This window comes from Pelecanus crispus, chromosome 1, assembly GCF_030463565.1.
Source record: "Pelecanus crispus isolate bPelCri1 chromosome 1, bPelCri1.pri, whole genome shotgun sequence".
In the NCBI taxonomy this organism is placed as follows: domain Eukaryota; kingdom Metazoa; phylum Chordata; class Aves; order Pelecaniformes; family Pelecanidae; genus Pelecanus; species Pelecanus crispus.
This window is the reverse complement of record NC_134643.1, coordinates 209093176-209237354: the sequence shown is the minus strand read 5'-3', so window position 1 is coordinate 209237354 and position 144179 is coordinate 209093176. Positions and strand designations below refer to the sequence as shown.

At 40.2% G+C, this 144179-nt stretch overlaps 2 protein-coding genes across 3 annotated transcripts; one reads left to right on the top strand and one right to left on the bottom strand.

Moving 5' to 3' along the window:
* The first annotated feature begins 15879 nt into the window (after window positions 1–15879).
* On the top strand, window positions 15880–17595 carry VMO1 (vitelline membrane outer layer 1 homolog). Its single transcript, XM_009489219.1, has 3 exons — window positions 15880–16050; window positions 16652–16755; window positions 17301–17595. The coding sequence occupies exons 1-3, from the start codon at window positions 15880–15882 to the stop codon at window positions 17593–17595; spliced, it is 570 nt and encodes a 189-aa protein (XP_009487494.1).
* Window positions 17596–46688: 29093 nt separating this feature from the next.
* On the bottom strand, window positions 46689–132778 carry CWF19L2 (CWF19 like cell cycle control factor 2). Of its 2 annotated transcripts, none has more exons than XM_075711427.1 (18): window positions 132723–132778; window positions 118213–118323; window positions 117379–117498; window positions 115827–115934; window positions 113350–113469; window positions 111777–111870; window positions 110520–110635; window positions 108261–108976; window positions 102962–103058; window positions 99901–99990; window positions 75460–75585; window positions 74060–74197; window positions 57632–57844; window positions 56380–56496; window positions 52075–52230; window positions 50599–50679; window positions 48194–48295; window positions 46689–47266 (listed from the first exon to the last, which is right to left on the bottom strand). In XM_075711427.1, exons 2-18 carry the CDS (start codon window positions 118252–118254, stop codon window positions 47126–47128), a joined length of 2577 nt encoding a protein of 858 aa, XP_075567542.1. In that variant the 5' UTR covers window positions 118255–118323; window positions 132723–132778; the 3' UTR covers window positions 46689–47125. The 2 variants fall into 2 exon arrangements, with proteins under 2 accessions (XP_075567542.1, XP_075567538.1); XM_075711423.1 differs by lacking the exon at window positions 132723–132778 and adding an exon at window positions 127324–127357.
* Window positions 132779–144179: the final 11401 nt, after the last annotated feature.

The following is a 144179-nucleotide window of genomic DNA, read 5'->3' as shown; positions in this document are numbered from 1 at the left end:
GTCCGAAGGTCCTCAGGGCTGGAAGTCCCTCAGAATCTTCCTTGGTGGAAGAGTTTAAAAGAGATAAACCACTATGGTCTAGATAACCAGTGTCTGGAGAGGGGATGGAATAAGTGTCTGCAAAGATCTGAACTTGTTAATAGTGGTGAATAATTAGAAGGAATATTAGAAAGGAAAATTTGAAACTAAGAAAAGATTTGCCTAGAAAATCTTTAACTTTAACCGTTGCATGTCCTCTACTGAAGCTAGGAGATGTACTTCTGTGCTGGCAAAAGGTAGATACAATTTTAGCAGGAAAAAAGTGCTATCACAAAGACTGCTTATTTCCTTAAAGTGAGAAAAGTTCAGCTATACACCCCTTGCTGTGAAACTGTGCTTGCCTTGCTGCCAGGACCTGCCTGTGTGCACTGCTCCAGCGTTCACAACCACAGAGGCATTACTTGGTGGAAAGTTTCGTTCACCAAGTACTTAATTCTCCATTCATTTGAGGTCACCCTGGCTTTCACCCGTCTCTTCAAAACTGCAGGAAGCCCACCCCCAGGGCTCTCCATGGGGGCTGTGGGGCAGTGGGGTGAATGGAGGAGGCTGCTAATGGAAAACTCCAATGTATGAACTGCCCACCTTTCCACAGCCTTGCCTCAGTGACAGTGAGGACACATCACTGAAGACCTGCTCAGGCTGTGTGTCAAGGAGCAATGACTGTGCTATCACCAGGCCAGACCTCAAACCCAGATGCTCACCAGGTCCTTCACCAGCCTTTTCTCCTGCTGCTTCCAGGGAGCAAATGCACAAAACCACATTTTTGTTCTCCCTGTCCCTAATGAGGAGGATCTTGGGGCAAGTGGGAGAATACCCACTATCACTTCAGTGGATACATCATTGACTTTGCCCTGAAGGTAAAAGTCTTCTCAACTCCCAGTAGTGTGCTATGCCAGCTACCCACATGCCATTAACTCCCTCTGAAAATCCTCCTTGATCCCAGGACATGATTTTCCACAGGTACCACCATCTGTGGTGACAGCAGCAGTTCACAATTTCCCAGGTTGCATGCCAAAAATTATCTCATATCTGGATTTCCCCCTGCATGTCCAGTTTTTCAATAATTTTATGCAGCTGGAATATGGATTATCTCCATTTCTTGGAAATTTATAGACTTTTCCCCAGAAAATCTTTCACAAAAATAGGGCAGCCTTATCTATGAAGGCATGAACCCTCTTAACTTGCCATACAAATGCCCTAGCTGTCGGCTTCTCAAATGCTCTGGTTCCCCCATCTTTACCTACTCCTCAAAGTAGGATTGCACCTGGTCTTTGAAGTGCTTTGAACACTACAAATGGTATCTACACACTTCACTTGAGTAACACTTGCTTTGGGGAATTTTCTCACTGCTTTGATCCTTTTGTCCCTTCCTCACCCATGATCAGGTATAGAAGGGCAAAGCCCCCAAGTTTCTTGGAATAAAGGTCCAAGCAACTTGGCCATAACAGCTTCACCAGCAAGGCTGAGGTCTTCTTCATTTTAACCATATGCCTACACAAGATACAGTTATACAAGCCAAAAAAAAAAAAAAGGAGACAGTTTATTTTTCTCTCCAAACTGGGACAAGCCACAGTGGAAAAATACTCTATCAACAGTATGTGTCTCTTCTATGGCCACATCTGCACAATTTTATCATGTAATTAGACCTTGGCTCCTGCGAATGAGGGATCTATTAGCAAAAAGCTCCTCAGACAAAGGGAAGCCTTCGTGCACAAATTAATGCAAATCAAGCCTGGGCTCTCCCCTCCTATGTTGCTTGGAGCGGTTATGATCTCTGTGCTGCTGCAAGAAATGAGTGCACTGCTGGAGCCTGGGGACAGCAAGCTGATGAGAGGGGAGAGAAGGGCAAGGCATCCCCCTCATTTTTTCCCAGGCGAGGTCCAGGACCTCAGCTTTACAGCCTGCATGAGAAGGAAATATGCAGGAAACAGTCGGCTTTGTGGATTGGTATTGAAACCATGTGGTGTGTCAACTTCAGTTTTAATGGAATTTTTTTAAAAGGCTTATTTAAATCAAAAGATGAACAGAATTTATTGAACCCCTGAATAAAACTGAAGTGATTTTTTCTTGTCTTTCAGTCTTTTCTCCTGTCACTAGATCTTTGCTTCCTCCCAGGTGGAGTCCTCCAAAAGTAAAGGAGATGACACAGCTCTGAAAAGCAGCTGCCTTTACTGCACAGATATCAGAGTCATTGAGTCACTGCTATGAGTTGCAATTTGTTTTCTTCTCTCCTGCCATGCAGCAGCTCAAACACAGTCACGGGCACTTACATGTGCATGGTGCCCCTTCTCTGCGAAGGCAGACAACCCTCGCCTCTCCAGGGGAACAACAGAGGTTGAGTTCATCAGGGAAGCAGTGGGAGGAAAAGCAAGAGGAGAGTTTGCACCAGCAAAGTAGCAGGCTGGGTTACCAGGAGAACAAGGAAAGTACTTGGGGAGGGTGCTATAGGAGTACAAGAGAGAGGAAAATGGGAAACTGTACCTAGTGTAGTTCTGTGCCCCTGGGGTAAGAGGTGTTTGTAAGACTCTGCTGCCTCTCCTTTCTTGTTTTCACCTCCAGCCTGAGAAATTTTGCCCACACCACCAGGATTTATCCACGGAGGATGTTATTGTCTCAACACAGCAGAACATAGCTGCTAATGCAGAGCTGTCAATGCATCTGGTATTGGACAGACCTTGGGGAAGACAATGGCTGAAGAGGCTCCGCAGAGCACCTCTTCCAGGAGGTAAGTAACAGCTGGCTGAGACCATCTCAGGACAGCCACGGTGCAGGTCCCTGTGGGACAACTGAGGAGGAAGGGATGGGGACAGGCAAGTGCAGGAGGAACATCTCACCCTTCAAGGTCATCCAGAGTACACCCTGTGCAGGGTAGATGGAAACTACACGTGTTTCACATCATTCAGTTTCTCTTGGAAATAACACAGAATTCAAATGTCTGCCCCTGAAATTGCCTTCTTCAGATATGTCAGGAAAAATAAAAAATGGGAGAAGGGGGAAAGAAAGAAAGGATAATCATGGCCACAGACAGACTTCAAATGCTGTGATGCTTGGTCTGAAACATTACAGTACTTGTCTTTGGAAATCTTACCCAGGTGTTGGAGGCATCTTGCCCAGGCAGGTTGTGAAAATAAACCTGGAATTTAATAATCATCATCATGATCCTCAGTTTTTGTCCTTTTTCAAGAAATGAACATGCATTGATAAAACAAATCAGAGCTGCCTCAAATCTCCTTAGCAGCATAGCAAAGTTCAACTCTGAGACCCCAAAGAGGAGGATATAGTGTGTGTTCATGTTTACCATGGGAAAAGAAGACTAGGAGAAAGAGACAGAGCTGGGAAAGAGAAATGGATGAAGGTTTGTTATTCTTGCAGGGCAGATCGTCATTTAGAAGCATTGACTGGGGCCACACTCTCTTCCCTGAAGTAATTGTCACTTCCCTACACTCTGCTGCTGGGGAAGGGGTGGCAGGATGGGACAGGCATGGGGCAGAACAGTTCTCCAGTTGCTACTGGAGGAGATGGGAAACAAGGAGGTAGCGATTGCAGAAAGATTTTCCCCCAGCAGTAGCAAACATCCAGCCATCCCGCTCTTCCCTCTGCAACAACCACAGCACTCCCAGCCTGGCTTTCCAGGTCCAGGCTGGCGTGCTGGGGCCACATTTTGCCCATTGTGGCTCTTGACAATGGTTTATTTTACTTTTGCCTGACATGTCCTGCAACCAATTCCTGTGCAGGTAGATGTGGGTGGCCAACTATCCTACAGTGTTCAGAGTAGTAGCAGACCCCTTGTTCTTCCCTACAAGGCCCGAAGAAGCTTTTACCCATTATCTTTCTGGCTTTAGAGCAGCTTCACAAAATGTACAAGTAAGCCTCTGCAGTCAGTGGCAGCAGAAGGATTTTCCATGAGGCTCATTATTACTTGGTACTTATCTCATACTGTCCTAACCAGAAAGTAAGCCACCTCTGCAGAGCAGAGCAGCGATGATGAGTCAGCCAGCCACTGCCGTGACACTGGCTGCTGATGATGTATTGGAGATTTGTTGTCCCTGCTCCTACATCAGGTTTTCACTGCTGCTGCACCATTGGGGACCTGGAGTGGGGAGGCTTTCCAGTCGCACAGAAGTGTTGCACAGAATTAATATTTTCCAGGACACAAAAGCAGTGCGAGTCCTTCTTGTTCACTTAAATAATTACTCCAGGTCTGGCAATGGCAGAGAAACTCAGCCCAAGTAAGGCACTATTTCTATTCTCTTTCCTTTCTCCTGTTTGACCCCAAGTTGTCCTTTCACCTCCCATCCCTACCTTAGAAAAGAGCTGATGCCAGTCTGAGAGAGTGTTTCCTAATCCCAACCCAGGCCAGACCTGTGCCAGAGCTCAGGCAGGCGTGCTTGGGCTCACCCAGCTCCATGAACAATGCTGTAGCTAGAGGGAAGTCCTGAGTATCCCTAGAAATTTGGCTCTGTGGTATTTCTTGCATGTCAGTGCTAGGCAGGATTTATTTCCTTGTTTGTTTTCTTCACTGCTGCTTGGGGGATATTTACCCTTTGCTAGGCTCACATTACTGGTCAGGAAAAGGACGCCCCAGGCAGCAGGAATTTGATGTCCAACAGTTTCTTATTTGCAACTCTACTCCAGCTTGTACTAATAAAGGTTCAAGATTATTTAGTACTTCCATTCTGCTGGCCAGTTGTAGTGGAGCTGGGAAATTCAGTACAGGCTTATGATCACAGTAAAACATAATCCATGTAATAATACGTGATCTAATAAATATTTTAATACACTTAACCTAATAAATGCAGCACATGCTGTAATGTATATATGACCCTGGTTACTTACATTCTCCATCAGCAGTTTGTGTAAACAGTTAGATCCCAGCTGTCCAACTGCCTTTGCTCATATTCTCGGGTTTTATTCCTGATTTTGCCCTGCAAATATAAAGAAAATAAACACATTGTAATGAAGCTTTTGGCAGCAGCCTTCACCGATTTTCTGGTGTGAAGCTCCCATAAATGCCTGTCACTTGCCATTTCACACTCCCCTCTTTGTGGCACCGATGAAGGCTTTGCTCCCTTGGAGCACAGCAGTGCCAGGGCCAAGGCAAGCAGTCAGGCAAGGCCCCAGGGAAAGCTGTCCCCAACAAGCGTACAGACAAATATGACATGATCATGCGTGGCTGAGGGGGAGAAGTGGCATCTCCTTCCCACATCAGTCCATTTGCTCACACCTCCAGCAACTGATGCTCCAGCAAATACCCTCTTGTTGCCGAGTCCTTGTGGCAAGTGCTGACAGCAGATAGGGTCTGCGAGCAGAGCTGTGTCCACGATAGCTGCACCGCCCCCCACAAGGTTCTTCTCTCGTGCTGTTCCCACCAGGTTCACCATCAGCTCCAGGTGCAGCTACATGCCCAGCGAGTCTCCAGAGGAGAAAGCAGCTCCTGGGGGCTCTGCCCCTGCTCACCGGCTGAAGGTCAGGGTGAGGTCCTTGTTTTGAACCACTTGACTTGCACAAAGAATCATTTAGTTAGAGAAAACAGGGCTGGAAGGATGTTCAGGAGGTCTTCTAGTGCATTCCTTCTCCAAAACAATCATTGCATGCTAATGACCCCTGATGCACATCTGCTCTAACTTTGCCAAAAATCCTCCAGTGATGGAGATCTCACAACCTCCCTAGGCACAACTATTGCTATCAAGTGCACCCCAGTGTCCAATCTCAGCCTGCTGCAATGCTCACCCGTTACTCTGCCTCAGCCAGACAGAGACCAGGTCATTCCCTTTGTCTTTGCAGCAGTATTTTGCACTGTCACAGGCTCTTATCCTGCCCCCCTGCAGTGGCCATGAGCTGTTCATAATGCAGGGTGTGGGGACTTGCCCATCCTCTCATTCTCTACAGACCCCAGGTGACAGCACTCCTACTGTAACATGTGTTCTCAGGCCCTGAAGCAATGCCTACCTCCCCAAAATACTCTTTACATCTCTTCCCTGAACATGGGTTCCCGTGCAGCCACCAGACACCCCCCACTGACTCTCCTCACAGCCCGCCTTGGCCCCTTACAGCTCCACCCAGCCTGGCTCTATGTGGCACATAGGCAGCCTGATGAGGAAGGAGAAAGGAAAACCTTTTTTTTCTCCCCTGTCCTCCCCACATCCTCCCACAGCAGCACTAACTGCAGAGCCCTAATTGAACTGCTCTTCCCATGACTCCCTTTCCCCAGTCCTCCCGCCTCTCAATTATATGGTCCCAGCTCTCACGCTCGTTCCTTACAGGTCATGTTTTCCAGACCACTGACCATTTTCATTGCTTTCCATTGGACTCTGTCCAACTGGGCTACATCCTTCTGGAAGTTCAGTGCCCTTAGCTGAGCAGAGCATCCCTGCCGGAGGCTCATACATGCTGAGAAGAAAAATCACTCCATTTGTCTTGCAGCCTGTAATTTGGTTCGTATATCTCGGCATGGAGACGACCTGACGCCACTGACTCATGCTTTGCCTTTGATCCGTTATGACCCCCAGAACCTTCTCTGCAGAGTGATGTTAATGCAAGCATTTTTCCTCATGGAGCTGCTTATTTCTGTGTAAGGTGGGAGCTCACACTTGTCCCTGCAGAACTGCATCCTATTTTTCTCAAACTATTTCTCCAGTTTGATAAGACCATTTATCAAGCTCAAGCTGTGTCCTCCAAAGTACTTGCAGCCTATTCCAGCTTGCTGTGGTCTGCAAAGTTAATAAGCTTATTATTTATTTTATAGGCAATCATTAATAATGACCTGGCCTGGCATTTCCCTGCTACTGACTCTCTCTCCAGAAGCCACCTTGATCATTCGTCATGAAGTTTTCTGTGGAAATTTGATTTGGTCAGGGCAAGAGGATTCATGATGAGAACAGAATATAAAAGGTCTGATAAGAAACAAGGAAAAGGAAGAGATACGAGGAAACAAAGGTAAACGCAGGTTATTACCTGTTTCCCCTCTGAGGACAGAAAAACCCCACACATAATGCATGTCATCTGCTTCCTCTTAGCAGTCCTAGCCAGCAGCAATATGTCCTTATGCAGCAGGCATGTCACATAGCCACCAAATCAAGATCACCTCCCATATGCCAGCATGTCACAGAGAGAGAGGACTTGGAAGGTGGAAGAGGTCGGTGCATGCAGTGGCTGGAGCACAGGTTATCAGGGAACCTGGGGGAGCCCACAGGACCCCTCCTGTGATACTGCTGATGTTGGGGGTCAATAGGAAATCGCCAGCAGTCCTGCAAATGGGACTGTGAAAATAGAAAATCTCCCTGGCTGCACCTTTGCGTGGCCAACTGAGGACTTATTGTACACTCAGTCTAATGTCCACTTCTGTCAGTGAAATTCAAGGAGTTGCCCAACTGCCCCAGCTCATTCTGGCCAGTGTTCTTGTCTTGCTGTTGTACTGAGCAGTGGCTCTCCTCACCCTGACAGCTGCTCTCAGAGGACACAGGAGGAGATAGCAGAGGTGGTTATAAGGGTTGGATCACGCTATGTTGCTGGAGTATAAATTCCCCCATTTCCAAAGCCGGGAGTCACCCAGCAACTGCTTTTTCAGTAGGCTCAAGATGAATGGTCATCATGCAACCCTGCTGCAGGTGCCCTCTCCCTGCCTGCTCTTTTCCTGCCATGCTCAGGACAAAGGAGGTCAACAGCACAGCTCTGTCCTTGCTGTGCCTATGGTGGCTCCTGGGGTAATGAAAGGATTATACATTTTTCCTCCTGTGGCTATACCAAGGGATTTGCATTGACAACAGAAAACCTTTCCTTTTCCATGATCCCCCTTCTGCCCTTATACTTTCAATATCCAGTGTCACAAGGACAATTCCTTGGTGCCCAAGGTATTTCCATTGTTCAGGGTTTTTTTTTTCTTACCCTTGGTTTGCAATCAGCAAACAGGCCCCTGGCGTATATTAGCTTAAAGAATACCTGAAACTCAGATTTGAGACTGGAGGGATGTTATTAAAGAATAATTTAGAGACTTTGCAGACAACACTTCAAATGTCCAAAGTTCCCAGACAACACAGAAAATACCAGAAGGAAGTGCAAAGGAAGAGCTCAAAAGGATAAATCTGTGTGGCTTAGGAAAGAGAAGGGATGAGATAGTGTCTCAAAATTGATGAAAGTAGAGAAGTGACTGTATAAACTGGAAGGAAGAGCATAAATCAGGAAGGAAATGTGTTCAGAATTAACTCGGAGGAGAAGTCTAGAGAAGAGTTTTGCCATCACAGTTATGTCAGTAACACTGTATTCTATCTAGTTTTATACCAGTTCTGTCCCAGAAAACATCTCAGCAGACGCAGCTTTTTCACAGAACCTGAGCACCCTGCTCAAAGGAGGGCCAACTTCAAAGAAAGATCAAGTTTCTCAGGGTCATATCCAGTCAGATTTTGAAGCTTTTTTTTCCCAGGAAAATTCTTTTGTCAAATTTGTTTATTTTCACCCTTCAAAGTGAACAAGAGCTGGCAGCAATACATCATGGCAGGATAGCTATGGCTTTGCTTGGTATGAAACACCAGCAAAACTCTGCTGGTGATAAAGGCCCCAAGCTCACCACCTGCAAGGAATTTCTTAGCAGATTGCATACACGAAGTACTTAATTGTCAGTTAATTTCAGTTCACTTTGGTGCTCTCCCGTCTCTTCAGATCTTTAGAAGACTCTCCCCACAAGCTCTCTACAGGGGCTATGGGACAGCATCAGCCCCTCACTCCCCACCCCAGCTGCAGCCAGGATTTCTGCTCTTTGGGAACAAGTTGGGCAACAGGCAGGCAAGTCCCTGGGAAAGGCTGCTGACCTGCCTTCCAGCTTCCTCGGGCAACAGCTGTAATTGGTGTTTTGAAGTTCTGCAGCAGCATTTTATTTCTTTAAACAATTCTGAGTAATCTAATAAAAAGTAGTAGAGACTGTTGTTGGCATGGGGCATGTTCACAGCTGCAGGATGCCCATCTCTCTCTGTTTGCCATCTCAGGGCTGAGGTGATGTTGCAGGTCTCTGTCACCAAGTCCTCAGGAGTTCTCATTCTCGGAGTAGCTCCTGGCTCTCTTTTCACATTGCTCACAGACAAACCATGGACATGGACCCTGCAGGGGGTCCTTCTCCATTCTTTCTGCCAAAAGGCAATCTGCAAAGGAAACCCTAGAGCTTGCACACTGACTGACAGCAGGAATGGTCTAAAGGTTATGGCACTGGAAATACAGGACCAGAGCACACAACTTATTAACAAGGACTTGAGGAAGGGTAGAAGGAAATAGGCATTGTTAAACTGTAAGGTAAGGGAGGCTGCGGGAAACAGTGAAAGCTAAAGTTGTAGCCAAATGGAAAAAATAGAAGTAACATATCTGGTGGTAGACTGCATGTAAAAACACAGCAGACAAAAAGCACTTTGAGGAACAAATGGCAAAGGGAATTAACACTAATAATGTTTCTTCGTATCAAAGATTCAGGAGTCTGGCAGAAAATCTGTAGGACCAGTTGATGGTATAAAAGAAGATCACAGCAGATATGGCCATTTTTAAATTATTTATTTGCATCAGTGTTCATAGTGGAAGAAACTTTGTGTTCAGATGGTTCCAACCACTCTTGGGGGTTAGGGATTTTAGGAAAGATTAGGTAGAAATTAAAATTACTTTAGGAGAGAGATGAAAAAATTTCACAGAGTGAATAGCAACAAATAACTAGAACTGATGATAAGTACTCAAGAGGTCTAAGATGTCTCTAAACTGGAAGAGCTAAGGTTGCAGCACTGATGGATAACACATCATTTAAAATTACTGGAAGGCTAAACAGGGGCAACCATGAGGTCAATTTTAAAAAATTGTTCCATGGGTGATCTGAGTAACTACAGACCTCATATTCCAGCTTATATACTACAGGAGGGGTCTGCCAATGACTACCAGGTTTACACAGCAAGGTCTTCATAGTGGGAGGACTGCAGGGGTGGCTGCTGTGAGAAGGCACCAGGAACTGCCCCCATGTCAGACAGAGTTAGTGCCAGTCAGCTCCAAGATGGATCTGCTGCTGCCCAAAAGGAGCCCATCAGTGATGCTGGTGGCACCTCCGTGGTAACATATTTAAGAAAGGGTAAAAATGCTGCACAGCAGCTGGGAGAGAGGAGTGAGACAATGTGAGAGGAACAGCCCTGCAGACACCAAGGTCAGTGAAGAAGGAGTGGGAGGAGATGCTCCAGGAGCTGGAGCAGAGATTCCCCTGCGGCCTGTGATGAAGACCATGGTGAGGCAGGCTGTGCCCCTGCAGCCCATGGAGGTCCGCGGTGGAGCAGATATCCACCTGCAGCCCAGGGAAGACCCTACACCAGAGCAGGTGGTTGTGCCTGAAGGAGGCTGCAGTCTGTGGAGACCCTGCACTGGAGCAGGCTCCTTGCAGGAACTGTGGCCCTTGGAGAGGAGCTCATGTTGCAGCAGGTTTTCTGTCAGGACCTATGATCCCATGGGGGACCTATACTGGAGCAGTCAGTTCCTGAAGAACTGCACCCCATGGAAGAGACCCATGCTGGAACAGTTCATGAAGAACTGCAACCTGTGGGAGGGACCCACATTGGAGAAGTTTGTGGAGTACTGTCTCCCATGGGTGGGACTCTACACTGGAGCAGAGGAAGAGCATGAGGTTGCAGCAGCAGAGACAAAGTGTTATGAACTGACCACAACCCCCATTCCCTGTCCTCCCGTGCCACTCGGGGGGGAGGAGGTTAAGAGTCAGGAGTTAGGTTGAGCCTGAGAAGAAGAGAGGGGTGGGGGGAAGGTGGTTTTAGTTTTGTCCTCATTTCTCACTATCCTACTCCGTTATTAATTGGCAATAAATTAAATTAACCTTTCCCAAGTCAAATCTGGTTTGCCCCTGACAGTAAGTGGTGAGTGATCTCCTTTGTCCTTATCTTGACCCATGAGCTTTTCATCTTGGCTTCTCCTCCTGTCCTGCTGAGGAGGAGGAGAGAGAGAGCAGCTGGGTAGGCACCTGGCAGCCAGCTAAGACTAACCTACCACACAATGTGATACGGTTGCTATCTATTTCACATGCAACTTTTCATGACTGTAACCTCTGCCAACATTTCGCTATTACAGATTCTCTCCAGAAACAACCTGCTCTGTCTTCATGAAGATTCTCCATAGAAATTGGATTCAGCTGAGACAAAAAGATCCATGACAAATTATTATCACAAAATATGAAAGACAGAGCCATAGAAAAAAAAAAGTGGAGGGAAACACAAGGCAGACCCCTGTTTCTTATTAGCAGGCCAAAAAAAACCCCGTGCATCTTCTGGCTTCGTAAGCAGAAGCAAGATGGGATGCCCATGGAGTCTCCAGTGGCACTAGACATGTACCCTCGGGCAGCTGATTCAGCTGTATAAAGGCTGTTCAGTGGATTAGATTTCTAGACGTCACTGGGTGTGTGCATCCCCGCTGACTGTAGCAGCAGCTCAGATACAAAGGTCACAGGTGGACCCTTATATAGACAAATAAAAGGGGCTGTCATAACTTAGATGAACCTGAACCACAGCTCTGGTGGCCTCACCAGACAATAAAAAAGAGCAAGAAGCAGCAGAAATGAGGAAGAAAGAAACTGTGAAGGGGAAAGATGTCTTTGCCTCTACCTTTGCCTCGGAGAGCTAATTCTCAGTACTAGCTGCTCTGCACTGAGAGTAGTGAGAAGTCATAGACTCTGCCTCGGTCTAATGATTTTGTGTTATTACAGATGTTTCTAAGAAGGGGAAACATCACTTTTCTCACATAGAGAGTCACAGGAATCACACCTCACCACTGTCATGTTGTAGGCAAGTAGTGCTGTCCCTCACCCAGCTGACAATGTGCCTGTGTATCTGCTCTAATGGTGTCAGCTGGTGCCTTCCCCCTGGCCCTCAAAGAACACCATTAGTAGCATAGAAAGTTTTGAGCTTCTGCATCTGTTTTTAAACTGACATGACAGCGGCAGGAGTGCTACAGGCTTCAAAGGCTGACTGGCCCCTTGGCAGCACCAAAGAATGCTTGAAACTAGGTCTTTTATCCAAAAACTATCTTTAGTTTCCAGATGTGGGAACAATTTAACTCTCGTTATCTCCAATGACATTACAAAGGCCATTGCAATAATGTTTTCAATCCACATGCAACTTAAAGTAACTTTTTCTCACCGTCATCTAAGAAGGTTTATGTTGCTAGAGAAGGCAGCCAACTGAGAACGCAGCTCCTGTGCCTTCCCTGCAGAGCCCCACCATCTTGTAAATGGTCAGTAAATAACAAAATACCTTCTGGCCCACGGAAAGTTGTATTCACCTAACCTACACTTAGGTATCTACAATGTAAATGTATATATGGAATGTCAACAAGACTACTGCAAGCACTTCACTCTTTTATCTTGATATTTTGGCTCTGTGAGTACCTTTTTCTATTCTGCTGGTTTCTGATTATTTTGAGCACCTGTGCTGTTTTCAAAGATTTTGATTTCATTGTAACTCTTGGTTCTTTTTTATCATAGGGAGGAGGACTTCTGTTGTCCAAAAAATAAGAGATATTCCTTTTTGGTTTATGTTTGCAAAAATAGAGAACTGGTCTTTGTTCTACACTGGCCATCATGTTTTCACTTCTATTGCTGAGTCTAATGTTGTCCTGCTTTCCAATAATTCAATTAAAATAAAGAAAAGATATGGCACATAACATGACCCTACAAATAGCTGCCAAAGCTAACCAGCAAAGAAGTTGCTAGACTCATGAGAAGTTCAGACTCCATCTTTCCAATCTAACATAATGAAAAATCCACCCATCCTGGCCTTGCAAGCTGGTACTTTCCCTGCCTGACTGGAGGACTGCAGGTTAACAGAATTAAAAAAGAAGCAGAGGGTGAAGAGAAAGACTTCTCCAAGATGAAAAAATGTTCATTAGCAGGATGTTGGAGACATCACTGGATACTCAGGGAAGTTCAGTGTATGAGCAGATTTATCCCAAAGTACTCATTAGCCCTGCACCCCAGCAGCACAAATTCAACTGCTGACACTGATCCCAGCATCTTCATTCCAGTTCATGCCTTACTCCTAGAGCTGGGAAGGTTTCCTGGGGCAGGGGAAGTCTTTAACTCAAGAAGGAGGTTCATCAGTCTGCAAGGGTTAAAAATTAATGAGACAGGAGAAGGAAACATAAAGCTGAGATTATTTCCTTGTTTGTTTTCTAACTCCCCACTCCGAAATTATAGAAACGCATACAGTGTCTCCTTTCTCCCACAGGCAGAGTTAATTACTCATGTGAATTGTTGTCACTGCTTCCTGCTGGAATATCACAGAACCACTGACCCGGTGCCACTGCCTCTGGCTGCCTCCTCCACAGGCAGCCAAAAGGAAACAACAGAAAAATCAGCGAAGATGCTAGGCAGGGTCTTTTCCCAGCCAGGATCCCCCTTCTCCTACCTGCAGTGGCAGGACCATTGGGGCTGGAGGTCAGACTGATCAACAGAGAGGAAACAGCAAAAGTTGTGTGAAAGTGGAAGACAAAGAAAACAGGCCCTGTCAATAAGAGGGACTCAAACGGAGCAAGATTCAGCTCTGAGGATATGACCACAAACTGTAAAACATCTCTACCTTTTTGGTGTCAGCCACTTCAGGGCCTCTTGCCCCACCGAGCTCCTCTTCAGTGTTTCTCTTTAAGATTCTTTTTTGGTTTTAGGTGTCTCTGCCACTGCTCCACCCTAAAACCATAACTTTCCACATATCCTGAAAGCCTCACCATGCAGCCAGCATCATTAACGAAGAGGGTTGATGTTATCATTTATTCACAGCTCTTTACTGGGTATGGTACCTGGCAATGGCCCATTGCTCTTGCTGTGGTTGCTGCCACTCTTATGAGGAAATCCAGTTGATACCTCAGGCTTAGAAAGTCCTAGCTCACCAGCAGTGGCAAAGTATCCATGAACTATCCATTCTCAAGACCAGGACCCTGACCACACAGCCCTTGACCCCTGTTGTCTTCTTTCTGCTGAGTTCCTGCTGCTTATGAGATACAAAGACACAAAAAGACATCTTCACCCTTATTGTCTTCCATGGGGTGCTGTGAGTAACTGAGGATCTTTACAATTTTCCCCAAGAAGGAGCATCAGAGGATTTCAACTGAAAGCAGCACTTCCTCTTTCACCTGCACAAGGTGGCTATTATAAAAGCAGTGTATTCCATCCTTCAGTAATTGAAGACTGGAATTGGCTGTGTTTATAGTGTAAGATATACTGCTGCTACAGACCTCACAGGACAGCTCTCCCAGGTGGCATCATCACTGACTCTTCAATGAGATTGTGAGCAGCTTATCCTCCTACTCTGCAACTACTCGCAAGCTAGCCATGAATATTGCTGTCTGCAGAGGTAAGACACCTCTGGCTACTCCCTCTGGAGGAACAAGGTATGCAACAGAAACTCACATCTGAGAGTAGAACAGCAGAGCTAGAGGTCTGCTTCTGCCAGAAGCTCTCACCTTCTCTGCGTGCTCACACCTCCTAAAGATTCACCTGAGCAGCTGGGGCTGTGTCTGCACAAGTAGCATGGAATCTGTGAGATGATGGGACTGCATAGTTTTGCTCCTGTTCTCCTGTCCCCAGTACAAGAAAGACACATGTCCTGGTTTCAGCTGGGATAGAGTTAATTTTCTTCCTAGTAGCTGGCATAGTGCTGTGGTTTAGATTTAGTAGGAGAAGAATGTTGATAACACACTGATGTTTTAGTTGTTGCTAAGTACTGCTTATGCTACTCGAGGACTTTTCAGCTTCCCATGCTCTGCCAGGTGCACAAGAAACTGGGAGGGGGCACAGCCAGAATAGTTGTTCCAAACTGGCCAAAGGACTAGCATACCATACGACATCATGCTCAATATATAAACTGGGGGGGTTAGCTGGGGGGCAGCAATCGCTGCTCAGGAACTGTCTGGGTATCAGTCAGTGGGTGGTGAGCAATTGCATTGTGCATCACTTGCTTTGTATGTTATTATTACTGTTATTATTATATTGTTATTATTACTACCACTATTTTACTTTATCTTATTTCAATTATTAAACTGTTCTTATCTCAACCCAGGAGTTTTTCTCACTCCTACTCTTCCAATTCTCTCCCCCATCCCACTGGGGCAGGGGGATTGAGCGAGCGGCTGCGTGGTGCTTAGTTGCTGGCTGGAATTAAGCCACGACAACGTGAATAAACTGGAGTGAGTTCAGCGAAGGCCACATGAGATGGTCAGCAGCTGGAGCACTTGAACCATAAGGAGGGTTTCCACACTTTACATAGTCACCTATATTTAATGCATGTTCAAGAGCAAAATGGAATGGCTTCCAACACAGACACTTTCCTCAACCTCAGTGAGACAATGAGGAGAGAAGAAAAGCGAGGGAGAGGAAGAAGTGAGGACTTCCACAGGGCAAAGGACCCTGAGATGCCTCCACCTCCATTTTGCCTCAGCCCCTTCAGAGGTTTCTTCCCCTCCCAGTCCACCACTCCTCCTCCCACCTAGCTCTCTCCAAAACCCTCCTTGCAGCATTGCCAGGACCCTCCTCAAAACCACAGCACCCCTTTAGGAAGTGGTCCCAGCTCTGACCCCTTCCTTTCTCTCACATCCACAAGTTTTCACAGCCTTGCAAGCCCCCCAGCCAGCGTGCACTGGTGACACCCCTTCCGTCTGGCAAGGGTGGCCCCACCACCAAGGGACAGGCAGTCAATAGGAGCAGTACATAGCAACAACCAGCACTCCCTGTGGGGTTTGTTGACACTCCCCAAGGACTCCCACCCATTCTCCTGGTTCATAAATCTCCCCATGCCGTCACCTCCACACAGTGAGGTGCGGTGCAGGTCCCCCGCAATGCAGCTGCTCATCCTGGCCATCTTCTGCCTCCTGGGCTCCTGCTGCCTCCACAGCATGGAGGCACGGGAATATGAGTCCGTCCTCACGGTGCCCAACGGAGGCCCCTGGGGCTCCTGGGGTCACCAACAATTTTGCCCCAGTGGCTACGCTAAGGGATTTGAAGTGAAGGTAAGGTTTCATTCCTTCTTTGGGGTGGGAAAAAAACCCTGCTGTGAAATGTTGTTATTTTGTTCTGGTCTCATCAGGGCTCACCACAACACTTTGTCCCATCGCAGCAGTTTGCATTGTATCTGTGTTGCTCGTGCAGGCTTATCAGCAAGAAATCTCTAGCGTAGAGTAGCTCTCTAGGGTCTCTGCCAGTGAGCAATTTCTTAGCAGAGGAGTTGATGGGGCAAGAAAAGACCTGGGGTCAGTACTGCAAGGCCCGTTCCCAAGGGGCTGGGAAAAACTCCCACCTGCCAGCACTCCAGCTCTGGGTGTCACAGCACGTGGCAAGAAGGTGGGCATGACCCAGGACAGCAGCCACCAAGCATTCCTGTATCCAGAGCCTCTGCTCCACAGTTTGGAGAAAAAGCAGAGGTGGGAAAGAGCAAAAAGGACTCCCTGAGAAATGCCATGGAGCTGCCTCACAGCCCTGCTCAGCAGCACTACCTGTGTCTGGCTCTGTCCCCGGAGCCTCCTACCACCCCTCCTCACGAGGGGTCACCTCATCTCTTCTTTTAAATGCGGAAGGGTGCTGACCACTCCCATTTTCATCACCTCTTCTAAGGTGGAGCCCTACCAGGGATTTTGGCTGTTTGGCGATGACACGGCTCTCAATGGCATCCGTTTGCTCTGCACAGACGGCACAGTCATTGAGTCCTCTGTGGGGTGGTGAGTAGTCTTTGCTTTCTCTTCCTCCTTCAGGGCAGCAGCTTCTGGGGAACATGAAGGAAAACCAGTGCAATGGTTTCTCCATAGGCACCCACACCCCCTGTGAAGATGTCTCCCCATCCTACTTGAGAAGGTGGCTGAGGTTCCCCTGACCACAAAGTGTGAAGGTTTTAGGGTAGACATCTGGTCCCAGGGAAGGGGACAGTACTTTGAAAGATGAAGGAGAGTTCAAAAAATGCAGATCTTAAACCTGTACTTTCTCCTTTTCCTCAAATGCTTACTTTGAAGAGGACATAGATATTAAGTAACAGGGACAAAGAAAGCAGCTGAAATTCCCAAGGGGTCCTGCAGCAACAGGGCAGCCCAGAGTTGATGGTGGCCAGGCGTCTAGAGGGTGATGGGGAAGCAGAGTGAAACAGGTGCTCGTAGAAACCCACCATCCCTGGGTAAATCCCCTGTCCCAGGCCTATCAAGATCCCAGGCAAGGTGCAGTGTTGACTGCACACAGCAGAAGCTGAACACGTCTTGCCTGTCTTCTCTGGCAGGTGGGGAAACTGGACCAAGGCCCAGCTCTGCCCCAGCAACAAGCTGGTTTCCTTCTCACTGCGTGTGGAAAAGAGGCAGCACCTGCGCGACGACACGGCAGCCAACAACGTGAGGTTCGCCTGCTCAGACGGGACAAAGCTGGAGGGCTGGGGACTTTCAGGGGGTCACTTCGGCCCATGGAGCAGCAGCTGCATCTCCGGGGCCATCTGTGGGCTCCAGACAAAAGTAGAGGAACCCCAGGGAAAGGGAGACGACACAGCTCTCAATGACATGAGAGTCTTCTGTTGTGAATGAGCCTGACCTGCCACCCCATGCCAGCATCTACAAAGTGGTTCACCATTAAACCTTGAATCTGTCCTTGCACAAGGAGTACTGTGTATTTTTCTGTGTCATGTTCTGTCATGGGTAGCCAGATCCTGTGGTTACAGCACCCAGGGAGTTTCCTCCTACCCCTGTCCAGTGGATGCAAGGGTGCTGCAGCTCCTTGCTCCCAGGTCCAGCCTGCAGTGAGGCTGAGGACGGGTTACCGGGAGGTGCACATGTGCACACGCACACACACACACACACATGGCTAGCCACAGATGAACACAGAGAGAGCAGTGCCTTTACTGGCACCGTGTAGACTCAGACACACACAGCGCTCACACACATGTGAACAGCACAGGCAGCAGGTACTGTTCCTCTCCAGCTGATCAAGACTGATGAAGTCCACTAGTGAAATACGTACCCACACCTGCAAAATGGGTCTCTCTGGTAGCTGGCATTAGCTACTCAGTCTGCCCCAGAGCTGGCCTCAGGCCCCGGTTTCCCCGGGTGCTGGCACCGGCACCCTCCAGCCTCTGAGGTTCGTGTCCCGCCCCAGTTGCCAGCACCCTGCTCTCATGCTGCTGCCCACCAGTCTGGCTTGAAGGTTGCTGGTGGTCTCTCACACAGGGTCAGAACAGAGGGTGTGCCCACACAGAAGGTGGATAGAAAAAAATGTAAGAGTAATATAGTAGAAGTAGTAAATAATTATTTACATCATTACATAAGAATATTAAGTAAAACTGTAGGATAGACTCTGGTGATCAGGTGCAAGGCTTGGTCAGACAAGCATACTGACCAGCCAGCTGTTACCCAGGACCAGCCACTTTTATCCCCTTTTCCCTCACACTGGTTCCCCTTGCGGAACCACCTTTGATCCTTCCCCTAAATATCCTATAATAAGGCTTGCACATTCCCACAACCCCCTTAAAACACCCCATAAGAAGTCATACAATGTACCCTAATGTTTTTCCCCTGCAGCCCCCCCTGAGCCCCACGCCCCTGTAGGTGCTCACCCTTGCTAATCTGCAGGGTCTTCTGGGGAGGGATTGCCCCACTGACTTCTCAGTGGGGTTCACCATGGGGCTGGGGCTGATTACTCTCCTCCAACAATCACAGGGAGCAGGTCTGGGGCCCTGTTGGCACTGCTGAGGTTACTGGTTGTTCCACCTGGTATTGCCACTCTGACCTTCACCAGGTCTTTGTGTTCATTGCAGTTAGGCTTTGTAACAAATTTATAACCTAACAAATTCCTGGGAGTGAGCACAGAGGATCCCCACACCTGTAGGTATGGCAGGAGGCAGGACTGTAAGGGCTGGACAGTGAAGGAGGACAAGAGGGATCACCTACCCTGGCAGAAACTGTGGTTTCAAAGGAGAGGAAGGGGAACTCTTCATCCTCTCTCCATTATAATGTTTAGGATGTGGAGGGATGACTATCACACATTCATTCACCATGCAGCTCCTGGCCCCAGCTCCGTGCCTCTCCTTCCAGCCTGCTCAGCACAGCATCTCAACATCTCCAGGTGCCAGGTGAAAATGAGGCACCTTGAGGATTTTTCCAGGATTGCAGTAATTCACATCATATAGGTATATATGATAGGTATACCATCATATAGGTACCTTTCCTGAACCCACCACCACTTCCTTCAGCATCAAGACTTCCTGCTCAGCTCTTCTCTGGAGTTTGTATTTTGTCCTGCTTTCTGGGGCAATACCTCATATGTGAGGACTCTGACCATGGTAACAAGTATGGACAGGGAGTAGCCACAAACCCACAACTCACAGGGTATTATGCAGGAACAAGCTGGTTGGAGAGTCGTATGATCCACATGTGCAGGAAGAACTTGAGGAGGAAAGGAACAAACATCAAGAACAAGGAGAGTTCCATAGTGAACTGCAAAAGATTTCGACAACAAACTCTTTCCTAAGTACCAAGAGTACAAAGAGGAGGCAGAACTCAGAGAAAGACATAGGAGGGAAGGACAATATCCTTAATGCTGTAAAGTTCATAGCCATTTTCCACACTGAAATGTTTGAAATTTGCTTGCTATGGTATTCTCTCTGATAAGTAATTCTTGCTTAGGAAGATTGTGAATGGTCCTCAGTAACACCTATGAGCCGAGAGTTTCTGTGCACACATTGAATATCTGAACACACAGACAGAGCTAATTCAGTGTTACCTTTGTTTAATCCCTGATGGGAGTCCAGAGGTTTCTGTAGGACTAACCATGCCATCATTTGCCCTTATGCATCCAAACAGACTGCCTGCCACTGGGCATGCAGCCAGGAGAAGCTTCACAACGGGTATATTTACAAGCCTATTTAACCCTTTCCACCAAGTCTTTGAAAACAGGGTTTTGAAACTCCAAGTGGTTATATTTTTATTGCCCATTTGGTTAATTACCACATACTTATTTTATTCCATACCTATACCGGTAAGCCCCACAGAGCCATCTATTATCTCAGAAAAGCACCAGATCTAAAATCAAAAAAGAATCACTGAGTACATGAGCTGGCAGCAAGGTCACACATCTTCATGGGTGGGTATCCAATTTTAAGAGATAAAGGCACTCCTGAGGCAGCGCAATTTTCTGTTATAGGAAACGCTGTTTACAATTAGATATAGTAGGAAAACTTATGTCAGCTTTTCTTCTGGAAAAAAGGTTCCCCTAGGGCACTCTGAAAGGATTCTTGTCATGAATGTCTCAAGAGGTTTTTATATTACCTTTGTATTATTATCTCACTTCCATATTACTCACTCAGTTAAGCGAGTTACTGAACACAGCACTTTACATGGCATTAAATGTGAAAGAGACTTTCTGTCTACACAGATGGTTCCTGCAAAAGCACTAGTCTTAGAAGTCATTTTGAGGTCTTCCTGCTCAGCTCTTAGCCCTCCCCATTATAACAAAAAATGCTTGACTGGGCTGAATCCAGATGCAATGGCAAGTCCTCTTGAATAACAAATATCCCAGTTTCTGGGCTGAGAAGATCTAACAGTGAAATGCTGGAAGAGAAATCCGTGTCCGTTACTCCTTCGTGTTCATTATTTGATTAATGTCAGATTTTGTACTGTGTATGCCACTACTCTACAACAGTAAACCCCAGGGCTTGTCACAGTCCACCACAAAGTGTCAAGGCTTGCATCAAGTGCTCACTTGCTGTCTGTTCACAGCAGCGTGTGGCCCCTCTCATCTCAGGAAAACCTGAATGAAATACCAGATGGAAACCCAAGGCTTTTCAATAACAGTCCTGCTTCTTGTGCAGTTATTTACCTTGATGCACAGCGAGGGCTGGTTGAGGTGTTTCATCTTATGCCCCTCACTTCACGCCTATTTTGCCATTAGGTACCTTTGATGTAAAATAGCCGGCAGCATCTACTCTTCCCCCATTTACTGGGCAGAGCATGCATGGTGCTCAAAATTTTATGTGAAGATATTCACAGCAACACTTCCTCAAAATACGCAGGTTATGTACAATGACAGTTAATGAAGTAATGTCAGTCAGTCACATATATATGGTTTTGAGCATCTGGAGGATGGGGACTAAGTCCAAAATAACACCTAGGGTTCACCTTGTAAACAGTTTGTTGTAGCTGTGGAGGGATGGTGGCCTCCTTCTACCCAAGCAACCAGCTTTCCTCCTCAAAAAGTCCTAGTTACTTGCCCAATACAGACTGATTCAGTCAGAAAAGAGCCAATGGAGTTACACTACAGTAAAGAAGTGCAACAGGGGATATCCTCAAGCTAAAATTTTGCTTAAGGCAACAGGTAGTAAACGCAATTCAATGATGTCATTTACACTCCAGTGAGTGAAGTACAAACCATGAAGCTCTCTGCGTAGCTTAGACATGCACCCAGTAAGAACATTTCCTTGGGTGTACTGGCAAGTTGTTCATAGACAGCCACGACCTACCCCTGCTGTTGTGGCTAACAGGGCATTGAGCCTGCAGCCATAGCCATCACCTCCCAGCAGCGTTACCGCCATGTCCAGCACCATGCTCGTCATGGCTGTCCAGTATCCAGTCCAGAGCAGAGGCGGCACTATGTTCATATCTCTTCAGAGCAAGTCTGCAAAGAGGTAGACCTAGTTTTGTCCTCTGCCCTCTCTCGCCAGGGCTCAGCACTGCTTTTCCACTGCTCCATGCTTTCTTCTACACCAGATTTTTGTGCAGAACTTTCTACTTGATCCTCTTTCTGTGCTAGGTGCAGGATAACACCTCCTTTCTCTCAAACCTCTCTCCTCATTCACAAAATGCAGAACAGGAGCATTTCTGTGACAACTGCTTAGAGCAGCATTCACATTTTATTATTTTCATCTGATAGCCAGTGTACTATCAGAGGAGCTCTGCCTCATTTTAACTGTCTATTCTGGTGATAGACCTAATACATAAAAACCCCAGTAATGGGTAACCCAGCACCCCTGTGGCACTTGACACTGTGCAACCACGAAGCAGAAGAATGGTCCATCCTCTAATCTTTGTTGCAATCTGAGCATGCACATTTGCACGCATCTTCTTCATGTGCTAAGTGAGGTGACAGTGCACTTCTAAGTAGTCATAGGCTTGTCGCCCAGCTGTCACAACACCTGGGACACCCTTCCTGGAGTGAGAGAATAAATATGAGTAATAAAATAAAGCAGGATGGAAAACCCCTTGGAAATTTTCCTGATGTTTCTCCTAGGAGTACTGAAGGAAGACACACAACATTTTGTTCTTCTCCATTTTCTTTCCAAGGTTTGGCTCCCCCAGTGCATTAGCAGCCTTTGGACATTGCTGACACATGATACAAGTGGTATAAGCCACTTCACAGACTTTGAAACAAGTGGATTTAAAACTGCCTATAGCTCATATGAGCTGAAATAATTAATACTAAAGCTGGAAAATAGCTGTCTTCAAAGTCTTGCAAAATGCTTGTGTCAGACAGCATGAACTCATCTCTAGGCACTGGGCATTTCAAACAAACTAACTTCATGACAGCAGTCAGTCTCAAAACTGCCCCAGAAATTTTCTTGTTTCCTCCCTAAAAACAGCAAGTGTTGGATTCCAGTCTAAACTAGAAAATAAACTGCACTGGGAGACATTGCAGCCTGCTCCTCTCTTGTGCTTATCGGCATTCTCATCCTGAGCCCACCACATTCCCTTCAGAAAAAATATAATACATCTCCAGAGCTGCAAAGTTTGAACTTGGCTCCACATTGAGCAAATGTCCCCAAAGTTCAGAGCTCTTCCAAGCTGGTTTATTTCCTCTGAGAACATCTTTAATGAAGTACTTATTTATATTTTCCTTGAAGTACAAATACTGTATCTGATGTTATCTGTTATTTTTTATTTTAATAGGAGATTTGCTTTTGCTTCCACAAGTGTGCCTTTGACCTGTAATAAAATCCTTACTGAAGTAATGGCTAATTCTGACCAAGCAAGTAATTATTCCAGTAAATCCAAGAAAGGGTACAACAGCTACATCCCTCTGACCTTTCTGTGTCCCTTTTCAGAAACGAACATGTACTTTGAGCAATAGAACAAAATTTCTTGTGTTGTGGCTCTGCAGGGTCATAGCAGAGTGCTGCCTACATCCACATAATTAGAAGGGAGGTTAATGAATTGCTAAAGCACATGTTTCCAGTGGATAAAGCAGATAGAAAGCATATTTAAGTGGGCTGAACAGTTTATTAAATGAGATTATAAAGGATACTTTGCCCTTTGTCAAGTGTCATTTCAAGACAAATTCATGTAATTTCTTACCTCAGGAAAGTCTGTTAGTTAAAAAAGGACTGTACTCTCTACTGATGCAACCCAGTACCACCCCTCAGTTTTCTTTTGCCCTGAATATTTTCTCCTTTTTTTTTTTTTTTTAGCATTTTACCTTTCACATCTTCTCTTTGATCTTTCTAACAAAAATAAAGATCAGCCTCAGCCGTGACTTCAGATACATACTTTCTAGCACTCATTGCTGTGTTTGAGATTTCCTTGCTTTGCCCAGCTTCCCCACAGTGTCTGCAGGGACATTTCCATGGAGTGCAGCTGCTTTGCCTATGCAGGTTTCAGAAGCTGATTTAGGAATAATCAGTCTCTTACCTTTCAAATGCTGCTGTCCCCTAGGAAAGAAGAGTGGAGGGACATCACAACACCCATGCCAATTTGCCAATACCTGGAGCAGGTTTCTTTGTACATCCATGAAGGAGCTGATCCCTTGCCAAAGTTTGGAGGTGGCCTGGCTGAAAAGGAGGAAAGGACACATTCCTAGGGAGGCTACCTGCTCCCTGGCCTGCAGAGGGACCAGTGCTGCTCTTTACAGCCACTGGAACTTTCAAAACCATTTTAGTAACACGCTTGAACCAGCACATTTTAGCAAAGGTGGTTAGAGTTTTTCGGTCTAAGCTATGACGTCTATGCACCTGGTTGTGTTGCAGGAGGACAGGGTTTCTTCTTTCTGTTTCAAGGGATAAGGATATCTTTTGAAAGCTTCCTAGTACCAAGTTGCAATGGTGATACTGTTGGGGGAGAGTCTGAACAGAAGGAAAAAACATGATCTCTCATTCTTCTTCTCTCTGGCATGATTTTGAAGTATATTAAAGAATTGATTGTATCAAGAAAACAGCCAGCACCATTTGCTGTTCTCATGGTGCTTCCAAGCCTCAAATTTGTGCAAGTAACATCTGGTTTTACAAGACCAAGACACCAAGAAAGTGCTATGATTTCAATGTCTTGCTAGAATCTGTGTCTTGCTTGCAGTTGTAGTACATGTTCCAAGTCTCATTATGCAGCTACTTTTTTACTGGTTCATAGCAAAGGCCTGTCAAAAAACAGCTACTGTCTAAGCACCCGATTCCCCTTCTTCTCTAAATATTGCTTGTCTGCTCATACAGATTTGTCTACATGCACCTCTGTCATCTGTAATAAGGTAATAGGCCTAAAAATTACACAGTGTCATCTTGCATCTTCCACTTAGGTACGGAAGATGTTTTAAACCTAAATTGATGCCTTTATTACACCTCTTTCTTTCTGCTCCTTGTAGCGTTTTCAAATATCATCTCCCAATAACTGCAACAGGGAGAAAGAATATAAAACCGTTCTGATATTAGTGGTATTTTCTTGGGCTGAAAAATTCCCATGCAAAGTTCAGGTTCAATATCTCCACCTAATATGTCATTTGTATTTGCTGTATTAATTAAACAACCCATAGAAATTCCACACAATGCAGTCTGGTAGGAGCTGTTGTTGAGGCTGGATTGGCTGGAGCCCGGATAATGAAGCAGCCCTACCGACATGACACGTTCTTTAATAGCTTGTGTGCCAAAGTCAAAAAAGCCAATAAAATCATAGCCTGACAGGAAAGAAAAGCAGGACAAACTGCCAACGTCTGTGTTACTAATGCAACCCACTGCCCTAAGCAAGGCAGGCAAGGTACCCTGTGCTGCTCTGGTGGGGCCGGTCAGGGTCCTCTTGCAGCCGCCCAGTGCTGGTGTGCCTCTCCCACACGCTTCCTCCAGCACTTCTGTGCTCATATGCATATGAATATGATATCTCTGGAGGCATTTCCTTTTCCTTATCTCGAGCAACTTCCTAGCAAATTGTGAGGTTTCCAATTCTAATGCACTTAACATCTGTCCCACCTTACCCTGTACTGCCAGGCTGGTTTTTGTGCAAATGGACTTTGACTTGTCAGTTTTACACACATCCTAAAAGATCCAGAATGCACACTGATTTTGCTGTCCAGTAAGCACGAACCACCAAGTCAACTTACTGAGCACATTTCTTACGGATAAACTCGGTTTAAAAAAAAGAACACCTGCTCACTATTCACTTACCTCAAACTGTGCTAAGTCCTGCTCAAACATCTTAGGACCACTCATACGAAGCCTTTCTTGTAATGGGGATTAAGGACCTTTAGTTCACTATTTGTACACCAACAAAATGATGGCAAAAAGATACAGGCACCTGGAATTGCTCCAGGTTATGAAGAACAGTTCTGCAGTTGGGCGGGGAGGGTTTGGCCTGGTACCCAAAAACCAGTTTTTCCTGACCTCTTTCACCTCTTTGTGCCTCTCTTTCTTTGGGTTGTAAGCTGTTCGGGCCAGGCACAATCTTATTATGTATATAAGGTGTCTGGTGTAGGAGGTTACCTAGAGCCTCAAACTACATCAAACAGCTGTGGGATTTCTGCTCTTGCCTCCCTCCCCAAGGCTTTTCATGTGAACTCCAACAGCTCTGACAAGAAGTCATGTAATGTCTCAGGAGATCTTACCTTTGGCTAAGGCATCTGCATCTTTTAAACTCCTGGATAATTTTTCTAACAAACATCCTGAATGTTGAACATTAGGTTGATGCAATTTTCAATGAGTGAGTTGGAAATAACTCAAAAATACAATATTTATAATGGGAGTGAGCCAAAGACCACAAAATGGCCGCAGAGCAGCCATTACAGAGTGATATGCCTGCAGCATTATTTTTCATGCAAAATGAGTAATATATTTTAAGTCAGCCACAACAGCTACAAGAACCCGAGTCATTCCTTTACACAGGAGGAATGAACTACATTCGGGATCAAAATGTGCTGAGGCTTCTTAATGTAAAAACTTAATTGATAGATTAGTGCAAGTCCTTGTTAGGTGATGCTGTCCTGAACAGCACAGAAAAAGCAAGTTGAGAGCTAGTATTGTCTATGGACTTGCTGGGTAACATTTATTACTAGGCTGCAGCCTATGTGTTGGGCAACCCAGAATGGCTTGGTCAAAAAGCTGGTAGAAGAGAGGCATCTCCAGCTCCTCAGACTGAATGTGTGTCAGTTATTCCTTTCTGCAACCTTAAGTGCCTAAAGAAACTCCTCTTAGCACAGTTTCACAAAGAATGATTGTCCAAATAAAGATTTTGAAAAAGAAAATGAGATTCTATTTTCTTTTGGAAAATCACATTGAAAGAAGCTAGAGTATATCCCGTGCCAGGGAGCGGCAGCCTTTGCTGTACCTAACCACACTGTGGTTACCTAATCAGTAATTAAAGGAGAAAAAGTATTTCAGAGACACTATGATCTGTAGGTTCAGATTAATTAGGACAATGCTTTAATAATTCAATGGTAAGATGTGCCACCTTTGGAACCAAAATCATTAAAAGTGGGTGTTTGCAAGCTCAGCAACTACCCCAAACACATGTCCTTCTGGTTGTCTTAAGGCAGCAAGCAGACTTAATGCAATCGCAATTTTCTCTGCAAGGCCTAAAGCCACCTCAGTTAGGCAGACTGATTCCCAGAAGCATACCCTTAAGAGGAGAGAGGACTTTGCAGAAGAATATTTTACCCCCAGATTAGAAGAGATGACTCAGACCTGTTCAAAACTCTTGTCTCTCCTAATCTTCATACCAACCAGTTGAAACTAAGAGGGAAAGCATTCACTCCCAGCCTCTTCTTTCAATTTCTCTTCCATTTTTTCCTTTTCCTTCTTATTTTCAAACACCATTTTTGTACTTTCTCTGAGCAGCCTCAGCAAGCTCACCCAGCATATTTTCAGGGCCATCAGAGCTGCTCCTTCATCCCCCTGATCAACTTACCCAGCGCTCCTAAAGCAGCTTTACCTTTTGTGCCGTGCCTGTCTTTTGGGATTAGCTTCTCTTCAGGGTGGCAGGATCTCCTATCACAGAAGCAATATCACCACCAAAACTATTAATCATGACTCTGCCACAGGTAGGAGCACACATTAGGCTGTAACTAGAGGTAGGCAGAAAAACAAGGTTATTTTATTAGCAAGTTTCAGCTAAAGGCTGGACATCACTCAACTGGATAATTACAACAATTCCTTCTGACTTCCAAATTACAGAGTAAAAGAGCATTCTTTTCAACAGGCTACGTCCAGCAGCACTGTGGGAAGCATGGGGTGATGGAATACATACCTGGAAGTAGCCTTTTGCTTTATGTCATTCTGGCTGTACCATGACATACATCACTTAGCTCTGTCTTAAACCTTGGAGTTTTATTGCTTCTCCTGCTTGGCATGTGCAGCCATTTCCCTTGAATTTTCCACTCATTTTCTCCTCAGCTATAAGTCAGTAGGTGCTGGAGGTGTGGATGCTGGAGGTTTCCATCACTGGAAATGCCAAGGTACACTTTGCCCTCAGCCTAATACCACGCTTGGACCCAAACATGCCATGAAGCAGAGTCATTATAAAAGCGATGGCAGTGAAATCTGTTGTCATAAAATTGAGACCCCCACATAGAATCTGTGTAATTAAGGAATAAACAGAGGCAATGAGTCATTACATTTGGTGCTGTGGGAGTTTTAGGAAAGGATGTTTTCTGTAACTCATGGAAATAACACACGACCTTTGACATGACTACTTTTTTTTTCTTTTATTGTTAGCAGATGTCATTGCAGTCAAGGGAAGCAGGATACCATATGGCCACAGTTTTAAGTGAGTCATTTAATTAAGTCCTTGCCTTTGCTACCATACACTTAGTGCCTTCAAGAATGCCAGTCACCTACAAAGTAGTCTTCAAATCTCTCAGATGCTTGCAGGTTTGGCCAGTAGCGAGGCCGAGAGTCTATCCCAGACACACACATACACAGAGTACATTGACACGGTCTGCCAAGCAGACTGCCACAGACAGCACGGCCTTTGCCAGCACCCCCCCAAACACCAACAGCGCCCACATACAGGCACCGATAGCTCAGTCCTGTCCCTCCTTCTCCAGCTAGTCAGGATTGAAGCCTACTAGTGAGAACACACATGCCTTCGCTCTCCAGGTCCACAAGCATGTCCACATTCACAGATCCCTCAGAGGTCAGCACAGCCCCTGAGCACACCTAATGTCCATGCCTGAGCCTGGCCCCTCTTCCCCCATACGCAGGTCTCCTCCTACCCACTGACTCACCCAGCTTGATACTCACTGGCAAAAAAGATGCACACACTCACACACTCATGCAACAGGCACCCCAATACCCACCAACTCCTCAAATATCAGCACAGGTTCTCAGTCCACCTAACATCCATGCCCAGACCCCAGGACCCTTACCCAGCCACCGGCCCAGACCTTGAGTCTTTCCAGAGGCAGGTCTCCTCCTGCTAGTCCAGTTCAAAATTTGCTGGCAAACACATGCATGTATGCAGATAGGATTAAATTCACTGGGGAATTATTAACACAGCCAGATTTTTCCAGTTGCTGGCATTTAGGCCATTCAGTCTGGAGCCAGGAGCTCTTCTCAGTCCTTTGGACAATGGTTAAAAAGGAGACTTTTCTGCAAATGTAGGCAATCATGAATCTACAACTAAACTCCTGACCTCTACAGTTCTATGTTATTTTAAAAAAAATCTTGTATTTCCTACTGTATTTTTACATAGTATTAAACTGCTGCAATTGGTATACTAAAAACATCTTGTGGAAGTGTTTATTTTTGTTTGGGTTCTTGCAGTACATCCAGAAATGTCAGCCACGAGGAACCCTAGATCCTCCAAAAATACATATCCTACCTGAAATAACGGGTCCACTGTCAGCAAAAACATCCAGAGCTCCATGCCAGCAACTCTTCTACTTGGTTATGCTCAGCATGAGTACGGAGCCTGGAGCTAGCCTGCCCCTGGGATTCCTGCTGGTATCTGATGACCTGGCTGAAAATGCTGTGCTACCCACAACAGCGTGAAGCAAAAGATTTCACCTGTGCACAGGCCTGCACCAGGGAAAGCAACAAATGTCCACCTGGAGTCATTAAATAAAACAGTTAGTAAAAGTCAGCAGGAATTAAAGACAGGAGGACTTAATCAGTCAGATGAAGAGGCTAATGATGTAACCTAGGGAATATGTAGCACTATTTGTGTAAGAAGCACATGAGAACTGGAGCTCAGCAGAACACAACTGACATTAAGATTTGGTCTAACGGGGGCGGGGGGTGGAGGCAGGGGCCACAAAAAGGTATGCTGCTCTTCCTGCGTTCTTTTCATTAAGGGCAGGGAAACAAGGACGGGGTGAGGGTGACTGCTTTTATCCAATCTACATGTTTTGTTCTTTTCTATCATCTCTGGTATGCAACCATCTTCTTTTTACATGAAAGGCAGCAGAACTACACTCCAGTAGCACCACATGGTGCTACACACCGTTCCTCATCCCATCTTGAGCAAAACAGTCTTTTGATGTCCTTCCTCTTGACTGGGGATTTGAACACAAGTTAAAAATCATTTTCTTTGTGCCAAAACTACCTCCTTGCTGTTCTTTACATTTTTGGGGTTGTGCTAAGGCTTTACAAATCATGTGTCCTACACCTAATAACCACATGACATTTAATGGCATCATAGGAATCATCTGGATCCTAGTGCTACATGAGATCAAAGAGATGGATTGAACAGCGGAATGAACCAACATTTTCAGGGTTTCATCATCCTCATAGATTGGTTATGGAAGGATCACATATGAGTTACAGAATCATTAAAATTCCACATATATCATGTCTATTGCTCTCTCTGTAGGCCATTCAAAGAAAAAAATTGTCTTGAGAAATTTTCAAAATCTTTTTTCTTTTTCTTGCCCATGTATATCACCCTTAGATATTTGCTTGCTTTCTTTCCAGTTCCAAGGTATGGGTTAGAAGAGTGTAGGTCCCTGGTTTCTCTTTACCTTGCTTTTTGAAACACGCTTTTCTTCTGCAAGTGCTCTAGGATGATGCCTAATGCCTTTGACTTCTGAAATATAACCACTAGTTTATATGAAAACTTACCCTCAATTTTTAGGCGCTGGCCTCAGCTAAGATCCTGTGCCTTCAGAAAGAGGAGCCCTCGGTTCTCCCTGCAGTCCCCACCTCTCATTAGAGCATTAAACTCTTAACAAGCATTAAATTCACATTCAATATATGAAACATACTGAATTTTCCCATCTTTAATAAGACACAGTTTGGCTAATATCTTTGAAAAGGAAATTCAATATGATTCTGATGGCTGCTGCAAGACTCACAGTAGGAAAGTTATATTGTATAGGGTATAACTCTTATATAGGAGAAAAAAATCATGGCGATAGTTTTCTGCATAGAAATATAAGCTACAATCAAGCCTTCCTGGATCTGAGTTTCTACAATGCTGTTTCACATATCTACATGAGGCAGGTGTCAGAGCTCCCATTACAGTCCTTGGGGAACCAGTCAGGACATTGCTTGGAGTGGACACATTTTTGACTCATCCCCAAAACACCACCCACACTCAGTGGGCTGAATCTCACTCTTGACTCCAATAACTGTACTGAATGTAACAGGAGTTTAGACACCTTCCCTAAACTAGTGCTAAATCACCCCCCTAAATTTAAGGTGAGATATATTCTACTACTTGCATCTCATCACTGTGTAGTGAAAAGCCTACACTTTTCACTACATTTCTTAGTGAAACTGCAGAATTCATTTCCAAGCAAATTCTGAAGGTTATAGAAGAAACAAAGGCTGAGGGCTACTTGCCAGCAAGGGTAACACTGTCTTGGGTGGCTTCTTAGAGGAGGAAAGGTAGACTGCTCAATGTAAAATCTGGACTCAAGAGACATATAAGAGGTCTTGGTTGAAATGCATCTACAGTCCATAACTGCATATCGGGTTCTCTTCCAGAGGATGCTGATGGGCAACTGAAAGAAGTTTCTTTCCACATATGGACAGCGCACGTACAAAGTTTCAAGCAGTTCTGTGATTTAGTTGGGAACAAACTAGTACTGAGGTATGCAGACCTTCACTATCTGTCATTGATGCCTGCCTTGGGAAGAATATGTAAATTGTTTCAGTACTGAAGCAATTTATCCTCTCAGAGGGCTTGTCCCAATGGAAGGAAGAAAGATGTTTGAAGATGCAGACAGAACCACAGCTCTTTTTTTTTTTTTTTTTTTAAATTCCCAAGGGCCATTTTTCTATGATACTACAAAGCTTGTCAAAGGTGACAAGAATGTACTGTAGGAATCCTGTCTGCTTATGGTAGCTATTAAACATAAACTATCACAGATGAGATTTTTTATTTTTTTTTTCCCAGCAGTGTGGAAGGGAAAAGAAAAGTTTCATAAAAAATGCAGTTATTTGAATATATCCTTTTGGAAACAGATGTGGGTTACTTGATTATAGGGAGAAGGCACACAGATGACTTTCAGGACCTGAACATTTTGCTTCTTGCGGCAATGTGTTTTATCTGCTTCAGGGAATTTAAGAGTAAAAAAGGAGCCTCATGGCCACAAGAGGGTGCAAAATTACCCAGCACAAAGAGCAGGTTTTATGCACTTCAAAACCTTTCTGCTGCACAAATCACCAAGGGGATAGTGAAAATTATACTCTTTTTCTTGGGCAGTAAATCTCCATCTGAAAGAACTTTTCCACAGATGAATTTTATTTGAACTGCATGATGACAGAAAACTCAAAGTAGAAATACTGCAAGTTTTGCTCAGAGGGAAAGGTAACATTGAGGGAACATAAAAAAAAAAAAAACTATTCTCTTTGAAAGTTTGCTTAATTTCTTTTTTTTTTTTTTTTTTAAGAAGGCTCTTTGACAAAAGGAACAAAGCTATGGGCCATAGGTCTAGACAATTTTACACAAACTGTAACATTATACTATACTTGAAAGTCTCTGTAACTACTTATTAGTCTGTGGTAATAGTATTTTTACATCTCCCCCAGATACTCCAAACCATCCAGATAGTTTCTTGCTGATTTTTCAGAGACTGGCATGCATGATGCATGGAAGTTATCAAACATTTTGTTCTACCTCTTCTTTCCTTAGTACTGACTTGACTATTATCTCCTTAATTGTGTTTAGCGGTCAAAATTAATCGTTTTTTACAAAGTTACAAGCCAAAATGACTTCATCTATCTTTTGCACCATCAGTTATTTGTTGTTCTTCCTAACTCAGCAATGATGCCATGCTTTCATTGCCTTACTCTTAGTGTAGGTGTAGAAACTTCGGTCCTTGGCTTTTATGACCCTACAAGTCACTAGATCCATTTAGCATCTTAGCCTTCCTGATTTTATCCCTACACATTCCTATTATGTCCTTACATAGATCTCTAATAATTTTCCCTTCCATAAATTAGAAGTGGATTGTCATCCCTCCTGTTAAATGTTGCCTGTGCTGACCATCTCTGAGCAGGAGGAACTATACCATGTTAAGTGGCAACTCCCACAAGCCCTAATCTTTCTGTGGGTCATTCCTCATTAGCAAAATGGGAGATAAAATTACGAGTTTTCCTCTGCTCTGAGGTTTTTTTGGCTAGAGCTTGAACTCTTTATGATATGGCTGACCTATTTGCATGACTGGGCAATAGCCTGCACAACAGCCGATTTGATCTGCAGTGTGCTGATAGCAATACAATATTCATAAATCCTAAATCATAACTTATTTGTTGTATTTGAAAAACAGTTTCAAAATGGCAATGCTAATACTACTCCTTTCCCATTATAATGAGTAGAAAAACATACCGAACAAAGACCTATGACAGTACTTTTCCATTAACAGTTCTCAGTCTTCACTACAGGCTGCAGATACCCAACTTGCCTAAGCAACCAAATATTCCAAAGTTCAAACACTATGAATATTTGCTAACTTCCAACTCCAAGACCAGCTTGTTCAAATCTAAAAGATTCTTTCTCATCTCCAAACTCTGTCTACACTTTTTTGTATTCCCCATTTCAAATAATAATCCATCAGGAACACATCCTTCATAAGGATCAACCCCCTCTTTATGACTACTTGTTGCATTGGCCACTCCTGACTGCTAGAGAAAGATACAGTCAACTTCTGGCCAATACAAGCAATATGCTGGGAGTAGGTCTTCAAATAGAGGGAGACCAGGGATCTGCATCTGAGCATGGCAGTAAAAAGGAGTTTGCCCAGAAGCGTGACTTCTCATTACCTTTACCACAAAAGAGATCTCTCCAGCTTTAAAGGGCTGGAGAGAGAATGAATCCCAACAGTCACTATCAGTGGGGACTATGAATCAGTGGGAGAGTCAGACCTTGATATCTCCAAACAAAATAAAACTCTGAATTAATTAATTTATTTAATCAAAGAATTGAAAGGAATCAAAATTTTCTGCCAGGCATACTGTCAAACTGACGAAGTGACTCAGCAAGCAAAATAATTGGTCTGTAATGTGATTATATTTGGGGATTCAGGTTGGGGTTTAGATATGCTGTTAAAGACTAAACTGAAGTAATAGATTTAACACAAAGTTGTCAGGCCTGCAGTTTTAAAAGGTCCTGCTGTCTGTCATTGAACAAGCGGGAACTCAGTGCAAAAAATAATTGGCTGCTGTGTCTCCACACTAGGGCTTCATTAGTAAGTATCCTTAATAAGCTGATCCAGATGTGGAACACACTCCCTGAGAAGGTGAGGGTGATCACATTTAGATTATTCCCCAAGACCTGTCCTCTTGCATAACGCTCTTCCTTTCAAGCAGGGAGCCACCAATAACCACACACCCCAACTCAAATAAACAGACTGTCCCCAAGATGTCCAATACAGCCAATGCCAGCCAGCTCCAAGACGGACCCACTGCTGGCCAAGGCCAAGACCATCAGCGATGCTGGAAGTGCCTCTGGGGTAGCGTATTTAAGAAGGGAAAAAAAAAAACAAAACCCACAAGCCAGCAACAGGACACAAACTGCAGCTGGAGTGAGGAGTGAGAATATGTGAGAGGAACAACTCTGCAGACACCAAGGTCAGTGAAAAAGGATGGGAGGAGGTGCTCCAGGCACCGGAGCAGAGATTCCCCTGCAGCCCCTGGTGCAGACCATGGTGAGGCAGGCTGTCCACCCGCAGCCCATGGAGGTCCACGGTGGAGCAGATATCCACCTGCAGCCCGGGGAGGACCCCACGCTGGAGCAGGGGGATGTGCCCAAAGGAGGCTGTGACCCCATGGGAAGCACACACTGGAGCAGGCTCCTGGCAGGACCTGTGGACCCATAGAGAGAGCAGCCCACGCTGGAGCAGGTTTGCTGGCAGGGCTTGTGACCCCTTGGGGGACCCACACTGGAGCAGTCTGCTCCTGAAGGCCTGCACCCCATGGAAGGGACCCACACTGGAGCAGTTCGTGAAGAACTACAGCCCATGGGAAGGACCCACATTGGAGCAGTTCATGGAGGACTGTCTCCCGTGGGAGGGACCCCACGCTGGAGCAGGGGAAGAGTGTGAGGAGTCCGCCCCTGAGGAGGAAGGAGAGGCAGAGACAACGTGTGGTGAACTGACTGCAACCCCCATTCCCTGTCCCCCTGCATGGCTCGGGGGGAGGAGGTAGAGAAAATCTGGAGTGAAGCTGAGTCCGGGAAGAAGGGAGGGGTGGGGAGAAGGTGTTTTAAGATTTGGTTTTATTTATCATTACCCTACACATGCTATCAGTCCTCTCTCCTACTGAAGTTTTGACTGGCAATAAATTAAACTGATTTTCCTGTGCTGAGTCTGTTTTGCGCATGATGGTAATTGCTGAGTGATCTCCCTGTCCTTATCTTGACCCACAAGCTTTTTCATTTTATTTTCTCATAGAATCATAGAATGCTTTGGGTTGGAAGGGACCTTGAGAGATCATCTAGCCCAACCCCCCTGCAGTGAGCTCTCCCCTGTCCAGTTGAGAAGGGGAGCGATAGAGCAGCTTTGGTGGGCACTTGGCATCCAGCCAGGGTCAAACCGCCACAGTCCTTTTGGAGTATGCTACTCCAGCTCAGGCACTGCCATCACTGGCTAGAGAAGACACAACACACACGTTCATATATGCTAGTATAGAATATACTAAGAAAATGAAGGAAGCTGCAACTATTGTCAGTGTTACCTGTCTGGGTTACAACAGGCCATGTGTTTGCCACTTGGATGTCTTTTGCTCATCTTTCAGCATCTTGCTTCCAGTCCCTCAGAGCTTTTTCGGGGCGGGGGGGGGGAGGGAGGATATCTCTTTTTCAGAGAGTCTCTAGTCTCCTTGAGTGCAAACATTTCCCATACTCATGTCATTCTGTTCCCGCCCTTTGCACTTCTCCCTGCAGAGTCCTTGCAGACTAAGGCTGCAGGTACCAGTGGGAAGGCAATGTTGCCACCGATGTCTGGTCTCTAACACAAAGAAAGCCAGCATTCTGCCACCAGATGGCCAAACACCTCACAAACTAGCTCCTTCCTTCTAGTTTAGAAGAAACCCTTATCATCAACTTATATTTTCACATCTCTGATACCTTAAAATTAAGTATTAATGTTTAAATCACAGCAGGTCACAGAAACCAAATATGATAAACAGGCTCAAAGACGGGTGGGAGAAGCGAGCATCCTCACTGCACAGCAAACTCGCTTCCTACGAATGCTGCACAACTCTCCTGTGAATCAAGAGCAAGAAAATAGTGAATTGGAGTCCTCACAACCCACTTGCATGTCCTCTCTTCCCATCATTAAAAGACAATCCAGGCTTTCTAGCACTCCTGTTTTGTTAGGCAGGGACTCATTAACCTTTTCAAAGTGAATTATTTAATATGCCAGAATCATATTACTGTTCTCATCTACCTGTATTCCTGTTTGATTTGTATAAAAATGTACCAAGGAAGACAACCGCACCATTTAACTGCAAGACTGAACTCGTTTTGCATTAATGGAGAGGAAGACAACAAAATTATCACAGACAGCAGTTCCCACCAAGATTTGATTTGGACGCTTTGCACAGCAGCTAAAAATAAAAGACTGTGCAATCATAAATCATTTAAAACTGTTCATGGACAAGAAGCACTTCAAGGAGGATGTGATCAACTGAAGTGAATGGGATCTCGGGGGTGTGCACCAGGAGCTGGGATCTGAGAGGACCTTCTGGGTACTCTCAGCAACCCAAGGCCAAAGAGCTGGTTTGGGGCAGAGGATGCACTCAGGCACGGGGCCAAACTCCCCTGGTCCAAAGGGACAGCAGTTTCACAGCTGTCAGAGGGAACTATGTTGGTCAAAGCCTTCAGACATATGGAGTTAATGTTTGTAAAGAGCTGTGAACATCAAAGTCCTGAGGATTAAGATTTCCTTGGAGGGCTTCACTCTTTTTTTCAGTTTTAAACAAAGTTTTTAAAAGTTTTTATATTTGGTAGCAAATACAAAATGCTATTTATCCACACAGTCTTCCAGACAGCTATGTACAGAGACAAGAACTACTCACACAGATGAGGTGAATTCCATATAATCTGCTTCTGTTCTGATACCAGCCAAACTATTTTTGGTCTAAAGAGAAAATAACCCAAAAGCTTCCCACAAAAGACTATACATCAGGAAAGTGGAGAGCTGGTTCACAGAAATCTCTCAAGAGGCACATGCTCTTTGTAAAAAGAGATAATAGTGAAATTATCTGTCCACTCTCTGGCTTTAAAAGCATATTAAGTTGTTTAGGGCTTTTAAAATCCCGAATCTATGTTGTAATTACAGATAATATTTTCCCGAGACTTCTCAGGAACAGCCAGGAGTATATACTTTTACATTCAACCAACCTATCTGGAAATCACTGCAAGTACTCATGGCACATAATTTCAACCAAGTCTCTCAAAACTTCTGCTGGGTGCTGGTGTCTGTCACTATCTGCCAATAGCATAGGGCAAAGAAAGTAGGTAATTCGCCCCAAGACCAGTATGGGCCAAACTAGGACCCAACCTCAAGCTTTCCAGGTCTGCTTTACATGGGCAGTTGCTTTTCACTCACTCTAAATGCAGTTAGCTAAAAATACTAAATATGGGAATACCACATTAATTTTCAACACATAATGACGAGAGAGAACTGCTGAGAACATCAGCCATGAAGTTTAATTCAATAATTTGTTTCAATAAAGCTGAGCCATTTCACTGAAATACAGTGATTTTGACCGAGATTTCTTTGCTGACAGACTAAGGTTCAGTGCTCTGATCACTTCTGATTAGAGAGAAGAAAACCCAAGCAAAAGAAACCTCCAATTTCTGGCTGTAAAAATCACTATTCGACATAGAGATACCTTGCAACGTTTGAAAGATTCCTTGCATCCATGTGGAACAAAGACAAATGCTATACAGGGATAGCCACACTGATAGCTGCACCACCATCAAGTGCTTCTCTTGGCTAAGAGAGTCAGACATTTGCCAAATTCAGACAGCTTTTACATAACTAACCAAGTCACTAGAGCCTAGTGAATGATTCAATTAACCCATCAAGTCACATACAGTAGCGTAAAAGGAATCACTCTCTAAGGCTCCATTAACTTTCTTGATTAGGCCAACACTACTATTTTGTGAACTTAGACTCACTGGTGGACACATAGAAGTGTTTTAACATTGTACTGAATCCCACCTGCAGTGTATAAAAGAGATATCTTCCCTTTTCAAGAACATTCATGAACAACAACAGATGGAAACAGAAGCAGTGTTGCTTTGCAGCAAAGGGGCACTCGCTTAAGTCTGAGAGAATCTAGCGCATCCTAAAGTTCCTGAAATGTAGTGACAGTCTTTAAAGGGAGAAAAACAGCTCAGGAATTAGAGATTTGCCACCTTACCTTCTGATCCTATGCGATTACCAGATAGTCAAATTATGTACAAGTCTGAGTAGAACCTGACATTCATTCTTCTCTTGTCTTATCCAAGCTGCTCTTTCATTAGGTAGATCATCTTGGCAATACTTGCTAAGACTTAGCCAGGACTTGCTGGTTCAGCAAAAAATATATATCTGTATCAGGTTTGGCTGGGATGGAGTTCATTTTCTTCATAGCAGCTCATATAGTGTTGTGTTTTAGATCTGAGACCAAAACAGTGCTGCTGCTAACACACCAATATTTCAGCTATTGCTGAGCCGTGTTTGTGCAGCATCAAGGCCTTCTCTGTTTCTCCCTCTGTCCCCCCAGTGAATAGACTGGGGGTACGCAAGAGGTTGGGAGGGACACAGCCAGGCAGATGACTCGAATGCAAATGGTATTACAGGAATGTCTGATTTGCAGCCCATTTTTTCCCCATGGAAACACAGAATGTAATCCTGGAGTTCATTTCCACCTTACCTTTCCCAGATGGTATTGGTTTCTGACTCTTCAAAGCCACCCTTCCTATTGCTTTTGCTACTTGTGACGCCCACAGCACCCACATCCATAGCAAGAATAATAGTATCAGAAGTTGCAGCAAGTCCATCAGCAATAGTAAAAGTGATAGCAGGGAAACAGTTTAGCCAGTGTACACAAATACTGCAGGGCACGTATGGATGTGGCATCAATTTCTAGTTGCCACAATACAGTATTGCTGCTTAATTTTGTTGGTGCCTCAAGAGGCTATAAGAAAAAAATAAAAAAGCATTTAAAAGCAGAAGTAGAATTCAAAATGATCTCAGCAAAATGGAAAAAATGGTCTATGAAAAGGAAACAAAGTCAACAAAGGTAAGAGCAAGAATCTAGACGTGGGCAAAAACTAACCAGCCATAATAGCAAACTATGGACTTGGGAGCAGGAGAGGATCTGAAGAACGCAGGGAGTCATGGGTTTCACTATGTCATACTCTTGTGAAAAAGGCAAACACTGCATTGGGGGTGGGGGCGGGGAATGAATAGGAGGATATTCCAACAACAATAGCAGTACCCTTGCATATCAGACACACCGATAACACCTCACTGAGATATCACATCCACTCTCAACACTTCCATCACATCACACCTTTCTGAACCACAGAGACTCCAGAGCACAGAAGAATTACAAGAAGAATAGAAATACAACATGCAAGAAAACATTGAAAGAATAAGCACAGTTTAACCTGAAGACTAGAATTTGGAAAGACAACTTAATTGCAGTCTTCAAATGTGTAAAAGGAAGTTCCAAAGAATGAAATAATGTTTCACACATTCATAACAGACAAGACAATAAATACTGGACTTCAATCATGGACAATTCAGATTAAAGAGTAGGAAGACAAACGCTGAATGATTAAAAGAGTGAATACTGGAACAGGTTGTCCAGGAAGGCTGTGGATTTTCCCTCTTCAGAGATCTCCATAGAGAAAACAGATCTAAGAATCCCACAAATGTAACTGATCTCGTCTTGGGATCAACTAGATAAAATTATCTCCTGTCCTCCTCCTGTGATTCTATGGATGCCACAAACCACTTATGAAAGTCCTAAGGTTTACTTCATACATTTCATAAATCCAGTGTTAGCAGATTAGATTAAGTACATGAACAAGTCAAGTTGTAATTCTTTTCATGTCCTTAAAACTACCTCCTCCTCCTCATAATAAGGAACATATTCTGACATTGTTAATGGTGTAAAGCCTAGTGTAACTCTAGTGAAATCGTATAAAGTTTCAGCGGTTGTTCTCTCAATTTAATTAATACATATCCTAATATACACAGTCACATGGAGAACCAGAGTGCTGGTACTACTCTAGCGAACAGTAGGCATGCCAGCTTTTGTACATTTTTTACTACGTAACAGTAGCAAACCCTCACTGTCAACCGTGGGAGAGGATGATTCAGGAAAAGAGCCAGTATTTTAGTATAGCCTGGTCAATCTTAGTGGCTGACTGGCTGAACCGGCAAGTCCTGGCTAAGTCTTAGCAAGTATTGCCAAGACGATCTACCTAATGAAAGAGCAGCTTGGATAAGACAATGAAAACCTAATTCCTGCAATAGCAGCCAGGAAAGAAGAGAAAGGGACTGAAAGACCACAAGGTCACCATTTCTGACTGAATTTGCCCATGCTAACTCTAAACTAGGAGCCTACATATTCATTCCAGTTGGAGATGCGATCATCCACAAAGCCACTATTACCATCAGTTGTCTTCTTCCAACTCACAGGCAAGTTCTTCAACCTACTGAACTGGGGTCACACATTCAAAGAGTTGCTCAGCACTAAAAGAGAGAACATTGGAAGAGCTGGAAGAGCTATAAGGGTTTCCAGCAACTACAAAGCTGGCTATAAAAAGCATCTAAAGACATGAGACATCAGTTGTCATCCCCAGATGAAACCTTGTAAACCTGTGACAACAGCAATGGGGAAGCTGTACAGAGATAACCGTCTACTTATGCTCCATTAAATACGTCAGCTCTGTTAGCTGTTCATATCTTCTTACAAATGCTGCTCCAAGCCATCTTCACATAAAATACCAGATTTAAATAAGATCTTAAAATCACAGAGGACAGAGCTGGGAGAGACTTTGAAAAGTCATCTCGTCCTGTCTCAAGACCAGACCAAATGTATCTATCTATCATTCCAGATCGACATGTGTCCAGTGGTTGTGCATCAATGACCAGAAATCACAAACGAGAAAATCTTGAATAAAAATATTGCCCTCAAAGACACTGACCCATGAAGAACGCCTTCAACTTTACTCTAAAAGGTTAATTACGCTTGGGTTTTTTGCTACATTCTTGGGTTTACTGCATGTATGCTCTAATATACTTGCTTTACAAAAGCCAAAAATTGAAAAAGAATGAATTGATGGATTTTCAATTCTAAGAAAGAACTTAAAGCAGGTTCATCAGAGCCATTTCAGGCCACCAGCTGCCCTCAGTATGTACAAAGGCACACACAGCTTGGGCATGGTGGAATGAATTTTTTACATCTACCCACACATGAAGAGCTCAGACTGTGCTTTCTCTAATGCAACCAACATACTCATTTCATGTTGGATGATGTGCCTCTGGGCTCTCTGTGTACAGTGCTTAGGCAGGACACCAGTGAGGGTAAAGATGCTTGTCGTTAAAGATACCCTGCAGTTACACAGTCCTTTTAAAACACAGTTCAAGTACTTCACAGAAGCTTTATCATAAGTCTCATAATAAACAGAGACAGCTGGGCAGTTGTCCAAGATTGATCACTGAGCAGGATAACAATGTTTAAAACTACAAATTCATGAACTTCTACAATGATAGGTAATTCTTTTCCAAGGATTTCCATGGGACAATCCTGGCATTGTATTATAGTTTTAAAATCTGAGACCCAAGGAAAGCTTAAATGTTCTTTTAGGACCAGCTTCCAGTGGTTCTTAACTTGGGGGTAAAATGTACACTAGCTTCCCTGTGAAGGGTGTAGCAGCATGACTTCCTTGCGTGTTACCCTTTCTTCTCACTTTTAATGACATAAACAAATGCAACATCTAGAAAAGTAATGTTACCACACGGCTACATCAATATGCACATGAGAATTATGATGTTAGCAAGCCTGGGTTTCTGAAGTCTGTTCCTTCATGCTGGATTACGCTGCTTTGATTTGTAAGGGCTAAAAATGGCACTTTTAACTAGGATATTAAGGGTCTTGTTTCCAAAACAGCTATGCTTAAAGTAAGAGTATAGCAGCCTGTCTCTCCACATATTTTCATCCAGCAGTCGAGCTGGAATTAGAAAGAGAAAACATGCTTTAATGATAAAAATACAGATGCATAAGACAGGAAGTGCTGAAGAAATTTCAACCAAAAACAGAACCCTTAAGGGACCCATCAAAATGCTGCTTCTTTCATAGATTGCAAGAGATTTGTGATCTCTTGCCATGAGAGTTGTTATTTATTTTAACATGTTATTTTCCAGTCAGAACTTGTATGAAATTTAAACAAGGTGGTTGAACTCAATATGTAAAATCCCACTAAATCACATCTGATTAGGACTTTGGGAATAACTCATTCTTTGGATTCATGAATAAATTGGGGGGAAAAAAAAAAAAAATCAGCCCAAGATTGAATGTTGCTATATTGATTTTCTAGCAAACAACAAAAATCCACATTGTTCTCTTTCAGGTATTTTAACAAGTACAAAGCAACTATCCAGCACTGTTACACCAAAACTGCACTAAATGCAGCATCACACTGTCTTACTCCAAAGGAAAACACAAAAGGAGAAGGAAAAAGCAAGTGGAATATGGACATATATGAGAACTACCCATCTGGAAGAACACCTGTAACTAGCAGAAAGCCTTGCTTTCCATTTTAGCTGAGTTTACCTCAGCTTACGTAACCTCATTTTACATTACCTCAGTTTGTATCAAAGGATGACTTCAGGCAATCACCTTGACATCAACCAGCCGCTGGTTATGGATAAGGATAATGATACCCTGGCAGCTTTTGCACTTCATTTTGTAGCTAATGGTGTGGTACAAATTTATTGTGCTTTCCTTCAATTTGAGCAAAAATAACAACCCCAAAATGCAGGTCCTTAATATGAAGACAACTGCCTCATGCATCAGGTTGAATAGTACAGCCTGAGAAAAAGCAAAGAAGAAAGTGAACAGCTCACAGGAGCCCGTTTAGCTCATTTTCCCCAAGACAGACGCAGGCTGGGAATCTTCAAGGTATCAAGGCCTGAGGCAGATGATCTGCTTGACTATAGCGTCCATGCTGGTTCTCTCTAGAGTAAGTGGCAAACATAATTGAATAAAAAGCTCTGGAGTCTGTCTTCTTGCTCAGACCTCACCCAGGGCTTGATAGAGCAGCAGCAACGGTGCTGTGCTGGTGCAGCACGCCTTCCCTGAAACCACTGAAAGACCTGGAATGCAGGTGAGAGGATGCAATTCCTTCAGCATAGTGAGGAAATACAAAGGAGGGGAGTACTCTGAGTTGGAAAAAGCTGACTTGATAGCAGGGAAAGACTGCTTTTTATGCCAGGCACTGAGCAGAAGAGTAGCAGCATGTATTACATGTTAAGAATCTTCCTTTCCGACAGGGCAGGACATGGCTATGTTCTAACACCTGTTAAATCACACACACAGATTCACTCTAAGAGAGAAGTCCCTTTTCCTCCCTGGTCACACCAAAGAGTGCTATAAATCTGCTCCTATGTAATGTAAGAAATCCAGCTTCCGATCCCTGTTCTCCCTAGAGACACCTGAATTTACATTTTCCATTTCTTAGTGCCAAAAGAATTTAGGTATTGGGTATTCTTCCGGATGAACGAGGTCTATTTAAAAAAATCTTAATATTTATAAGAGTAAGGACAGAAGTCTAAGCATACTGTGCCTTCCACATAAGTGCCCTAACAAGCTGTGTTCACTCTCATGGCCTCATGAATATTTAGAGATACTTATGAAGAGGAACAGCTTAACCTGAAGATATGCATGTCTGTTCTGTGACCAATTACAAGATACTATTCTCAATGTATGTGGTAAGCACAGTCTCCCTTTCAGAAAACTTGTAATAGGGTAAGACACATTTTCCTGTATCTCTAGTTTGAGATTGTTACCCTTACTCCATATTTCAGAGTCCTTTCTGGTCCAATGAATTATAGTAGTTTTGCTGAAACCAGAAAAATAAAATGTGCACAGACCATGAGTCAGAGAGGAAGACTTTTAAACGTACAAGTTAGATATCCCTTGCGAAACACAGCACTTCCCTTGAAGAACACAAATTTTGAGCAGAAGTGGTATCATTTAGAAGAACTGCATCTCCAGCACAGCACTGGATAAAGACTTTTCCGTGGCCTTAAAAGACAAGTCACCTCTGCCACTTCCCGGCTATCCTCCAGGGGGGCAGATGAGAGCAGAGGCAACATACACTTTCGGAGAAAACAATTTTTAGTCATGCTTTACACCAAAGGCTGCACTTTACCTAAACTAGCTTCAGCATTACCACATTCTAAGCAACTACTAGCAGCTACTCTTTCATGTCCTACTTGCTTTGTAATCTCCCCAGTAGCCTAAGGAAGATCAAAACTTACTGGAGAACAGTAGAACTGGCCCTTTTATCCATGGCTTGCTGGTGAAAAATAGTACTAATCAGACATTAGATCACTAAAATTATCATGACAGCTTATTTTTAAGTTACTTCTCTTGCAGTGACATAAATTTACAAAGATCCTACAGAAAATTCACAGTACAGTAGATTTCTACCTCTACCAGACTTATTTGCCAAAATTGAAAGGAAGGAAGAAAAACTCTTCAGGAAAGTTGCAAAAGACCACCAAGGGACTAGAAAAGAACTTATTCAACCCTGTGATATTTAGTGATCCATTTCTTAATATGAGCACTTCACAATAGGTAACACAGGTGTACAGGGCAATGGTTCAGCAGGAGAAGAGTGGGAAGGACATTGGGACACCTGCACAATGCCTTAGCCTCTGCTATGCAAACAGCTTTCCACTTGCCACTCGGAGCCTTTCCCTGTAGCACTGCACTCTTTTGTTTGCAAGTTTGCACCCTTTCCCATATCTACTCGGAGGATGCTATGGCAAAGTTTTTATCCTTGTCCTTCTGTCCTTGTTCTGTTCTCCCAGCTCTGCACCTGCAAAGCCTGAGCCTGATATGTCAGGCTTCCCACAGAAAGTGACTGACATTGATGCAAGAATCTCCCTTTCCCCCACCCCTTTCCTACCCCCATTTTGTAACTCCTACGCAAGAGAAAAAACAAAACCTAGTGAATAACACGGTAGACAGTAGTCCTTTAAGTAGCAGACAGGCATTTCCCAGTGACATCCATGCACAAAGCTTAACAATCAATTAACATGCAACACTTGCCTCTGATCAGAGCATGCTCCAATCAGTGCTAACAGCATCACAAGCAGGAACAACCAGCAGGGAGTTTCCCCAACGAAAACTATACTGTTATTTCAGAAAAGTACTGTGGCGGACCACCTCTGCACTAGAGAGGATGCCCAGGGGAGAAGAGTCACCTGGGGAGATCCCTGAGATTAGTTTCTTCTTTTCTGGCCATTGGAGAGTGGTTTTCCTTCAGGCTGTTCGCTGCTCCTCTCTCTCTCTTTTTTGTTTGTTACTGTCTGCATAAGTAACTTTCATTGGTGGATGAAGGAAAGGCTGTGGACATCATTTACCTGGACTTTAGCAAAGCCTTTGACACTGTTTCCCATAATATTCGCCTTGGGAAGCTGGCAGCTCATGGCTTGGATGGGCGTAGTCTTCGCTGGGTAAAAAACTGGTTGGGTGGCCGAGCCCAGAGAGTAGTGGTAAATGGAGTTAAGTCCAGTTGGTGGCTGGTCACGAGCGGTGTTCCCCAGGGCTCTGTTCTGGGGCCAACCTTGTTTAATATCTTTATCGATGATCTGGATGAGGGGATTGAGTGCACCCTCAGTAAGTTTGCAGACGACACCAAGCTGGGTGGGAGTGTCGATCTGCTGGAGGGTAGGATGGCCCTGCAGAGGGACCTGGACAGACTGGACCGATGGGCCGAGGCCAACTGTATGAGATTTAACAAAGCCAAGTGCCGGGTCCTGCACTTGGGTCACAACAACCCCATGCAACGCTACAGGCTTGGGGAAGAGTGGCTGGAAAGCTGCCTGGCCGAAAAGGACCTGGGGGTGCTGGCTGACAGCCGGCTGAACATGAGCCAGCTGTGTGCCCAGGTGGCCAAGAAGGCCAACAGCATCCTGGCCTGTATCAGGAATAGTGTGGCCAGCAGGAGCAGGGAGGTGATTGTCCCCCTGTACTCGGCGCTGGTGAGGCCACACCTGGAATACTGTGTCCAGTTTTGGGCCCCTCACTACAAGAAGGACGTTGAGGTGCTGGAGCATGTCCAGAGAAGGGCAGCAAGGCTGGTGAAGGGTCTGGAGCACAGGTCTTACGAGAAGCGGCTGAGGGAACTGGGGTTGTTTAGTCTGGAGAAGAGGAGGCTGAGGGGAGACCTTATCGCTCTCTACAACTCCCTGAAAGGAGGTTGTAGTGAGGCGGGTGCTGGTCTCTTCTCCCATGTAGTTAGCGATAGGACAAGAGGAAATGGGCTCAAGCTGTGCCAGGGGAGGTTTAGGCTGGAAATTAGGAAAAATTTCTTCATGGAAAGGGTAGTCAAGCATTGGAACAGGCTGCCCAGAGAGGTGGTGGAGTCACCATCCCTGGAAGCGTTCAAAAAACGGGTAGACGTGGCACTTTGGGACATGGTTTAGTCTAGTCTAGCCTTGACTGGTTTAGTGTGGACTTGGTAGTGTAGGTTAATGGTTGGACTGGATGATCTTAAAGGTCTTTTCCAACCTAAACAATTCTATGATTCTATGATTAAAGCTGTCATTTGCCATCCACTATGGATTGTATCATCATCCTTTGCGCAACAGGTCAGCTTGAAAATACTACTCCATATTGAAAGAAAGTACAGAAAATGGCATTAATTCTTGTGCAGGGGGCAGCAGCAGGTTTATCAATCACATCATACTTGAACATTTGTATTCCTGCAATGACTTCAACTTAAAGAACTCAAAAGCAGAAAATAATTTTCTGTACAGCTTCCTTCTGCAGCAATGTATTTGTATTATTCAAAATGTTCTTAAAATTTACACCATTTTCTACAAAAAGTCAGCATTATAATTAAGCACTGGCTCTATGCTAAATCCAATGTAGAAAAAACATCAGTTGCCACAAAGATTATAAAACCTCCAAAAGCAGAAGCTACATTTTGAAGAATTCCAGTAGTCACATGGATATTATTCTTTTGGCTGAGCTAAAAACTGAAAAACTAAAAACACTATACACTTGTGGTTTGTCAGGCTTGCAGGTTCATGTGATCCACAAAGTGTCTAAACCAGAAATAGGTAATCAGCAATTAAACAATATCCTTGGTTTTAAAATATATTAGCAATACATAACACACTGGTGTTATTCTTAACATATGAAATATCCTTTTATAGAGTTTATGGCTTATATAGTCCTTGACTGCAGGCATGTACTCATTCTTTCTTTTTGGTAAAGTCGTATGGTTTCCACCACTGTGCAAACTGCAACACCTTCTTCCTCTGATCCTCAAAATTCTGTCTGACTCCTTTCCTCCAGAGCCGCGGTTCCAAGTCCAGCATGCCACCAATGATTTCCTTTGCAAGCAGAACAAAGATAGATAAAGATAAATGCAAAATTACCATATTACTTAATGCTATTTTACCATAGAATATAGAAATATATATATTCAAATGATGAGACTGTCACTGTTTTCTTCATGTGCTAGTTATTAAAACCAGAAATTTGTAACAATATATACCAATTCAAAAGTTAGAACTCTAGTTGTTAGATGGTTGCCTCAGCAAAATTCTTTTAAGTACAGCATAGCAATGAACCGCATAAATATCCTAACATTGCAAGACTGTTAATATATTAGTACATTTGTGACTAAAAAGAGAAAAGTTCAGAAAAAAGAAAACTGCCCACTTTGCTCTTAACTCTTCTTGAAATAAGTTATATTTCTCCCCAATCACTCTTAATGTTTTTGCAATATTGACTTTTCAATAAATGATTGCTGTGACATAATAAAGAATGGAAGATTTTATTGCAGCTCTTCCTGTATATATTATACTCTCTATACTTATACTACATGGAGTAATTTAACCACACATTTATTACACTAGGAGCTGTCTGTGAGTTTGTATGTCTGTGCACCCTAATTTACACAAGCAGAAGCCAGTGCGCCTATATGAGAATACTATGGCTATGAAAAAGCTTTTTTTTTTTCCTTCTTCTTAAGTAGATGCAAGTATTTTCCATCTATTAGACTACATGTCAAATATCTAGAGTTCCTATTAATCCAAAGAAACATGGATCTAGAATCACATTCTGAGTATCAGCCAGCAAAGAAATCAATTATTCCTTTATTCAACAAGCTAAGATATAATGACTTGCCAAGAAAAGCCAGCTAATAAATTGGGATAAGGTACATCAAAGTGACTGCTCTGGCAGCATCTGTTTTAACTACTTCAATTTACCGATTATACTTTATTTTGTAAAATTTATCTTCTACACAACAATACCTTTCCAAAGTAATGAGGGAACTTGTCTTGATCTTCAATGACATGAGCAAATCCTCCTTGAAGGCCAAAGTCCACAGAAAAGTATGGTAAACCTTTAGGAACCTATACACAAAACCACATTCTTAGATGTTTAACAGACTGTAGGCATTTAGTTAACCCCCCTGCCCCAACTTAATGATTTTGAAAGTGGTTTTACAGTTGATAGTACCACATTTTATTTTAAACCACCCATCAAACCAAGTATGTGTAGCATAAAATTGCAACAGAGAAACAGTAAAACTAACAGGCATGAGGAAAAACCAACACACAACAACTAAATAAAAAGACACTGAAAACTGAGAAGATGATTGCTGGGTGGCAGAACCTCCAGAGGACACTGCTGCAGCACCAGGTAAGAGACGGGGAAGGAACAGGCAGCAGCATGCACACTGCACAAATGCCTTCCTGATTCCACGCCTCTGAATTACATGGGCTGAATAGAAATTTTAAGACAACCACCAGCAAGTTGCATTTATTAAAGATAAGGTGATGTGTGATAACATGAAATATTTACCCAGAGGAAACATTGACACTCGGGGGGGGGGGGGGAAACACCTCTATGGAAAATACACTACCAGAAAACCCCACTACATGACTGGAAGTTATCATTAACTTGCCAAATTGGATAATTTAATAATTCAGTCAGCCTACAGAGGAGACACTGGTTATCCTGCCACAAGGAAAGACCCTTCAGTCTGACAGAGTGAGAGGTGGATTCATTTATTGCTACAGCATTGCAAGTAATTTCTGCTGTTTCACTGCAACAAGTTATTTTCCACCCTTAATTGTTGAGGATGTTCTGTACAGATAAGATTTACAAAGCCTCAAATTCATAAGCATTTCCTCTGCTACAGTCCAAATAACTGCACAATTTTCACAAGGCATGTTCCATATATTGCCTGAAAATTCCGTCTAAAAATAATTAAGATTTAATACAGAGGTGCAATGTATCATAGCAAGAAACATAATACAGTCTCAAAAACATATGGCTAACAAGATTCTTAAAGAAATCAAATATCCTGATGCCCTACCATGTGTCAAGAAAATTATACTTCATTTATTTGTGACAGATATTGGTTTTCCCTGTTCTAAAACACCTGTTCCCTATACCCTGTTCTAAAACAATGAGCAGAAGATATCCAAAACGTAACTATTCTGTTGTCTGTTTACATCTTACACCTGAAGTTTGAAGTCTTTCCTAAGTCCTTGCTACAAATCAATTGAATTCCTTCTTGTCTGCACCCAGTAGTGCTAGCAAACAACTATCTTCTTTAAAACAATCTCCTATATAAAGGAAACTAGCATCAAATCCCATTTCAGTCTTTTCTTTCCTAGACTGCACAACCCCTAAACCAGGTTAAGTTTTCTAACCTATGTTCTCCTCATCTGTAACTGTCTTAGAACACTGTGCCCAAAACCAGACCCAAATTTTCCATTTGAAGCCTCACCACTTTGAATAACTGACTAAATGTAATCATTTATATGACATTTCAGCTCACGTGGCAGAATAAATTTTCTCTTGCTACATTTGCTACCACTGTTGGTTTAGTTCAAGAGTCATCACAATATACAAAACCTCTCCTGTTATACAGCCACTCAATGCCTTACTCTTCTGCATTTAATTTCTCTCTCTTTGTCATATCAGTCTTCATGTCTAAACCCATCTCCCCCTTCACCTAAACTAGGATTTTTTTAGTGCAAAGGTGCTATACTTACTAAAATACACTTTCAGAAATTAAGTATTATTACTACATAGTAGTAAACTACTTGTGGTAAAGTCTATATGCCACACATTTTTCACTTTAACATTAAAAAGATGGAACAACCTTTTAACCTAACAGTTTCAGCATCATTCCTTTAAAATTTGTATATACAAAGATGTTTCAGTTTAGTATCCAGAAGACAGACAGTGCGCTATTCCCTTGTTTTAGGAAAAAAAAAAAAAAAGACTTACAAGGCTATTTATATTTTTGCTTCATAAACTTAGCAACACAAAAGGCTGTTCCAGGTCAATGAAAAAGACACATCATATTTTTTTCCAGGAAAGTAATTTGCAAGTCTTTGATCTACCTTAATTCTTAAAGTTAATCAAGAAAATTATGCTGGTACATGTTCTCAAAGTGCCAGCTTTGTTCTCAACCAATGCTTGCAGCTCAGTCCACCTATCGTTGAAATAAATGGAAATCTTTTCCCTAATGCTAGTTAGGAGTTCAGTCAGACTCTTTAATTCTCATCATGCTTATGCCATCCCCTGATCCACTAATCTAATTGTGTTCACTTTCTTCTCTCTTTGAAACAGTTAATAACGAAAAAAGATGAGAAGAATTTGACGAGAAATTCAATGTTCAATACATTTTATTACTTACAGATTTCCGAACATCTTTTGAAGAAAGATCAATTAACTTCTTGTTCACGGACCATTCTTCATCAGACTCCATTATAGCTTTCTGTAAAATCATTTTATCTAAATGTGAAAATAGTCCTCCATACAGCAAGGAAAGAACTAACTTTTCAATGTAATGAAGTACATTGTGCTGCAAGTACCAATTATTTCTTAACAAAGTAACTTTATTTTTGGCCACCTTTCTGATTTCCAGAACTTACATACTTTATAAAGGCATCATATAATATCCTCAAACTCACTTAATTCTATTCTTTTTTTTTTTTTTTTTTTTTTTTTTACAGTTTAACTTTTGCTTTACACAAATTATCTCTAACAAGTCTCAACTAAAAGGTCACATTCTCTTTTTACTAAGCTCATACAAAACCTCTTATGAATTCATTACAGTATATTAGCCTTTTTTCTTTTTTTCTTTTTTAAACTTTAAGAGGAGAATCTAGCTTAGAAGGCTGATTGTGTTTAAAAACCTTTAAGGCTGCCTCTGTATCCGCTATAGTATGGAAGTGGGTATACTGTATTATAGCATAGGTACCTTTTAAATTTCATTTGCTGTGTATTTTAATGGTGGAGACTTCTGAAAGGAAGTTTTATGCACATGACATTGCATTAAATCTTGTACTTCATCTTTCCTTCAGCATTCAGACAAAAGTTTTATCAGTACTTGAAACAGCAATGAAAACCAGGTGGAGAGTTTCAAATGGGATAGAAGTTACAGCACTGCTATTCATCATACTGGCTGCTCCACTTCATCAAAGACCAATCACATTATTTGCTTCCAGAAAACAAAAATAATATTTCAAAGAACAAATAAAATAATTTACTTATAAAAGGCAAATCATGATCCAGCTGCTGAAAGCCAAAAGGCCTCAGTTCCAGGCAGAAGGTTCAATGAGCCTTTCCTCACAAGGTCAGTGGAAAAAGACCAGAAAAGCTATAGAAGAAATATCTATCATGCTGTTTAATGTTCATCAGAGAGCTAAGACACGTGTAAAATTTGGACCTACTGAAATAAAATGGGGATGAAACATTATATATTGGTATTTCTTAAAACAGTTGACATATTTTCTCATCTTATGCTTGCCAAGGCACATGTATGGGGTTTTAACTTTATACTAGAGGACTTAAGTGAAAAGTATTGCAATCCTTACAGCACTTCAAGAAACTACAGTTCTCTCATCTTTTTCCAGTATTTGCCAGTGCAGTCAGACTTGAGGCAACTGCACAGTGACATACAGCTCTTCCACTGACTACGTGAAAACCAGAATTACCTCACAGGGCTTGTTTTAAGATCAAGGAAAAGGATCAAAGAATGGATCAAGAAGTAGGATCAAAGAATCCATCTTTTCAAAAATAGTACTTGAATATCAAAAAAAGTTTTCCAGAAATAGATGAATTATGATAAATACATTCAAATTACCTAAGAAAAAACATTTTCATGTACCTTAAAGTAGATTGGAGCCACATCTCCTACTTCTTTTGGAAGAGGAATGCATTCGTATACCATGTGATACCGTTTCTTCATACTCATGTTTGTTTCTAGGAACACACAGTCCAAGTCTTTAGCTTCAAACATTTTCACCAATGCATTTCTGAACATCTGTTTAAAGAAAAAAAAAAAAAGCGTAATTTGAATTAGCTTTTCAAAGCTTTCAGATATAATATTTTACATTATTTCACTAACATATACTATATTCATAATAAACTCATCATAAAGTAACAACAGCAATCATACTAGAAAAATTCCATCTTATTCAACAATTTAACATGAACTGTATTTCCAAAGATACAAAGATATGAAGTCTAGAAAACTATTGTGAAATACGCATTATAATTAACACTACAAACTCAGTTTTAATAAATACCACATAATTTTACAGTTGAAATTAAAACTATGTTGAACTCCATAACTGTGATGCTCCATAAAACAATATGGCTTTAACAGGAGGTCCCAAGCTCACAGTTTGCTAATTAATGTCTTGGGCTTGTATTGCCTCTAGATACTATTATCCTTCCACCATTCATTCCAATTACACAGATTTTAAACAAACGACATGCTTGTCCTTTAAGGAAAATATTAACATTGCCTCCAAAGACAGCCATGGCTATAACCACCATCTTCACTGTATGGAAGCTAACCAAATGCAATACTGTAATACACCTGGCCTCAATGTTACCAGTTCCCCTTAGAGATTAGGTGCTGCACCTGTTCAAAGTGTATTTCAATTTATAATTCTGCTAGCTCCAGTGTCAAGGCCCTGCACACACTCAACACGCTGTGCAGCCTCTCGTACCTGCTGGGGCTCTGGCTGCCCATGCAGATGGGTAGCTCTGACATGGTGTAGCTATAAGCTGGGATCAGACACAGCAGAAAGAGCTGGGGAATTAAGCTCAGGCGCTCACTTTTGATCCTCGCCTGAACTAAGTTTCAGGGATGCCTGTGCCCAGCCATGTGCCTGGCTGATCTTGACCCTGACTTGCTGACTTGACCTTGAACCTAACTCATCACTGCAAACTTGTCTGGCCATCACTGGGCTGTGGCTCGCCCTGTCTACCGTCATGGGACCTGCTCTCTTCTCCTGGCTTGGGTACCATGGGATTGTGCCTTGTCAGCGAGGTGGCTTCCCCCAACTGCCTTGCCCGTCACCTTCCGCCCACCCCTGCCTTGCCTCCCCTGTGGAGAGCCCGCTCTTGCTGCTCCCTGACTCTTGGCAGTTGGTATTTGTATCCCAGATATGCAAGAGCATCATTCTACAGCTTACAATGTAGATGCTGAACTAAATTACCAAGCACAAGGGATGATTTCAGAGACTCATTCAGACTCATTTTCAAATGCACAAAAGATCTGCCTTTGTGACAGAACAAATGTTTCTGAAAGTGTCTCAAGATCTTGAAAATTGCTTTTTTAAAAATGAAGATCTTTGTATTATACATGCTTCCTATACCATTTCCACAGTGTAAACCAAGAAATCACTGAAACTGTATAAGCCTCACAGACCACAGGTACCACAGCTCTACAACTCACATAACTCACAGGTTGTCCTTTTTGCATTGATTTTTTTTTTCCAATTAACAATGCTTAGAAGTACAAACACCACAATTAAAAGGCTAATCCTATCTAAAGGTTTAAGATTTCCTATCTTAATTTAAATGGAGAGTTGATGAATCGAATAAGCATAAGCAAATACACATATTCATAAACATCAGCAAGTACTGAAGTAAAACAGATGGAAACCAAATCACTACCAGGTTTTCAGTGCAACAGGACTAGAAATTGAGCTCTCTTCTCCCCATCCCTTTGCCATCTTGCACAGTATGAATCAAACTAAAAGTCTAAGAAACTTGGCCAAATATATCTCTTAACCAGGTATTCAAGCTCTCCAAAGCAGGCTCTTGTGCCCCCAATTTTTCCTCACAAAAAAGCTGCTCCATGCTCTCACAAGAAAATGCTGCCACCACCCTCCCAACACAAATGATGAAATACAGCTAGAAGATGTTGCCCAGTGAATAGATCACTGTACCATGGCTGATACAGGACTTTACTGTGCAGAGCAAAAGACAACTCTGAATTAATAGTTTGTTGTCTTCTCTGCCTCACCCTGGCCCCCAGACATCTACTTCTGAAATACACCAAAGCAAGCAACTATGGTGAGATAAGAGAAACATTAAACCAAAGGCTGGGAAGGACTATTAGAGTTGCTACCCTGCAATATCGACAGAAATACAAATCCACTGAAAAACCTAGAATATCTGCAGATGTTAGCTAATGTTTCCCAGACTGCAATTTCTTAGTTTTAAATACATTGCACTCTTCCTCCAAATTCTGGGTGGGCCAAAACATCAAGGATAATTAGCACTAGAAAGGACAAAACCATTCATAAGAGCAAATAAGAGGGCTTGGCCTATGCTCGGATGCACATGACACAGGTACCAATTGCTACATGTTCAGGCAATACAGAACATGTAAAGATTTATATCTTTTCATATTAAAAAAGTTACATGCATATTTACTTTGGCAAGTGAGCACACCAGTCTAAAACACACAGTATGTTAAATTCCAGTGCCTGAAGGCATACAGTATAAAAGAACCCATCTTGCTTTATTCCAACATATCTTAAAAAAAAAAATCCCAGCAAAAATAGTTAGCTAAAACATGTACTCAATACAATATTATATGAATATTTATAGTGTGATAATTTTTTTTTTCCCTCAACAGCAATATAAAATATGGCTTTGGCATCAGAAAGTTAGTTTAGTCACTAAGTAAATGTATGCTTATACTCCTGCTAAAGCCTTCCAGACTGTTCCTACTGAATTTCATAGAAGCCGGGGGGGTGGGGGAGGGGGGGGTAATCTGTGTCTATCACCTCCCGAAGTACTTTGTTGCAAAGAAACGTTTAAACTGGCTATGAATATATTCACAGGGTCAATGGATAACAGTTTTACCAACTAGTTGCATTTTCTAGCAAGGAAGAGACTAGCATTGAACACAGGAATTGCATTTGCTTATCTTTCCTTTATCCTATTTTCCTTCTCATACAAATTCAGAAAAAAATACCATCTATTTAGTTAAAAGAGGTTAGGATAAATAGAAGATATAGAATAAATGTATTTATCACTTTTTCCCATGCTCTGTTGTTCTCCTGATCCCTACATGTTGCACTTACTTGCTTCATATCCAACTTCCAACTTTCTTAGGCATTTCTGTCACATACAAAAGAACACCTTTCCCTTCCTGCTTGGGAGGAGCATAATTTACTAAGAAACACTATATAAAAACTACATCAGCCATGAGAATCAATGTGGGGAGCAAATTTGGAAAGTCAGAGAATCCATCTGCCAGGCTTGAGGCAAGATCAATGTTACTTAAACCATTTCAAACTCATGAATTAACCTGCTTTTAAATCTAAGCAACTGCAAGGAACAAAGCCTTTCTCTAGTCTGAAATAGTATCCCATATGTTGATATAAGAGGTTGCAAATTGTTTTCCCCTTGTAATAATCCTGATGGCAGGGGGGAGGAACACTGTCAATTTCTTAGGCAGAACCTGGTTACATTCCTCCCTTGATTTTCCTTTTCCAAAGAAAACAGAACTCAAAACCTTCAAAATGTCTTCATAAGAGAGTTGGAAAGCATGACCCATCGTGCTTGGCACTTTATTCTAATAATTCTTTTCAAAAAAGTAGGAAATTGGATTCTAATGGGGACCTCACCGATTTGAAGAAGAATGAGATAGTTCCCTCCCAGCCGACATCCACCCAAAACCCAGATGAGGTTAAAAAACCTGAAGATATGTAAACAACATATCTTCAGCTTGTGTTTCATTATAAGTGATCTTTCTGCCCTGACAATCCTTTTCTTTTCCTTGGTACTCCCAAGGAATTCTTAACTGCCAAGCCAGTTATTCCACTTTCTATAAGGGATCAGCTGCACCTACGTCACCCCCAAGAGATGTTCCTCTAACCTGCTTGAGGAACCTCCAACAATAGAGGTTCTGCAGCATTCCAGGCAACTTTTTCTGGTGCTTGTAAATGAAAACTTTTCTTCAGTGTTTACCCTGCATCTCCCTTTTCAATTTTTGACCACTAATTTTCATCCATAACGCGAGAATGTTCTGCCCCTTAGTGGAATCAGAAAAGAGCTACCAGGCTGGAAATTATGAAAATAGGTACTTATGACAACTATATTATTATTCAAAACAACATTATTTCACAAAAATGTTAGAACATGAGACAGTTTCTCAGCTGACCTGGATTTCTTCCCAGATGTCTTCATCCAAAAGAGTGGCTGCAGTATGGTGCTGCAGGGGGGCTATCAGGCAGTGACCTTCAGTAAGGGACTGGTTGCTTGGTAAAGACAAGTATACCTATAAAAAGCGAACAAAAACTGAAGTGCCCATTTTTCCAGTGTTAAAAACCTTCCCATTGCTAAGTCCAAGAAATACATTATTTGCTAAAATTCAAACCAATAGAAGCCATTATCTTCTAATTACAGCACGGTATTAGTAATTTTAGTGTTTTTAAAAAGGTCCCATTATCCATCAGTAGCTCAAATGAACTAGTAGTATCCAGACAGAAGCTCCACCAACACAGCAGTAATATCAGCCTTACAGACCAACCAGTACCCTAACTATTATGAAATCACACTGTTTAGTCCATTACAAGACTTTCTTTTTTTTTATATATATATCTCTGTATGCATTTTTAATAAAATATAATCTATAAAAATACATAGCTATAGATATATCTCTGTATATATATTAGATATATAAACACATATATATACACAGATATATGTACACACAGATACGTATCTGTATGCATTTTATATATATTGTCTATCTATATAAAAAAATGCGTGCAATGTACCATAATACATAGCTATGCATTTAATACCTTGGCCTACAAAAAGTTTCAAATCAAACAAAAAACATCAATAATAAATTAAAACTTTGGAGAAAGAATGGCAAAAAAGCCTATACTGGAGCATTTCATATGTTATAAATCCAAATATTTATGCAACTTTTAAAAGCATTAATGGAAACAAGAAGGTTCCCCATATCAAACTTCTGTCTATTTCAAAGGATTTCAGGCTTAAAACTGGAATTCTCCATTTAATTTTCTTTTATATCATTGAGATACAATTCTTCACCTGTTCAAATTTCCTCCAGTGCAGTATGATTTAGTCTTCCACAAATCCACCTAAAGCCTAATCTCTGCACTCAGATCTTTCATTATTGCTCCTGTCTTCCATGAATTCACAAATCTGAAGTTCCGATATCAAAGATTAGCTTTATAATTCACAACAGATTTATATCTTTTTCTCCCTCACCCTTGAGGAATTTGTGAAATCAATTGGAAGGGCAAGGAAAATAAGATGCAGAACACTAAATCATTTCATAGAAGTGATTTCATTCTTAATCTTATACACTTTAACATTAACATTGCCTTCCTTTATTTCTTTTTTATTTTTACATTTGTGTTAAATTGCTATTTTCTTACCTTGGTGCCAATTGCAATAATAAGATGTTTAGAAAGTTCACTGCTATCAAAGCAGTATGGGCACTTTTCCATGCGTGCAGCAAGCTGCTGGTGCTCACGTATTGCTTTTCTTCTTTGTATTTCCTCCTCTTCCCCACTGCGCACTCTTTTGGCTGCTTTGGAAACAAACATGTCATCCAGAGTGTAGTACTCTCTGTCAGTTTTTTCCATGAGCTGAAAAGATACACAGGAAAAATTGTGTGTATATATAAATAAGCAAGAAAAAATACTTAGCTCTTTGTAGTATCCTTTACTCAAAAAAGCATAAAGTACATAAGCAGTAGCATTGCTTCCTTCCATATGGCATCTGCAGCACATGCAATCATCAGGTACATCTCCTGAGAGAAGTCATACACAATCTGAGACAGCATAGGTATTAAAATATAGATGTGTGAGAGCAGTGAGAAGAGTATATTACTATATTCCATCTCAAGTTCAGGGCTAGGTATTTCAACATTATCTTGACATAACTTCAGCTTTAAACAGATGCACAATTTTTTAAATCATATTTTATCATATATTTTATTTTGGTCTTCCCCCTCCTCCTCCTCTCCTACTACAACTATCACTATCCATTAAATCATCTCTTGTGAAATAACTACACCATGACTCTGCACCTCATATTCATATTCTGTGAAAACATGCCAACAGTTGTGCCAACAAGTGAACAGTACTAAGCCATTTTGTGAACAGTCTTTGTCTTGAATATTTAGTCTTTCTGGAGCACACCTGTTGCTAGATATGGATAATGAACACAACTGGCACATTACCAGAGACAATGCTAAATGATCCACAGGTTTTTTGTTTGCTCATTAATTGCTACATTTTAGTTAAATGTGCCATATTTAAAAGGAAACTCTGAAAATCCTAAATTTGTTAGGAAGACATGCTTGAGGGTCAGTGGCATCTTACAGGATTCTTAATAGTGGAAACCCACACAAACTGGATACATCTCACCTAGACAATATTTGGGAGGGATGTAGTCTGTAAATAGGAACTGGAGGAACTGAAGGTGACACAAGGTGACAAAGGACTTGGTAAGAAGGTGGGCTCATGGCAATAGTGCAAGGAGACAATGAATGGAAAGGAAAGCAGGAAAAGTACAGGGGTCATGGGACTCAAACCCAAATGACAGTAGATTTCACTAAGCTTCATAACTCACAGAACACACACACACACACACACATATGTCTCTCAACAGGCTTTATCAATCTTTTTTTATTTTGATGACAAACGAATCCCATGACATCTTGCCTAAATCAAGACTTAACAAGTCTTGATTGTAAAGATTAACTTTTTAAAGGACTTAGGAAAGTATTTCTCCATTTTCTGCTTTGGCTGCTCTACACAACTTTAAAATTACGTGCCATTAATACCCTAAACATTAAACACATGCAGCTAAAGCAAATGTAAAAAGCATTTAAAATAATTTTTTCAAGTTCGTCTCTTTAAATGAAATCTCAGTGCTGCGCTACTTTTTTTTTTAATGCTATACTTGACTGTAATTTTACCTTTAATAGCTTCTGTAATCTCCTTATCAAAATGACAGGGAGAAAAAAGAACACAGTACACTATGCAGATTTCTTGATATTGGAGGTGCTGGTCCTTCAGAGTCTTGGCAGATTTATTTATGAGTAGTTTTACTCCAAGAATTGCTAAGGAAGTGGTAGAATTATCTTCACAAGAAGTCCTAATACACTTTAGAATACTGACTGGGATAGCCCTAGCAAAGGACTAATATCAGCTGAAGGCATTTTGAAGGCATACTGTCATAATTGAAACACAGTCTCCAAATAAAAGAAAATCTTCTAAATATCTCAGGCGTATTTTGTGTAGATAATCTGATACGAAAATAAATTAATACTTTATTTTGTAGTGTAGATAAGTAACTTTCCCCCCCAAAACTGAGACAACAGCTCTTGCTTTTCGTGAACACTGCAATTCTCTAACACAGACCAATAGCTTATTTTGTACATGCTCAGTACTTTCATTACCAAACAACAGAGGAGCAGCCTCCTTACTATTACTTTATTTAGCTATAATATATTTAATTGCTTATGTGCATTTCCTACTGGAAGGCACTGCAGACTAAAATGAACAGGTCCATACTTCAACTCTGTTCTTGTTCTGTTTAAATATTGACTACAGCATTGTAGTAAAAGTAAACAGGAGATTCCTGAGCTGTAGAAAAAAATATTTAGTGGTTTGGGTGTCAAAAAGCAAGTCTCAGTTCTTCTGTCGTAGAAGCATAAGAAAGGTAAAACTGGAGCGTCAGTAGAAAAAACACCAATAAGCACTACCTACAGAATGCACCATTTTGTTATTACCAAAAGTAAAGGTTTACTTTTTTTTTTAATTAAAAAAAATCTGCCATGAGAATGCAAATACAGATGAAAGAAGGCAGCTGGCAGACTACAAAGAAAAGGAAGAATAGAAATCAAAACACCTTGGATATCACGAGTATCACATGCAGCATAGAATACCATTACTATTTTGCTTTGCTTGCACTTAGTAGTCATGGAAATTCCTGGTTTGCTATGCATGACCTCTCTTAAATAGTAGTACTTTTCAAAACACCTTAAAAATACTCTACAGATCCTCTTGCGCAAGTCCATGTCACAGGAACACAAGTCAAGAATTCTGTCTAGTGATGAAATAAATATCCATCTTATTAATGATGCCCTTCTTCAACAGTGGGTAAAGTGCTATATACAGTAAGACACCTGGAACCCAAAAGAGAATGCTCACCTAAAAAGCAGTAAACTTTAAAAAAGTGCTGCCTAAAGACCAGATTTGGTTTCTCCTGGTACAGTCATGACCAACAGAAGATCACTACATTTCAAATGGTAATTCAGTAAGACCAAAAATAAATTATGTCCCTGTTCTTCAGGAACTGCACTTTTCTACATCATGTTCAACGCAATATGAAAAACTATTCAAAATTCAATGACTGAAACCTAAGACTAGGTCTGAAGCAGTATATAGTCCAATACATGACCTTGAGTGGAGTCAATGTAAACAAGCACTATTCAGGAGACTTAGAAAAACAAGCTACAAATGCAACAAAAAAAGGAAAAGCAAAAAACCAAACCAACCAACCAGACATTGGCAAAAGTTGGACTCACCCAAAAAAGAATGGTGAGAAAGATTCCTCAGTTGCACCAGAGTGTTCTCCTAGTGCTTCCTGGAAATCCAACAGTAGTATTTCAGAATTTAAAATTAGAAGTCCTCAAAGTGAAGGGAAACAGTGGAAAAGATTAAGTAATACCTTCACTTCTAATATTACTTAACAGGCTACATACGTAAGTGGAATCATGTGCATACATCACTCATTCAATGTAAGCTCCTAGTGCAGCCTGGATCCCACCCAAGGTCTGTGCATCAAGCTAGAGTCAGTGGAGAGTCTTAAACAAAATTTTTGATTCTTCCTGAAAATAAAAAGATGTGTAGAAGAGTTCTTCATACAGCCAGAGGCCATGGGAGCCAGACAACACTGCACTTCTGCTTTAAGATGTAATGTATGTTGGTCAACAGAATTAGATGAAGTACATTGGGGAAGGAAGTAAAATAAACATATGCTTACTTTGGAGAAGTAAAGGAACAAGAAAAGGTAGATAACAATACAGCATTTTGGGGAGAGAAACCATAACAAAGGGATATTTTAGAGAAGTATTCACAGATCAGGTTCAGATTACCTCTACCACAGAGTCTCTACCAGCAACAGAATTATAGATCCTATTGCAATACTAACGAATAACAGAAGATAATAAGGAACGCAAGGCAGTTGAAGAAACCAACACCCCAGCTTCAAAGACAGATAAGTGCTTGAAATAAGCCGGGTCTAAGAGAAAAGTTACTTTAAACATTTCAACCTGTTTATGCAATAAAAAAAGCCTAGTAATTAATAATTCATGTCCAATTGGATGCTCTTCAAGCACTATACCCTTCCCTCGCTGAAGAAAAACAGACACACAGGAAAAACGAGGGGTTATTTCTCCCCCTTTTTCACACCTTAAGGAGTTTATGAGACCTTTATTCAAGTCATAAGTCTAGCATGTCAATGCACAGTGCCATTACATTGCGGTTCTGAGACAGACCAAGTTACAAATGGTCACCCTGTCCCTGAACCTTCATTTCTTGCTGTGTTTTATCACATCCTTTAGGATATTTTAAAAGAATGTTAAAATAGGATATATTTTCACCTCTAAAAACAATAGTCATGAAAGGAATAAGAATTTCTTTGCAACTCCCATATTACCACAGTGTCCTTCCAACACACCTCAAAACAGTTCAGGAAGTACAGAAATGTAAAAACGATCAAAAATATCATCCATCAAGAATTCTGTATTCCTACTGAAATAAGATGCGATATGAATATAAGTGGGCAAATCCATTCCGCAATGTTTTCTGCCTTAAAAGCAAACAAAAAAACACTAAAGACTTTTAGCCTGAAATACTGGAATAGTAGCAATGAATATCACTAACGCATTCTTTGCCAGTAGCAATGAAAAAAAAAGTGTATTTTTTTAAGGGCGTAATTCCTTAAATATGATTAACCCTCTAATCCTACAAATGCCAAACATCAATGTGTCAGAACTGAAATAAAATAAAATGTAGCTGCTACCATGGCAGACTAGAGAGGAACTCTTCATCTGCTACTCTAAAGACTGGTCTTTTTGAAAACTTATTCAGGAAGAAAATGGAAATTCTCTTTCAAAAAATTTATACTCTTGCTTTTACAATAAGGTGCCTAGTGTGTTCTGCCAATTGCATTATTTGGCTATAACAAAATCTCTCCAAGCAAGTTAAAAAAGAATTGAAAGAACATGAGAGTGTTCTCCAAAATGCCAGAAGGAAAGCAAGTAATCATTTAAAAACTGATTTCTTTCATACATATCTTCTTCCATACAAAACACAGAGATAGTACAAATCCAAAGGAGGAACTATGCTGATGTATTAGATTTGCTGGAAAGCTGCTGTTCTCCATCAGCTGAAGCATCACATCTGTTAAACGTGAAAGTCAATGCATTCTGGAAGTTGTGTATTTAGTTCCCTCACTGTGCTGGATGCTGCGCTCGCTGTATTTCAGGTGCTGCACAGAGATCAGAAAGAAGCAGGTAGTCACTTTAATATATTAGTTTTAGTTGGGATGTCCTGAAAAACCATCACTGAACTGCCTAAAGTTAATATAAGGAATTCAGACATTTATAAAGACAATGCACCTGAAGTCCTTGTTTCTACCAGACACTGGCCAAAACCAAGAGCTAACCTAAACTGATGTTCTCATAAGACAGGTCATCTCCACAGTCTCTTGTCTTCTCTTTCCCATTTCACTTTTTTGTTCTGGGCTTTTCTGCCACATTATTCCTTCGTATGCGCCCACTATTTTCCAACTTTTTCTTCTCTTTTGGCAAGCACTGGTTAACCAGAGAACACACAGGCAGCTTTAGGACTCTTAGCACCAGGCAAAATGACATAGCCTCCTATACCTTGCGGTGTAATTGTACAACTGTGAAATTTCTACTATCCATTTGACAGGGGATCTGTTTTCCACAACCAGGATGCAATTTTGGTTTACCCACCAGGGATGGCATCACAGTTCTGCTTGCCCTGGCCAAGAAAGGCCTGTAACACACAAACATTTAAACAGCAGCCAGGGAAGGCATCCAAACTTCTTTCAGGAGCAGATAAAAATCATCCTTAGGGCTCTCATTTGGACAGATCAAATGTGTGCAAATGTGGCCAAAAGCCAAAACAAGGAGAGATATCGCTTACCATTCAGCACAGGAATTCAGAAAGAGATCAGCATCTGACTATGCGTAAATGAGAATGGGAAAAATTACAATGTTGTATTTGCTGATGAAATCCTTACCATTATAATTGGCATGAATAATATGATTACATGAATAATTTGATTAGATAAATTATTTTATGAAAAAAAAAAGTTATGTCCTATGATTCTATGATTCATTTTTACGTTACTTGAAGCCATTAGGCACCTTGGCACGGGGCTACCTCCAGAAGTAACTCTTGTAGATCTGTGTCAGGTACACTCCAGGGTCAGCCTCATTTTTCTGTCAAGTGTTCAGTTGATGGAACTGTATCTCAGCTTAATTTTAAACTGATTCTGGTTTTCTTACTGCTACAGTAAAACCCCTGCAGTCTTATACACTGCTGGCTGCCTACACACTCCATCTGAAGTGTGCTGCATGTTGTGTCTCCTATCTCTCCCTCTGCTGCTATTACTTGCTCTCTGGGCGCGCCCTTCAGAAAGAAAGCCCTAGTAAAGAATTTAGTATCATTGTGATACTGAAAGGAAACCTCAAGAGACAGAACTCCTAATGATCAGGGATTATTTCTATATAATACCGAGTACGCTTTTTCCCCCTCTTCAAATTTCCTCTGAAATTTGGGGATTAAATAGGAAATTCCATTAAACAGAATTAGCACAGTAACAAAATACACCTGCATCTTTCTAGTGTGGGTTATTTTCAGCTTTTTTGTACGCATACTTTTCTGCTCATTTTCTTGTTCTATTTTATATGCAACTATTGAAGTTCTGCTTTTCCTATTTTCTCGCTAACGCAATCATAGTTAGAGTTACTTCCATATAAGCTAATAAAAGTGCATCTGCTTGGAAAATTTGTGAAAAAAGTCTATAGATTGTATAAAACGTATCAGTTGGTTTTAAATTGTCATGGCAACACTGACGTCTTCAACTTTAAATGACAGAGTTAATATTTGTGGAATGTTGTACTCATAATATATTTTGGGAAGCTGCAATAAAGAAGAATAAACTATTATTTTAGAATACAAACCTGAGTGACATATGAATACATCTCATGACATTTAAATTTATTCAGCATTTAGCACTTATTGTTTACAACAAAATCACCTCAGAAAACAGTCTTTCTGATCTCAAATAGCATTTGCTCAAGCCAAATCAACGCAGAATTTTATCATGTTAATTTTATTACAACTCCAATCTCCCTATGACCACAGATATCTGAATTTGTAGGTTTAATTCAACATATAGGCATTTCCCAAACTTATAATCCCATTGAAATAAGTATGTTAAACACATAGTATCAAAGGATTTTAACGTATCAACACACAGAGTGCTTTCAAGGCCTATGACACTGACAGGAAAATATTATGAATTATGTTGATGAGCAAGGTTGTTCAGGATTACCTTTGGACAGCAGAAATCAAGCAATAAACAAACAGCAGAGTACTGCTCAATGGTTAGGGACCACACTCCTTTTGGCTTCAATTATTTGAAATGAAAACTGTGGATTTTGTTATAATTAGTTATTAGGACAGATAAAACTTTATATGCAAGTCAATGAAATTAAATGTAAGCCGAACAAAATACCTTCAGCCACAGAATTCTGCTATTAAAAGTGCAATTAGCATTTAAATTTACATTTATCCCTGGCCATAACTTAAATGTCTAGAAAAGACTGTCCTGCTTAAGTCTTCATTTGCAACACATCTTGTAATTTTAACATAATTCATGAAGAACGCCAAATGCTTACACAGTCATTCAATATGGGCTGCTTCTACACAGTTCCTGTTCCAAGGTTTTCTTTCCTAATCCAGCTGTCACTGCTGTTGATTTGTTTCCACATGCAGGAAAAGCTTTAACTTTGTGTCCACACAATATACACAGAAAGTTGTTTAGTGCATTGAACTGAAATGTAATGTAATGCAGAACAAGGTGTTTGAAATTACTTTCTCTTGGGTTTTCATATTCATTTTTTTACAGCAAACCATGCACATGTGTAAACCTTTAAGTAAATGTAAAAAGCAACAGTGCACCAGAGCTTTGTTAGAGTTTTACCATGTCTATTAAATACTGTGCTAGAGTGGCTTCACCAGGTGAAGAAAGAGAAGGAAAAAGTTTGTTACATAATAGTAGCAGAAGCAATATTCTGCTTTTTTCGCTTTAGCTTTTAAAATGTTTCTAGACCATTATTTTGGTTTACGGTGATGGAAATGCAAAGATGTACAACAGGTAGGTTTGCACAGCAAGTAACAATGACAAGGCTGAAAGCAATTTTCCATTTTACAGACTTCAGAACCAAGGAAAGGCAACATGCAAATTCCCTTTTTGCAAACCTGTAATACCAGCATACCTCTTTACTAAATCCATAAATGAAGGTCAGCATTACTAACATAGTATTCTATTTTTCACTGCTTAAATTCATGTTATGGATTACTGCAGAGTTTTTTTAAATAAAACAAGTTTATGGCCAAAATTTAAATGGTCTGAAAACCAACACAAATTAATCTTTCTCACTTTCTTTCGGTAAAAAGTAATCAAAAAGGAAAAAAAAGCCTTAGTAGAATTTATGCATACTTTCTATTGAAGTAATGTTCTAGAAATCAGTCTCTCTACACCCACAAGCATCTATTGACATAAGTGAAAGGATTACATAAGTCTTAACAGCATGAATTTGGGAAAATTGAACTACTTACAACAGTCAAGGGCAGAAGGAAGCACAGACAGGATACTCAAAACTATCAGTAGTGAAAACCTAAGACTTCACACATATTTTGTACTCTAAAACTGGCAGGAAAAAAAACTTTTTCAAATATTTTGTTGACTTTTTTTTGTATCCTATAGTCATGCTTCTGTAGCAGTGAGAACCCAATCTGCTTTCCAAGCTGAAGAAAGAAAAAAGTAGAAACACAGTAACTTCAAACAGGCTTTTTTCCTTTAGGCGTAACAGTGAAATATAAAAGAATAAGACTTTAAGGCCTGCTTTTTTCCATCTATCAAAAAGATTAGTGGTGGGGGTTTAATTTTGGTTTAAAAAACACTTTTTCACCACTGAAAATTAAAGATTTGAGGCTTTTGCATTATGTTCATAAGTTTGACATAATAGCATGCACAGGACAGCTGTGGGAGAGGCTGTATTTCAAACTGTTTGAGATAACTGACATCCACATCAATCTGCTGTGAACAGAAGCCAAAAAGTAACAGGAGATAAGAGCCTCAAGTACAACAGAGTTGTATTAGAACCAGGACTAGAAAAAGAAGAATGGGCAAGAGAGAAATGATAAATTGGAATTTGCTTTTCATCTAAATTTAAAACATAGGCTCAACAGGCAAACAAATAGCAAGGAGATGGCATATTCTCTCCATTTGGTCTTGTGGAGCTCTTGAGAAAAGGAAACTTTACAGGTGGGAAAAAGACTGGTAAGGACGAGTATGGCTTGAACACAACATCTGTTTAGTCTGTGAATCTGAGTGGGAGTCAGGCATGAGATAACATCATATAGACTTTCATTTGCCAATGGGATTAGACAGAGGTTTCATCAATAGATATTTTGGGTCTACGTACTGACATTTCTTCCAAGTCTCATTTAAGAAAGTAAATTCTTTTATGAATTATCTTTCTATTTCAACATCCCCATCTCCCTTTACAAAACTGCAATTATGTCACTATCTTCAGAGATACATAACAACTAGCCTGTATATAATTTGGAATACCATTAAAACACTAAATATCGGGAAAGCAGTATTCATGTGGAGCAGAGCATTCAGCTCTGCAAAAGCCAGAAAATATGCTGGTCTTTCTCATTCCATTCCCATTCATGAGAGCAGTGCCCACTTCCTCCGTCCTCAACAGCCGGGCAGCTGGAATTTTCTTTTAGGCATAGTCTGGAAAAGCAATAAAAGCCCTGGGAAAATCCACAAAGGAAGTAATAGTGCTGTAATCTATATGCTTAGCGGTAACCACGGCTGGCCACAGCCACAACTGCATGGGGAATTACACTGCTGGCTGGTCCAACACATGATGGGAGTAGATGCAAACATGCTGCAGAAGACTGAGGTGATGAAGACAGGGAGGGTTTAGGCTCCTCTCTTCACAGTGGTGAATTCACATTGGATTACACATGGCAATAAGGGTGATCACACTGCATAACCAAAGAGTTGTAAGGACTGGAGAGCCACCTTGCTGCCAGACACTGAATAGTCACTGGACTGAACAAGATACAGACAATATGGAAAAGTATGATCTGACCATAAGACAGAAGCTCTAAACAAAAAAAACCCAGACATATTTGGCTATATTATGGTAGCAGAAGCTCCTTAAATTTGTAGTCTAACTTTTCTTTTTACTCGCTGAGCAGCCAGCAATTTTAAGACAGCTAACAAATGCAACAGATTTTAAAAAAACAAACAAACAAAAAAATCTTTCTGGTAATTCAAACCAATTTTGGTTTGTTTTCCATTCAGCTGAAAAGAGGCATCCAACTGAACCTAAGGATGAGCCACCCCTCAAACATCAGTTTTCCCGCAATATTGGCATCAGGTTTGACATTAGAACTTATGGAAGCAAAAACAACACTGTGATGAGAAGCAACTGTGCAATGGAGATCCTTAAAGGAAGGCTGTTGGTAAAAATACACCCTATATTTCATTCTTTAAAAGCAATTGCTTTGTCCTCAGTGGATAGCTTCTTCTATCACAGTAGCCATGCCTAAGAAATCACAACAATCACTAAACAAAAGCAGTTCAGACTGATAAGATGAATCAATGCAGATACTCTCTGTAGTATAGGTTTATAAAGTACATAAAGAAACCATCTAGAATATCTGTGATCACACCCAAATTTTTCAGACTGCTGCCAACACTTCAGCACTAACACTGATCTTGTAATGCTGTGAACAAGAATGCATTCTACCAACATGGAAAGACATGGAAAACTCAGGATGCCTGGGAGCCAGTTTCTTAATTTAGGCTCAAGAAACAATCACAATCTGGGGAAGACCATCACATTTTGTGGTGACAAGAGCTGGGAATCATCTGCACAGAAACTACCAAAAGCATTTCAGCTTTTAACAGAGAATAATAACTGGCATCTATGATTGCTTCTTTTAGTCAAAGCCAAACAAAAATACCTTCAAAACCTAAATGTGACACTGCATGGGACTGGAGGGCTTCAGTACCATGAATCAAAATTGGGACAACTAAAAATCCATTGCAACAGATTCCTTGTACAGCTGAAAGAACAACCTCATCTTGAACAGTAATGGACAAAAACATCTACCTTGAGCACATGCTCCAGCACACTTAGCTAGTAAATAAATAATACAGCTCAATCTTTTAAGATTAGTTGAGAGCTAGCTATTCATTCAAGAATCTTGTTCTAATAAAATAATGCGATGTAGTGCATCTTTGCCTAGTAACAAAAAAGAAACACAGTGCATAGCATCTGACCCAAAACTTACTGAAGTCAGTAGGAACTTCAGAGCCTTCCCAAACTAAAATAAAACAGTTGCATAAGCCAGGAAACACAATAAATTCTTGTAACATTACAAAAAAATTTTATCCTTGAACAAAACAGAACAAAAACAAAACAAAAAGTAAGAAACCTTTAGAATTAAACATACTAAACTCAGCTGCTTGCTCTAACCCAGTGTGATCATTTTATGTTGCAAAATCAATCTCCAGCAACAGCTAAAACATATGGGGAAAAGCATGAACAAGGCATGTAGAACTGGTGCTTGTGCTACACACTAGCAGCTCTCAGCATTTCACTGGGAAATCCTGAGCCAAAATCCTATCTAGATCTCCTTAATATTTACCAATGAAACTGTACTTCACAAAGGTGCTGTATCCTTTTCCCCCCACTCACAATTAAGGCCTCCACAGTATCTCATGCTCTACAGCACAAGTTCTACAATTTCCTTCTCCACTTGGGGGGGGGAAAAAAAAAAATCCCAAACCCAAAAAAACCTCGTTCATGTTAAACTCTGCTCTGTGACCACTTTACATATTAGAAACAAAAATAGTTGCTTTCTATTAAGCTTTGGTGCTAATTGTGTGTTCTAGTCTATCAGCTGCCTTTTTTCCCCACCCAAGCTGCAGAAATTCTGGCTTACTTCAGTTTTCTTCAAATGGCCACCGTTCTGTACCTTTGACCACAGGGTATGCTTTACAAGCTTGGGTAGCATTCAAGCTATGGGTGCACCATGGGTGCACTACAGCAGCCTTGGGAATTTCTTAATTCCCTTTTTTCACAATCCCACCAGTACTGAGATGATATTTGCAGATTCACAATGACTCTCAAATGAAGCAGTAACAGCCTGTTGTGGTATATGCCCTGTTCACTCAGCTTCACGATTTTACCATCATTTTGCATTCATCAACCCTGACTTTCATCTGAATTTACTGCCTCAATACCTATGGCGAGATCTCGTTCTTATTTGAGAGGTCTATAGCACAATGTCCTGTGTCTGAGCTAGACATCTTAATGCCTCTTATACCCATAATGTCTGTCAGAGGGCATTCAAGATAGGAGAGATGACTCACACCACTAAAATATATACGTCTCTCCAGCTACTCTCTAAAGTGAATCTTAAGAATCAGTTCAGATATAAGATTCACAATGTCAGAAAAATCCCAGATTTGTATTTTGAAATTCTACAATTTATAGTGACCTCTATTTTTGACAGTCCTGAATAATTACATAACAATAACAAATTGTCAGGTTATAAAGTATCCCTTCCTCCACATGGTTTATGAATGTGTTGAACAGAAGAGATTCCCGATGAATCCACTGGTAACCTCCTTTTATAATAAAAAAATAACCATTTACTCCTTCCCTCTGGTTTCTTTTTAAAGATTGCCATTACACTTGCCATCTTCTGTTCCTCAGGATGAATAAAGATTACACTCAGCAGTTCATAGTTCAGCACATCACACCTGGCTTCTTTCAGAACACTTAAGCGAGGACCATTTGGTTTTAGTAATTTGTTATTATTCATCTCAAATTCATTTTCAATTTAAAATAATGGATTTCTATAAATTTGAGTTAGAATTCATTGTACTGACACTTAACTTGAGAGAGTTTTCCACTTACTCCCTGTAAATAAGGGCTCATGCAAAAGAATCGCTCTGACCTCATTTATAGAGGATATTAATACAAATAGTTCATTACTTCTTCTGGCATGCACTTATCTTTCCTCAATGCCCTAGTTATACCTTGATCAGGTTTTTTCAACACCACATTCCTGCAGGCTTCTTGCTTCCAATGAGTTTAACTCCTAGTTTGCTTTTAGCCAACTCAAAATAATTGCTTAAAGTAATTCCCTCAAGATAATTTTTCAATCTTTCTTATCAAAGCTTACTTCTAAGCCTACTAGGCTCACGTTCTTTTCCATTCTCCTTACTTGGACATAACAAATACCTTTTAAATAATGGTTGGGTTCTGGATTTTATTTTTATCTTAATCTCCAGAAGCTCTTTATTATTCTGTTCACCCACCCTTGGATTCATTTTTAAATAAAAACAATTAAATAAAGTTTTATCCCATTTTGGGAGGGTGTTCACTCCCTTAGAATGTTTTCACCAGTGGCATACATGTGCAATTAGCACTGAGTACTAGAGGGTCCTCATAACCTGCAAGCATTTTCTTTTTACATACTCATTTTAAACTCCTACTAAATAGACTCCACATTTCTTCATAATTGCCTTTTAATAGAAGTTAAACACTATATTGCATTTTCATCTACTATATGGATGCAGAAGTCCAGTTGCCAAAGTCCACCCTCTTTTGTACAGCATCTTTATTTTGAAAACAGCTACCACCGAGCCAGGCCATTTCTGCACCATTCCTAAATGGATCACATTTCACTACTGTCCCAGAAATCCTTATGGTGCAAGTAACTAAAATCTTTGAGGAACTGGCTGCAGGTATAAGAATGCTAACCAAAGATGTTATGCATACAGGATGTGCTTTTCTGTTTTCTTCAAATTCAATAATTATAGCTCATGCCTTTTAGCAATAGGTACAGATAATAGAATGGGAGATGAGGAGCCACAGAAAGGAAGTAACAAGGGATATTCAGTCCAATCCCCAATTAACTTAACTATCCATAAACCAAAGCAGAGAGAAATACCAGGTAAGGAGGTACCACAAAAACTTCCGAATTGCTAAAGGCCAGGAAAGTACCTAAAGGCTGCATCATTGGAAATGTGACCTGTTCTTACACTCTTTCTCCCAAGCAGTCACTACTGGCCACAGAATACTGGGCTGTGTGGCGCTCTCATATAACTGCACTTGCCTTAAGTGTCTGAGTTATCAAGAACTTGGAAAATTCACAACATTTCAAAACTGAATAGAAAAAAAGAACAGGACAAAAAAAAACCACAAAGAAAAATTATCGGAATTTTCCCTTTGAAGATTTACAAAAGTAAATAATATAGGAATCTTTGATGTCGCTTCAAGTTTGCTAGTCTTCCTTGCATTAATAATTACTTAATATAATGTCAAAAATACAAAAACTAAACCAAGGACAACTGAACATGCTCTAAGAGTCAAGCATTATTTCCAGTTTGAAGTGAAGAAACTTGGAATCAGTAAGTATATGAATACACAAAGAATACTTTTCACAAAGTTTAGAAATTTCAGGGGCAAGCCAAGTACATTACTGTATAAATGCACACATATTTCTCAGAAAAGTCTGAATGTCCTTTCATTTGAGTTTAGAAAAATCCAAGAAAAAAAAAAAATCTCTTTTTGAAAGCACTTTCCACCATGTCTTCACAGGGGCAGTGCAAACATTTGCTATTACCAAACTCAGGAAGCTCAAATTAGCCTTGTTTTATTTTCACATCTCTGAAAAGAATCAGAGCACAAAAAGCAATCCTCTAAACTGTTCAGTGGTAGCAGTCACACGAAAACATCAGACTAAACACAGGACAAATCGAGCACATTAATAATAATTTCAGAAAGACATGTTAATATTGATTTACAAACTCACCTTTGATGCCCAGATTTGAGTTAAAGATTTTTTTTAAATTCCATTTCACTTATGTTTTAATATAGACATGCATACGCACACACCCCAACCACCATTCTTCACAAAAGTTACCTCTTCTAAATAAAATGCAACACTTAATGGAGACAAGACAATACAAGATGAATAAGGTCCTTGAGAAAATGGCAACCATTTCTCTTTGTTATGCTTATCATCATATGATGTGGACAGTACAAAGTTTTATTGTGTCCTTACATTTTCATTTACTTGTAAATGTTTGCATGACAGATATGCTAGTTAATTATAATTAATAGTTTGCACCTTTACACAAGTTTTGAAGCAATCTTTTATGTGTTTGGGTTTGGGTTTTTTTTTTGTTTTTTGGAAGGGAAGTTAAAGAAGGAAAACAAATACTGGCAACAAGATATGTTTATTTAACTGGACCCCAAGGCCATCATTTTTTTGAGTATGCCAGTGGGAGAGAAGAGAACTTCTACCAGAAGCAGCTGAATGAGAAGATGCATAAAACACACGACTTTCTAAAGTTCTGATAATCTCTCCAGAAGAACTTCCTGCCAGATGGTTTATAGCATCAGGTTAAGTATTTTCTACTGGGCACTATTATGGCTTTTCTGATTCTTTCAAGTATCATGGGAAGAAGGAGAATTTTAAAAAGAAAAGAGAAAAACAACCAACCAAAACCCACTCTCCAGGATCTTGCCTGCCTTCTAGAAAAATGGAAAAACAAATTTTGTCTGTGTTGATACTAATTCCATGCTAACAAGCTTTTTGAAAACCTGCTCGGTGCATAAATACTGGAACGCTAACCTAGTAAAAATTGAAGCACACTAGAGAAACTGTATGCCATAGCTATTGGAAATCATCTCTGTCAAACACTTCCATATCAAGCACAGAAAGTATCCTTTATTATTCAGTTTGGATGACAGAAATTAATCATTCCGTTTGCACTGCAGTATCTGTCTGGAGCTGGCCGCTCTTTTAAGTGGATTCACATTAAGTTATAATTTTATATATATATACACACACATATATCTCCAAATATGTGTGTGTATATATCCATAATGTGTATGTATATATACATATTACAGACCCATAATGTATAAATCTGTGTGGCCTATGAGCATAAATTATCTCATTATCCAGGACATCCTGGTGGAATTTCAGGTAGTTTGCTTCAAATCTCATTGATTCTTGTAACTCCTAGATGGAAGAGACATTCTAAACACTAAGAAAATGCTGCTTTTATTCGTCACTAATTTGGGGAAGACCTGCTTTGATGGGCATAAGTAACATCAATGTACAACGCGCTCTCAAAGTGTTCACCTCAAAAGCGTCAAATTCTATAGGCAGAGGAACAGCACAATCACCTCTATGAAGCAACTGAACACACCACATTTCCTGCATGCATGCAGGTTTCCATCACTTTGATAACATCTACCAGGACCATCTTACAACAGACTTGATTGTTATTCAAGACAAACAGAATTCTCAACCAAAAGCAACATACCTAGAGGACTGAGGCCTCATGTCCTCCCTGATATTTCTAATAATAAAATGCTTAATTAAGAAGCCATACACGTGACACCTTACCTTTGATGCCATACGCATGAACAGTGAGTTTTGATCCTCTGCTGTTCTCATCTTCTCATTTTTGACCAAATCCTTCAGGTTCATACTATCATCATCCTGGAAATACCTTACTCTTTCTTTATCTATATGAGTAGGGACCTGGAAACAAACATATTGAAAATAAATATTAACCTAGTGAGAAAGATCAACTATAAAATTCAGCTTCTAATAGTTTCAACAAGTTTAAAGAATCATGAATCAAGCTAAGCACATCTGAAACAATTCAGCTTGCTGCTTCGTTTGACCTAAGGAAACGAACATCCTCCCCTTCAACTGCATCAGTAGGTCTAAATACAAGTATAGCTCCTTCCCACAATCACTATATCCTTTATATCCTTAAGCTATCAGAGCTATAACATTATCACTCAGGAAAGATGTATAGTAATTCACTGACACAGTTAATCAGCTCACAAAAATGGAATATTCCAAAAAGTAATCTTCATTATTTACACTGAATTGTCAAGTCACAGACACTACTGAAACACAGTAATCACAGACACTACTGAAAACTCGTACAAATGTGGTACCTCTGCTGGGAAATATTGCCAAGTTAGACAGAGTGCACAAGAGAACAGAGTTTGTCCTTTAGGGCAGGACTAAACTAAATCCTGAAGGAGCATAGGGAATGGACATTAACATAAAGCAGAGATGGCATTTTCCAAAATGGAAACAACAGGAAGATGACAACCAATTCCTCACCCCCTTGTGCCTTTCACTCCTCCATAGCAATGTTACAAACTGAGCTGTTCTACTAATCAAGAACATACTTTCTAGAAATATGAGGTATTGCCATCCCCTCTTATCCCAAGACGATCAAAATATTAGTTTATATACTGTTGCAGGCAAATACCCTAAGAATAAAACACTGCTCCAGCCTCCAAGCTTCTCACTGTTCTCCAAAGCACTTTGTTACAAAGATTAGGTCATAATTTTTATTATCAGCAGTAGCAGTACTTTTGATCAGGAGAAGAAAAAAGGAAAATTAGCCTCTGAGACCTGAGTATCTCAGTAGAATCTTTCTTATTTTGGAAATATTCACCTCTGCTAATCTTCATTATTTATATAACTTTATGTAATATAAACTACTTGGCTAAGAGACTGGTAATTTGAAAAACTTACTTTTCCTTGAATGTGCATTTAAATAAGCCCTGAAGTGATCCCTAGGGAAACACAGACTGAAAATAAACTTAATATATGCTTAATAAATAGGTACTCTAACACTTAATTACAATCATCTTCTGAAAGGAACTTTTTAACTACTTATTGACATTCTGATAAGGCATTCATATTAATTATAGCATCATAAAACTACAAAAATAATTTCAGAATTACACTTTAACACTCACATTTGTAAAACTTACCATCTGCCATTTTCTTCGTCCTCCTTTTGGCTCCTGTGGTTCAGTTGGCGCGGTCACAGGCCATGCCCTTCCACTTCGATCTGTTCTGACAAGGACCACTTGTTCATCTTCTTGATGGCTTGAAGCCTGTGTCAGATTTTAAGATATATTTTAAAGCAGATGATACAGACAAAACCAAAAGAAACACCCAATCCACACTAAATAGATGTTTAAAATCCTGAAGATTAAATAACAGATTCTTTACATTTTGTGTGTTCATTATAATTCCAAGCAGACAGTATTACCTTACACAAAGTATTCTTTTCTGCACTCAGAAAGAACAGAATATTAAAAATATATTCAGCTAGTTAAGTGCAGAGTTAACAAATCCTTTACACAAAGAACCAAGTTTGTATTCTTGGTTCTTTCTCATAAAGCTTCATCCCCAGAAGAAATACAATGCTTCTGAAGACTTAAATAGATAATATTGAATTAACATACAGCACCACCATTACAATGGTGTATTCCTGAAAACCATCTGAAAAGCCGCAGCACGTTACCACTTCTAGGCTTTTTGTGGATTGGGGGTGTTGGGGGATTTCTTGTGTTTGTTCAGTGTATTTTTTCCTTTCAAAACTTGGCTAACAAACTAGCCAAAACATTAGCTATTGCTTTTCAACACATTCCATTGGATCAGACTTTTCTTTTCCACACTTCACCTACCACCAGTACAGATCACTTCTGTCACAATGTAATACTGAAATGTTTTTAATCTTGATTCTAGGATATGCAGAACAGGAGATACAAACAGCTCAACACAAGTATCTCTCTCTATGGTGACGAAACAGGAGATGATGTACATTCATTATTTAGGTAAAATTAAATTATAGACTGAGGCAGAAATTATGGTGTTTAAATCATCTGTTTGTGTGCTGAAATATACGGAAACAAAAACAAGCGTTTACCTTACATATGCCAAATAAGTCATTTGCCTTTGGATGGCAAACACATTCAGTCTCACATAAACTACACTTGTACTTAACTACTGCTTCTACATACCAAAAGAAATTTAGGAATCATGAGGAGGATATAATCCAAACCTGACTAAAACAAGCTCTTGAGGTGTTGGAGATACGAGGTAAGAAGCACACAACGGACAGGGCAACAAGGGAAGCTTTCACACACTTACCGCTGGTCCTCATGGTGGGATAGAACCACCAGTTCATCTGCTGGAAGAGCAACACATTAGGGCACAAGCAATCCAGACTACGAATGCATTGAGGACAAGTAGTGACACAAATGCTGAACAAACTGACTAGGAGTGTTGCTCTACTGAATTTTCTAGTCATAAATTTAAAAAAACAAAACAAAACAAAAAACAAAACAAAACCAAAAAACAGTCTAATCAGGGACACGGAAGTCAGCAGCTGCCTTGGCTGCAGCAACCACGAGATACTGGAGCTTAAGATCCTAAGAGAAGTAAGGAAAGCAAGTAACAGAACAAACAAAAACCCTGGATTGTAGGAAAATGGACTTGCTTTATTCAGGGATCTGCTTGGCTGGATCTCATGGTTAGATGGTCATGAACGACAAAGGTACCCAGGAGAGCTGGTTGATCTTCAAGAACAACCTCCACAGAGGATGAGATGGATCCATTTGCTCTGCTATTTGGCTAAATGGGGAACTTCTAACAAAAACAAAAGGAAGCTTAGAGAAGGTGGAACCTGAGACAAGTTACCCAGGAGGAACACAGAAGCACTTTCCAGGCACCTAGGGATAGCATTAGGAAAACCACAGCTGAAGCTGAAACTATCAAGAGGTGCAAGGAACAGAAAGAAGGGATTTTATGACCAACCATACTGGATGTCCTTCTATAAGCCAGGATAACACAGGTCCACTGCTGAAAGAGAGGAAAGACCTAGTGACAAAGGACATGAAAGAGGCTAAGACACTCAATGCCTTGCCAGTCTTCACCAGCAAGGTCTACCCTTAGGCTTCTCAGGCCCCAGTGCCTAGCAGTAGAGTTTGGAGAAGTACTACCTGCAGGAAAGAAGGATCAACTTAAGGACCACTAAAGCAAACTGGAAATATGCTAGTTTATGGATCTAGAGGGGATGCACATACTGATTAAGCCGGACAAGAGGTCTCTCCCTATCACATCGGAAAAGGAGTGGTGATCAGTGGATATCCTTGGAAAAAGACAAATGTGTACAGTCACCTCCAAAAAGATGAAGAAACAACACCTGGGGAACAACAGGATGACCACCCTCACCTCAGTCCCCAGAAAAATTACAGAACAAGTCTCCATGGAAGCCCATTCCAAGCACAACAAACAGCAAGGTGACTGGGAACAGCCAACATGGGTTTGCAAATGTCAAATCATGCCTGATAAACCTGCCCTCTGCAGTGAGATGACTGACTCAGTGCACAAGGAAAGTACCAGGGATGTTGTTTACCTTGATGTTTGCAAGGTTTTCAATGCAGTCTCATAGTATTTTTGTTGCCAAACAGGAGGGATGTGCAGACTGCAAGATGGGTGGGAAATCGTCTGGATTACAAGGCTCAAAGACTAGTTGTCAATACTCAAAAGTCTAACTGGCACTCCTCATAGTTTAACTAGCACACTGTTACAGATGCCATTCCTCAGGGGTTGATAGAGGGATCAACACAGCTTAACCTCGACACCCTGGACAATGGAACAGAATGAGCTCTCAGCAAGTTTGTTGAGACACCAAATAGGTGGGATGGTGACATGGCTGATTGACTTGAGGGCAGAGTTGCCATTCAGAGGGAGCTCAACAAACTGAAAGAATAGGCTGAGAGAAACCTCAAACAAATGCTAAGTCTTGCACCTGGGGACAGAATCATGCACTGGCAAATGTTGAAGACAGACTACGGGGCAACTCTGTTAAAAACAACAAACAAACAAAAAAAAAAACCCAAAAAACCCCCACCTTGGGCCCCTTGATAGACAGCAAGTCAAAAACCAAGTTTGTGACCCAGCTAATCACATCCTGAACTGCATTCTCCATCTTGTGAATTATACAAAGTAGCAAGAATTCTAGAGGCCAAAATGCTACCTTTAATCATGCACATGCAATTTATTACACCAATTTACTACCCTTAGAAGAATTGCAAAAAAGTCATTTTCAACAGATCCCATAAACTAGTAAGATTACAGAGGGAAATGGGCAACTGAAACAAGCTTAAAGCATTCATTCTCACAAAACTGCTCTAGCTCTGGACAAAATACAGTAGAAAAACATTCTGAAATAACTCTTATTTTTTTAATGATATAAGTATGTAGCCTTGAAACATGGTTGAGTGAAATAAGCAGCTTTGCCAAATAATAAAGTTATGATTTCTCCCCTCCGTAAAACTAAACAGAAATTAACTTCTTGTAAATGTATTTTCAGATTAACATTCCTTGTACTACCAGCTAGAAGTTTTTCAGCAATTTTCTACTCTATATTTTAATATTAACATTGTTACAGATACAAAACAGTCTTTAAGCAGACTTCCTGTGTTCTTTATATAGAACATAACACAATTGCTTGTTTACAATGGATGTAGAGCTTTGCAAGTCTCCACATTGCCTTTGCTTTCCTTGTAATCAACAGGTATCAGCAAGAAATCTTTCATTCTTAGCAAAAACCAGTTTGCTTACTGTTATTATTGCAGTCAACAAGTTCTAACCTGTTCTTTAATAAGAGCTAAATGCATATCTTGCCAGCTATTTTACAATTACTATTACCTGACAAAGCATGGAGACCTTTTCATGACCTACGAGCCAAAAAAAAGATGACTGTATTTTCTTTTTTCTTTAATATGCTTATTATAACTGGTGTAAGAGTTCAAAACTTCTAAACAGGAGCTACCTGATCTAGAAATCAGTCAACTGAATCCTTTGTCTGACATACATACATCTTTTATTTAAACTGAATAAACACCAATAGGAAACTAAAGATAAACGGTGTCATTTTCCTTTCATTATCAGCGTTCTGAACACAATGGGATTTTTCCTTTTTTTTTGTAATACTGGAGCACCATGTCCCAGGACCCAAACTAATAGGAGACAAGACCCAGAATTAGTCCTCTGGTTTCAGGTTTTTTTAAACTTTCATTTCAAACTTGAAAGGCAGATCACTACTGAAGAGGTATCACAAGATCCATGTCACAACTTACATAGGGATGCTATCAAAAAAAAGTGCATGTCCATTCTGCATTATGCTCCTAATCTTTACTTCAGTTGAAGGGGGAAAACGAAAAAAACACCAACAAAAAACCCTGTTAGCTATGACTGACAGTTCTTCCGAGATTATTTGACAAAGAGGAAAAGCATAACAGCTGTGAACACACCGAATGCTGGATATCAGAAAGTAGTTCACAGAGCGGTCCTTACCGTTAGACATAGATACTTACATAGATAGAAGGTTAATATGAAAACTACTGGTAATGTTGATTTTTCTTTATCGGAACCCAAGAAGAATGCTGCCAGTTGCCTGGCTTCAGTTGAGTCTGTCAGCCAGTGACAGGTGAATGGATAGTAAAATCACTATCACTCGTATAAGCACAGAGGAGATCCCTCAATTTCCTTGTACAATAGGAACATTTTGCCAGATAGTGTGAATGCTTATTATATTGGGCATCTTCAGAACTGTAAGCCCAGAAGCAAACACCTGCCTCAAGGACTTACCTACAAGTGAGGTCATCTTAGTTTGGACAGAAAAGTGTAATCAAACCCTGAATTCCTAGTCTACCCTTCAGCACTTAAAATTTTATAGCCACCTAAGTTTTTCTCAGTGGAGTTCTAGAGTCATACTGAGCTATGCTTCCAAGCATGCCCAAAACTGCTCCCATTTTGCCAGAGACAGATAGCTTAACATCTATTTCATATCCGAATCCAATCAGAATGCCTGGACTAAGCATCCTTATCTCTAAGTTTTATCCCTGGTTGACTTAGTTCAAATCCAGTGCTCATTAACACTCTTGAGTTCATTAAAAAGGGCTGCAGCCACAGATTTAATTCAGAAAAATATAACCTTTTGTAAAAATATTCTGGAGGAACATCATTCATTCATTTAACTTCAATGCAGCTCAGGAAGATTACAAATCTATCTCCCACAACTTCTCTACCCACCAAGCAGAGAGAGGAGGAGGAGGCCTGGAATACCTGTACAGCAGGAGTGAAGAATAGATATGGAGGACTCATTAAGCCAGACAGAATTTATCAGCACATATGAAAATGGAGCATTATCATATAGCTCAGTGATGAATGCACTCCCATGGATTCCAGTCCTTCAGACTAAATACCAGGGAGTAGAATGAATATATCCGTTTCCCAAATGACTGCTTAAATACTTCATTACACCTCAGCTATTGCCAACTCCATTTGTAGGTAGTTACAGTTGCAGCTTACACTGTTGCCAGCTGCCTACAAGTAACGCAGGGGAGTGCTAAGCGCTGTTCCCTATCACTCCCTTTATGCACCCAGCCCTCAGTCTTCCCATACCTTCATCTGCTCCCACTAACTGCCTTCTCATTTGGAATGGAAGTTACCACCTTTTCAGCTGACAAACATCGTTCAGATGCTGGACGTCCTGTCAAGAGTCAGGCCAGCTCAGCTCCCTCCAAAACAGGACAACAGTACATTCCCACTTCATAGGGGTGCTCTCAGACTTAAAGAGAGATACACACACATGCACACACACACATATAAAATTTTTTTTAAAAAAAAGGCAGAAATTCTTCACCAGAAAAATAAGTATTTAACTTTCTGAAAAGATTAAGAATAAAAAAAAAATTAAAAAGCCTGAGAGCTTCTTGATTACACTACAAAGATATTTAGGTATATCAGTTGATTAAATCAGAGCAAATAATGGGGTCATCACTAAATCTGGTAACATAGGACAGCCTTTGCCAAATTTTATAAACAACTTTATTAATCTCAATTTGAAGCTATTTTCCACCAAACAACTGATGTCTGCTTTACATCTGCCATCCTTGCCTAATGAAAACTTGTTCCAGAAACCCCAATAAAGTCTGAAAATTCTGTAGATACTGAAGTATGCTAGCTTCAATGGCTTAATTATATTTTTTCCAAGAAAAGTGACATGAAGGTAGAAGTTATGGACCAAAAAGCTGCCTAGGTAAGCGAAACTTCTCTCTTCTGTACCACCAAAGGCAAATCTCATTTTGCAAAGCAAACCAAGATGTCCAACACTGGTCTGGCTCCAGTAACAATAATGGTGTTTTCAGAGAATATACATACAACACTACTTATATCCAGCATCAGCCAGATACCTGCCTCAGCTATTACTTTTTCACAAGATAAGTTTTCTCTCTATTCGGAGGGGGAGAAGAGGTGATTCATTGCCACAGGAGAAAAAGGCCGTGTGCCTCCACCCCACACTGTCCATCTGCTAAATGTCAAATCTGGCTAGAAACAGAGACAACCAAGGGGGAGGGAACAGGATGACTGTGTTTTCATGTCATCACTATGCTGTTCAGACAGGTGTGAGACCTAGTTATTGCTACAGCATTAAAAGCACTATTAATTTGAAAACGTAACAACAACAAAAAAACCCCTATCAGTATTAGATGAGCAAAGACAAAGGACAACAGGGTGGAGAAAGAATACAACATGAAGGAAAAGCAGCAGGATGTACACCACTCTTTTAAATGGGATATGAGTGCAAATGGAGTATTCTGGATATAACAATGAAGAGGTAACTGATGCAAGTTGCTAGGGCACTGGTTATTTCTTTCCATGTCGTAAAAAAAAAAAAAAAACAAAAAAAAACAACAAAAAATGAATAAAACAGGTAGACATTTGTGATATATTGTAATGCTTAAACAACCTATGACTTAGCCAGGCTCAGTACTGTGACAGACAGCAGAAACAATTTTAACAGTTGAAGGAGCTGGGGAAGAGAAATGCCAAAGAAAAAGCCAAGTTTTAAAAAACAGAATGAGGGGGGAAAAAAGTTTCCTAAGAAGCACTTGACACTTGTTGTCACTTGACAAGAAACTCACACATGTGCAACATTTCATTGAAATAAGCACAAAATTTTGTTTGAAATGGTGGAAAAGACAAATACACTCACAAGCTAAATATTTTAGACTTAACACAAGATAATCATGTAGAGGAAAATCATAAAAAGAGCAGTGTGAAAAGGTAGTAAGGAAACAGGGAATAATTTTAAAAATTTATACATAGCAGATAGGCAAAGCAAAGACGAAGTCAACACCAACAGAACATATCATAAGAAACATGACAAATATCCTAGTTCTTTAAAGACTTGGATAACTCTACAGGTTTGGAAGCTGAAGACATAACTGCAGATGTTGCAGTGAAAACTCAAAAATCCAGAGCATTGCTAATAAGTCTGAAACGAAACAGACCTTTATAGAGGAAAAAAAACCACCTTGTCCCAAACCTACCAAACCCACACGGCCAAGCAGGGATATGGCAGCTCTCCCAAGATGACTAGTCGAATCAACACACAGACGGGCAGCAAGTAACATGAGTTGAATGAGTGGAAGGACACGCCTGACTGGGGATTCCACATAAACAGGACCCTTCAGAAATGATTACTTGTTAGATTATTCACTGAAAACTGTGAAGGGGCCTGCTGCCCCTGTTGAGTCTCCAAAAAGATGCTGACTTCAGGTGAATCAGGTCCCTCCTTCCCAATATCTTTGTGTTGCTAGGACAAGAAAAGGGATGGAAATTTTCCACAGGAATGGCTGCATCTTTTCCATTCCCAGTCTCTAAATTTTCACCTCATTGTATACATGATTTTTCAAAAAGACAAATCACTAAAAACAATAGGCACTACAACAGCAATGCTGCTTTGCTCAGCAACCGCACAGAATAGTAAACACCAGATTCTTACGTCAACTTACAAGCATCTAATTCCTTTCTAAAACATCCATTCCAAGATTTAAGTGTCTTCACTAAATTTTTTAAAATACAGACATTTCAAAAAGGATGCCATTATTAAGCAGCCTATTTTCCCAAAATGAACAGAATTCACAAGGTGTTCTACGTGTCAGACAAACAGACTTTATGTGGCTTTGAAGACAGGCTCCAAAATGTTAGATCCTAGCAACAGTTGCACTTTCTTTTTTCTTCTTGTTTCTGCATGCCAACACATTAACATACAGGCAGGAGAAGAGTATCTTCTGGATATGAACCATGGAATGAGTTGGGGCAGGGGCAGAAACTTAGTAAAATACAGCAGCCTCTTGTGCCCACCCAAATGGTTCTCCTTTCTCTTCATGCATCTCATAATCAAACTCTTCACCAAGTTTCCATCCTCAGGAGAGTCAACTGTTTTACTTCAAATAGTACATTCCCCGTAGGCTGCTACTAAACTTAAAATACCTGACTGAAGATCAAGCAAAAATACAACACAGTAATCAAACACCTAAAACTTCTTTTTTTTTGCAAAAAGCCTTTTATAGACTGAGAGAAGAAAAATGACCAAATCTGCCCATAAACGATGATTAACTTCTGACTTAGAAGTATGATTTTGGACATGCTTCCAAAATGCTTTTAAGTAAAAGTATCATGTTTGATACAGATATCAATGGTTTACTTCCATGTTTAATGATAATCCACATAAATAGGCATATATTTCCTTCCCACCTTTTTACTGTTTAAAAGGTGCTCTAGTTCTGCCTCAAAAATGACTTCCTCAGCTTCTCCATAAATGTCACCCTGTGAGGTCCTTCAAAGTTGTTTCTTTACTCTAGCAATAAGCAATTGACACCTGAACATAGCGCTAGAAGATTTCATTATTTTAGCATGATATGAAACTCAGTAGCTGCCATCAAACACTAAGATGCTGTTAAGCTTCTGTTTTAGCAGTAGTCCTCTCTAGGTACCATCTTTTCTCCAGGTGAATGCTCTGATCTTAGAGATGCAGAATGGTTCACAAACCAAGAAAACACATTTTGTGGAAAAAAAACCCAAGCATACTGGAACACATACACAAGATGTATACCAGTATAAGATGACTTGTGTGGGAAGACTTCCATTTTTCCACATGCATGACTTCCGATGGCCTTACACCCTATTTGGGGCATTACACTTCAAGAAAGATGCAAACTTAACAGGAGAGAAACTTGGAAAAAAGCAAGACGAATGACTAGAGGACAAGAAAAAGTTATATTAAAAAAAAGAGTTTGAAGAGAAGGAAGACAAAATTAGGGAACACATGCTGGCAGGCTGCAAAAACTCAAAAGGTTTTGGCAAACAAAGTATGATGAATAAGAGGAAAAGAAAAAGGTTTCAATTGCAGAAGAAATCCAAGTTAAGTGTTAGAAAAGGTTCTTCTAACAAGGACTGTAGACCAATAGTACAGTTGCCTAAGAAGAATATGGAATCATCATGATGTTTGTTTTTTTTTTTAAAAAAAAAATTGAAAAAAAGGCTAGAAAACTACTAAGAACCATACATTAATAGTGTACAATGAAACTAGAGAGGAAGACAGTAGGATAATAGTAAGTTCTAATGAGAGATTTCAGCAGGCTCCCATTTACACAACATGAAATGATGCAGAGGATAAAAATTTAGATATAATACATACTGAATTCTTTGAGTCAGAACCCTACAGCTGGCAGGTTTTGGGGGTTTTTGTGAGGGCTTTTTTTTTTTTACCCCCTAATTTTGGAGTCCAGAGTCCTGACACAAGGCATATGAGACTGACTATAATGTATTTTGATTTACTATTCCAGAGAAAAGGAAAAGGCAAAAAACTATAGTAATATTTAGCTTTAGAAAACAAAGTACCAGAAAAGAAGTGGCCCATCAAAGAGAAATTAAAAGAAGATGATAAAAGGATAAAATAATTATGGGCAGCATGAAGACTAATGTGAAGTCATGTTAGAGAATAAAAGTAAATGCATACTATGAACCAAGATGAATCCCATGAATCAAATATGCCAGGCATGATTATTCAGAAGATTAAAGATGTTATTAGAGGTAAAGACATCTTTCAGAAGTGAAAATCCTGCCTAAACAGAACTGAATTAAAAACACAGCATAAACATAGAAAGTTACTTGTATTAACATAAGAAGGCAAGGTAAAAGTTGATTTTGAGGACAATCTTACTAACAATAAATACGAAAGCTATTTCTAAACACATGAGAAGCAGAAAGTTTTCTGGGAGAAAAAAGATGATCAAACTGTTATAGCAGTATCAGATGACATTTGAACAATAAAATTAATTATTTGCATTCTAAATATAAGACTTTCCTACTCCACAACTTTTTGTTTGTTTGTTTGGTAACAGAATAAACTTTAGGAATCATCTTTAAATTGAAATGTCAGCAAATGGAGCTTTCAAGCAAGTTGCCATGAAGATACGATTTTCACTAGAGGTCCCAAAAAGAATTCCAGTACGTAATGTCCACATCCTTCAGCATGCATTACATCACTTAAATAGGCCTCAGTGCAAAATTAATGGAGGGTGGCAAGTACAACATAAACCTTTAAAATGTGCCAAAGGCTGATTCTGGGAATTGCAGGGCAATGCACCTAACATTTGTAATGGACAAACTCACACAAGTATAATAAAGAACAAGATTCCCCTACCCTTGAACAAATGTGGCATACTGGGAAAGAGCCTTTGCAGGGAAAAGCCACGAACTCACAGTATTATGCTTTTCTGAAGGATTTAAAGGAGTGTGATACCAATCTAACTGAAAGAGTGTACTTAAAACTCTCATTTTATCTGTTGATATTTTCTTTACACATTTATAGGCTTGCACTCCTACAACTGTATGACATGGTCTACAGAAACACCTATGTGCCATTCGGCATAGCACAAGAATGGAGTAAGTACTTTCTTTCCTACTAACAAACTGTGAAATCGTCCAGGAGACCTTACAAATATTCCCAGGAACTATTACCATCTTTCAGAAAAGAGGCAATAATTATCTTTTTGTGCTTTATGTAGAGATTCACTTGAGTCTGTCTTTTTGCTTCTGTTTTAGCTTGCTTTTTATCATCTGGAGAGTGTATTATTTCATCATGCAGTGGCATGGCATTACATAGTTCACTTTAAATCTCTCAAGTTTCTGAATTAATGACTTCTCTTATTAAATAAATATTATTACATATTAAACATTAAGCTATATTATAAGCAGAGATGTTGGTGATAGTAATAGAATAGTTATTTATTAATAATTGTAATCAGAAAAATATTATCTCTACTTCTATAATTATAAGTACAAGATAGGTTTAAAATATATATTTTAAAGTACTTTAAATATGATACGTGTTATTAAATGTTAAAACTGAAACCAGAGAAGAGGCTCAGTCACCATCCCTGAATCTTGTGATGACTGCTATACAACCAACATAATTTACAGTCTGAAATGAACAAAGACAGTGTGTATTTACAGAATCAGAGGGGAATTTTTTGTTGCCATTAAGGAACATGAATTTTTACTTCAGGCCAATTAAATATGCAAAGTACACAGTTGTTCTCACCAAATGCACAAACTGCTACACAGCGATTAACAACCAACTGAACCAAACAAAGCAGACAAGTCTGGTTTTGAAACATAAGTGCTTTAAATTAAATACATAAATAACTAAAATTCAGTTCTAAAAAAGATTTTTTTGAACTCCCCAGAGATGATGTCTGTTCCATAATCCAACAGGAGGAAATGGAAAAGTTCAGCTACCAGGTGGCACAGCTTAATCTGAGGAACAGACACTGGAGTAGCTGAACAAAGGGAGTAAGCAGGCCAAGCACCTGACATAGGATCTACTCAATGGGAAGTGATTTTCAATGTCAATAGCTAAAAAGAATAAAATATATTTTAACAGTTAGTATATTGTGGGATATTAAGCAACTAGAGCTAGGGAAAAAACCAAACATTTCTTTTTAATTACTGAGCCAACAAAAAGCTGCATGCCACGTGAATTGAGAGCTGTCTGCAAATGCCCACCAAAAGCTACACTAAAGTGGTACAAGCACAGTATAATGAAGCAGTAACAAAGCTCAGCAACCATCTTCAGCAAGGAACAAACTTCTACAACCAAACACTATGAACAAATTAGATGCTGGACTAAGCATACAACCTGTTTCCTTTCTCTTACAGTCTGTGGCCAATGGAAATGCTTTGAATATTGCCTTATTCCTCTACTGGAAAAGTCTATCCTTATAATATCAAATAAGTGCCTAGAAGGCACCTAGCACTTCTCAGCGTGCTGGACGTAGCTATTTCTTCGATCCACTGTCTCCGGTTCTTTCCAATTACTCTTTCTTCTCTCACTTCAGTTACCCTTTTGTTCAGTTCTCAGGTTGCATTTACACAGGATCACCACACTTACCAGAAGGATTAGTCAATCCCAGGTAGAAGGAGCAGTCCGCCTCCTAAACTGCCGTCTACTTGTACGAGCACGTGTCATGAGTGAGGAGTTCAGTGTAGTCACTATGTGAAGTCCCTATGTAACGTAAGTTTCAAAGCATCTAAGTTACCCTTCAGGGTCTGCCATTTATTGTGAATAATGGAACTGTCCACTTCAAGATAATGCCTATAAAATCAGTAGGTAGACCATTCTCCATAGCAAGATCAATGCTTGGATCTCACAGCAAGATTAAACTAAAATGGTCACAGGTCTGTAACAGCAGCTCACTGTATAAAACTTTTATCTTTGATTTGGGTTTCTTAGAGTGGAAAAAAATAAGATTAAGTGAAATACCAGCATGAGGAAGGGAAGCAAGAGCAAACCTCAACCTAGGTTAAAAATTTAGTATTTCAAGAAAGACTCAGTAAACACGGTAATAAGCATCACTATTACAACTTCAAAAGGGATTAAGCTAACATAGAAATGGGACAAAAAAAGGTTTTATAAGATCAAAAAGTTGGTCTGCCATAATCAGGACTTTGCACTTAACAGTGAGGAGAAGCATTAGAAAAATCTAACGCAGGCTGTAACACAGAAATGAACTAGCCTACTTAAGAGTATCTTCATCAGGTAGTGCTAAGTTTATGTATAAAGCATGAGACTTAAAAAAAAAAAACAAAAACCCACCCCCACACACAAACACAAAACATAGCTCCTATTTATAAGTGAAAACATCCATTATTATAAAAGGATTAGGTACTTGGATAGCCACTAATTGTTCGATCTCTATCCTTTCTTTTCCCCAGTCAGCGAGTGGCACAGGTTAATAACGTTATGTAAAAACATAATTTGATATTGATATAAATTGATAAAAAATTGGTTGCCCTTTAAATTCAACAATTCTTTGTTCTTATATTATGAAAGAGGGTACTTTAGCTAAATTGTTTATTATTCAAAATAACTAACCTGACCTTCTTATCCATCTCCTCTTTACACTGAATGCCTCCAATCATCCCAGCATTCAAAAAAAATCTTTCTATTTGCTCTCAGTACTTATTTTCTTAGAGCATCTCTGAGATATCTCGAGTTGAATGGACATGCACACAAACCTCAAAGCAAATTCAGTAAGAATCGTACTGCCAGCCTGTGGAAGTAAGACTGATACTAGAAATGTGTAATTTACAGCAGCTTGTAATGTGTCCACTGATGTGTCTAGTAATGGGGAAAAACTAAAGTGATTAAGTCTAACTTAACAATAATACTGAATGTCAGCAAGCCACAACACCTTGCAAATACAACTTTAAAAAAAGGCCTGAAGATGCAGTTTCATATTTTAAATTGTTAGATGCACTTTGAAATGGTTAGTCCGTTAACCATAGCATCATTGAGCCACTATAGGTATGGGATGTAAGAAATTTTTTTAAAAATGCCATGATTAGAAGGCTTGCTTCTATAGCAAGAACATCTGATGCAAAACACATACTCAGATCATAAAAATGAAAGGTATTGCAGCTTGTCCACTCTTAATACGAAACAAGAATTTGTGGACTTAAAGACAAATGTAATAATGTAATAAAAATGTAATAAAGAACAAGAAGGTGATAAGCAGAAATTTGGCATATGTAAATAAAAATAGCATTTACTTAAGTAAATACAAAAATTTAGTAACAAGTAAATATAAAAGTCCAGTAAAAATACTGCAAGAAGTTTAAAAAATGTTTAGGTCTCAATACTCACTATTTAGAAAAGAGATTTACTCTAACTCTGGTATATGAGCTATTTTCATACAGTGCAGTATCAGAAAAGATAATTTTACAAACTGAAAGCAACAGATTAGCCCAACCAAAAATAGTAATTCAGGCATATGAGGGAGCTTAATAATGCATTTTTATTACAAAGAGAAGTAGTCCAATCTGAAAAATATGTGGACAATTGGATGGTGCAGAACAAAGATTCAACTCTGCATCCTTTTAAGCTTCTACTCATGTATATCCATACCCTCAAGCCATTATCACTGCTGCTACTTTGGGAGACATCAGAAGAAAGCCAAAGACTTGAAAAAGCAATGAGCCTGTAACATCATCTTACCCAAAAGCAACTCCTCTGGGCTCACAAGCAGAACAGAATGGGAAAGCTAATACTGACACTGGTAGTGGTGCATCCATTCCAGACACCGGTGGAGAGCCCCACTCTGCACAGCTGTTTGTGCAGTGCCCAGAAAGAACCTCTGCAAAAATCTGCACAAATATGCAAGCCATGCTGCCAGCTTAAAGTATCTCGTTATCCAGATGTGCTGGCCAAAATCCAAATGTTTCAATTCCTTTTAGAAGAATGGGTGCATAGTTTAATTGTTCCTCTTAAACAGCCTGTTTCTGTAAAATACTTCTGCTTTATGTTGGTAGCAAAGGCTAATGAGACCTAACTTGTGATTAAACTAAAGACCAGGTAGTCCCAACAGTCATTGGCTGATCAAATTCTCATTTCAAAACCTCATTTTGAACACAGTAATTGTTCTCCACTGTTTAAACATAGAAAATACATTATTAATTCATGGTTCACATATTTATAATTGGGTTTACATGTAAATTATTTGAAATCCAAAAAAGTGTAGTACCCTGTGATCACTAAGGCTGTGCGAGAATCAAGAGAAGCATCAGCGAGGTTCTGCCTTTCCATTTCAAATTGGAAGTATCTACTGCATTGAAAAGGCTTTCCAGGAATGTTTCTGCTTATGTTTTTTCTTGGTGTAGGGGTGTCAAATTTGTTAAGAAAAACAGAATTCACTCTGAGCAAACGGAGTGATAGGGTATCACAGAATCATAGAATACCAGTTTGCAAGGAACCTCAAGGATCATCTGGTCCAATCTTGCTTGGCAAAAGCACGGTCGAGACAAAATAGCCCAGCACCCTGTCCAGCCAAGTCTTAAAAAGTGTCCAGTGTCAGAGAATCCACCACTTCCCTGGGGAGATTATTCCAATGGCTGATTGTTCCCACTGCGAAAAACACAGTAGTAAAAACGTGTAGAAGTTCTACTCAGTGTTAGGAGAAAAACAGAGCCAGAAAAATTGGCACCATCAGCTACAAGTGCTGCATGGCACTTGGAAAGGGCTTTTGCTTCTAGTGTCAAAGTATACTCCAGAGCTTTTGTATTATCAGTTTGAATTCTTAAGAAGTTTTATCCGCTCTGCCCTTTTATACCCATTACACGTACTGAAACCAGTAAGATATTTTATATCATTTAGTTGCTGATACAATTTCTCCAGTACTTTTTCATTGCAAAAATCAATTTCCGATAAATTACATACAGGAAGTTAAGACACTTTGTCTTAGTATGTTTTTGTCTTACAAATAATTGTGTAATCTTCTCTTACTGACATCAGCAAGAGTGTTCAGGAAATACACTCACCAGAAACTGCATATACCTATTATTTTTTAAAAGTATGTACTAATGATATTAAAGCTGTTCTGCAAAAGTATGCCCTCTTTATTATTCCCTGTTCCAGTTAGAGCTAGTCAACTCTTTGTACAGAAAACACAAAATTTTGCTGAAGATGGCACAGCCATCCTGCAGACAAGACTCAAGTGTGGTGGAACAGCAGGAATTAGAAATTATGATGAGCTGAAAACACCTGAGAGTAAACAGGCCAAGAGCCATCTGTTGCTGTATCTCCCCACCATCTGAAGTTCCAAATGAAATCACAGATTTTTACTGTGCACTTAGCGAGGATCATTAATCCCCAACATTCTAGTTTTTATACAAAAAAAGCTGTATTTTTTTGAGAAGCAGTTTTAAATAATTTTTTAAATGATTCTTTATATATCCTAAGTCTAACAGCATTACTACGACTGTGTTTAAGTTCTGCATTGGGTATGTCACAATGAAAGGCCACTCAACCATGTGTTATGAAAACATATTACAGGTAAATTTTGACAACCAAATATTTTTACTGCAGAAAAATATCTGTGTTTATAGTCTCTATTCCCAAACCTAAAATTAAACGTGCTGGCACACCTGCAATTTTGAATGTTAATTTTCAGGGTGATTTGGGTTTTTTTTTCATTTGGTGTTGGATTGGGTTTTTTTTCATTTGGTGTTGGTTTGGGTTTTTTTAAAAGGCCAAAAAAAAAAGCAATGGATGGTATTTTATCATAAATAGGATTTGAGGTATAAGCCAAGCTGTTGTATTGTTTCCTTTTCTGAAAAATGGTGTTAATTCTTCAAAAAGAAGAAAAAAAAATTCATTTATACTGAGCTAGGTTCCCCCAGAATTCTCTCTCAGTCTGGCTCTAATGCATCTTGGAGATCCAAATTAAACTTCAGCCCTTCAATACATCAAAATTCGTGTTCAGATGTAGTTTGTAAGAGGAGGTGTTGGAAACCTGATCATCCTTATTATTTATACTCGGGAAGAATAATTAAATAAAAAAAGCAGAAGCATTTGAAGTACATGAAGCTCTTGATATTATGAGGGTTTTCACTAAAAGACAAGCCCTTCTTATGCCATAAAACAAGCTAAATTAACTTTTCCTTGCACTATAAACCTTCTATGCTTGAGATGGACTGAAGAGTGTTATTCTTACAGAGGCAACAGGTAGCCTAGGAAAAGTTTTCTCCTTTAAAGCAGAATCATGTCAGTCAGATGCCTACTGTAAAGTGAAATACAGTGCCTGCCAAAATTGAAGACTACTGCTCTACATGTATCTTTCATGCCCAAGAGGCTTCACAGAAGCACTACATAACCTTCATTAGAAAAACTTTAGCGGATTTCTTCTGAGTTTTTTTGCTCCATCTTGAGGAATATATATATTTTGTGGAATACATGTGTGTGGAATTTTATGTGTGTGTATGGGTGTATATATCTCTATATCTCAACCACTGTTTTATTCCTTATGCTTTAAATATATTTATTAAATGAATCATACTAGACTGAAGGGTGATGGACTTTCATAGAAAATTCAGTTATTCAGATGAAGATGTGCTATGCTGAAATCATTTGTGTTTTCCTTACAGTTTCTCAAATGCATGACAGAAAAGCCTGTATTTGTTTCTCTCTACTTTTTCAGAATTTCACTCTCTTCTTTTAAATACTCTGATAGTATATCCTCTACCATGTTATTTTGCTTAAAATACCACCTCCTATCTTTCATTCAATTTTGTATTGATTTTGTATTTTAAACACCATTCATCATTATTAACAACTGTCCCTAGCAATCGCTCAGCAGAGACTACTTTCTGTCTCCTGCATACTGATTAAGTGCTATGGAACCCAGGAACAGGCTTAGCTTTGAGAAGGTTTTATTTTATAGGCTATACTTTGTTTGGAATTGAAAAGTTTTAAAAGATGCATACAGTTATACTTTGTTCACCCACCACTATGAACTGAATCTATATTTACCTAATTTTGTATCATGTGAATATGTTTCCTGGTTAAAAAACACAAAGAGAACTAAGTCACTCTGTAGCAACACAAAAGCAAACTATTTTTCATTTAGCAGATTTGAGTCTAATTCTTATGCAGGAACCATATTGACCAAAGTATGATAAAAGATGGGAAATAATGCACATCATAAATTATTTAGAATCGTCATAAAAAAAACACGTTCTACATACAGATTAGAATATTAAAGCAGCCATACTGGATCAAACCAAAGCCCAACATGCCTTCTCCAGCAGTAGCCAAAAGTGAATGCCTAATGAAGAGTACAGAAAGAAAGGATACCTCTACGCATTTGCAACTCAGCAATTAAGAGCCAGACATCATTTCCGTACAATCCTCAGGGGATTTATTTTTCATGAACTTGAACAGTCTCTCCTTGAATCTACTTAAGCTTCCAATATCCACAACATCCTGGAACAACTATTCTGTGAAGAATCACCTTTTCTCCATTTGTTTTCAATCTCCCTCTTGCTCATTTAACCCTTTACCTCCCAATTTTTGTACCACCACAAATCACTGCAAATGACCTGCCTCAAAGGAACACTAATGTTCCAGATATATTTTGTCAAGTAAAAATACAGAATAAAAGCATAAATAACATCAGTTATGACTGGTACTCACAATGGCAGAGGCAGCATCCTCATAACCAATGCACTGAAATCAAGAGTTGTGTAGCACTTTCAGATAACAGAAATGCAATCTGTACTTAGAGGTAAACCATGAACACATGGGAATTATTTTTTAAATGCTTAAGTTTTCTGCTGTCTCCTTACATTCAATAAGTACTAATTTTCATCACCTATTCTAACTCAGAAACACTATGGGGTAGAGCAGTCTTCTCTTACACAGTTTTACTAGGGCTCGAAGTGCAACTTTGCTTTTCTCAAAATACCCCTGAAAATTTAGACATAAATGGTGCTTATGTTCAGATGCTTAATTCTACCACAAATGAAATAAAAATATTTTAATTCAGGGTTAGTCCCTTCATACAGCCCAAATGCCACTTCTGCATATTCACACAGTTTTTTAATTTCCATAGACTCTGAAGGTTGTCTCCTGCTCAAATGTAAAGACAAAACAAGCACAATCTACATTTTCATTTATCTTTTAAAAAAGGGTCTTTGCATATTCATTCATTGTAGCTGTATACATGTGATCCAAGTATTTAAGCACAACAGACTTTAAGGCCCCAAATTTAACTTAACAGATGCCCTAATTTAACCGTAATCCTACCAAAATTTATAGGACTACACACTAAAGGTAACCTGTAGTGAACAGAGGGGCTCTACCCAAGCTGAGACATCCACACAGTGTGCAACAGACACACCATACAGGTAGCTTCTGCATACAGACCTCCAGTCCATGTCTCTCTCACTGAACCGAGCACACAAAACCAGTTGAGACACCTATACATTTTGCACTTTTAGGCATTTTGTGCTTTTAGGCACAGACTTTCCATTTACAATACACACACAGTCTCCACCCCATGAGAGCTATCTAATCCTATGTGGCAAAAGTCAGGCTTGTTCGGTGTCTGAAGTGCTTAAACTGTTATTCTGATCTAATTTCGTGTTTCAAACTAGAAAAAATTAGGATCAGAGTGTTTATTTAATGTTACTAATTCAGAAAATATTCTGTGATGCACTTAAGGATATCAGATATTGACATATTTAGAGGTGCAAAGAGAAGACATATTAATAAATCTACCTTTTACCTCCAATTATCTTCCTGTCTAGTCTGGTGTTCTGTTTCAAAAGCCTTGTTACTGAGGAGCTTTCACAACTTACGGCAGCCTGATACACAGAGGTGTCCTCTCACTCCTTCTGCTTACTGTACAGCAGAAAACTTGTATCTTCTTAACTGCATATTCAGGCATTAAGCCTGATAATAGCAATGCTTCTTAGCTCTCCTAGCACAACTAACTAGGAAAATACTTATGACAGCACACCAGTTCAGAGGCTATTAAAAAACACTTATCCTCTTATTTGGGTTTTGTGTGTGTGTGTATATTTGTATTTAGAGATATAGATATTTTATAAAAATAAATTAGCTACAGGAAAGTAGGAAGAAGTGCAATTAAGAAATTAAATATTTAAAGATGATGTGGAAATGATGTGAGGGGGAAAAAAAAAATGTGGACAAAATTAAACAACTTCAGTGAAACAATACCCCCAGACAACATTCCCTAGTATTTTTCATCAAGTACCAAAAAAGCAAGATAACAGCCACTCATATGCCTTCAGGAGGAATATATATAAAAACTAACTTCTTCAACTAACCTCTTCAACCACACAGATTTTATTAAAAAATTTGTATCTCAATTCAGGCAAAAGAATTCCATTTATAAAGCTACTCAAAAGCCACAAACAATTTACGAACAACTCAATTAATAAATTTTCATCCTTTCTGCACTTTGCACACATGGAAGGCTAACAGCTGAAAACAAATTAAATGTTAAGACAGGCAAAAAGAGGGCTGGTAGTGCATAAAAGAAATGCTTCAATACCGCTGAAAAATGGTTTAAGACAAAGTTACTATTATTTTATTTTTCAGTATCAAGAGAATCCAAACATGTTTTAGCCTGCACTGAATTTTAATCTGGGATACCTTCATAGAGAAAACCTGTAACATTATTATTTGTGGGTGTTCACTTTATTTAATAGAAACATCACGCTAACTACCGAGAAGAAAGAGGGGAAAAAAAACCAAAAAGAAAAAAGAAAACAACAACAACAACAATCCCCTTCCTCAAGGTAAATTTTTGCTATAAAATTACCCAAGTGGGCTTACTCAGGATGCAGCTATGGACTTCTTTTCTGCTTCAGTATCTTTTACAATTTTCTTGCTATTCTAGGTTCAGAAAGATGTATATATTCACACTTTTTGGCTTCTTTCAGCTGGAAAGCTCTACTTGCCACATCTAAATGCACTACAGGTGCAGGTCTTAAAACTACGGATGACTTTGGCTAAAAGGAAAACTAGTAACAAAATGGTCTTACCAAGATCTGTACGCTTGGTGAAATATATCAGCTGATAAACGTAAGGATTTTAAACACCAAACATCAGTATTTGAAAACTGTACTTCAAAACCACAATTTGGGGGTTGCTTGGGGTAGAATTCTTGGCTACATCAAACAAACTGTAAAAGCTAGGTTTGCCTAGCCTAGTTTACTCTCACTTACAAACAAATAAATAAAACCAGGATTTAAGCTACCACTTCACAGTCCCTTCAGTCTGTAGTTTCTTGATCACTTTAAGGCAGAATAAACCAGCACTGCTGTCAAAAGAATTGATCCAGTCCTCTGTACAAACCCAAGCCGCCCACGCACACCCCTTTATACTAGCACAAGTTTTCATTCAGTCACACAGTGAACTGAATTGGGAAATTGATCCATGTTCAATTAATCAAAAAATAAAAGAAACCTTCCTAGGGAGATGCATTCAGACTTGCCTTCACTGCTTCCTGATTTATCTCCCCAATTCTTCCAACAATAGTTAAAATAAGGCAAAGCCACGTTTCAGGACCTTTCAGCATGACATTGGCCATGCTGCTCCAAGGAACCAGAGACAGACCTGCCTGAAACAACATACTTCATGTTTGTTATTGGTAGCAGAGGCAAAGCTATCAAACCCTGGGATCAATGGGACATCCATTTGGAAAACTACTTCTGTGGAAACTGCTTCGGGTCTCTTACTTGGAATGCAGCTGGCTGAACTGATGGAGGCTGTCACTTTGGTGGTCAATATTACAGGAAGACTGATTCATACAGTATCAAATATACCTTCACAAATCAGCCTCTCTTGTGTTATGAGATGGTTTCTGAACATCTGAGTTGTTTAGACACACAATGTGATACAGTTGGCCCTTGATACACAGGAATACCCAACACGTTCTGCCTGTATCCCCATAGTCCAAAATCAGTTTGAAGCTGTAAAACCGCTAAGACTACCCTGGCAACTATCACGGGGACAGGACTTAGGGCAGAGCAACCGTCAACTTCACCAGACGGCTCACACTCAAAAGCTGTGTAATACAGGCTAGAAGTAGCCATGAAACAGGTACAGGCAAGGCATATTCATAAAGACAAGACAGCAAGCCTCTAAAATGTACAGGAAGACCCTCACCCTCTGGAAAGCAAGCTCTGGCAATAATTAAAACCTGAGTGACTTCAAGTAAACATCAAGGTTTTCATCGCAGTTTGGGGAATCTGCAAATTCACTGCAAGCCTAAGAAGTTGAGCAACTTTACAGCAAGTTGTAAAGAGGTTGATACTGTTCCAGCATGATGCAGTTCAAGAACTAACCATTTGCAGAATTACAGACATCAGCCATGTTGTATCTGTAAGGGACTATTTGCATTGGCAAACCATGTAAAGTCCAAAACAGCAGGACTGTCAACAGTCCTGGTTCCCACAAACTAAAGACTCTTTCTGCAAGACAGATGGACTGTAACATAAAAATAAGCATTCTGAGATGAACAGACCTAAAAACCAAGCTCCTACATCTGGAATTATGTAAGAAGCTGATCCTGAGCTTCAGAGAAAGCCAACATGGAACTCACAAGGGTAGACATCTTGCATCCAAGATACTTCAGAGAGGAAAGAGCCCTGTTTTTAAATCCCTTCAATCTTCTAAAGAAGCTTATATCAGTCACAAAATTGAAGTGGTCAATGGGGGCTTAGTCAAGCTCCCAAAGCAGAGGAAGAAAAAGAGGGGGCAGACTAGGGGTATTCACAACTTTTTCCACCATGTTTAAAGGGAATGCAGGACAGGGAGTGGACATGCCCTAGAAGTCCCCAGACCCAGCTTGAGTAAACACGCACACACGGATGCAAAACTGAATATGGACAGGCACACAAAAGATAAAAGAAAAATCGTAACTATCTTATAGCATATTCATGAATAGAAATTACTAAGTCAATCCCTTTGAAGCTTTAGGACAGCAAGATGGTACTTCCATCTATCTTTCCATCTATCATACCTAGCCAAGTGTATAATATACCTTTCTTTTTCCATAAGGCTCCTCCTGGACTACTCATGCATTTTTCAGATGCCAGTCCAGAGATAGATTAGGACCCGAGTCAGGCCAGAAGGATGCAGCCTATTTCTTCTTCATCTGTTTATCCTTCTGAATCCCCAAACTCTTGCACCACTGAGCTTGGTGTTTCTACATGCAGGGAGGAATCTCCCTGTTGCAGAGCAGCCTATCACTTGGTAAAAGCACAAGGTGTGAGATCAATTGCCCTCAGGATGAAGAGAGCTAGAAAGAAAGGCTTCATGCTAAATATGTTTTCACTTGGATTTTCTTAATTATTGTTCCTTTCTGAAAAGTCAAGTAGTATTTACATTTGGTACTTTTGCAATGCCTACATGCTGTTAGGTTTAAAAAATCCTTTAATTAAAAATTAAGATAAAAAGCAGACTATGATTAAGGCTGACCAAAATTGTTATTAATGACTCAATTTCTAAGGAACGGGTCTTTAATCAACGTTTTTGAGGACCACCCATAACATGCCCTCTACTTTCCAACTTTAAAATCTGAATGGTTTTTTTCCTGTGTAATTACACAACTCTGATCTGCTTTATTCAGGTTTTTTGTATATACACGAAAAACATGCCTAGGAATTGCACTGAAATGAAGCAGAGTCTACCTACACAGAGCTTTCGTAATCTTAAATTCTTATGAATTCAAGGACTGAGACTTCATACATTAATACGATTGTCACAATGTAGTCAGCAAGACACCACACATTAACTTCCAGTTCAGTCTGTCCTCTAAAGACTGGAGAAATACTAGTCAATGTATGAGGCCTGAGATGAAGCCTTTCTGAAAAAAGTATTAGCGGCTTTTCAAACTCAGCTGACTTGCAGCTGAATTTTCACTGTGGAATTGGGGTCAAACTGGACAAGAACATTAGTTTTTGCTGAAAACTCTCCTCTCCATCATGAGGACAGAGATCATAAATGAAGGTATTCATTTTAGCTATTTTTTCGTTTCCTTGTAGCTATATCAAAGTTGGTATGGAAAAAGATCACTATACATTTCTTGAATACCACCCTTTAAAAAGAACAACATCTGAAGTGTCAGCTCCTTCAGAGACATCAGTGTTATGTAACAGCCAGCACAAAATCCTGGCAAGGTAAGCAGATGCAGGTCACCTGCTTTGGTGCCTATGTTAGTCACTGCACAGCTTGAGAGGCAAGACAGCCTAGGTTCCAGATCACAAGGTCTAGGCCTCCTGTGCAAACAGTCAACAACATAGAATCATAGAATGCTTTGGGTTGGAAGGGACCTTGAGAGATCATCTAGCCCAACCCCCCTGGAGTGAGCAGGGACTGAACCCGTGACCTTGGCGTTATTACCACCACGCTCTAACCAACTGACATGACACATACCAGTTTTATTTTTTATGATATATAACTATCATTGCTGAGAAAATATTACCAGTAAAAAAATCCTATGGAAGTTGCTAAGGTGCAATGGAGAAAGTTTTGTTTACCACCAGAAAGTACAATTTAATTTGAACAGTAACTCATCTAAAGTCACACCTTGTAATTTTCCTAAGTACGTTTCATGTTCTCTATAATTCAGCTGCTACCCGTATTATACCATTGTGTTAGTACAAAAAAAAGAAGAATATTTTCCCCTTACCTCTCTGCCAGACTTTACTGGAATCTGCCCTTGAGTCTCCCTCAATTTGCGTGCATTCTCAAGTTCTGCTTGAAGTTTTGAAGCTAACTCCTTCAAAGAAAGCAGTACTCCATTAGTTGAACCATTTTAAACTTCTAGAAACCTTTATATCAGAATTAACTATTCATTCCACTGCTTCGTGTTTTATTTTTTTAAACTCTAATGACACAAAAGACTAAAGAAAACATGTCAATAGAGGTCACACAATTCTTTGACAGAGATAAAATTTAAAAAATTGTTCAGAACAGAGGTATCTGAAGTATAGAAACATACATTGTCATAAAAACACCAGAAAAATTATGCTTAAACATTATTCAGTTATACTAATAAATGCTTTGTGTAGCTAAGCATAGGTACTACTTTATGTATAGGAAGCTAAATAAGGAAGCCTGAACACATCAAGTGTATAACCTTTCCAGGTTATGGTACATATCCTTTTATTTATTTTTTTATATATATGTATACACATATACACACAGGCACACAATACGTGTAGGGAAACATATCTCATACATTTTTGCTATGCAGCTTCATGTCTCTCCACCACAGGTCCAACTTTGGCATTTAAGACCTTACTTTGAGTATTAAAATGGACAAGAAGTGGAAAATGAGAACTGTTTACAGTGTTGTGTAAATTGTTTTTGATGCTCCTGCTCTGTCATCCATCTCTATCTAATAAATACAAGCATTTCAGAATGTCTTGGTTTACTAAGAATTGCCAGGTGACCACCTACCAACCTACAAGAAATACAACCGTTTATACTCTGACTGCTTTGCCAGTTTCATAGATTGGACTCCAATCATGCCTATACTTGTCGCCTCACCCCAAAATTAAGTCACGTGATCAATGCCAAGCAGCAAGTCAGTAACAAAAATAGATTCAGAATTCATTTGTCCCACATGGTCAGCCTTGAGCTCCAGCCACCAGGACATGCTGTTACATAACCATCTGTTCTGGTGTGTGGGGATGAACTTGTTTAAACAAGCTGCATTTTCAATCTGATCAGAGAAAGTCCATGAAAAAAAAATACTTAAATGGCAACAAGGCCAAGATTAGTTATTTTATTATTTATACTGTGGTTGTTTTTTGTTTTGTTTTGTTTTTAACTAGGCTAGTTTAGAGTGCATATGTAGCAAAATGTATATACAAAATTAACAGTAAGATTGTAATGTTGGCTTCTGCTACATGATTTTGGTCAAAACAAAACAAAATGATAGAATAATGAAAGAATCACGCTCTCCCCACAGAGCACCTGTACATTTTATTCAAATTACTCTTACTCAGTTACTGTCAGATTGAAAAGAAAACCCCCACACTTGTGCCCAACTTTTATTTGGACAATGCTATTGAAGCTGAGCAGTAGGGAAAAAAAAGTTTTAAAATTTCTGCGGCTCTCCATGAGTCTTTGGAAAACTTTCCCCTCCCCAGCACTTTTCAGCAACTAGTGTATAGATAGCTTCAATAATTTTCCCCTGTAGGAAAATGTCTTAAAATAATATCTTAAGTGACTAACACCAGTCCCTCACAAGCCTATCATATAATTAATTACATTCATAACCATGTTTTTTCATCACTAGTGTATTTTTTGTATATTAACTAGGAAAACTACAGATCAAAACATGGAGGCTTCTATTTAAATCATTAACACTCATTGTATATTAATAGAAAATACACTGCTTGAAGTTACTTTTCATTCACTTTTGAAGTTGATATGATTTCAAATGGACAGGATTTCTCAAAAAGGTGTATTTGTTTAAATTTTGTAAAGCTACATACACACATCTGTGTCTGAAGTCTGTGGAAAAAGAATCCACAATATAAAATCAGTTTGAAAAGAAAATATTTATAAAATGAACACTTTCTCCTAACAAAATTTAAATTATGTGATAGGGGCTTTGACAAAGATCAATACCACGTCCTAATCTATCAATAAATTCATATGCCAAACATCCTAAAACTTCCCACAAATCAAAGAATCAATGACTCTCAGGAAATATTAATTTGGCACTTGAAGTTGTAACATGTCTTATTTACTACTACTTAGTCATGCAGATTTTGGTGCAAATATTCTGTCACAAGAGGCAAGGTAAACAGGTGCACTAAAAATTAATCTTTAAAAAAAAAAAAAACAAGGGCCCATAGTGATAGGATTCACTTCTAAAAAAATGTTACTCTATCCTTCAAAAAAATTTCAGCAATACTTCCTTAAGAGCAGCTATTCAAAGGAACCACTTGTAAAACATAGCTTAAAAACTAACAGGCTATGACCTTGTTATAATTGAAACTTCCAGGCAGTACTACTGAATGCAATTAACTCACTATAGCCATACTTAATATAATTAAAAAAAAAAAAAAATTTCCAGGGTTCAGAGTGTTCCAAAAGAGTGAAATTCTTGATCTTTCAGGTTGCTGTCTGAAACAAGCCTCCTAAACCAACATTAAATATGCAGCTGTTTATCTGAGGTCCATGCACCCAGTCTCATTCAGGGAAGACATTTTGTGGAACTGACCACAAAGCATCACGTAGTTGTTCTCATTGCAGAGCTGGATGCAATGCCCTATGCAGTTCCTTTCAGTTTTTTATTTCCATATCATAATTAGTAAGTATGCTTATACAGCAGAGCTGTGGACCACAAGCATCTACTTGTGACAAAGTTGATGAAATAACAAAAGCTCCAGACACTGTCCACCTTGTAAGACAGAGTGGGAGCTCTTAAGTTTTCACCTGCTCCCTGCTTAATAAAAAGACATTAAATCCTACAAAAAAGGCAGAGAACAACTGGTTTTGGATATGCTGCCTAGTCTACAAAACCTGGGGACCTGAATCCTCTATTCCAGTCTATGAGCCATTGCATTTAAAGTACAAGTTACAGTAAAAGCAGTATCTTCAAATCCTACCTGATCAATTTTTGAGGACTTCATTTGCTTGAATCAATACCCTTTTTCTTTTTTAAACAACTAAATCACTGTGGGCTTTAAGAAAAATTCCAGTAAATCATGACAATTTTTCAAAGACATTACCATGTCTCCCATGAGTTCTGCTTTCACAATCCTCGCTCCCAGTCTGTTCATCTCCTCTTCACTAAGGACCCGAGGCGGCTCACCCTTTGATGTATGTCTGTAAAACACCAACAGCACTAAACCCATAGAAAAACAATGCAGTATTCACCTGTGTAATTAAGTATTATATGCCTACTGTGCTGGTACATATGCTCCTATTGTCAAAATAATTGATAAGAACATATTATAAAAATATATTTGCAGTCAGAAGTTGCCAAGGTCTTTGAAACCAAAAAGCTTGAATAAAGCTTTTATGAGGTATGTTTCATTTTACTTTTGAGATCAATTAAAATGAAAAGCACTATCTAAGAATACTTTCTCAGCACAAAAAAAACAGTCAAGACCCAGTAGCAGGTATAAGCAGACAAAAAGCAAGGAAAAAAGGAGCAGAAAGAGTAATTTAAACCCACTCTCTAAGTGTCCTTTCTGGCTTTGGTCATGCTTTTACTTCTCAGGTCCAGCAAAATCACCCATTTCTCAGTTGTTCTCCTGTACTCCAAGTGGCCTTCCATCTCTTGAAAACTACTTATATGCCTATACTTATCTGCTCACAGTACAATCTTTGCTTCTAAAGACATTATGGCTGATATGGTAGAGTTCCCATGGAAAATTAACTAGTACTATTTTTAAAATAGTAAGTCTCCCTAGAGAAGCTACAGCTAGTAATAAATAGTACTGTATCTTAATTTTGATATTAAAAGGTCAGTGTATGAGTTCTTATGACAATAAATAAGGTCTCGAAGAATTATTGCAAAGAGGCATCAAACAAGTTTGGCTCTTTTTCTCTAACTCTAGGAAAGACTAAAACCAACTAATTCTAAAAGTAAAATATTTAACACAAGAGAGACATAAGAATACAGTTATGACATTGGTCCCTGCTATTAAAAGAGAGAGAGAGAATTAACTCACTACTCAATATGGTTAAACCCTGTAGGATTTGAAGAATGGGAGAACTTCGAAGATGGTGTCATCTTTAACTGCCAGATCTCCCCAGCCCTGAGGAAGTTACCAAAGTTACTTTTATCTGTTTTGAAGATGCCAATCCAACACCCAAAAACTCAGCAGAAACATCTACATTAACTTCATCTGAAACAGAACCTTCAAAGATGAAGTTATCACTTCTCCTTAACCTACATTTTTCAAAACAAGGCAGACTATTTCAGTAAAGGGAGCAAGAGATGTTTATTACTTCATACATGCTTTTTTTAAGCAGCGTTAGCGCTTGAATCATTGTCTGAACTTTTTGAGACTGGAGACATTGTTTTGTTTTGCGTTTTATCTTGTCTCAAATTAAACTCTGAAGCAGTCACATTATTAAGTGTGATTTTCAGCAAACACTAGCTAGATGGACTTTTCCTCTGGGGAGACCCCTTGGACATCCAATCAGCACTTTTAATTTACCTGTGTCATAACTGTCCAAAACACTTTGATTTATAGGCTGAAAAATCTCTCTCTTTGTTTTAGAAGGGATAAAACTTAAAAGGTACATTGTCAGCGTGAGAGATGAGGAACTGAACCAGCAACACCTATTAATCCAAGCCTTCACGTCAATGAAGATTTACTTTTTGTGACTGACTGAACAGCACTGAAAGAGTACATGTATTACAAAAAGTGAAACTTCAGGAAGAAGAAGAAAGTAGCAGCATATAAATTATTCCCAACAGATAACTACCCCACATACCCAAACCTGAAATGTTCCAAGAGCCAGAATTTTCTACAAATTTCTACAAAGAGAGACAATTGCCACTGAAGGAAATAGGAAAACAGGTCATACGCTATCTCAACAAACAGAAGCCGAGAAGTTGAGAGTCAGCTTAAAAGAACTTAGAAATAAGTAAGTCAATAAGCAGAGGCTATACGGTTTTCCAGGCCTAAGTAATCTCCACTTTACTAATAAATCAGCTCAGTAATTGTATTGGCTAAGAAATAGAATTAAAATATCAAAGAAGATGCACAATCGCGTTTAACAGTACTAAAACAGAAAACACATGCAAAAGAAAATACCAGCTAAACAGTTTCTAAGCTTAGTTCTTTTCTGTGAGGAAAAGAATTATCTTTTCTATGATAATAATTGAATTCTTTGAACTTGAATAAGCAAACCATTTCCGTACACAATCTAGTTTCCCAAACATTGCAGCTCTGTCTAGTTACAATTAGCACTGCACTTATTACATGGGGTAACCAAAAGCTAGAAGGTACAGGTTTTGTACTTGCAATTAAAAAAAAAAGTGATTCACCATTATTTAACAAAAAAACAAAAAATAAGACTGTAAAGGAGTAGTTGCTTCTTTTAAGATAACAATAACAAGGCAATGTTATCACTAACTTCTACTCAATAATTACATGCCCAACTAGGTCTGTCTGGGATGGAGTTTATGTTCTTCACAGAAGCCCATACAGTGCTGTGCTTTGGACTTAACTGGTGACGGCACTGATAACACGCCAGTGTGTTGGCTGTTGCTGAACAGTGCTTACACAGCCTCAAGGCTTTCTCTGTTTCTCTCTCTGCAGCCCCAGCAAGTAGGCTGGGGAGAGCAAGAGGCCAGCAGGGGACACAGCCAAGACAGCTGACCCAAACTGGCCAAAGAGTTATTCCATGCCACTTAACACCATGCTCAGCAATAAAAGGGGGGGACTGCAGTCTTTCCAAAGCAGCTGCTGCTCAGAGACTGGTTAGGCATCAGTCTGCTCATGGGAAGTTGTGAGTGAGTGACTGCCTTTGCACCACTTGCTTTTGTCTCTTTCCTTCATTTGTTAAACTGTCTTTATCAGATACATGAGTTTTTCCTCCCTTTTGCTTTTCTGATTCCCTCCACAGGAGGGGGAATGAGCGAGCAGCTGGGTACACGCTTAGTTGCTTGATGGGGTCAACCCACCACACATGCAAAGCAACACCCAGCTCCCCCCACCCACCCCAAAATAAAAAGTAAATCCATCAATCAAATAAGAACATGGTGCAGGGTCTTCACATGGAGTCCTTCACTCAGTCTCTGTGTTCTGAATGATCACCAAAACTCTCCTTTTGTTAGTAGTTCACTACAGTTAAATAAAGTTTACTGGACATCAGAACTCCTATTTGCCATCAGCTGTACAACACACCTGTTAGATATTGCTTTCTCCTTCTGGAAGTCATGGAGGAAACAAAACAGAATGAAGGTAGACTCACTAGAGGATTATATGTCATTCACACAGATTATTTGCCACTATCAGGCAAGTATTTGGGTTTTTTTAAAAAGTGCATGATATTTAAGACTAAAGATAAGACTCTAACCATGCATAATCGTGCCTTTTTATGTGCGCAAAAAAGAAGCTTCTTAACAGGGTGGGTTTTTTCCAGACATATAGTTCCAAGTGTATATTTTCATTTTCATGGAGCCTGTGCCTGAACTGCAGTGCAGATGCACTCTCCCAGCTCACCACAGCATCCCTCCTTACATGAATACCCACATTTCCTTATGCAAACCAATGCACTGCCCAAGGTAGGCAGAAAACAACTGTAGATTATGCAGACCTTGTACCTGAACAAAGTCACGAACAAACCAGGAATCAACAGCTGAGGAAGTCACATAGGCTCCAGCTCAGACACACTGTGAATCATTCTAATCAAAGTTTACAAAGCACATTTAAGTGGTAAACCCCAGGAACTTCAGGGCAATAACTATTTGGGCAATATCTAGAAAAACAAAGAGGGTCACTAAATTCAAATGTCTAATAATGTCTCACACATCACAGGTTTAATGCTACAAGATCTTTTTTTCAGAATAATTAAAACAACTATAAAGATGTATTTCTCATTTTCCAGCAAAATAAGACCAAGGCAAATACTAAAATAAACAATAAAACAAGACATAACAAACACTTATGAGTGGGCTTTCCCATAGCACATACAAACTATTCATGCCAGATTCGGAACTACTCCTGCCATGATGTATATTCAAACTCATGCTTTTTAAAAAATAGAAATAAGTAAGTTAGATTAAGTGAACATCATGCAAACAATTTATCCTCCTGCTATCAAAGAAAACGTGAGTTTCATCGGCTCCTATCAAAGTAGAAAATACATTAAGTAAAATCTGGAAAAAATACCCAACCTATACAATATAAAGAATTGTGTAGACTAAGCTGCCTGTTTCTGGTTAGTCATGCAGTACTCATTTAATGCACAATTTTTCTTTGCAAATACACAGAGAGGTATCTGCAAGTACTACACGTAGGAACAGTTACAAATAAAATAAATACCTTTAAGGTATTGTCTTGTTGTTAGAATCCAACAATTAAACATTAAAAGTAAATTCATGACCCCGCTATAAGAAGTTTTTTCTGCAAATAACTGACATAAGCATGTAAGAAAGAAGGCATTACACTTGATCATACTTCATCAAATGCTGTTGCCAAATAAATCGTATCATCCTTCTTACATACTCCAACCAAGAATATTTCCTTGTCCAGCTTTCCCAAGCAATTAAATAACACCATCCTGACTCTAAACTACTTTTGCACAGGTCTACCTATTATTGGGAAGATCTGAAGAAAAGCATTCACAGTAATAACCACACTACTCATATCACTGGCAGAACTAGCAAGCTGGTAATACTGGAGAACAGGTGGCCTCAAGTAGAGCAAAAGCTCAGTTGTCTACAACTTACTTTCCTGATCACCTCTCCTTACTACTCTCCATTGTCTTTTACTAAAGCAAGTCAGGCAAACTGAAATTCAAAAAGCAAACTAGTTTGCATTTCCCTTCCCACTCCTATTCATCCTTCCTCTTTTCCACAGAAAATGCACTTTTCCAATCAGTACCTTCTACTATTTTTCATATGCTACTACTTTAGCATATGACTTCATCTCACAGGTGGCAAACCTATCCCCGCTGTATTAATTATTTCGGTTTTTAGTCAGCATTTTCTAACATTTCAAGTTTGTCTTTTCTAAATTCAACAACAGTTAAGATACTGTTTTGAAGGTTTTTTGCCTAAGAGGCCAATTTTACTGCAGTGTGAACGAACATTAGAAAGAAGCAGAAAATAATCTATCATTAGCAATCCTCAAATATGCTGAGGACACAGGACAAGTAGGGGTTGTTCTTACTCCTACAGTGGTCTGTTTTAGCTGCCCCTAGCTGGGACACTACCCTCCTCCTAACTAAAGAGATCTGATATGATCAGATCTAATACGGTCAACAAAGAAGACAGAGTTTCCAGTATACTTTGCCATGAAAAATACAGCAAACAAGAGACAAGTAAAGATGTTTGTAAAATACCTAGAACACATTTTACTGTCAGATAACGTTTGTTTCTTCTCAGGGATATCACCTGCGTACTCCTGTCGCGACACCTCTTTTTCATCACCTGGTGTTCTTTCCAAACAATTATCATCAATTTGTTCCCTACTACCTGATGATTTTTGATCAGACATTAATTTCTCATTGTTATCTTCTGCATGTGTTTTCGTCCACAGTGCAGCATCCTCACTAGGTTTTTGGAAACGGCTGCTCAAAGAGCTATGAACAGGCAGTTTGGAAGAGGACTGCTGCGACTGGTAGTCTCTAGGTGCACTGTAAGATAATAAATCATCTTCAGAGGGTTTCAGAAATTTGTGTTTCATGTTGCTTAGAGATGAACTCCTTTCCTGACTTCGTTTTTCATCGGAGTGCTTTTCTGCTTTGGAGCTGTAGCCTCTCAATACCGAGTCCGTGCTACTGTGTCCACACTCTTGGTCTTCTCTTGCCATACCTCTTTTGTAATCTTTGTCTTCTTGCACCCATCCCTTGCCATACTTCTCCCTAGTATAGCCCCCAAACATGTTCCTGTTTCTATTATCTTCATCTCTTGTCTCCTTTTTCATATGCTGTTCTTTCTTCTCTTTCTCACTTTGTGAATAGTCAGTTTTCTTCCATCCTCCACTTCTATAATAATTTTCCCTTCTGGATGCAACTTTTTCAGCTTCTTCTAATCGTGACTGAAATACCTCCATTGACTATAAGAAAGAATAAAAAAAAAGTCATACTGCTTTTAAGGTCATGAGGTATTGTGAAGCTCCCTGCAAAGTATTACAAGAAAAGGACCATTCTGTGAAAATAAGTCGCTATGCAAAGGGCACAGCATGAGCTATGGAGTGGAAAGGAAGACCAGTACAAAAAAGGTAACTTAGAGCCTCGTGTCTAAGATGCTCTGTTGGGAAGACTTTCTGATCCTTTCTCTTGGACTATTTCTAACTTCCATCCTGTGGCTCTAAAGTAAAGCGCCAGAGGGACCATAGCCTCAGAACTGTCTCCTCCTGGCAACCTGGAGATTAGGGGCTTGAGCTACGGAGAAAGGCTTCCTCTTTGTTACTCATGAACTTTGCATTTATGCTCATCAGATGCCCAGCTTCTATAGAACCAACAGACACTTCCACATTTTACAATCTAGTTAAACTCTTAAAAACACAGGAGAGTGGGTTCAAAACCTTTAGCCTAAAACAAGCTTTGAAACCCTGTCTCTGGCTTTCTGGACAAATACTTTATCCATTAGGCAATTATGCAAAATGTGGTCTGTTCCTCTTCCCTCTTCTGAGCTGAAGTAAAAGCCACGAATTACTTCCACCACCCCACCCAAAACATTACATACTGAAGCAAATCAGGCAGGGATCTCTTTCAATCATTATCCTGTACTTTGGCAGCCAGAGTGCTTCGTGCTGTTTGAACTCTAGTTTCTTGAGAAAGATTCATAAAAATAATATTCTTTACAAGCACCAGCACTGAATAATTTCTACCAGCACTGACCATGTTGGTTTCATCACTCAGGAGTGACTACAACTCAGTTCAAAGACAACAGTATGAAGTCATGCTGTCTTATCCAAGATTTCCACAACCAAATCAGCCTAATCAAAAAACCCATAAGAGAACCCAAATGTAACACTACGGCCAAGATTTAACACCCCACACCTCTGCCCAATGCTTTTAAAGACAGTAGTATAATATGTAGGGGGGACAGGCTTTAAAGAGTTCATATTGTTATGGCAGACTGTTTCATTAAAAACAAATTTTGAAGACTTTAAACCCTTCAGAAGCAAGCAGCTTTCTCAATGTATCTCGACTGAGCAGATCACAAGTGGCCAGAAGATTCATATTTGGTAAAATTTGACACAGTTCTCCAAATGATCTTGGCATTATTATTATCCACAATGTGCATTGTCATCTGCCACGTGCAGGAGAACAGAATATATTTTCTAGTATACGTCATTATTTTGGAAGCACTCAGGTACTTTGTAACTGGGATCATTTGAACCTCCTGATGTAGAAGATAAGTATTTTAAATTTGCTATAGGATCCCATATACTAAAAAAATATTTAACAAAAAAGACGTAAAAGGCTGGGTAGCTTTATACTCTTCATCACTTGAAAGAAGCTTCAGAGGCTGTTTTTTCCCGCTTCTTTCCCTGTGTCTTACACTGCATATTAAGTATTTGTGCCTTCACATGAAAGTAACCTTTTCCAAGCATCTATTAGTATCAAAAAAATTTAATTGAAGATCCTTACCCCATATCTCTCAGCTACAATTTCCTCAAAACTTCGTTTCTCTCTCTCAGCCTGCTCCTTCATCCTTTGGTATGATTTTCGTAACCAACTTAATCCAGCATCTTCTACCACGGTAACTAAAGTGGAAAACAATGAGAGGTCGTAGTTTTATATCTCAGTGGTTATTCCTATTTAACCTTACTCTGTATGTGATGTTAAACCTTCACCTAAACTTAACGTAAAAATTGAAGGGCGCAAAAGAAAAATAGAAAGAATATAATAATACAATTACACGGTTTTATAAGTTAATGCTGTATATACCTCAGTAATACCACTGATTTAATTTAAGCTCCTCCATTTATCACAGAAGACAACAAGCAGTTTCCAAGACAGGAATGGCATATGAGAAGTTGTGGGGTTTTTTATGAAATTAAAGAACCTTCTTATTATTTCCACTTTCTGTGTCCATTCTTGGCATACCCCTGACATACAAACAAGTGCATTCCCCTTCTCAGAAAATTAATGAGTAACACATTGCTTTACATTTGAGAAGCTAGCAGAGGTCTTAACATTCAGGACACAGACTCACTGATGCCTGTCACCTCTTACAGATCATTGATCTCTGTGACTCCTAAAAGTGGGCATAAGGCTAATGGTTTGCAGGACAGACTGTCCACAGGGAAAGGCTCCCAAAGAGAAAAGCCAGGGACCCTACTGTTCCCTGTTGACAGAATACAAGGACCCTTCTTATCACATAATAAATGCTTCATGACATTACGAAAACCGTTTTTCTAACTGCTCTTGCTGGAAATAGGCAGGATAACCCTAGGGTAAGGAAAGAAGTGAAAAGGTTACAGAAATCGTGTTTTTCACAAACTGCATCTGTAATGTACTTCATTTTATGTGACTCAGACTTCTGTGGTTGAATATTTTAAAACTATAATTTGTGTAATGGAATGAAAGGAACCAAATGAGATGACAACAATTTATCTTGTCTTGGTTAAATCATGCTTTCCTTTAATTAGTTCAAAATGGAGAATTTCTGTAAAGATATTGAAGGTCAAACCACTCAGGATTAAAAACCAGTGAAGAGAAATTCTGCAAAACAACATACTATATTAACCCAATATTCACTAACTGAATTTTCATCCAAATTTTAATTTTATTACATGTTATTCAAACTCCCTTTACATCAACATTAGTAGTACCTTGTTAGCAACGCAGAGACCAGAGACTGGAGACAGAAATTTAGGATTATTACTAAAAGTTGCTGTTTACCTTTCTTAACTGAAGCTGCTTCATCCTTCTCTGGTGGCAAACCTGTACCACCATCTTTCCAATAGGGATTGAGCTCTCTCTCAGACAGCATGGCCTAAAATAGAAATAATTTTAATGTGTGCATAGCATGCAGTTTGTATTTTCTAGAATATTTGATAAATTTTATATACTTGTGTGGGAAGGAACAGCTTACTCGTAACTTGTAATATCTAAAGACAGGTAGAAATAAACATAACTCTCCATCCTGAGTGAAAGCTCTCAAACATGTGCTTAGTTGGCACCCTTACTACACAGAAGCAGTTTTACTGTTTGACTGCACTGCCAGTGTAGCAGTAATACGCACTTGCATCTGAAGCACTGCTATTACGGGGGCTCTTAGTTTTACCTTGTTACTGCTTTTCACCCTCAAACTAGATCACTTTTTGTAATTCTCTCAACTGACTTCTCTGGAAGCAGGCAAGGAAGTCCACTGGAGAAGAGGGTTGATTAGGCATTCCAGCACTGACAAAATTTTGAATTTGTCTGTTATATCACCACCTCGTCACCACCACTGGCATGCTGTATGTATCTGTTGTATACATCGTTTTGGGTATCAAAGAAAGGATAGACATTCTGGTGTAGAAAACACAAAAGTATAAACCTGCATGGAGAGCAAGTGGTTGGGTGGGAGAGTCTATAACCATATAATACATGCTGACATTCTGGTGATTTAAGATCTCCACATTAAATGGTCCTTCAACAGTTCAGAAAAAATGTTCAGCAAAATATTATGTGGGGAAAAAACAAAAAGATTAATCCCTTCTCAAAAGACAATAACCAAAGCACCATATACTACAGAAGAACAGCACTCCAGGTCAACCTGGTTCCTAGCCACAACACGACTAACTGGAAAACCTAACAGCAACAAATGGCCTACTGTGAGATGTGAGGACAAGCAAATATTAGATAGTAATCAGCAGCTATGGTCAGACTACATTGCATTTAAGGAGCTGAATGAACAAATGAAGCAGCCGGCAACTGTATGTAAACAGAACTAATTTAATGACAGCAATCTCTTCCCCAGCCAGACCCTGATCCACCTGTGTGTTCATGCACAACTGTGGCATGAAAGGCACAACAACTGCTCAGAATTCTTTCTTCAGGAAAAAACAAGCCTCAGTACCCTATGCTTTGACACAGTAACTTAGGTAAGCTTTTATCACACAAAACAATGGTGCTCCTTTCACACACACCATGGGGAAGAAGGCCAGACCAACAGTCTGTCATTATTAAGTAAAACATCTCAGAAGCAGTTCAAATATTACAGAACTTAGTAGTAACAAAACTGGCTTTCTCCTTACCTAGAAGATAGTTTAAAGGCTTTTCTCCATAAGATAAGTCTGCTGTATGAACCCTTCCCATCCCAAACAGAACAAAACCTGACCTATTTAATTAAAATCACTATCACACAACACATCAGGCATTAGTTCAAAAATGATACAAAGACTTACATATTTGAACCAATTCACTGGTCCATTCATCACTCAAAATTTAGTAAGATGCAGAAAAGAGTTGATATATTAATTCCTCCTACCTGCTCAAGTTCTTGAGCTTTCTGTCGTTCCTGTATTTTTTCTTTTTGTCTTTCATCTTTGACAGCTGCTACTGACGTGGTTTTCAATGACGTGAAGTCTAAATTCATCCATTCTTCTCTCTTTAAAATAAACACAAAGAATCAGCGTTCATACTTCCAACAAAAACATGGCTTAGGTACTAATCAAACCAGTGCAACTACTGACAAATGTTACTTACAATAAACAGTATAGGTTTTACAAACAAATATTAAATAATGAAAAGCAAATATGATTTTAAGAACCCTAATCTATTTTTTAATATTCACTTACACAAATAAATTTCATAAATGTCTTTCTGTAATTTGAAATACATTTTCACAATGCATTTAAGACACTAGTAAACATGCGAACCATACAGACTGCTTATCATTTGCTTAAACGAACACTGTACATCCAGACCAATTCCTTTTCATCTTGCTAATTCTGACTTCATGACCTCTTACATCTCTTCTAGCATATACAAAATTTGCAATCAGTAACTAAGCACAGTTCATACCTCGGATATCTAGGCAATAACTGCACCCTCAAATTGAACAGTTACACATCTAAATTCTGTGAACTGTACCCACAATAACAGGTAGAAAATTGCATTTACAAAACCTAAGCTGAGCCAAGGACATTTTAAAAATTAGGACTACTCTCTACAGAAAAGCAGCATATAAAAAGCCTAGATATACCTACTACCTTTATACACAAAACCTGAAGCCTCAAAAGAAAACTGAGACATACACATTATAAACAACTACTCTACGAAAACAGGTATTTGGAACACTTCTGGGGATAGTATAGCAACCAAAATGACAAGATTACACCTATTTTGAAACATGTACTTGCAGAAGAGTCTTCATATCTTCAGTAGGGTTTAAGTCTGAGTTGTCAATCTGAATAGATGCCATATGTCACACTTTCTCTGTTATTTAAAAATTACATTAGGCAACACACCAGAGAGTTTCAGAGGGGAAACACAACGTTCCACTTCTCCGATCTCCTCTAAGACAGACAAGGAACTGAAAAATAATCTTATCTTCAAGTGATTCAACAGTATCTATGCCTACATTAGCAAGCAATGCAGATCAACAGAAGTAGATGTGCATGGGACCTCTGGAGGTCATCTGGTCCAACCCCCCCCTGCTCAAGAAGGGCCACTTAAGAGCCAGGTGCCCAGGACCCTGTCCAGATGGCTTGGAAGTATATCCAAGGATGGAGATTCCACAACCTCTCTGGTTAACCTCTGCCAGTGCCTGGTCACCCTCACAGTAAAACACCATTCCCTGGCATTCAGACAGAAACTGCTGTGTTTCATTTTGTGCCCATAGCCTCTGGTCCTGTCACAGGGCACCACTGAAAAGAGCCTGACTCTGTCTTCTGTACAGGCTTCATATCTGTAGTTTGGGGATTTTTTGTTTCTGTCTTTTTTTTCCTTTTTTTTTTTTTTTTTTTTAAAGCACTCTGGACTGTCTGAGACTGGTTCCATGGAGCACCTTAGGTGCGCTTTGAGAACATACTTTCTAATTTAGTTTAATCCAACAGAAAATGGATTTACATGCTCCAAGACTTCTTCACAATGTGAGCCAAAATACAAAAAGCAGGGATGACCAGGAAATTCCTTTCAAAAGCACACTCTTCATCCAAAAATAGACAAGCCCGGGGCACACATTATACAAGAAATGCTTGGGGAAAAAATAGTTTTGCAGCATAAATTATCATGACATACATAAGAATTTATATTTCATTACTTTATACTTTTCCAAGAAGATAGATATGATTCAGAGATCCTTTTTATTTCTCTTAACAAGATGCACAGATTCAGAATGAGAAACAGGGACTTTTTCCAGGAGTGGAATTAGACACTAAATTAAAAATCACCATTTCACACAACTGAGGATGATATGTAACTACATTTATGTTACTAAAATCACAGCAGTTTATTTCAGAATGACTCCATTTTCCAGAATAAACACTGCTTACTGGGCACAGAATTCACCTAGCAAGATCAAAAGAAGCATTAATTCCATAAATACTGTGGCTGAAAAGTTCTACACTTCTCTTCCTTATACCTGTTTATGCACCACAGAATCAAAAATTCATTCACCTGTACAACAGCCACTGAAATTATGCAGAAAAAACAACATGTCTAGTCAAGATTTTTAAGTTGACCTCTTCAAGAAAATCAAGCGAAGTTGCTAGAGCCTCAAAACATGATGAAAGGAATTGGTGCTAGGCAACTTTAAGTATAGTGCCTTGTTAAATACTAAGCAACTATTAGGTAGAGAAGCCTTCCAATGAATGAAATGTACATTTACCTAGCTAAACAAAGACATTTGTCTGTAAAATAGGTTTTCTTCAACACATTGCAAAAGAGTTGTCAAGAAATCTAAGCACGTTTCACATTTGGTCATGCTTAATTTATTTCTGGAGTAGTTATCAGACTGCTCACCTGCAGGGAGGGTTCTTTCACAGCATCTGATTGCCTGCTGACCTTCCAAGCCTCTTCTGTGTTATCTGACTGTGACACATTTGACTCAACCCATTCAACTGAAGAATCCTAAAAATAGAGTTTAATGTAGAGAATAATAACACCTTAACATACTATTAGCAATACTGACCAAGTATATTGATAATCAAAATTGATGCTGATTGCTAAGCATTGCTAATATAACACTGTTTATTATTTTAAAATACTGATAATAAAAATAGAATATTGATATTCCCATCGGAGATTGTTCCTTCACAATCAAAACATTCCACCATACTTCATGAGCACATCACAGTATGTAACGCTAACTTTATTAGCGGTTTATTAGCGTAACACTGCTAAAACTGTCAGAATAAAAACAAAATCAAACCAAATTTTTTTATGGCATTACAAAAACAAAATTTAAAAAAAAAATCTAAATTCACTACTAAGTACGTTTTACATTAAAAAAGTAAAATCAGTAACACAGTACATTATAAAGCACTGTACATGCTATCTCCTCCTGTCTTCATATCCAGCTTCCTACACTTGCCCTTGCAAGCAGTGTACTGAGATTTTACACTTGAAGCAAATAGGACTCCATTGAACAGAGTTTCTTTGCTATTTACATGAACCTGTCATGGGAATAACAGACTTTGGACCGAAGGTATCAGCCAGGACTATGCTGTATCCTGGGACTCACTGATGTGATCTGAGGGGTTTTGATCACTCCCATGGGAAGTGTGCAGCATTTGAGGCTTAGGTTACCTCCCACACAGAAAAACATAGTTCATTCCTGATATAAGTCCCTGGAAAATAAACCTCATCATACTGCATGTTCCTTCACTCAATAAAAGAGACTCTCTGAAAAGAAAAAAAATCACAGTGCTACCTGGCTTGCACCAAAATGCTGGGAGGATGTTTTACACATCGTGGCCAGAAAGCAGCACCCAGATTTCTCATGCAGCCTCTGTACTGTTTTGCCAGTGTGCCCCTCAATGTGAAGGCATCTGTTTACAGATTCAAATGCACACATCTGAGCCTTCCTTCAGACCCACGTACAACTCCCCATGTCATTGGCAGTTTCCATGGTTGAACATCCATAGAAAAAAGGCAGCAGTAACTCATGTTTAAGTCAAGTATTTGCAATTTTAGACACATCATTCTACCATATACCACTGACTACAGGGAACCTATAAATTTTTCCACTCTATTGTAGAATTACATTTTTTTCAATTTCTCTCTGCTGAAAAACTATAAATCCCTTGGTTCCTAATGAGTGAATTCAGTATCATAAAATTCACGAGCACTCACATAACAGCATCTTTTAAAATGATTAATTTATATATTTATATATATAAATATAGAATATTAAAAAAAAAAGTATACTAAAAAGACAAACTTCGCTATAGTTTTTCCTAACAGAAAAGTGTAAGAATGAGTCTTAACTTTACTAACCATGTGTACCCACATAGACTAAAATGGTGCAGGTTTTAAAAATGTCATTTGATAGATTATAGAGTTTCTTACTTACTGAAGAACTATCAAGTAAGTCATCCTTCTTCTCAGATTTTTGTTTCTTATTTTTCTTCTTTTCTTTCTTAGCTTTTTTTGAATGCTTATCCTTTTTCTTCTTTTTCTGCACAGAATGTTCCTACAAGTAAATGTTTGTAAATGAGATCCAGTAAACAAATCACCCACATACAAGAAAAACAATCACAATATACTTACCAAACCACACTGAAAAAGGTAAAAACACACACAGCTGGACATAACTACATTTTACTTGTACTACTCTCTCTCTCTTCTATGGCAGGGGGAGAGCATGCCTCACATCCATAATCGACTTACTTTCCCCCTCTCAATACCTTTTTCACTGGAACTAAGGCACTAGAACTATACATAGAATATCTTATACACTACATTTATTTCAGTCAAAGTTATTTCCTCAGGAATCACTGCATCATCAGTACACATCTGTCCTTTGTTGAAATATCTGTACAGCTTTCTATACTAAAAGGATGCGATATTCAGAGGTTCCACTAAGGCTTCTCCTGTGAATGACCACAAACGGGATTGCTACAAAGCCTTGGATGCTCCAGATTTCTTCCCATGGGACTATTCTTGTCTGGCAGCGCTTGCTCTTTTGCATTTGGTAGAAATTAAAGCTGGAATTGAATGACAAAAAGTTTTCCTCTTTGTGAGCAAAAGATTATTTCCACTTAAAAAAAAAGTGCTAATAGTGAAGCATAAAGCATTCAGAAATTTGGAGGTTTTTAAAGATCATCTTAAAGCCCTCAAAGCCTTTTGTTCATATGAACATGCTCTAAAGGTAACAACACAATTCAATGATTTACAGTTCTGTTACCTCTTCCAGTTGTTCCACACGTTCATTCACATCAGCAAGCATCCATGTATCGTCACCTCGTAGATGCTTTAGCAGCTTGCGCCTCTGTTTCTTTTCATAACTAATTTTGGCCTAAGATGAACAGAGAGAAAAATAACTAGGCAGAGTCCAGTAGCATTTACTTACAGATGCACCTTTATAAGCCACACTGACACAACCATACACAATGTTGAGAACTGTGCTTGAGAACTTTTCCTTTTAGAGGACTGCAATAAAAATACTTTTGGATTACATGTTAAAGGGGGAATTCAGCTAAAACATATTACGCACCCTCCTTCCTCAAGCTACAGCTTTGCAGCTCCTCTAGCACTAAATAAGAGTGACACAAAGACATTCAACTTCTGTTCTTCAACCTGAGAAGTCTTCTGTTCTTACAACCTTCATGAACTGCATATGATATGATATAGTGCACTTCTGATTTTCTATTTAAAAAAATTCTCTGGGCGATTACTCCATTGCAAAGCACAGCTCACTATCTGTTAATTTGAGAAGTCAGCAAGCCTATCTTTGTGCACATTCAACTTTGAAAATATCTCAGCCAGGTGCAAAACTTGGAACTGCAGAAGTCCATGGTCTCAAGGAGTATAAAAGTATATAAGGATTAGCATTTTGGGCTGCAGAATGTTCTTCCCTTTCTGGTTATGGAGATAAAACTAGAAACACTTTTACTACTACTTCTGAAAAAATAATAATCACTGCAGACAGTTTCAATTCCTGAAAAGGATTTTTATAAACCACACCAATAAAATAATGACCTTTTCAGCCTCTGAAGTTCCCTCTATTACTTTCAGCAGAAACATGACTTTCACAAACAAGTTTACTAAAATATAATTCACCATTAGAAAACTCCTTATCCCAAAGTGCAATATATCAACACACCTGATTAAACAGGAGGAAAGTTACTTTATATTATTACAACCTTAATTTTCTGTGAGATAAGTCTTGCAAGTTTGAGCTTGCTTTTGGTTTTCTGTTTGTTTGTGGGTTTGGTTTTTTTTTTTTAAATAACTAAAGTCAAAGCAAAGACTAAAGGTGGAGTTTGGTTTCCATGCTGAAACATCAAGTTTTACCAGAAAGTGTTTTCAATCATAAGCCAAGAGATCGCATGCAAGTTTATAAAAAGACCAATATTTAAAAAAAAAAAAATCTCAGGAGATTAGACAAGCCACTGAAGTCTTTCCTCCTGGCCAGCTATTTGTGCTCTGTAACAAACTCTAGATACAAGCCTGTGCAGTGCGCAAGACAGTAACCTCCCTACCATGGGCCAATTGCTCTTTTTTGATACAGCCAAGAAGGAAATCTGCAGCTTTTGTACTGATAGAAAATGAGGCTTGCAGGAGGATGACCAGTACACCATAAGGGTTCAATAAAGAGAAATACATACTAAAAAATAAGATTAAAAGTTAAAAAAAAAAAACCTCATAAGGTAGGAGTGCTGTCGTATTTTTTCACATTGTCATTAGCAATACCGAAAGTGGCACAAAGAACAAACAAACAAACAAAAAATACTACACATCTGTGCCCAAACAAAGCATCCTTTTAGGGTCTTCATTGTCTACTTTCTTAGAAGACCAGAAGGTGATAAACTTTTTTTTTTTTTTTTTTTTTTTTTGCAAAGTCCCTTCTTTTAAAATTAAGAAGTCTGGGTAGCAGCCTTGCTTTGCTTGCATTTAAATGCATTAGAAAGTTTAAGTCAGGACAAATAAAGCAGCCGAGACTGAGACTTCCATCTGTAAAGTGAAGCTGACAGTCTACAAGGGTGAACGCTGTATCTTAAAATTCAAAAGGCAGGGATAAAGAAAGAATGAGTTAAGAGCACATCAAGACATTTATTCCAATATCAAAACAGTTTTCCAGTTTATAAATAAAGAAAACAACAAAAGAATAAGCAGGACTATAATTCAGTGAGAGTGAAATAGCTGTTAAGCATAACAAGGTCAACAAAACCACCCAGGACTCCAAAAAAATGCAGGTATGTTTCCTGCTACCTCACCATGATCCAGAGAGCTCACTGGCTAACCCTGCCCATCCTAAGACATCTATCCATCTAGGACAACACCCCTGAAAGTTCATGTAAAAATCACTGACTGATATTTTCTGTTCTAGTCCATACAGATGATGATGGCCCTTCTGTCTTAAAAATATATTCATCTGAGCGAAGTAAAGTAAATAAGCGTGACACATTCATGGACAAGTTAAGGGTAATAACCTCAGCTATGCAAATCACAAATTGCCTACAAGCCACAGAAACACACACACAAAACTTAAGCTGGACAGAGATGAAACAGCAGAGATAAAGGGAACTTGTATATAGTTCTAGATGGGAAAAACACAACAAAAACAGACTCCAAACTTGTTTGCTCCACAAGTAAACAGGAAACATGTTACCAAGATTTAGACTGGGAGAAGGACAGGCTTTCCACATACTCCATTTCACTTTCAGTTGAGAAAGACCTGCAGCTGAAGTGAACAGTTCCCTTCCACCGCTTCGGCAGCTCTCGGGCATATAAATCGATAAACACCTCAAATAAATGCCAGTCAAGATCAGCTTGTCAACATGTCTCCATTTAATACGCTCTTTGCCTGTCTAGGAAGATTTAGCCTCTTACCCTTCTCTGTAATAACACATATATTTTAAACTAAATTACTATTTCCTTCATGTTACTGAAGTTACAAATATATATCCCATAAAATGAAGTTAACATTATAAATAAGGCACAAAAGGAGCTTTTATACTTCTTATTAGATCTAAGAACGAACAGAAAAAATACAGGCAAGTATTTGGGTAATTGAGATACATGATCCTAATAAAAGAGGTGGATCACCATTTTGGCTGAAGTATACAAATACATATTCAGAACACAGAATGACTAGAAATCATCATCAAACTGCAGACTGTTGTCTCCTGAATACTAAATGAAACAGGATTGGGCAAGATGAATCTGTAGTGGCAATACCACCAGACTGTTAAAAAGAGAGACACAGACACAAAAGCATCAGGTGAAAGGTGTTTCTTCTCAGACAAAGATACAAAATATACAAGATTCTTAACAATATCCATATGTCAAAATAAAAAAGAGAAAGCTGCCTAGAAATTTTAAAAGTTGAAAGAAGCTATATTTTCACCTAAATTATCATAGAATGCTTTGGGTTGGAAGGGACCTTTAGAGGTCATCTAGCCCAACCCCCCTGCAGTGAGCAGGGACAGCTTTAACCAGATCAGGTTGCTCATTTTAACACAAGACTAGAAAGTTAGCAGCGATACCCTCTGATCCTTTCCATCTCTAAAAACTAATCTAGCTCCCTCTACCATCAAATTACAATATTCATTTTTATTGTTGGTGAATGGTTTCCCCTCACACACCCCACCCCCCAATTATTTCAAGGCGGGGGGTGGGTGGGATCTGTCTACACTACTTTATTAGCTTCAAACCTTACCTTTCTATGCTGCTTGTCTTTTATAATGATGCAGGGCTGACTAGCATCTAACTAGTTTTTCTTCATTTTCTACATTTTATAATCTAGTCCCCTGTCAGACTTCTCTTTCTATGCTACAAAGGCCAACTAGTTTCACACCTCTCAACCCACTGGAGTTCAAGCATTTAATTCACATTAAGATTCATTTATACTTTGTGATACCACAAAAATATCCAACTATCTATCCTTTCCCCTTTACAGATGAGTACTTAGAATTAGGTACATTTTAGGTCACCACCACAATTATTTTTGGTTTTCCTCCATAAATATAGGATGGTACATTTCTGAAATATCTCTATTTCAAAGTAATGCATTAATTATGCAAATGGCATGCTACACACAAACACAGAGGACCATTACAAGCAACCACCTGTCAAGAAGGGCAAGCATTGTGCTATATTACGTACTTCTGTGACACCCTAATAAAGTTGCTCATAGCCTTTGCAACAAGCACAAGGTAAGTATAATGCTGGCAAAGCACTCTGAAAGGTCTGTTGGTAAGGTGCTATAAAAAAAATAATTACTCTACAGCACTACGTTAGCAATGTTTGCCAAGGTGAACAGAGCCAAACTTGTAGTCTTTACCATAAGCAGGCCAAAGGGTCTTAGATTTTACAGCCCCATCTGAATGGGGAAGGAAACCAAGTTCAGGGAATGTGCTTTCTGGTTTTCATTAGGCAGGTCATTAATGTCAGCCTATGTGGTTGCTGACAGCAGTATCTGCTAAATGAAGAATAAAACTTGCTCCAAACAGCCTGTAATACACTGAAGACACAAACACCGAAAGCTGTAAAAATGACACCATGCCACCCCAGGAAGAAGCAGAAAAGATCGAAGACACTGCCAATGGCCAAGGTCTAGGTCACACAATAAATAGAGGTTGTTACATGACAGTCCCTCAAAGACATCCAAAAGTGGACGTACCTTGCCTGGTGATGGAGGCTAAAACACTCCCCGACAGAAACCCTGACCAATGCTCTTTCCTGACCCCAACTCTATGTACTATTTCAGCTCTCACCAAGGCCTGAGAAAATTTTCCATACCACTACAGAGACCATGTAATTTCCCATCTTTAACTGTGGTCAACCTCCAGCTCTTCAGATGATAATCATCACCACTCAAAAGCCAACTTCTCCATCCAAAAGAAGAAAAATTCCCTTTTTCTCCAAAAAGCAATCAGAAGAAAATCCACAGCACAACACCAGACCAATACAGCATGACAAAAACATCCAACACAGAGAGCAACAGCTAAGCTGCTCTAATGGCTACCCACCACTGAAGGGCAGGGCTCTGTTCCCATACCTCTCCTCTCCGCACTCCCACCCGTATGGTCCCACAACCTTCCCTGCACAGGCCTGTCCCTTCACTCCAGCCTCAAGGGACTGCTGGGACTACCCTGATACATAATGAATCCCACCAAGAGCAGGGTGCAGCTTCCTGCAGATCAAGCTTCCAAGCCAGCCCTCTGGCAAGGTCATCAAGACTACAAGTTTAAGCACAAGGAACGAGGAAAAAAATACACACTTTTGGGAGGAAGGGAACAGGAGGAAGAAGTGTGGAAAAACTCCTTTTGGCAACAGCTTTCTGTTAGATAAATTCAAAAGATGTAACACCTAGCTCAGTCCTTCAGACATTAACATAAGGCACCCAAAATGTAAACAATGAGCTTTCATTTCTAATGTCAGAACCATCTCCCATCCTATCACACGATCCATTCCACTCATTTACCAGTTCCAATATTCAGCTATCAGAAAGGCTGCTGTGGCCTGTATTACCCTCACAGCTTCCATCACCCCAAAGCTCAGGGAACCTGAACACACTCTTCCTCGCTTTTATACCAATTCTCTACCTGAACACCACACTTATTTTCATGAATGCTTACTGATTTTTCTACCCTCAATATTCCAATTATTGTTACATCCACGAAGCTTCCCCAAGGAAGAGAGCAGTGGAAACACAAGAAGGGGCTTAGCTTCCACCCCTACCTGCCAAATCACAACTGAGTCAGACCGCTGCCTGTACCCCGACCTCCTCCAGACACAGCCGTGCCAGCTGGAAACGTCACTGCTCTTTGTCGGTTTTGCCTGCCAAAAGGCACAGAAGACAGATCACTGAAATGACCATCACTTAAATCATTTAAGCTTCTTGTGATCAATAATCATCACAGAACAGTCAGACATGATTTAAAGAGCAGACTGTGGGAGATGTCAACCTTCAGTCAGAAACAGTTGGGAGGCAGTACTTGTTTCTGCTGGCGCAACAGATAAATAGATGCAGTACTGCTAGGAAACTATAGGCAGATAGTTCATGTTAATGTAGGACCTCTCCACTCCTGTGGCAGACCAAGCTCTAGACGAAGGACTTACAGAATATAACAGTGAAGACATCTGTCTTCATCACTTGCTTTCTAGAATGACCTGTCTGTTAAATCAAAGATGTTGCTTGCAAAAATGCAGATAGAGGTCTGAAAGCCTTTTGTGAAAAGGCAGTATTCATTTCTCAGTGCTGTTACTCTCCCAATATCACTCAAAGATTTAAGTGAGTATAGAAATACTGACATGCTTATTTCCTTCAACACAGAGAGTCAGGGACATAACACTTCATAAAGGATTTAAAAGGGGAAGAACAAAAAGGAGGTGTTTAGTATTACAGCACAGAAGCAACTTCCAACAACTAACAGCTCTAGAACCCCTAACACTCTATGTTTTGCTGTTAATTTCTGTCTAAGGAGAAATTTCTGTAATTTTCTACTGAAAACTGAAGTGTAAAATACTGCCAAAGCATTCCATCACCTTGGCAAATACTAATCACTGCAACAACCCAATGGTTAGGCTTTTATGAGGAAATACCTGATGGAACTTCACTGGGAAAACCTGCTCATATCACAGCTTGTTTAGAGCCCAAATGCAGTGAAGTCATTGTTACACTTCGGGCTTTTTTTAAATTTTAGGTTGTATTTTCAAAGAAAATAAATTTAAAAAAAAGTAAAACTAACATAAAGGTAGAGGTCTAAGTCAAAAGCATTGAACAAGATGTTTCCAAAAATAACAGCTTGTACATCTCAAATCAATTTTTTCAGAAACCTAAATAAGTAAAACTAAACACACCATTTCTTGTTTGTGCAATGAACCTATTTCAAGGTATCATTTTATTTACATTGTTTCAAGAATGTATCTTATTTGTTTGAAATACTGAGTGAGGTCTTACTTACCTACACTCAACTATTTTTTTTTTAAAATATGTACTGCTATCAAGAGAAACTTGTAATCTATCAGTAATCCTTAACAATTTAAAAGACAAGATTTTCTGCACAAGGAATGGTCAAATCACATCACCCTCAGAGACCAAAGAGTGAAAGACTCAAAGTCCATAAAAAAAACAAGTAACAGAAGAGCAACCCTAAAGTACAGAAATGCCATGTCATAGCACAGGTGCAAGAACAATTCAAAATTGAATTATTGCTAGTTTTTACCAAAAAAAAGCATCTATGTCTAGGAAAAGTACACATCCCTGCACTTACCAAAACACCCATCAGATTATTTTCTCATTCTAAACTTGCAAACTAAAACAGTAGTGCAATGAACTATCACACTCATCAAAACAAGACACTATTTCTAGAACTTAATAACAATTTGCATGTCAACACATAATTATTTGATTACTGATCATTATCATAAACATTACCAGCTGCTGGGTTTTACCAATGCAGCTGGGAGGACAGACTACACAAATAAAAGAATACATTTCCAAAATTTAAAAGAGAAATGTCACTCAATGAGTTGCGTGGTATTTTGGTTCTTCAAAAGAAGTGTAAGTTCATAACCAGCAAAAAACATGAAACAGTAAATAAATTTAAAAAAAAAAAATCAACAAGAAGCAACTTCTTCTGTTCAGCTTGTTTTAAAAGTTACTAAAGAAATCCATTATATTTCTATAACTGTTTAAAAATCTACTATATACTTAATCTCTTGATTTTTGTGAATATGGAATCTGCAAGAGTGAGCCAGATTCTTGTACTGAACTCGGTGATTTGTGGAGAATTACTTCTGGAAAGATAGTGAAGGTTTTCTCAGACTCCTCCTATCAAGAACCAGAGTTAAAGAGCTCCCTTTTATCTTAGCCCCAACTACATACTTTATAGAACAGAAGACAGACTAATAATTTCCAATATTTCATAACTGAAAGCTCCTTCAAGGTGAGCTCGTTGAACGTCTCATCTTTCCAGAAACAGAACTGCTGAAGTACAGTCATTTCCGCAAACTTCTTGGATTATGAGAAGCAAAGACCGACACAGCTTCCCAAGTGTTTTTCCCAAAGCAAAAAGCAGGAGCTTCCAAGATTGTAACCACCAATTAACTGTCTTGACTACGTTAGCCACATGTGAAATGTCCCTGCACATCTCTTTCTTTGCCTTTGTAAGCAAGATGGTCGAAATACACTAAGATAAAGCCTTGCAGTAGTTTTCTCCCAGTTCTGTTCCACTGCTATAGCAGCAGGCAGTCTAACCATAATCAAAGTAACCTAAGAAAAGCAGAGAAAGTCAATACACTCAAGACATTAATCCATTCTCACTTACTGATATTATCAATAATATACATATATTAATGAACAGATGAACATCTTTAGGAGTTCATAAACTTCAGAAATACTTCATTTTCTTCAAACGAGGACTGGTTTTCCTTCCCCAGTAAGAAGTACAGAAGGAAAAAAAACATACCAACTAATTTGCCATTTGCAACTTTTTTCCCTGCATAAAACTTCAGGCAGAGTACCTCCAAGGGGAGGTTAGGTTTTATTTCATTTGACTGTTTTCTGCTTTCTTCTTTTTCTAAACGGACAGAGGAAAAGATTTTCATGCCTGCTTGTGACAAAACCTGTTTTTAACTTAATTCAAAAGAGAGTTTATTAAGAAAAGTTCAAAACATAAAAAACAACAATAGAGTTCAAACTTAGCTAAGTACTGACTATTGCTAGATGTGTGATACTTAATGGGGACAACATCAATTACTTCAGCTAAATATAGAAGATTTAACTATTTTATCAAATGCTATTTTAAATGGTACTATGTCACCACATGGCTGAAGTACTAATACATATTACATATATATCTATATCCTATACATGAACTCATATCCAGGCTTTGCAAGTTACAGTGTCTTCCAACTTCAGGGAAGCCAGAAATGTTATTCTGTCAGCAAAAAGGTGGCAGCAAGTCAGTTCCATTTCTGAAAAGCAGAAGGCAGAGTACTGTCATGGGAACTACAACATCCTCATGCTTCCATGTTACAAAACGCTAAATGGATTTTGCACAGAAATAACAGAGCAGCTACATGAGAAGTCTTAAAAATTTTGCCATTTTTCATAGCTTAATGTTAGGTTATTTGGCCCATAAATGGGAAGAGGAAACATGCAATGAGGTTTTTTTTAAAAAAAGTTTCATTCCTAAATTTCTCTATCAGCCAAGATAGGAATAAAGGAAACTCTATAGCCTCCTTTGTCCCACATTGACTTAACTAAGATAAAATGCTTATTAGACACTTCTGCTAACACATTCTAAAACTCTGGTACAGAAGGGGCGGGGGTGGAACTACCAACCTTCAACATGTCCTCTCCTTACTTCAATTTTTAGTTCTTACTGCAAGGAAAAGAAATAGTTCAAGGTCATACATATGACGATGAACACAGCAATTCCACAAGCAACAGCAACAAAAAACATCTGATCATTAATGTACATTTCGGTGCTACCCAATGCACGTAAGAGAATCCCTGAAAGTCGTGGAGTCTGACTTAGCTTTAGGTTGCTCAGAAGTGGAAAGGTTAACACCGTGGAAAAGTAACACAGATTCTAGAATGTGCACTTTCAGTAAGAAGCTGAAAAGTCACATTGCAAAAGTTTCTCAATTGCCACATAGGGACCAAGCACCTCCAATGGTTAAATCCTGTAGAAAACCATGTCATTCTCTCAAGACCCCTTCCTACACTCCACAAAAAATGGACTTGTAAAACCATAGTGCCTAGTATTTCACAAATTATATTCCATCCTGCTTCCCTGTATTGAATTTCTCAGCGCTCTGTCATTCTCCGAACTGAGAATCTAAGCTAGTACGCAACTGAAAAATGTTCAGTAATGTCCAGGGAAGCTGACGGAAGTGGATACAGGGTTAAGCCCAAAGTGAGACATCTCCAAAATATTCCTGTATCCTCCAGCAATTTGAGGTTCAGCAGCTTTTCAATCAATAACTTTCAACATATAGTTTTGCTTTTACACTATTCTTGTCTGGACAGAAGTGAAGTGTCAGTATTTGCAACATGCTATACAAAAGGCTCTACAAGTTCTCTGTGCATCATCTGAAATTTCATTTCTTTTGTCTGCTCTGAGCTGGCTACCTGCAAATTGGATGGACAAGACCTTTAAGATCATCCAGTCCAACCATTAATCTAACACTAACAAGTCCAGCACTAAACCAATTAAGGGTAGAGTGGTAATTAATTTCCTGTTTCCTGGCTTGGTGGGTAGATTATTTTTTAATGAAAGTAAAAACTAGGAGTCATTAAGGTTGGAAAGGATCTCTAAGATCATCAGTCCAACCATCAACCCAACACCACCATGTCCACTAAACCATGTCCCAGAGTGCCACATCTACCCGTTTTTTGAACACCTCCAGGGATGGTGACTCCACCACGTCTCTGGACAGCCTGTTCCAATGCTTGACTACACTTTCCATGAAGAAATTTTTCCTAATATCCAATCTAAACCTCCCCTGACGCAGCTCGAGACCATTTCCTCTCGTCCTTGTTCAAATCAAAGAAAAAAATCACAAAATTCAACACAGATCCTATATACATACCTTGTAATACAGCACATCTTTTTGAAGAAAAAAAATACGGGATTTAGTTTCATTCTAAAACCTCCAAACCAGTTTTTCTAATATTCTTCAACAAGGCTGATGAGCAGCATCTAAACCTGCAAGAACATATTAACACTGATCTATGAAGCTACATTACCATCAAAGACCTGTGGAGATGTATCCTAACAGTAAGAAGCATAGCCCCTAGGCTCAAGATACCATACTTTCTAGTACCAACTCAAATTCTGTCAAAACCAATCTTTGCCCCTTTTTCGCCCACATCTTCTGTATGAATAAGTGCTCTCCCCTGACTTTGACCTCTTCTCTATGAGACTAGCTTTGACTCACTGCTGTAGTGTTCCTCCAACACTACTGCAACCAAACCTCCTTTCTCAGCTTTACTGCTTCCCTGAATTGAGACTTACCTGAACGTGATCATAGAATCATAGAATGCTTTGGGTTGGAAGGGGCCTTTAGAGGTCATCTAGCCCAAGCCCCCTGCAGTGAGCAGGGACAGCTTTAACCAGATCAGGTTGCTCAGAGCCCCATCCAACCTGACCTGGAATGTTTCTAGGGATGGGGCCTCCACTACCTCTCTGGGCAACCCGTTCCAGTGCTTCACCACCCTCAGTGTAAAAAATTTCTTCCTTATATCCAGTCTAAACCTACCCTCCTCTAGTTTAAATCCATTACTCCTTGTCCTGTCACAACAAGCCTTGCTAAAAAGATTGCCCCCATCCTTCCTGTAGGCCCCCTTTAAGTACTGAAAGGCCACAATAACGTCTCCCCACAGCCTTCTCTTCTCCAGGCTTAACAACCCCAACTCTCTCAGCCTGTCCTTGTAGGAGAGGTGCTCCAGCCCTCAGATCATTTTTGCGGCCCTCTTCTGGACCCCCAACATGATGAGAGGTTAAATACAAATTCATTACCTTTTCCACAGATTGCAGCATATTTAATAGCACAACCCAGTTACTATAAAAACATCAGAAAGGTGTTTAATGCTACACCTCTTACTTTTGTTCGTATCTCTAAAATACTGTTAAAGAAGTAAAAATCATCCACAGATGTTTGCAAAGAGTAAGTTATACCAAAATTTTTAAACAACGTCCTCACAGAACACTTTTATTTCACGTTAAGGTGCTGACACAAGCAGAAGGAAACAACAACAATAGGAAAATTATTATTCAATGAACTACTACAACAATACCTGACACTGTAAAAGGCTTTTAAAAAAGTAGCCATTTATCAATGTTTTTTACTCAGGCAGGCAGCCTGTCACAAGTGGAGTGCCCCAAGATAATACTGGGCCCCACAGTGCTCAACATCTTCATAAATGATCTGGATGATGGGACTGAAAGAACCTTCACCAAGTTTGCCGATGACACCAAACTGGGTGGTGAGGTGGACACATCAGAAGGGTGAGACATCTTGCAGAGACACCTGGACAGGCTGGAAGAGTAGGTGAGCAAGAACTGTATGAAGTTTAACAGAGACAAGTGTAAGGTCCTACACCTGGGAACAACACAACCCAAGAGCCCAGTACAGGCTAGGATCTCCACGGCTGGGGAGCAGCCTTGCTGAAAGGGATCTGGAGGTCTGTCGTGGTTTAACCCCAGTCGGCAACTAAGCACCACACAGCTGCTTGCTCACCCTCCCGCCCTGGGTGGGATGGGGGAGAGAATCAGGAAAAAACAAAAGGTAAAACCCATGGGTTGAGATAAAGGCAGTTTAATAGGACAGTAGAGAAAGTAGTAATAATGATAAAAGAATATACAAAGCAAGTGATCCAAAATGCAATTGCTAACTACCCGTTGACTGATGCCCAGCCTGTCCCTGAGCAACGATCGCTGCCCCCCAGCCAACTCCCCCCAGTTTATATACTGAGTGTGACGCCATATGGTATGGAAGCTGCGCAGGGGTCAGCAGTGCACCGCTGCAGCAACAAAGGCAAATCGGATCCTGGGCTCCATCTGCAGGGGCATCACTAGCAGAGATAAAGATGCGATCATCCCACTCTACTCAGCACTTGACAGGCCACACCTGGAGTAGTGTGTCCAGTGCTGGCCCCCACAATTCAAGAAAGATGCAGGCAAACTAGAGAGTGTCCAAAGGAAGGCCACGAAGATGATCAAAGGGCTGGAGAACCTGCCCTATAAGGAAAGGCTGAAGGAGTTAGGTCTTTTCTCCCTAGAGAAGTCAAGTCTAAGGGGGGACCACATCACAGTATTCCAGTACTTAAAGGGTGCCTACAAAGAAGACAGAGGCTCTCTCTTCACAAGGAGCCATGTGGAGAAGACAAGGGGCAATGGGTACAATTGGCACTGGAGAGGTTTCATCTTGACTTAAGAAAAACATTTTTTACAGTGAGAACAATCAATCACTGGAACAACCTCCCCAGGGATGTGCTGGAGTCCCCATTGCCGGAGGTTTTCAAGATGTGATTGGACAGGGCACTAAACAATCCCATCTAGGCTTCCTCTTCCACAAAAGGTTGGGCCAGGTGATCTTTTGACGTACTTCCAACCTGGGCTGTTCTATGATTCCGAGAGAGTGGCATTGCCCCAGATATCCTGCTGTACAAGTAGCACCAACTGAGAAGAGTTAAAGTAGGATAATAGTGTCCTACATAAGTCTCACTTTCTTCCAGTTAAAAGTATTTTCTGAACATCTAAGAGCTTGAACTGAGCACAGGAGCACTCTTAAACATATCATACAGCACTTCAAATAGAGCAAAAGACATCTTAACAACAAATTTTTGCAGGATAGTATGATTCACTATTACTAAGTTAAGTTAAGGAATTTCCCTTCAACTGCTTGCCAAAAAGGGGGAAGCACACAGTGGAGGATCACCCCACACTTGCAAAGTCACTGAAGGGAACTTCTATTGCCTAGAAACAGTTCCACAACTGTGCAAGGGAGACACCCACACAATATATTAGCTGAAATCCTCTCTCTGTCTTCCTGCTTTGCCTTGAGAAAAGACATCACTACCGTGTAAGCCTCAGGCTATTCAGGCCATTTTCCCATTACTTTTTTTTTTTTTTTAAAGTATCTTTGCCCAGTAAGATTTGGTTGCTACTTATTTTGGCCTTCCTTCTCTCAAAAGCCCATCATCACAACCTCATACTTTTTCCACACCCTGTCCTTCTCTTGCACTTTTCTTTCCATACAGTTATCCCCCACTCCTTAAACTTCAAAACAAGTCATGTCATCTAACTGATGTGCCATTTAATATTTTAGCATTCACTCCACCTACAAGTCACAACAAAAATCAGCAGCTTACTGCACAAGTACCAAACATGGCATATAGGCAGACTTTTAATAAAATGCACAGGTTTCCAAGTCACAGCAACTCTACCAAAGCATCCATGAGCAGGAGCCTCCTAATTCTTGGCTAACACTACACCAAGTGTGGACTTGGTAATGTTAGGTTAACGGTTGGACTGGATGATCTTAAAGGTCTTTTTCAACCTAAACGATTCTATGATTCTAAGATATAACCAAGCAAGTAACATCCTGGCTCTACAGAAACAGGCTGTCCCAATTCTGTTCAAGTTATTACTACTCCATGACCAGAGTGTTGTAATGGAGGTATACTGACTCTTTAAAAAACACAAGTCAGGAAGACAAGGTGGAGGACTTGCGTTTTATGTCTCATTTAAGGAAAGGCTAAGAGCTGGGACAGTTTAGCCTAGAGAAGAGAAGGCCTGGGAGTGGGGGTGGTGTCATCTTATCAGTGTATACAAATATCTGAAGAGAGGGTGTAAAAAAGACCGACCCTGGCTCTTTCCAAAGGTGTAAGCACAGAAACACGGAATAAGTCAAATACCAAGCGGATCAATACCGCTACAAGTGGCAAAAACACGTGAACTCAAGTGGCTGTCACTCAAAACTAAGTTCCCGGTTGCTTTCTGCCACTCCCGGTCCCGCAGCCCAGTGACCCCCGGGGCAGAAGGGGCCCTCCCCAGAGCGTCCCCCTCCTCCAGCTGCCGCTGGCGGGCCTGCAGGCCCTCAGGAGCGCACCGACCCCGAGCAAGACGAGGCCTCCGCAGCACCCGTCCTTGGGGAGGGAGGGGGCTACACGGTTCCCGGGGAGGGGAGAGGAGGGGAGGGGGAGGAAGGGGAGGGAAGGGCCGGACACCCCACCTGCGCCAGCAGCGCCTCCCGCTGCCGCTGCCGCTGCTCCTTGCGCGCCGCCAAGCTCCGCTCGCTCTCAAACCCGGACGCCATTACCCGTCCCCACCGGAAACCAACGGCCGCTCAACGGCCGTACAGCAACTCCGCCGCACGGCAAGGCCACGAGACTGTCGTAAACAGCGTCCCCAGCAACAACGGGCGGGGCGGGGCTCCTCCTCCCGGCGGCGCCGCGGGGCACAGCGCCTGCTCCGCCGGGCCGCGCCCCCGCGGCCCCCAGCGCCCCCTCCCCGCCGAGCCAGGCCGGGCCCCCGCGGCCCCCAGCGCCCTCCCTGGGGTGAAGCAAATCCCGCGTCCGGGTGAGGCGGCAGCCTCCCTGGTCCCTCCGGCCGCCAGCTCTCAGCCCCTCTGGTCTCGCCAGCGTCCGGCCGTAATGCTCTCAGTCTCATGACAGAGTTTCCCCAACTTCTCTCGTAGCTTTAAAATTAAAGTCAACTTGTGGAAGGCTTTCCACGGCGTCACAGGTGAAGGTCACAGCAAATACAGAGCTTAGCGGCCGCCTGTGCTGGTTGGTTGACAGGCCCACGAAGTCCTGGGATGGGAATAGTGACCTCCAGGCTCACCCCTCCGGCTGGCCCAAAATTACCTTGTGTGAACCTCAGCCTACTCGTCTGGACCAACGTTAATGAAGGCGAACGAGGGACACGTGGCCTGACCGACGCTCGCACGCCCCAGTGCCAGGCAGCGCCCGGAGCTCCGCATGGCTACGACCCACCTGGAGAACGCTCTCCCAGCCGCTTTCTGCCCCGTTTGCAGCCGGTTCGGTGCGGCCGCGCTAACCTGTGCCCTCTCTAATGGCAGGGTGCTAGCTGCTCAGGATGTGCCCGGGTGGGAAGAGGGAAATTAAAAAATGCGCACGTTCAAGCATTTAAAAGTTGCAGTTGGCCAACAGTGTTTGCCAGGGCTGCTGTATCTCAGGTGAAGCAAATGTTTATCTGAGACATAATTCTCTGGAATGAGATCAGAGCATTATTAATGTGTCTGACACCAAATGTGTTTGCAGTCACCAAGTAATAACATTATCTAGGTAAAAGTCTGAGAAGTGCTTGGGTAATTTGTTAGCTGTTTGCATTGGACAGTATGTTTTCAAAGTGGTAACTATAATTTAATCATTATCTCCATGATACTATTAAATGTGTAAATTGCATTTGCATCTTCCCTCAATTTATGCTATGACAGTTAACAATGTCCCAAGAAAAACCTGTCGTAGATCACCACTAGGTAGAGAATGATAACTGATAGAACTTAATAGGCACCGTTGGGAAAAGCAGCACGTGAACCCCCTTTCGGGAGCCATTTCCAAAGCAAACAGATGGATACAAAAGGCGTTTCAGCAGGAGTGACTAATGCTATGCTCAGTCCTTAGCTATATGCAGCAATGTACACTGGTTGAGAGAGGAAAAGCGCATGTTTGGCCCAGTAAGGAAAGCCTCTTCTCTGATCATGATTTGCTGTTCTTACCAAAAAACTGGTTTCTTTCCATCCCAGCGTTTACCACTTGCTCCAGGCAGCCAGCAGAGCAGTTCAGGTGGGCGCTCCCTAATTCACTCTATGCATACTCCTAATGGCATATTGGCTTAATAGATTTATATTAAATCTAAACAGTGAATTGATAGTCCATGAGCAGACCCAACTAGTTGTGGCTGAATCAGTTTAGGAAGTACTTGGAAGAGCTGTGTGAGAACAAAAAGCCTGGCAACTGTGGCAGAGTGAGGTTAGCGACAGCTGTGGACAATTTCATCCTCCAGTACGGGACTGAGAAGAGCGAATATGTTTTCTACAGCAGGAAGTTACAGACAAAGAGAGAAGTCAAAGCAGCGTGTGAGCTTTTGCAGTATTTGGTCTTATTTTTGGTATCTGTAACCCTCCACATCATTAATAAGGCAGCACTGTAAGTTTTCATTTAAAAACGCATTTCTAATACTCCTCTTTTTAGGAGAGAAACCATGATGCAAATACACTCTAGAATCTCAAACACTGCAGAACAATAAAAACTGGAAAGCTATTTTATAAATATGATCATTCTGTGTTTGGGGTTTTTGAGAGGTGACTTTAATTTTGAGGTCAGCGGTTCAGGAAAGGCTGCCATAATTTGATCTTATTTCCTCTTCTCATCCAAGAACAGGATTTTCTCAGAGGAAGCAGGCAAAAACAGAAGCTTAGTCTTATTTTTTTCAAGATATTAGTATGTCTGAGAGCTCCTGACATGCTCAGAAATCTCCAGTGAGCCTAGAGCACAAGTCCTTGGTGTACTGCTTTTAATGGTCAGCTGGGCACCTCTGTTCAGTCACCTCATTCTCAGCGCCAAAATTAAACACACTAATAAAACAATAATGTTCCGGAGATACTGATCTTTGCTGAACTCCTACAGGGAGGTGCTGACCTTGCAGAGTGAATTATTATTTCCCATTTAATGGCACATTTTACACTTTCTCTGAAAGAAGCTGGTGACTTTCCAACTGACCTGTGTTATAAACCACCATGCTGCTAACCTTCACTGCTTGTCTTCAGCGCTTTGTTTGATATTTTATTTTTATATGAAAAAGGTTGGAAAAAATCCTCTCCGCTCAGTGTCATCCTGTGCAGTTTTCTTTAAATGAAAGGCAGTGTTTCACTAGGGAAAAGGGGTCCTTTACTTTGAGGATATGAAACTTTTTTTCTGCAGTTCCCGCTGGAGTGAGTTTCTTGCCTCAATTTTAACAACACATTCTGAAGTCTTCCTACTAAAGCAGCACAATATCCAGTAGGGTGCTGGGGAGAGGACAGAGAGGGGGTACACCTAAGTCAAAATATACTTAGTTTCACTTAATTCTCATTCTGTTAATTTTTAAAACCACCTGGGTTTCAGTTGCCATTGGTACTGCTGAGCAGTCATTTGCATTTGATTCTGAGGGATCACTTAGGCTGGGATGGGAATTTTCAATGACTTGTCTAAGAAATAAAAATGTCGGTCCCTGGAGAAATTGCAGAGGAAGAAAACCCCAAAGAATTACACAATTATAGGGAAAAGCATATTTCTTTCATAGGCATTTCATTATGTTTCCTCAGGAGAAAATTAAAGCAACTGTGTTTAAACTCAGTGCCATAAAATGATAGAACACTTTGCCCAAAAATCAATGCAGTAGCAATGCCTGGATTATTAGTTGCTTGTGCCTGAATTGTGCAGTGAGGGCCTGGATTGAAAAACCAGACAACTTTCTGCTGTCCATCAAACCAGTGCTCCTGGCAGCAACAAAAGAGCCCCTGTGACACTGAGCATCCTGACAGCCTGCCTTGAAAATGAGAGCTCAGCTTGCAATGAAAATGAATGAGGAGACTGTGGTGGATCGAAGAATGATTCACCCATTGTTCCATATTCAATAACAAATCATGTGTTGTCTGCCCCTGAGCAATAGTTATTTTATTTGCTCAGCTACTTTGAAAACAAGTGATCTCTTCAGCTGTAGTTCGGCAGACCAGGGGTATGGGGTTTAGAAACATCCATTTTCCCTCTCCCCACCCCAGCTCCATGACTGTAATACTGAAAATCGTTCATCTGGGAAATTCTGTAGTGACAACTACTACTAATAAATGTTTTGTGAGGAAGCTGTTACACATATGAAATCATAAGTTGTTCAGTTCATTTCTTGTGGGGCTTTTACATGGTGGATTTTTTTTCCCCTTCAAGAAGTTGAAAACAAAGACTTTTATCAGACAGGAAGCTCACCACAGTGATAACACCTGTCCTGTGCTTGCTTTACTGAGTCTAGTAACACACCTTTTTAGAAACTATTTGAGAGAAATGGGTAAGTCTTTTCTGGTGCCTGCTCAGCTCGGAGAGGTCCAGAGGTGTACATATCAGGGAGCTTCAAATCAGCTACTTCCAAGTGAGACATAAATACTGACTCAGATCACCTGGCTGGGGCAGGAATTAAAACCTTGGGACTTTATTTTATCAGTCCTTATGCATCAGACTCAATGCAATAATAACTCAAACAATCTTAGGCAGAGTTTCAATGAAGTGCAATGGGTTGGTTTTGTTTTTAGAGTGAGATTAAAGCATATTTTTTCTTTTTAAAGGTGGATCAGTTCCAGAAGCCAGGTTGTAGCCTACTCCCACAGACAGTTGTACCACCCCTTTAGTTACAAGAACAGCAATACCTTAAGCTGATGTTAACACTCTGTACAGAGAAACCACAGCCTTTGGCTGCTCCAGAGCCCTCGGGGCTGTCTTTTCCCTTTTCTCCTGCAGTGCTGTTGCTCAGTCCAATGCATACTCACGTGGGCAGCACCCAGCAAACTAAAGGAAGCTGCCGCAGCACTCCCAGCTGGATTCCGTGTGTAGGGTATCATAGGAAACCCTCCTCCTTTCACTGCAATAGAGAATCAAAAAAAACCATGGGGATGGGAGCGTGTCTTTCTCTAAATAGCGAACACTCACAGAAAAAAAATTGGTGAGACCAGTGAGGTCTTGCTCCATGGAAAGGGCTCCAAGGCACTACAGCACTGTAATGATAATTGTAAAGAGAATTTGACTGCCACAGAGAGTGTCCATAATTGTCTCTTTTGGCAGCAACTTGAACAATTTACTTCTCCAATTTTCACCCCACAATTCCTGAAATTGCTTTTCATTTTTCTTTATTTTATAGTACTGTGTTAAGAGGGAAGGGTAATTTCATATCCAATTCTTGTCTCAGCCCTTGACCCAGAAATAGCTGTAAATACTGTCTGAGTAATGTGCCCGACATCCCAAGCCACCGTCTTTGTCACTGTTCTTGACAGCAAACCCTCTAAGGAGTGTAAGACTACCAGCTTGTCTGGCTGCTCACCTCATTTTCAAGCACCAATGCCCCTCCAGCCCCTGTTACTGCAAACACACAGGCAACACCAAGCAAGAAGATCTTCAAGCATATGCCACGGTGTTGGATATCACCGAGTCAGAAAAGAGACCATACAGTGGGAGGACCTTGGATTTCTTCTAGTGTGTCCTTTGGCCTCTTCTGTCCTAGGCGTTTCAGAGTGGGAAAGGCCAAACATAATATCTTTCATAGTCAAGATCCACTTGATAGTTCTCCACGATATGGTTTCAAGTTCTCACCTTGACTGTCAGAAGCATCCTAGGGAACTGCTGACACAAGCAGAGATACACATATCCCTACAGGGTATCCTGCCTGGATGGTGGATTCAGAAAGGGATCAGTCACACAGGAATAATGCCTTATTATAATGCCAAGCACATATTAGACAGGGTAGATTGGTGAGAAGTGATTTCTGCCCCTGTATTTTCTCCTGCCTGTTCCCCAGGAGCCTACCTGGCATGCCAGCCTGGCCAAATGACTGACTCAACTGAGAGGATTATTTGGGAAGAGCAGAGGTGAGGCAAGAGCTCTGGCCGTCCTAACAACACTCCTAGTAGGGATTCTGGTGTGATAAATGTACCTGTGGCCCGCAGGCTGGCTCCATGTCTTTCAGGTTTTGTAACATAAAATGAAAGAGAACAGGAATAGTGCCATAGAATGCCAGACTTCGTGTTTATTTAACCTGTGAGACATCAACAGAAACATACAGGCTAATCACAGTAATCTCTCTAACTCAAAGCATACAGATAAGCCAAATCTTCATGATCAGCGTTGCTTCGTTAAAAGGAATCAGTATGAATGTGTTTCCCTGCAGATGACTTTCTTGTTTACATCCTTGCCACATACAGCCTGAGACCCAAGAAAAGTGCACAATAAACAAACATGCTTTTTTTATTACTTTCTTAATAGCACTGCCTCAGAAAGAAGGGTTAGAGATCTTTTATAGTAAAAACAAGAAACAAAACTCAAGCCCACGTTCAAAAATATGCCTCCTATACGCTGACACAAGAACCATTCATGCAATGAAAGGTTCAGCTTTAATGAATGGTGTGGTAAATCACTGCTTTCACTGAACATGTTTGCAATGCAGAATAAGGTGATATGGGCTAGAGATATCTAGTATGCATTTCAGTCTCTTTTCATTTAATTTTATATGAATATAGACAATGTGATGCTCTGACTCCCTTAGAGACTTTCTTTCTTTGTCTGATGCTTAAGTTAATCTAGATGAGAAGGAAACCATGTTACTTCATGAAGAAGCAGAGAGGAAAGTACTGTAACAGAAGTTTTCCTCTAGTCTACAAAACCATGAAACCCAGTCAGGCCCAGGGGCAGGATTCCTGCAGCCCTCTCTGATCTCAGGTACCACCAGAAGTGCTGGCTGTGCTTAGCCAGATGCAGTAACCATTTGCTATCTGACAGGAACTTTATATGGCGACCAGGTTTCCTCTGGCCTCCACCACGGAGGCTTGAAATAGGCACTGCCTTTAGGCCCACATGCAGTGTTAAAAGTTGCAGGTGACAGCCCTCTCTTGCCAGTGCCATAGAAGGTCCACCTACCAGAAACAGATGCCTTTTAATGCCCCATTGGAGGCTCTCTGCAATCCCAGCTCACAAAGGCCAGAGTAGAGATCTCTGATGCTAAAGGAGAATCAAATTCATTTCTGTTTAATTAAAAAGGATATTGGAGGACTCAAATGTATTTCTTATGATCTGAATATGGATGCTAATTTCCAGTGCCTTTGCAGTAATTTAACTTCAAGGCAATTTGAGAGGAAGCAATCTGAAGGAAGACAGGGAACCAAACAATTGGGCCATATTCTCTCATTCTGGTGGCCTGGTGAGAGGCAGTGATGAACTCTAAATAAAATATCCTCCGATCCTTCCTCCTCAGAATATGGGATGCAGAGTGAGGAAAGTGAGATATGAAGTGAGTACATGCAGCAGAAATCATAGCAATAAAAAAAAAAAGAGATAGGAAGCATTCCTCAAAGAAACCATGCTCTCTTGAAGGGCATAACCCTTCAAGAAAAGGGTCATGCTAGAAACTGCTAGAAACTGGTTCTTATGGTAAATTAAAACCAGCATCAGGCTAATTACCAGACAGGCTATTGTACTAAAGGGCTTTATGTCAAAATTTCCCAGCTTGAGATGCTGAAAAAGAATCTATTTTTCAGGAACCAAAAATTGCTCTCAGAAAATTCATGTAGACTTAAAGGTTAATCATTAAATTCTAAGCATAATTCCTTTAAGCTCTGTGGAAGTCAGGTCTTTGGTCAGGCTTGCTCCTCTGTGGATACCTAAGACAGAGAGAGGGTTCAAGGACTCATTGAAAAAGTGAGCAGCATTTGGCCAGTGTCGAGGCCTGTGAGTAATCTACCCCCCAGAGGGGTGCAGACCAGATGATGAGATGGCCTGTTCTTCGAGGCTTAAAGGTTCACACCTCACATAATTCCTTCACATGGAGCCCTCCCCAGGATGGTGCCAGCACTTGATTAAAAAAGAACCATAAAAGGAGACGATTAGAAGTAAAAAAAAAAAAGAAGCAGATACGCGAAAGATTGCATAATGTCCTGCAGTGAGGAGCAAATAATCTGAGAAGAGTATTTGAATGAGAAATATAAAGTACTGGGATTTTCAAGGGACTGAGGCACGGCATTACTTGTGAGTCAAGGGATTATTTCAGTATTGGTATGTTAGGAAATCTGATGTGGGTGAGAGTTTAGACACCATGAAGCCAGAGAGAGGAAACATGTACATTAATGAAGGTGAAAAGATGGACAGCACACACAAATGAAGCCTCAGAAAGGGGTGTTGTGCACAGAACATTGATTTGGAAAGGAAGAAGGGAAAGAAAACCAGCAGATTTGTGTTGCTAGATTTAGAGAGAACAAAAGACTGTATCAAGACTATATACTGTGCAAATCACTTTTGGAAACTCAGCAAGAGGCAAGGGGAAAAAAAAGAATTAACAACCCCTTCTCTGTTTCTGATCCTTGCCTTCTTTAACTAGAAGAATAAGGCAGTGTGAAAAGCCAGGGAGATTTGAAAATGGAAAACTAAAGGCAGGATTTGCCTTCCAATAGCAGAAGTGCAGGATTCACTGTAAGTGTTCTAACAGAGCTTTAGATATTGTCAGATTGCAACTTGAATGATTGCTGAAGAGAGCTGCAGGATACTTAAAGGACTCTGCCTCCCTGAGATGAACGCTTTAGCAGTTCCTTGGTTGAAAGTTTATACTTTGAACGCATCCAAGGGTATGAGAAGTTTGACATTAAGGATTGATGTGTGTTTGAGCAGTTGAATGTGATAAGAAATATGCTTCGCCGTCTTCTGCTCTGCACAAGACGTCAAAGATGAACTAGCTGAGGAGACAGGATGGCTCAGTAACAGACTATGAGCGATTTTTAATGTTAATTTCTAAACTCTGTCTAGGTCTTGGAATCACTATCTGAGTTTTGATTTGATTCTGAACAAGACATCACATGAAGAAGCACAAAATCATTTAGAAAAATATATATTTCATACTAATTTATTCTACTGTGTTATGCTTTGGTTCAGTAGTTTTCCTCATAATTTAAATTTCAGTAGGAATATAAGACAAAGACATAGCTAAGAATAAATACATTGATATCATTGATTGTTGTGATAGAAGATTGATTTTCTTTTTATTTTTTAGATAAAGGGCGTTAGTTTTACAATAAAGGTAAGTTTGCCATCATGTTAGAGTGATAATACAGAGCGTTTCTGTATTGAAAGGAGAAATTTAATTACTAATATTGCAATGACACATCTCTCCACCTTATTTGCTTGTGAATTGGAGATTTCTTGCCTTTGCGTTTGTAAAATCAAAGGAAAAACTACTGCTGTCATTGGGGTTGCTGTTTTGTAATGGTAAAGCATAGGCATAGCCTGCTTAAGGGGGAGAGGCAAGTTCCATGTCAGAGAGCTCTCTCTGTGTCCCTGATCCAGTCAGTGCCCAGATGTGTCTCCATAAAGCTGCCTGTACGAGGGGCTGCCTACAGTGAGGTCCTCATGCCCTCAGACCTACAAGCACCTCCACTCCTCTCTCATGCTGTATCAGAGCCGGCGCGTCCAGCCCTGCTGGCTAAGTTGCCTTCCTCAGAGCCTGAGCCAGAGCTCACAGAAGTCAGAGGGGCAACTCTCCATCAATTCCCAGGGGGCTTTAGATAAAGTCCTAAAACAAAATGCTTAGACCACCTTATTTACTGGAAGCAAAGGGAAGAAGAAACAGACAGGACAAGAAATCCCACTCAGTTGTCTCTAGCATCCTCCGTGTGTTATCCTCAGTTCTTCAAAGCCACAGCTATGGTTGACAGGAAAAACGTCTAGTTTTGAAAATCAGCTCACACAATACCAGATATTTGATATTATGACAAAGTCACAGATAAGACTAATTTAAACACAGCTACTTTTAAAATCGCTTAAAACCATCGCAAAGTTTCTAATAATTTTACAGTATTTACAGCCCAATGGTGGCTTGCTGCAAGTGCAGAAGTACAACAGGGATACTGCAACCTTAAACCCCCTCTTCCTTTGAACAAATAAAAAAACAAATGGTATTTTGTGAAAGGTCTTAATTTTCCTTGCAGCCCATGATTTTACTTATGAGTCTTATCCCTTGTTACATTAGCTCAGCTCTCTATTAATCACAGCAACCCATCAGCATGCAAAAACTTCCCATTAAAATAAAAGCAAATAACGAACCCAGAGTTTCAGTGATCAAATGCGTCTATACAAATGACTATAATCTGTGCAACTCGCTGGAGTAAAACCTGGGGCTTAGATGACCTGTACAGAAATTATATTGATATTTCACTATAGCTCAGGCATCATCTAGCCTAGTTATGCCCATACATTCATACTACTCACATGCAGGTTGGATAATCTGGTGAATCGGGGTGACCACAGGGCAAGTTGCTCATTTCACAGTTCAAAACTAGGCTTTTCTTTCCTCCTAATTTCAGCCCAGAAAGGAGTAACACCGATGCAATGGTGGCTCTTACCTTGGGAACAGTGGGGTCCATCTCCACCAGGACTTCAAAGCCGTCAGGAAAACCTTCTGGAGTCTTATTTCTCTCTTGCACCAAGCGCAGGTAGTGCACACGTGAGCACCAGGCCAAGCAGCACAGCACCCTGAACTGAGGCACGCTGCCCCAGCACAGTAGCTCTTAAAGGCAGGGGGTCCCTGCCGGCTATAAAACACGAGAGCTGCTTCTGCATGAGTGGGTGCGTCAGAGCACTAAAAGCTAAGAGTAGAGCTCTCTCCCCCTTTACTGGGAAAGGAAGCGAGATGCAGGCATTTTCTCAGTGTAAGAGCAGCTCCTGAGAAGGTGTGAAGGAAGAAGTTCAAGGAGAGCGTTATTGAAGGACTCCCTTCAGTGCCCAAAAAAGGGCAAGGACATAAGAAGTGGTCTGAAGTAGAGCAGCGATCAGATGAGCCTGGAGGAGCCTGTGACTCGCCTATGGTCCTGCATGCACAGACACACACACACCCCAGGCAAGAACAGGAGCACCCCTGGAAGTCTTAGATGCAGACAACTGGTATTGCCGGCCATTGCATCCCATACACTTCTGCCCCCCACCCCCCGCCCCCTTCCAGGACTTCTTATAACCTCCTTTATCTTTCACTTAACATTGGTTCACGATACATCCCAAAGACCTTGCAAACAATGGAAAAACAGGCTGTGACAAAGAGAGGGTCAGTAGAGGAACATAGAGTGGCAAGACAGTGAAAGTGAGAAGCTGGTAAGATAACCTCTGCAGTAGCACACCAGACATAGGTATCTAACCAGATATAAATGTGGTAAGATGACATTGCTGAGGCCAAAGGAAAATAAATGTTGCAGCAAGCAAGCCATAAAAACCTACAGCTGGAGAAAGGCTAACAAACTTTGGTTTAGCCACAGTGAGTTCTGTCTGCCAGATAGCCAAGGAAACAACCATGATTTTAACCTGTCATAAGGAAACAAGTCTGGAATTGAGAGTTTCACTTGCAGCTTGTCTACATACCAATGATAATTATTTTGTATTTGTGGATGAGACTACATCAAGAGAAGGAGAAGAGAGGAACAAGGGCAGAGCCTTATAGAGTCTATTGGGAGGGAAGGAGGCAGGAAGGAAAGGAGGCAGGAAGGAAAACTCACACAAGGACATGCACAAAGTGATCAGAAATGCAGGAAACTCAGGAAGGAAAAGCATCACAGGAGCAAGGGGAGGACAAGATTTCAAAAGAAGAACAGCTGGCATTCTTAAAGGTAAAATGAATGTCAGTCTAGGTGAGGCTTCAAAATCTTGGCTAAGAAACAGTCCTAATTTTGTAACTATCTGACAGGAGACATATTGAATATTTTGTACAATATTAAGTCAGTCAGATAAATAACACTGTAAAGTCCTTATTTATCTCTGATAATGATGCAGAGAGTTTTGCTGTTGACCCGAGATGTAGGCATCAACATCAATATCTTTTAAAGTTAAGTGAGGTGGCTCAGCCTAGAAAGCTGTTCGTAGCTTGTGGACGGGAGCACCATCAGGCACAGGAACAAGCTGTC

Bases quoted from the DNA above. Each gene is read 5' to 3' on its own strand.
- VMO1 (XM_009489219.1), top strand. From the start codon at position 15,880: ATGCAGCTGCTCATCCTGGCCATCTTCTGCCTCCTGGGCTCCTGCTGC. The intron at 16,051-16,651 runs GTAAGGTTTCAT...ACCTCTTCTAAG, and splicing joins CTAAGGGATTTGAAGTGAAG to GTGGAGCCCTACCAGGGATT. The intron at 16,756-17,300 runs GTGAGTAGTCTT...CTTCTCTGGCAG, and splicing joins ATTGAGTCCTCTGTGGGGTG to GTGGGGAAACTGGACCAAGG.
- CWF19L2 (XM_075711423.1), bottom strand. The intron at 110,636-111,776 runs GTAAACAGCAAC...TTTCCACTTTAG, and splicing joins AGCAGCTTCAGTTAAGAAAG to TTACCGTGGTAGAAGATGCT. The intron at 108,977-110,519 runs GTAAGGATCTTC...TCTTTCTTATAG, and splicing joins TTGTAGCTGAGAGATATGGG to TCAATGGAGGTATTTCAGTC.